The sequence below is a fragment of the Oryza sativa genome, chromosome 2, assembly GCF_034140825.1.
Source record: "Oryza sativa Japonica Group chromosome 2, ASM3414082v1".
NCBI lineage: Eukaryota > Viridiplantae > Streptophyta > Magnoliopsida > Poales > Poaceae > Oryza > Oryza sativa.
Window position 1 is genome coordinate 34005356 of NC_089036.1, and position 139281 is coordinate 34144636.

Genomic DNA, 139281 nt, shown 5'->3' on the forward strand with positions numbered 1-139281 from the left:
GAAGTTGCCATGCCATGCATGCATTCAGCTTTATGCATTGGGACCCATACTCAATAGCAAGCTGGATGGGCAGGCATGTCCGTGGGCTTCAAGTTGGGTTGAAGGCTACAACAGTATTCTACGTCGTCTTGCATTGTAGAAATTTTGTACGGAACTAGGTAAATACGAAACTACCGTGTAGTACTATACCTCTAGTTTAGTAGTAGTATATGATTAGCACTAAACCATGCATGAATGATTAAGGAATCTACTAAAGCATGAAGCATGCACACAGATCAATTCTTAAAAACAAAGTATCGTGGAGATTCCGCGTGAGGTTAATTTCAGAGAGCATGCATTGCAGACCCTAGATCTGGTCTATATCTTTACCATATATACCGTAAGGTAAACTTAGGAATGGCATCGATTTTTAAGAGCAGGTATAATAGCAGCTGGTATGCCAGCGACATACTGGCCACGTAGACTGGAGCGATGATTTGGCAGAAAAAAGGCAGGAGAGAGAGGGCGAGTCGGCGACTAAACTGTCGCCCGGCTGCATGCGTTTTTCGAGAAAAGTGGGCCCCGTCGGTGCCATAGATCAGCAGCGGTGAAATAATCTCCAGAGAGAGAATAAGATGAATAAAGAATAAAATACTATTGTCATGAAAGGATGGACAAACAGGTTAGAGACTGTTTATTGTGCTGGTAAGCTACTAAACCAACTTTTGATGATATGGTGAAAATTGCAGCCAACTGTGGGCGTTACTATTAATCTTGCTTTAAAAGGTACTGATCATGGAGCTCAGGAGCTGAGTGTTCTTGTCATGTAATGCCAGTAATCCTTTTTTTTTTTGCCTTTATCTTTTCTTTTAGACGAACTAGAGGGCGTGCGTAATTATTGGAGAAAGGTGAAAAGTGAATCGAACCAAGCAAGCATGATTTCTTCCTTGTAAGCATCAATAATTCAAAGGAGGCTAGTAGCGTGGTTTATACACGCATAATTCACTAGGCTTTTCATGTCTTTTTAAGGGGCGTAGTAAGCTTTTTTTTGCTCTTCTTTTCTTCCCCTCTTCTTCACTCCTCGGTGGATGGCACTTTGGTGGTGAGAAATCATCATACCGATTCAATTCATTCATGTCATGAGATGCAAGCAAAGTTTGGTGCTATAGCTTTCCCCTTAGCTTCTCCCCATCCCTCCTCTTTAGCCCATAGGGAGAAAGGAAGAGGGAAAGCGGCTAGCATGTCACTTTTCGCTTGCTTAAGTTACCATGCATCTCCCACAACTCAAAGTAGACCATCATGAGGAATGATTTGTGTGCCTGCCTCCCCTGCTCGTGTATGTATCAATCCTTAGCTTGAAGAAACAAAGTTGGTGCAAAGTAAAAGCGTAAATCGCATCATAGTCCACCCACCCACCTAAAGTTGCACCTTTTAACCAGCATGATTAGCTCTATCAAGCCTTTAATCAGGCAGTACTTTTTTTATATATTTTAGTGAAGCAGTGTTTAACCATGGGTGGCATGAGTGAAACAGTCCAGCTCAGGAATAAATACACACACACACAAAACCAATTGAAAATGGTTAGCAACAACAAAGTTGGCAAGCTTTATAATTGTGCTTTGAGAGCCTCATCTCATCCCCTTTATAATCTCTCTCTCCATGGGAAGCAAAGTAAGGTGTGAAGGCACCTGAGAGGAGAGAGCTTGACAAAGAGCATCATGCATGATGCCCAACTAGGCCCACAGTATGGATGGTGAGGGCGTGTAGCAAAAAAGAAGGCATAACCTTTTTGGGTGAAAAAGAAGAAAAGGTCAGGGAGTTTGAGACACCAATGAAAGGAAGAGAAAGGATTAGTCACTTTTGAAGGCAGAAAGATTGCACTACTAAAAGTCATGGGGAGAAGGAGAAAAGAGCTCCTGTCTTTTAAGATGGGCTAATTGCGAAGTGGGATGCACTCTGCAGCAAAGATGCCCCTCTTTGCATAAAGGGAGCACCCCTTCTTTCTGTTTGCTAGGGAGGGGTTTTTTGGCCACTTAGGATTCCTTAAAAACAAATGTGAGGTGCCAAGGGAAAGTTGGAGCCCCATAAAAGGGGCAAACTCCGGCTTTGTATGAAAAGTTCCTCAAAGCATTTTTCGCAGTGGCTTCCCCCTTTTTCTTTTTATTAGTCAAGCATAACAATCCCTTGCTTTCTACTGCCAACACATTTGCTCATTCTTTGTACTAGTACCAAAAGAATTTTATGACTGTACTGCCTCTCTACTGTTCCATGTGTTCATAAGCATTAGGTGCCTTTTTTTCCACTCAAGGACTTGCATGCATTGCATGATAACGAAAAGATTCTCCAATTACAAAAGAAGGGGCTCTGAACTGAAGTGACATGTGCAAAAGCTTCTTTCAGCAACGATTTGTGTCCCATTTCTGATAAACGAAAAACAATACGGTCCATCATAAGTTAATGACTTTGTAGATAACCCCTTGCTATTGGATTGTGTTTGCTACTACTAATGAACAGCCCAACATAAGAGGCAGAAACAAGATAAAGGCCCAGACCATTTAGGCCTCATTTGGAAGGGCCTTAATCCAGGCCCATCCACATGTGATGGGCTGGGATTTTGTGCCTTAATCCAGGCCCATTCACATGTGATGGGCTGGGATTTCGTCCTATCCAAACAAGGCATTAATTTCGTACTGTGCAACAGAGGGATCAGAAAACACACAGAAGGTGCCTTGGAAACAAGGGTTGCAAGTTGCAACACTCAATATCCAGCAATCTCGATCTATAATTAATTGAGTACATATAATTGCTAAAGGCGGTTTAAGTAACATGCTGGATAGACCTAACAACAGTGATTGACAGAAACACGGTATAAGCAAGTGATGAAGATATTCCACTTCAAGGAACTGAGAAGCAAGCAGCTATGCAGGTACATGCATTACATGGTTGGGTCGAATAATTACAGTGAACTCGGTAATTCTAGCAAAATTCTGATAAACACACGATATTTGACCATTTTTGAGCGCCGTAACCGTAAGCGGGGTGAGTAATAGATATGACATGCCTGTGGCCTCACCTGCTGGGAACTGCACTGCACGCGAGCTAGGTTTCGTAATTAGTAGTTCTCCACAATTCTGAGTACCGACGAATATGTTCCAAGAGCAGCGCTTATGGTGCCCAATATTATTATACCAATACTTGCAACGACCTGAGATTGAAACAAAAATGTCAACCACGGATGTAGTTGACAAACAAAAGAAACAAAAAAGAAAGAGAGCGATTTTTGGTGTTGGTCTACCACGCGATGTGCATTTTACCTGGGCAGTCGTTGCTTTATTTTGCCTAATCTTCAAGAAGCACAGTGCAGGCATTATGACGGCCTGTAATCATAAAAAAAAATGTTGAAATGAGTATGTTTGTTGCTCCTTGTTCAAGGGTTTATCTGAAAACAAGATTCTAGCAGAAGAAAGTTACCACAAGTATACTCAACAGAGATCCAATAAGAGCCATCACGAGACCTGAAATATGCAAGGCACAACTCAGAAATACAGAGCATACGCAGGTTTGCAGCAAGACAGATTTGATATGCCCACTCCACATTACCAAGCTTACTGCTATGACAAGTTTAAAATCTAGATTCCGTTAAAAAAAGGGTTTAAAATCTAGATAAAAAAGCATAGGAAAACACAAACGAAGGTTTTGATTTAATAACTGGATTTAACATGACAAACAAGTATAGTAAATTGCACATTAGACAACATATTTTGACTGGGTTGCGTAATACAAAGGAATTAGCAATCTTTGAGCATAGAACCACCTAAACTGACTCCACACTCCACAGAACACCAGTTTTTGACCATTTGATGGGAAAAAAGGTTTAGAAGAAAAAAAATATCGCATCTCAAATTGCATAAAGTTGGTATTTCTTCGAGCTAACTCTTCAAATGATCAAAACCCAGTTTTGTGGAACATTTTAATTATAGAGGGAGTGTCTGGAGGTGTAAGCGGCTAACCCACAAATCCAACGGTTTATTTTGGCCTATAAGTGGGTTCGCAGGTTAGTCACTTACATCTTTAGTGTCATGCACAAAAGGTACTTATAAGTACATGATGTTTTGAGAACTCAAGTAGAATATAGGTGGTTAAATGAGCAATTTACTAAAAAAAATTCTTTCTGAGAGAATGCAGCTAAGAGAGTTTCAGGAAAAATGAAGCAGAATTAGGTACATATGCCAGAAAATTGTGTATACGTACCGAAAAATGGCATAAGAAACGCAATGCACACGGTTGATGCAACAAGGGCAGTCCTCAGTATAATAGAGCAGATTGTTTCGTTCAAAAATCCTTCAGGGCGCAACTCCTCTAAACTCCGAGCCAATGGGTTTAACAACAGGGCATATCTGTTGTGGTTAAGGATCAAGCCATATTTTTTTTTAAAAAAAAGGATGAAGCAATTCCTATGAATAATTAGGCAGGCACATAAATAATCACAATGTAATCCTAGAAGCCAGAACACTACAAGTTTTGATATTCAAAAGGATACTTGGTGAAAGGGTTGATAACCTGAAACACATGACAATTCAATGGTAAATATTAAGAAAAAAAGAACAGTTGCAGTTTCAAAAACTGTAATCAACAATTCTCACCGTGGTCCACAGTGCGACCTTGGAGGCAAATGAATGTTTAGGAAGATTCAGAGTTATTTGCGAGAGAGTTTTATCTCCGAACATGAGATAGCCAATGATAGCAAACGAGCCATATATTGCTGTGCAAATTGCAAAGCTGCACGACATGATAATTTTAGAACATTGAAACATTTAATTACTCAACATAGTTAATCTGCATCCGAATGAAGTTCACACATACCATATAAACAGTGCCTTAGTGAATTTCGTGCGGTCTGACATTGATTGGTAAATATTTGGAAACACTGAGTGCCCAGAGTAGCAGAAACCATAAATGCCAATAGCAAACGGTATACCACCTAAGTTTACTGCTTTCCCAGTCAAATGAAACCCTACGCCATCAGTAGCGCCAACTAAAACGACAGAGAGGAAAACAAGAAGAGTTGCAATAACACCACCCGCTGCACAAGAAATTCAATAAACCTTGTCAATTCAATTTGCTGCCTTAATATCATTAATGATCGCAGTGAGAAAAATACTTGAGGTTAAGAGTGTTGAGACCAGAAAGGTAGGAGAGAACCCGAAGATCTCTCAACCATACTGTAGGCAAGACTATTAGAGCAGTCAACACTCCAAAGAAATGTTTCCCATCAATATGGACGCCAAGCCAATCAAAACCAATATGAGAGAAAATTGATGTCATATTATCTCCTTCCAAAATAATGAATTCCACACAATATGACTGCATCCAATGAATAACATATATAAGATAATATTTTTTTTAGAAAGGATTGAATAAGATAAAAGAGTGCTCAGTTGGATTGATCAATAAAAATAACTAGATGAATACCCCGCCGCATTGCTACGGAAAATTAAGTTATATAATATGTACAAATAATATGTAATATGATCAAAACTAAAACAAATTGGTACAATTTTGAGCCTAAAAATAATTAAGATTGCATAGTTTTATGAGAGAAGAAGAAGAGACAATTTGAACCATAGATGTATCATCTAAAGGCTAAAAATAATTGAGGTGATGTGGTTTAATGAGAGAAGAGAGAAATAGCATTAACTACACTTAGTGGGGATGAACTATATAGGATTAGATGGAAAACTTTGCAACATAAAGCCAGGTGAAAGCTACTTACATATAGCTCAGTATAGAGTATAATCTGCAAAAACATTAAAGAAAAAGAATCAGCCATTGTTTCTTCTCTACCAGAAGTTAAAATTAGTTGCACAAAAAAGTCTGATAAAGATCAATATAATATGCATTTCATCAGTCATGAGGTATCAAACATTGAAATGCCATATTTTATAGTTTACAAATATGCCATATGCACTCCTTTTTAGTGGGAGTCAGCATTTTAGAAAAGGAAAAAGAAAATCCAGAGCTTGAGCAGGCAGGTGTTTCTACCAGTTACTGAACCTTAAGAGAGCGCTTTTCATAAGCATGGATCATATCATCAATAATCGCATACAAGCAAGGTTATACAAAATAGAAAACTAATACAGCCTGCACAGTGGTCGTGTCTCCATTGTCCAGGTTAGTCTTACTCTTTGATACACTTGCACGAATTATTTCGTTTATTACCATCAATGGTTGTTCTTACATTGCAAAAAAAAAAAGGAATAGAAGTTTCTACAGATTGTCATTCTTTTAATTTAATGAAAATCCACAGATTATTAAAAATGACTTTGATTGGTGCTGAGATATTCGGATGCAATCTTGCATGCAATGCAATACAATTCACTTGATAGGAAAGAAACCAGGACTTACAGAGATCAGCAGACGACCAATCCTTCCAAAAGCAGCCTCGCCAATGTCTGGATATGTAGAAATACCATCTTTGCTCTCAAAACAGTGTTTCATCAGAACTCCAGTATAACAGCAAACAATAGCAAACATAGCTAGGACCGCAAGGCCTACCCATCCAGCTTCATGAATTGTAAATGGAGTGGAAAGAAGTCCAACACCAGCAAGTACATTAACCCCTACCAAAAGAACAAGTAAAACATTAAGCATTTCTTTTATCTTAGGCAGGTAATTGAGCAATCTAACATGTTAATGATAGTACCATTGAACACCGTCTGTGTCACACTGCATCCTTGAGCGATGTAGACTTCTCCAGTATGTTGCGTAAGTAACGAGCTTTTCCTATCTATTGCTGAACCAAGAGTCTTTCTCAAGCTCTTGACAGAGTCTTGCTTCCCATCTAGCTTATCAGACAACAAGGGCAACTTCAGGTCGGATCCCAGACTACTACGACCACCATCAAGGATCGAGTATTTGCTTGTAGAGGGACCCAAGTAACCAAAGCTCGGAGATGCAGCAATTGTATAGGTGTCAGTTGTTTCTCTGCAAAACAAACAGCATATCACCATCATAATGTTTGCACATAACGGTTGGGAAGAAAACAAAACATGTGGTTTAACAGCTGGCATTCATCAAGCTTGGGTATTAGATTGCCAGCAAAGCCCTTGTCTTAATTTTTTTGAGACAACCAAAAACAACTATACGATGTGTCAGTACAAACAATCCCCTGATCGACAAAGCAAAAATGATTTTGTACATATTAGTTTACCATGATCAGAGTCAGTGTTAATGAAAGCAACCAAGTCCACATCAGCACAGAACTTTCACTAACAACAGTTGGAATTGGCAGAGCAACACCACCACTAACCATGGCGCAGTAGAGCACACAAATCAAACGATGTCTGCACGAGGAGTCGATCAAACAAAGAGTGCAGCCATAAAATGATTTTGTACGTTAATAGTTTACCACCAGCAGAGGTTTTTTTTTTTTTGAACTAGGGCTTGAAAGCCCCCATTTCTATTATCAGAAATGCAACAGTAGTACTCTGCTAAAACAAGAGAAAGGAAAGGAGATTACAGCACTCAGGCTGTGAATTTTTTATAGACCATAGCACTGTGTTTCTTAAGCAAAATGAGAGGAATTCCACCCCACATCCCAACCTGGGGACACAGCAAGCACAGTTTACCACCAGCAGAGTTAGATAGTGTTAATGGTCAAAGTTAGTAGTATCAGAACTAGCGCAACAATATCCCATCCCAATCATCAGGAAATTGAAAACACAACCGGGTCCCCGTCAACATACAATTTTCACAAGCAACAGTGGAAACTGCCAGAGAAACCCCACCAGAGCAAACCGCCCCCACTAAGCACTAATTGAACGCAGTACAGCAGACAGATCAAACGATGTCTGCACGGCTGTAGTACGAGCGAGGAGGCGATCGAACAGTGATTGCGACCGCGCACGTTGCGGTTTCAGACCCGTGCTGTCGGAGCACTGTCGAATCAATCAGATGTTCTACGAGTGCTGGTAAATTCTAGAATCCAGGCCACTCGGATCAAACATGAACTGTTTGCCCGAACTATCCCAACCAAACACGTCAACGATCAATCTAGTATTATCCGAACAAGCGCTCAGTCCAGTCCCATCACGAAACTCACAAGTTATTCCGTCCAGTACAATTCAACGAAATCTACCCATCAACATGAGATTTCACAAACAGCGGTTGAAATCGATAGAACTACCATGAACCATCACCACCACCAAAAACAAAAACAACGCAGTAAACGAGGAGGAGGATGAAGCGGAGAATGCAACGACGTACCGGTAGCTCTGCGGCCACTGGCGGGACTGGAACGAGCGAGGCGATCCCAAACCTTCGCCGTCGTCATCCCGGTCGTCGTCGCCGCTCCCGCCGTCCTCGTAGTCGTCGTCGAAGCTGCGGCGCGGGCTCTCCTCGATGTCGCCGTCCTCCAGCGTCATCTCCTCCTCGTCCTCCTCCTCCTCCTTCCGGTGCTTCGCCTCCGCCGCCGCCGCCGCCGCTGCCATCTCGCAGTACGTTCACAGCAGCGGGCGAAACGCACAAGTGGAAGCACACGAGGTTGGAATTGGATTGCGTGTGGTGGAATCGGGGGGAGAGAGAGAGAGAGAGGAGGCTTCGGGAGAGATGGCGAAGCGGAGGCAGGTATTGATGGCTGGGATTGGGTTGGAGTGGCGCGGAGGCGGAGGAGGGGGGTGAAATAGGAAGGCGGGGGAGCGCGCGTCGCGACAAGCTGGCAGAGGCGCGGATTGGTCGGAGGAGGCGAGGTGGGCGTGGGCGCGGGGGTTTATTGAGACGGGGACCCCAGTCCACGTACGCTGACATGTGGGGGAGGTTGCGGTGGGGACGTTGGGTTGAGGCGGTTTCGGCTTGTGGGGGCGCGTGGGCGTGTAAGGGCCCGTTTAGTTTCCAATTTTTTTTCTTCAAACTTCAAACTTGTCTTTTATATTGAACTTTTTTACACACATAAATTTTCGACTTTTCTATCGCATCGTTTTAATTTCTTCAAATTTCTAATTTTGGCGTGAAACTAAACACAGCCTAAGAGCAAGTTTAATAGTATAGCCCACTACTAACTCCAATTCATCTATAGCCAATCTAATATCCAATTCATACAATAATTACTTACTATATTATTAATACATGGTCCCACCTATCCTATATATATTGTGTCTTAGAGTCTGTGCTGCAGCTGGCTATAGTTTTATAGCACGCTGCTCTTCTCTCTCATCATTTATCTCATTAAAATATGTTTGTAGCTAGCTAATAGTCTGCTATTGTACATGCTCTAATCCTTAGGGCTGACATGTGGGGCCATGTGGAGACTGAATTATCGTAGCGCAGTTGCAGACCGATCAGCTGATTTGGCAACAGTGATTTCTAGAGCACGGACCATTTTATGGATGGACCGAGTCCCTACTAGGATGGGCCCTAAATATCCCGGGGAGGTCCATACTAGCAGGGTTCGGCTGGACGACAAATGGTAGACATTTGAATCAGCTGCACATGCACAAATCAGTGAAGTAATAGGCTAAGGGCATGTTTAGTTCCTTAAAAACATCACGTCGAATCTTTGAATATATATATTAAACATTAAATATAGATAAAAAGAAAAACTAATTGCACAGTTTGCATGTAAATCGCGAGACGAATCTTTTAAGTTTAATTAGGCCATGATTAGCCATACGTGCTACAGTAACCCACATGTTCTAATGACGGATTAATTAGGCTTAAGAGATTCGTTTCACGGTTTTCAGGCGAGTCATGAAATTAGTTTTTTTATTCGTGTCCAAAAACCCCTTTCGACATCCGGTCAAACGTCCGATGTGACATCCGAAAATTTTCATTTCACCAACTAAACAGGCCCTAAGATAGCCTAAAATATCTCGCTGATACAACCAAATCACAAATTGCAGTGCCAGTGTCCAGTGTCCAATTTCCAGCAAGAAGAATATTGCGAACGATCGTCTCACCGTGCAACCGGCGAAAGAACGATGATGCCAAGGATCGAGTTCCGAGACAAGGCGGCAGCAGCAGCAGCTGGGCAGGTTTGTTCCATGCGGCTGGTTGCATGAATCATACATGTTACAGGGCTCCAGGCGATGGCCACTCAATATCAATCCAGTATCTTATGTTATCTTGTCAATCGGGGTGACGTGGAGACGCGACGGCACGAGAGCTGATCGATCGGCCGGCCCGGGTCAGCCGGGTAGCTTCCGCCAAATCGCAGTGACCACATCGCCGCCGAATGCGGAATCTCTGTGTGCAGCAACGGGCAAACACGGGATCGGGGTGGAGAAAGCTTATTGGGAGAAGTTTGTGTTTAGCTACAGTAGCTTTTTAAACTTCAGTTTTTCTTCTGGTATAAGTCAGTCTGGCTGATTGTGTTGTGTAACTATAATTTTTTTTTTAATATATTAATGCGTAATTTTTTTACGCGTTCGCAGAAAAGAAAAAAAAAAGCTTCTTAGGAGCCAATGGCATGCGTGCTTGTTCGGCAAGATCAGATCACCGCCACCTGCGATGATGGATCGATGATCGATCTGTTCCATAATAATAGACGACGATTATGTACAGTCTTCATTACGCATGTTCGCATTGGATTATTGCTCCACGATTATGATGCTCATGCTGAGTCATTCACAAATCGCAACCACGATGCCTATCGTCTTGGGCTCTTGGCCGACATCTCCGGGGTAAAAAAATTTGTACCAGAGCATTGACCACAAGCTAAATTAAGTTCCGATCGGTTAAGTTTATCCCAGATGTGGTTGATGTGGTTATTGGGGACCACTTGTACGAATTATCTTTTATAGTGGAGCCTGACAATGGGTCTGACGAGCCTGTACCAATGGATATGGAGAATCTGGATGATGGGACTTTGGAGAAGGAGGAGGGGAATCTGAACCAGGATTTGGGGAAGGAATCTGGAGGTGATCCTGGTAACAATTCCTTAATAGGTTCTGGTGGTCAGGTTAGTGAGAGGGGTGGTCCTTCTATACCGGCTGCTCATTTGAGTCTGATACCTGAATCTGATGGCTTGAATGTATCTGATGAGGAATTTGATGGCTTAGATGAGGATTCTGTAATGGTTAAGAAGGTTAATACCCAGCAAAGTCTAGGGGAAAAGCTCGCTGCTATTCCTGAAGCAGTAATTTCTCTCTCCAGGAAGAGCAAGAGAAGGGCAAGTGACAGTGATCAACTTGTTCTCCAAAGAGCTGAGAAATTGAAGGCTGATAAGAATTTGGACAACTTGCAGGCAAAAGGTAACTTTCATGATAATGTTTCTTTTTTACAATTTACAAATGAACAAATTTCTGCTGCTCTTGATAATCTTGGTGTGATCACTTTGGGTACGAATTTTATCTTAGATGATGTTATAAATGATTTAAATAGTATAGAGGAAAAGAGGTTAAGTAAATATGTTAGTTCTTCTGTTAATCAGGTACATACTTCAAATGTTGATAGTAAGATATTAGATGATCAGGTGGATGATAATTCTCTACTTCAACATTTGTGTGGTGAATTAATGGAGGAAGTGATGGATTTTAGTGCTGTGGATGATAATTATTCTCAGACCACTTTAAATTCTTTAGATACCTCTCCTAATAGTAAGAAAAAGACTAAAAGGGGAAAGAAAAAAAATAATATTTTTAAATGAAAGGGTTGTTCTGAAATTGTGATGGGTTTAAGGACCCGAAAAAACATAAGTTTATTTCTGATTTAACAAAGGAACATCACCTTGATTTTATTGCCTTGTCAGAGACTATTAAGAAAGATTTTAGTCCGGCTATTCTTAAAAATCTGTGTGCTGGCAAAGAATTTTTGTGGCATTGCAAGCCTCCTAGAGGTAGGTCCGGTGGTTTGCTTTTGGGCATCAATTTAATTAATGTTGATATTGGTTTGATTGATGAGGGAGATTTCTACATTAAGTTTCATTTATGTAATAAAGTTGATAAGTTTAAGTGGGCTTTAGTTCTGGTGTATGGGCCAGCTCAAAGTGAATTTAAGGATCAATTCCTTGCTGAATTAGTTAATATGTGCAGTCATGAAACCTTACCAATTCTTATTGGTGGTGATTTTAATATTCTACGTAGCCCTGATGAAAAGAATAATGATAATTATGATGATAGATGGCCCTTCCTTTTTAATGCTATTATTGATGGGTTATGTCTCCGGGAGTTACAGATGTCTGGTAGGAAATTTACTTGGGCAAACAATTTAGCGAATCCAACATATGAGAAACTTGATAGGGTTTTAATGTCCACGGAGTGGGAACATAAATTTCCTTTATCTTCTGTGGTGGCTCTTAATAGAGATATTTCTGATCATACTCCTTTACTTTTAAATACAAACACTTCTTCTTTGAGTAATGCTCAACATAGTTTCAAGTTTGAACTTGGTTGGCTTTTACGTGATGGCTTTGTTGATATGGTAAAGGAGATATGGTCTAGTGTTGATGAAGGCAATTCTGCCATGGAGCGGTGGCAGGCGAAAATTCGTCGTTTAAGACAGCATCTTAGGGGTTGGTCTAAACATACTAGTGGCTTGTACAAAAAAGAAAAAAAAGGAGATTTTAGATAAGTTGGATTTGCTAGATAAAAAGGCAGAAACTATGCTTTTGAGTCAGGAGTAATTGGATTTTAGATGGTTTTGTAGAAATAGATTATCTACAATTCTGAGAGAAGAGGAAGTTAAATGGTATCAGAGGGCGAAATCTAAGGATATTTTAGAGGGTGATTCTAACACAAAATATTTTCATTTGGTTGCAAATGGAAAACATAGAAAGACTAGAATTTTTCAATTACATGATGGTGACCAATTAATAAATGGTGATGCAAATTTGAAATCGCATATTACCACTTATTATAAAGGTTTATTTGGGCCTCCTGATGATTCTACTCTTCAGTTTGATGAGAATAAATTTGCTGACATTCCTCAAGTTTCTCAATTGGAGAATGAGGCTTTAACGCAGGTTTTTACTGAAAAAGAGATTAAGGAGGCGATCTTCCAAATGGAACATAACAAAGCACCGGATCCTGATGGATTTCCTGCTGAATTTTATCAAGTTTTCTGGAATGTTATAAAATGTGACTTATTAGATCTTTTTAAAGAATTTCATAATGGTACTTTACCTTTATACTCTCTTAATTTTGGTACGATCATTCTTTTACATAAGTGTGTTGAGGCCATGACAATCCAGCAATATAGGCCTATTTGCTTACTTAATGTTAGTTTTAAGATCTTTACCAAAGTTGCTACAAATAGAGTCATGACTGTTGCCCAAAAGGTAATTAGTCCTACTCAAACTGCTTTTATTCCTGGGAGAAATATTATGGAAGGTGTGGTTATTTTGCATGAAACTTTGCATGAGTTACATCGTAAAAACAAAAGTGCTGTAATTTTTAAGATCGATTTTGAGAAAGCTTATGATAAGGTTAAATGGTCATTTGTACAACAGACTTTGAGGATGAAAGGCTTCTCTCCTAAATGGTGTGAGTGGATTGCCTCTTTTATTCAAGGTGGTCATGTTGGTATTAAAGTGAATGATCAAACTGGTAATAATTTTCAAACGCATAAAGGGCTTAGACAAGGGGATCCTCTATCTCCAATTCTCTTTAATTTAGTTGCTGATATGCTAGCTTTACTAATTAAAAGAGCTAAATATAATGGATCTCTTCATGGGGTGGTTTCTCACCTAGTGGATGATGGTTTGTCTATTTTGCAATATGCAGATGATACCATCATTTTTTTAGAGCATGATTTACAACAAGCAAAGAATTTAAAATTGATTTTGTCTATCTTTGAGAAATTATCTGGCTTGAAAATTAATTTTCACAAAAGTGAGTTATTTTGCTTTGGTCAGGCAAAGGAGTGTTATAAGCAATATTCTAATATCTTTGGTTGTAAGTTAGGGTCTTTTTCAGTTAAATATCTCGGTATTCCAATGCATTTTAGAAAGCTATGTAATAATGATTGGAAAGTTATCGATCAAAGAATAGAGAAAAAACTTAGCAGCTGGAAAGGAAAACATATGTCTGTTGGGGGTAGACTGGTTTTGATTAATTCTGTCCTTTCAAGCTTAGCTATGTTTATGATATCTTTCTTTGAGATTCCGAAAGGGGTTCTTTAAAAGATTGATTATTATAGATCTCGTTTCTTTTGGCAAGGAGATGACCATAAGAAAAAGTATAGACTTACTAGATGGGATATTATTTGCCAACCCAAAGAACAGGGGGGGTTTGGGGGTTCATAATTTAGAGATTCAAAATAGATGTCTTTTGAGTAAATGGTTGTTCAAGTTAATAAATGAAAATGGTGTTTGGCAAGACTTATTGAAGAGAAAGTATCTTTATAATAAGTCTATCACCCAAGTTGACAGGAAACAAGGTGACTCCCATTTTTGGTCAGGACTCATGAAAGTCAAAAAAAACTTTCTTAACTATGGGTTCTTGGATTGTGAATAATGGGGAACACATAAGACTTTGGGAAGATAGATGGTTAGGAAATACGGCCTTTAGAGAAAAGTATCCATCTTTATATGCTATTGTCAGAAGGAGAAGTTCTTCTGTTGCTAGTGTGATGGCTTCTGTTCCGCTCAATGTTTCTTTTAGGAGAGCTTTAGTTGGTCAAAATTTAACACTTTGGCATGAATTGTGTGCATCTATTGTTCATATTCAATTGAATAATACTTTTGATTATTTTAGATGGAACTATCATCAGAATGGCCAATTCTCAGTTAGATCAATGTACTTAGCCTTAATTAATAATGGTTACATTGACAGAAATAAGTTAATTTGGAAACTCAAGATGCCGCTTAAGATCAAGATCTTTATGTGGTATTTGCTTAAGGGAGTTGTGTTAACCAAGGATAATTTAGCAAGACGGAATTGGACTGGTAATTTAAGATGTTGCTTTTGTACGAAAATGAGACTATCCAACATCTGTTCATTGATTATCATTTTGCAAAGTTTATTTGGAGGGCAGTTCAGTTTTCTTTTGGTTTATATATTCCTACTAGCATATCTCATATTTTTGATGATTGGCTTCAGGGAGTCATAAACAAAAAGAGCAAACTGATACTTGTTGGAGCTTCTGCCTTGTGTTGGGCACTGTGGCTGAGTAGGAATGATAGGGTTTTTGACAAATCACCTACTATTACTTATATGCAGGTCATTTTCAAGGCAACATATTGGCTTCGTCTGTGGGCACAGTTACAAAAGTGTGATGAAGATGCAGATTTCTTAATTGTTGCATGTCGTAAGGTTGAAACGACGGTTATGCAACTGTTTGCCAATCATGGATGGAGATTTACCAATAGACTGGAATAATGTTATTTTGTCTAGTTTGGTTGGTGTGTTTGCTTCTATTTGAACTTCACTCTTACAGAGTGCTAGTGTAACGCTCCGCTTTTCGTGAGTCGTTAAAAACTAACTCGGCAAAATCCTAATTACGAAAATTTTCGTTCTTTGTGTGAGAGTCTAAGTTGTGCCAGGGATCTCAATTTAATCCCGTTGTTCCCTCTCATCGAAATCAAAATCCTCCACCTCGAAAATTCCTCTTCCGATTCGAGTCTCTGAAATCAAATTCTGAAATTCAAATCCTTCCTTTGAATCCTCACCAAATACTTCTACGAATCCAGAATTATTCAAATCCCGCCTCGAATCCTTTCCTTGACTCCACCCTATGTTCCCGAGAACAAATACCCAAGTATTCCTTTTGAATCTTTTCCATGACTTCTCCTTGAGTTTCCCTTGATACATCCCTAAACCCTCAAGTTCGAATGTCAAATTTGAATTCGAATCCAAACCCTAAATATCTACAATTCTATCCAAATCGGTTTTCTCTGTAAAAGTCTACTTTACCTCCCTGTATTTTTGGATGGACCGATTTTCTCCCCCGGCCCATCTCCCCTCCCAGCCCATCATCTTTCCCCCTCGCACGTGCGTTGCACGCATGCGAGCCGAGAGAGAGAGCCGTCGCTCGCTCTCTCTGTTTCTCTCGCTCTCTCGTCTTCCTTCTCTCTCTCTCGTTTTCTCTCTCCCTCTCGGTTTCACTCTCGCGCCGACACCGCTTCCCGCCGTCGCCGCCCAAAACCTCCACCGCCTTCGCCCATTACCGCGCGCGCCTCGCGAGGTGGCCGACCGGCCGGTCGCTGCCGACGCCATGCGCTGCCGCCTTGCCCCCGCTCCATGCCAAACCGACCGCCGCCGTCATCGTCGACGTCATCCATGGCCCCCCCGCCACTCCACGCCGCACCCGTCCAAGAGTGGGAGAAGCAGCTGCTCTCCCTCTCCTCCTCCTCCTCACTCTCCCTCTCCTCATTATGGCAAGAGACCAAGCCCCTTTTTCCCCTTCTTTTTCCCTTTCCCGACCACTGCCGGCGTCACCACCTCTGCGCCGCTTGACCGCTCGCGCCACCCGCCTCATCTACTTGACCACGCCAGCCCGCGCTCCAGCGGTTCGATCTCCGCCGCTCGATCCACCGCCTTCGTCGCCCAAAGCATCCACGCCGTCGCCGCTTTCGCATCGTCCACGAAACCGCCGCTGCCGCCAGCCGAGCTCCCCTTGACCGCCAAGGTCAGTTCTCCCCTCCCCAAACCGACCTCACCTCCGCTATAAAACCAAGCCACCCCAAACCCCTTCCTCTCTCGTTTTCACTCGCCTCAGTCCTCACACCCACCGCGCCATTGCCGCCGAACCACCGTCGCCGCCTTGTTGCTGCTCGTCCCGCTCTCGCCGTTGTCGTCCGTTGCCGAGCACCGGAGGAGCCGGTGCGTGCGTGGACGCGTGACGAGGAGCTCCGGGCACCACCTCTCCCTCCCTTCTTCCCCGGCCGCGCCCTCTCAGTGCCGTGCCGCCTCGGCGTCGCGACCACCTCGCCGCGACACCGACCGCGCCGCCAACGCTGCCTCCTCTTCGTTGGTGAGCTCCCCACCATAATCCTCCTCCTGCCGTGCGATGCGCCGCGCCCGCCGCCGCTCGCCATAGCTCGCCATGCGCTCTTGCTCTGTCCCGGAGGCCGCCTCTCGTCGCCAGCCAATCTCGGTGCCGCTCCGTCCAATCCGACGCCGGAAACGGATTCCTTGAACCCCGGAGATGCTCCCACCCCTTTGAATCGAACCCTCGTCGTCTCGTCGTGTTTTCCCCTTTTTGCTCTCCGGTGGTTGCCGCGCCGCAATCCATCGTCGTCGGCTCCTCTCCCGTCGATTCCTCTCGCTGCCACGCTCCCGGGGATCCCCTTGACCTCCCCCTGGCTGCCCCAAGGCCGTCGGTCTTCTCCCTTGTCTCCGCGCCGTGTCGCCGCTTCCGCCGCCGCATAACGCTGCCGTGCGTGCGCCGCCGGTGACCATCGGGTCCCGCGTCACCGCGTGCGCGTCGCAACACCATACCGGTTCGGCTAAGCCCGAGCCCGCGCACCCTTCGCTCTTCTCGCGCGCGGCCACGTCGGCGTGCCGGCGAGATTGGCCGCCGCCGCCGGCCGTCGTCGCGCGTCCTCTTCCTGATCCGAGCCGTGGAATGAGTTCCCCTTCTCCTCCTCCTGCCGCCAGTGCTAGCCGCCCCTTCCGGCTCGCCGCCGTTCGCCGGATCCCGCCGCGCGCCGTGGGCCGTCCAATGAGCCGCCCGGCCTCCTCCCTCGCCCGTGCCAACGTGGCTGTCCACGAGGACGCCACATCTACCTGCCCGGCCCCGCGGAGACCGGTCAAAGGTCTCCCGGTCCACCGATCCAACGCGCCGCCTTGCGTGCACCCCGCTCGCGTGAGCCGTGTCGTCGCCTTGTGGGTCCCGCCTCGCGCCCGACTCGGTGGACCGCGTCCATCGGCTTGCGTCGCGTGGGCCGCGCCTCGTTCGGCCTTGGGCCGCCTCCCTCCCGCGCGCCGGCCCGCTCGCCTCGGCCGCGCCCGCGCATCTCTTCGGGCCGCGCCCCTTCGCTCGGCCCAAGTCCAATTAACATCCCTCCATCCTTTTCTTTTTCCAGGGATTTAATAAATCCTTTTTCCTTTGTCCCATAAATCAATTCCTTATTCCAAAATTCCATAAACCATTTCCTTTGGTCCCGCATGACAGTGACTGTCAATAATATTCTTGAGAATATTATTTCTACAAATTCCATAAACCATTTCTCCTATTCCAGAAACTCCAATTAAACTTCCAAAATTCATATCACCCAATTCGCAACTCCGATTGACTCCGCTCAACTTCCAGTATTCCCATAAAATTGAGATCTATTTAATGGCACTACTAATTAGTCTAAATAGGATCTTTCTTTTGGTCTTTTGTTTAGGTTTTCGATTGTTTGCGTATAGTTGCGGTTACCGGATTTTCGTCGATCGCGGGTTTTCTTGAAGATTCGTGAAGCTTCGTGAAGACTTTGAGCAAGGCAATTCACCCTTTGATCAATTGCCCCTATAACTAAAAAGTCATTATTATTTTGTTTGCAACTTGCATTATTAGAATCACACACTTAACTTGCTTGGCCTCGGTTTGCGTGCCAAACCGACGGACCTACCCAGTAGTCGCACTAATTCCCGTAGGTCGTACTACCCTGATTCCTTGTCGCTCCACCCTTGTGGTACCTCGGTATTCGTGTTCTCTGAGCGCGTATACCAAATATCCCACATACACCGCTGTTTGTCGAAAACTTGGGGAATGGGTTTGAGAAGCCTTCAAAACCCGACATGTGGTGTCGGTGTGTTTGAAAATAAAATGAATTGTGAAAACTTGCGATGCGGGGGTTGTGCCTATGTGGCACTGTCCCGTATTCGCATATAAGGACCGATTCCTGTGGGAAACTCATCGAACATAATCAAAGTGCAACCACAAGGTGGAATGGGACACCCTGGCCAAGTAACTAGTCGGTTCAGGGAAACCTCGCATGCCAATAGTTGGGAACGCCGGGACGGGGTCGGTTGGAGCCAAACCGGGTTCCTGGTAATGCAAGAACGAGAAGCTTGCTGAATTACCGATCGAGGTGGTTGGGGTTTGATTTGTGAACGCCTAAAATGGCCTATGTTTATGTGAGGATTTGATCCTTCTATGTGGCATGAGGTATCCCTGGGTCGGCTTGGGAAAGGCTTTGTCGCGAACCTCTGACACCGGCCAGTGTCTAGAGTAAGTTCGTGTCTTGTGGGTAAAGTGTACCCCTCTGCAGAGGTTAACTAACTGTTCGAACAGCCGTGCCCACAGTCATGGGCGGATGTGAGGTGGTTCCCATTGCGTAGATTTGTTTGCCTGTGCTTTGTGAAAAGTTATTGTGGTGTGGGAATCGTAACCAGAATCAGCCTATGTGGCAGATGGATGACCTGAGTGGTCAGAAACGAATCTGTGTGATTCGGGATGTCCGTGGGCATCATAGACTAGGCTTCCCGAGTGGAAGCGGATTGCTTTGCTGCTGGGCAGCTGGACTCTGGGAGTCCAAGAAAATGAAAAAGGCTCTGGGAGCCGATTAATCAAGTGGAATGGCTCTGGGAGCCGAGAAGTAATGATCTGACCCGGGAGGTCGGTACATTACTAAATGAGCTGTTGAAAAACATCTCTTAAAGTCGAATCGAGACGCAAGTCTCTTTTCGGCCCAAACTTAGAAAGAAATAAATCACTTAGTGATTTCAAAAAGTCTTCAAATAAAAGATTTGCAAAACGACCTTGCCTCTCTTCCAAGCTTGCATTAAACACCTAAGTTCCCGTGACTTGCTGAGTACGAAAGTACTCACCCTTGCTCTATATAAATATATATATATATAGTTCCTCCGCCCTGAAGAGAAGATAAAGTGAAGTGAAGATTAGGGTTTCGTCCTGGTTCCCAGCCGTCGCCTGTGGTGTTGGGTGTTAGACCGTTGGTTCCGCTGCTGCTGTTGTTGTTGGTGTTCGCCTCGTCCGTGTCGTCGGTTGTATTCTCGGGCTGTCTGAGCTGCAACCTAAGTTAAGGTAAATAAGTCATCTATTTATTTTAAGGATTGCTATGATTCATATTTGTCACCGTGGGTACCAGCACTATGTCCTGGGACTGGTACCGAGATCGCGGTTTCGTAGGAAGCGGTTCACGCCGTTTTCCCTACGACACGCTCCTGTCAGGTGCCGTTGTACGGCGGTATCAGATTGGGGTGTGACAGCTAGTTTGTAATAATTAGCTGTAGCTCTTTCGAGTAAAGGCCGGGATGCTATTTCATTCCATTATCTAAAGAAAAGTTTATCCGTTTGGTAATATTGTAGTACGAGTTAAGGGTGTGTTCGGAGGTGGGTGTTGGGAACCATCTCCCATGCATGAAAAACGGAGCTATCCATTAACACGTGATTAATTAAGTATTTGTTAACTTTTTTAAAAAATGGATTAATTTGATTATTTTTAAACAACTTTCATATAAAAACTTTTTTAAAAAAGCACACTATTTAGTAGTTTGAAAAACATGCACGTGAAAAACGAGAAGAGGGGTTGGGAAACTATAGTAGTAGGACTCAATTATCCGTACAAGTAGCGTGTGATGCAGGGGAGGAATAGCGTGCTGGGATAAAGGCCGGCGAAGCAGACGGCTGGCCAAGCCCAAGCAGCTAGCGTGCGTAGCGTAACAACGACGTCGTTCGTCCGAGGCGCCGCGCGCTGGCAGGGCGCAGCACAGCGACCGGCAACGTGTACAGGCGCGAGGCTGATCGAGGCGGCGCCGGATTGGGCCACACACACGCTTGCATATCATCGTATCGTGGGCCATCACGTGGCGGCGGCGCCATCGATCCTGCAGAGCCGCGGCCCGCGATTCACCTGGGCTAGCCGCGAACCACCCCGTGAACTAGCGGCACCGTCCTGCCCAGGCCGCCGCGCCGCGTGCACAGCTTGCGCGAAAGAACGAGCGCATCGCACCATGCGCGCGCGTGGGGCGCCTCTCCACGAGCGACGGCTGATGAGTCGCCCACAGTCCCACATGCATATCCCTCCCCTACCCGCCGGCCGCCACCCTGCGTGCCACGCTTGTATGGAGATTTGATAATTTGACACTTCCGTTTTCAGAGTCTCTTCTTGTGATGCTGTCGTAAACCTGGCGACGATCGACTACGCATAGCAGGGTCGTTTTAGTGCTTACGTGGTTAGCATGTGGTTTCTGTCATTTTTTTTACTTTATTCCTTCTTAATATATTTGGATGGTCCCCTTGGCCTTAAAAAAAAGAAAAAAATATTTAATATCCTAATCTACATTTATTTACTATGATCTCACAAGTCACTCTCAAAAATTACCAATTAAAGCAAGTCGACAACGATAAAAGTGCCAAATTATCAAATTTCTTGTAGCAACGGATATTTGATACGCAGCCCAGCTGATTGTATCCATGGTTTGTTACCAAATGGAACAGCTCCTCATTCCACAGACCACAGCACAGTATATATGTTCAAGAGAGAGAGCCACAAAGGAGGCACAACGTATGCACAGTATAGATGTTAACCTGCAGTTTTGGCCACAAAAATACATTGCACAATACAACGAAATGTCTATCAGTTAAAAGCAAAAAATAGCCGCCCTAACGCTTTACAGACTCCCAAAAATACAGACTGCCTTTACGTTTGATCTTTCTTCAGTTCTTTTACGCTCTTTCTCTGCAGTCAAATGTAAGGGTGCGGCCGTTTCTAAGATCTCAAGAATGTTACAAGCACAGACGTGTATATCTGGATGTACAAGTTGCCAACGCCTAAAACATCTAGTCAACTCAAAGCCTCGATCCCTTCGTGAATTCGCTGCTTCTCCATGTTTTTTAGTTTCCAAGTTAATGAACTTTCTCATCAACAATTGGACAACTCGTGCCGTCGATCCAACAGTATATGGTAGTATAGCAATGGTTAACTGGTAGCAGCAGAGTTAGCAGAAGCAATGGCTGTTGCATTTTAGACCTTACTCACAGGGTTCAGCTGAAAAATCTGGCTCATCCGGCTTTCTTAGCTTAGGCAACTCTTTCATGTTCTGAGGTCCTTTCCTACTCCCACTCATGATCTTCATAGCGAGATTCTGCTTAGGTGGCGAGTCATCTTCACCATTTGAGTCATCTGATCTCATGGAGCAGAATGACTCCCTCATGCTCAGGTCCCTTGCCATCTTCCTCCTCTTGTATCGCCGCCAAGCAGCTTGGATGAAGCATGAGGCCCAAGTTCTCCAGTGGTGCGAGTAGTACCGGAAAGTGTGTTGCAATCTTTTGCTGTGCAGACGCCTGAATTGGTTTGCAACAAACTTGAGATCCTCAGCTTGGAGTGCGAATGCCTCAACTTCTATGAGTGCCTTCACTGTCCGAGTGGATGACGGCAAATTAACAGTAGGTTTGGGGACAAGAGCCCACCCAAGCAGTTCCTCGCCGCAGAAATCACCGGATTTCAGGGTAGTTGAATTGAAGAAGCCAGTGCGGCCACCATTTGTTGTAGAGCTTTCGAGTTTCCCACGAATGATGAAGAGCATCTCGGTCACTGGATCACCCTCACGGACAATGTATGTGCCCTGTGTGCACAACGATGATACAAGACGCTCACAGATGGCGTCCAAAAGTTGATTGTCCATCTGGGAGAAGAAAGGAACCTGAAATATTGTGGTAGGTAAAGACAAAATTAGCACACCGGTCAAGTATAAGGCAAACCTGTAGTGTAAATTGCCCAAGAAATGCATTTTTTTAAAAAAAAGAAGTGTATATTTGGACAGTTTCAAAATAGTTGTTTGGAATCTCCAGAATATTTGGACCCTGCGGTAACTATGCAAACTAACAATCTCAGACTGCCTATTTCTACACTTAATTAGGATCAAGGGCCATCTATTGTCAAAACCCGGCACCACTAGCTTAACTAGGATCAAATAGTTACTGCTGCTATATAAGAATCCAATCACTTCTAGTTCATTGTGACATTGCCAAATATGATGCTAAGATCAATTCTAATATAAATGAAGGAATCAAGTAATTGCAACCAGTAAATATTCCATTGATGAGGTAGGTCAAGGGGCAAATTTAGTGAGTACATGAGAAACTCCAGGTATATACTGAGACCAAAACAGCACTAAAACTAACTATATACTCTAATAATCTTTTAAAAGAGAAGAGGACCAGTATATACAATAACTTTCTAGTACCATTCATTGCTTAAAAGAAAAACATCAAAAGATCGCACAACAGTTTCAAATATTTACTTGGGTGTATTTTATAAAAGCATGCAAAAGTATTTACCCGGCGAACAAGACCCAAGCAAAGGTGACGTTTAATGTCACGACGAAGATCTGCAGGAAGAGCCTGTAATATTGATTCTTCATTCACTCCTCGAGTTGCGAGCCACTTGTACTGGATAAACCGTCTCACCCTTTCTCGTAGTTCATGTGGGAGTTGACGATGCCTCATCCACTCCTCTGTATCTCTTTGTTTTAATCTCCATTCCTCAACCCTCACAGTGATAGATTGCAAGTAGGTCTGGAAAAATAGTAGCAGTGTATAAAAAAGTGCCAAAAGAATCAATCGTAGTGTAGACATGATCACTAAACATTTAAAAATTACCTGTACATTTCCAATCAAATGTGCAAACAAGACGAGACCAAGTACTGCCAAGAATATACAGTATAGAGTCTCACCAATATAGGTACTCACAGTAATAGTCTGGCCATAGCAACTGTTGCAAAGGAAGAGGAGGATATAGCTCGTTAGAAAATGAATATAGATCTTGAAAATTGGTAAAGTAATGATCCCATTAAAAGAACTAGGCTAAACTTCCATATTTAATTTACTGCTTTGCTTGACACAAAAATCTCCGTGATTCCCATGAAATTTCTGAACACACACATTTCACAAGGAAACTGTAAACTAAGTTCCTTCTTATAGCGCTGTAGTTTGACACGAAGATGTTTTGACAAGGAAATACCTCAGATTCTGCAAACCCCACCAAAGGGAATAGAAATACTTCATCAAGAAACGTTGCCCTGGGGCTTGATTAAACAATGCAGGCTGAAACATGCCATAATCAAAACTGATTGAAGTGTTAGTTGCGTCACAGGTATTGAAGATAGCAGTTTTGCTTGCCCAGTTTTGATTTGGTATCACATCACAATCTAGAAATTTAATATCACAGCCAGTTTCATTCTTGCAATTGCTCTTCCAGCAGGCAGTTTGGCGATCGACAGATAGCAAATACCATAGAGCACCTAGTACCTGAAAGAAGATGAATGGAGATCGTGAAAATTTGGAGACATTATAGCTATGGAGTTAAAGACTTGCAAATACATCTAATTCGACATTTGCTGAACACCAATATTTGAGATGTAGAAAACATTTCATGTAAACGCTTACGAATACCATACATGACTGGCTATCATGTAAAGCAACATATTGTATGCAGCCCCTTGCCAAGCAGTCTTTGCGACAACTCCAGTAGTTTTGACAATTTCATAAGTCAAGGGGAATATGAGGTATAGTCTTGGAAAATACTGAGCAAGAACTATCAGCACCAGAATATTGTTGTTATGCTCATCAGTGGAATACTTAATAGCTGGTATCACAAACCAGATTAAGATCTGCATAAATGTAAAGATACATAAGCAGCAGGCAAAGTCAAAATCGAAGATTCCTCCATTTGAAGGAAAGAGCAATATAAACAGCTGCACAAATAAAATTCAGTTATTTAGTGCTTTTAGGTTTGACGATGTACAAAATTGCCCTATGAAGCATAGAGAACCTAGAAATCCCGATGAGTAAGATTATAACCATTGAAAATCAGCTCAAACAAACTGGAGATGCTATGGCAGGTTGCTGCATTTTGGAGCCCATTGTAGTAAACTTATCCAGTGGAACATTAATATGAGGTTCAATTTTAGCTTACAGGAATTCACAAGAAAAATCAAGAGACAATACATGTGGTCGGCACTGATGGTAAAATAATAGTTATTAAATTCATAATGCATCATATGAAAATGTTTCAGTTTAGTGATTGGCTCTTAAACTATGAAGAATATTTGCCAAGATTGAACATGATGATTCCCTAGGATTTTCATGCTGACTTAGAGACAGGATGATTGAGCAAGTGACACTTTTTTTTTTTTTTGAGAATACGCAGAACATGCGTATCTTTTGTATTAAGCGAGGGGAAAATTATTTTGTCCTTAGTGTGGTCTGGGCAGCACTAACACAGTTACAAATCATTATTTATCCACAAGATACTATAGTAGCATCTGCTGTAAAGAAACTTAATTGAGGTGATCCACAATAGAACTTCACGATTGATATTAGCACAGTAGCATATTTATGTCCGCATGCAGATAAATGAACATAAGACAACATCAGAGCTAACAAATATACTCAGTTATGAAAACGACCTAACAATAATGATCATTAATACTGGTTATACTCCAGTTGACAAGAATAAAAGGAAGAGCGCCAAGTTACCTGTGGTAAAGGCAATGCAGCCACTGCATCGACTACGAAGTCAGATCTCAAATATTGCCACGCAATTTCCTTTGGATCCGTGATAAGGTCTCCTCTTCCAAATACCCTCATGGTTGAGCTCGGATTAATATATGCCGTTCTAAACTTTATTATAATGTGAGTGAAATATAGTAAATCAGAGATTGATCGGAAGAATGTAACAGTGATGGCTAAATGCCTGTCTGTCCCAATACACGAATTTGGGGTGCCATAGGAGATTTTTGGCACGTAGAAGTACAGAGGGTCTATAAATAGAGCAACGAAGCACGAAAAAAGGAAAATGTGGTTCCATGTCAAGATGAAGTCACTTGATGGGTCCAAAATCCTTTTGTACCACAGCTCTTCTCCTGGCACAAAAATTTTGTTCTTTCCTGAGCTTGCCACACCAAGTTTACTAGCAGCGAACCCTGCCTGTTTCTGGTGAGTTGGTATAGTTGGTTTTGCCTTCTCATCATAGAACCTGTGAATTACAGCCTCACATAAATGTTTGAACTCTACATCATGAATATTTTCGTATGTCCATCCAAAACAGTGAAAATAAGAAAAATAATGTTGGGAATGAAATAGAACCTCCCATTGTAAACTAAATCACATAAAGAACTGACAGTTAGAACAGTTTTTGTACATTAACACAATTTAATTCTAATATCAATTTTGGTTGAAGCCCTATATTTCTTATCCACGAAAGGTTAATCTTTCCTGGCCAGATCAACTAAAAGGGATGAAAACCTTCATCATACCATGCTATAGAATAAATCGAATGGATTAATTTGGGTTCTTAAAAGGAGTCTATGCTCTAAAAAACAGGTCAAATACATAAATTGTTTGCAGAGTAACAGGAAATTAGAAAGCTGGCACAATCCAGGCTAAAGCGTCCTTCCTCCTAGAACAACAAGAAAAAGCTCACAGCAAATGCCAAATCACTCGCAGGTCGCAGAGCCTGTTGGATCTCTAAGAGCTGAAAAGCTAAAACTAGACCAAAGAAGAGCTTTTGCTTTGCTCGTGCAGGCTCACCTCACGGTTCTCTGCCTCTTGAGCGCCATCTCATCGTCCACCTTCCCCGCCCCAAACATGGCATCAGCTACAGCGAGTCAGCGAGCAAGAACTCGTCAACCACACCGCGCAGCAGCCTTGGCAGCTTCACCGGCCGAATCTGGCGGGGAGGCGGCCAAAGACCGATCTTCTGCGCAGCATCGGCACGAGGAGGGTGGTCAGCGCAGCGGTGGGGATCGTAGAGCCTGGAGGAAGCAGAAACTCCTCCCCGTGGATGCTCCCCACCTTGGGCTTAATTACTTTATTAGTCGCCGCTAATCGATGGCTTTGGGGGTTAGTGGTGCACTTGTTACTGTGGTTAATGGTAAGCAAGCGAGAGTTGTTCAGATTCTTTTTTTTTCTTTTTCTTTCTTCTTTGGCGATTATCAGAAGGGAGAGATGAGAAGGTGGGTGGTAGGTGGTCGTCGAGGCGAAGAAGGGTATGAGAAATAAAATGAGTTTTTTTTCTGATCCGAAATGATTTAACTGACCGGAAAAAGAACACTTTGAATGTGTAGTAGTAGTAGACAAGACTATAAATAGTACTAGGCGAAAGTCATCAGCATCCATCAGGTCCTGGCTGAAGAAAAAAAGAGCAGAAAAGGCCGTGGAAACAACGGGTGGCGACATGTTGAGGCTAACGGTTTGGACCCCCAATGACGGCATCTGTCAGAGGAAAGCCGTGAGGTGACTGAGGTGCTATTGTTTGGTTGGTTGTCTTGCCATCTCTAGATCGCTGGCATGTTTCAGCCGAGCTGCTGCAGGCAAATGGTGTGGCATTAACCATCTGGCATATGCGATGCTGCTGCACACTTGCCTAGTACTCCCTGCGTTTCAGGTTAGGGTATAAGACGAAAGTGCTTTAAATTTGATTAAGTTTGTAGAAAAAAATAGTAACAATTTTAACCCAAGAAGAATTATTATGAAAATATATTTAATTATTGATTTGATGAAACTAATTTAGTATTATAAATATTACTATATTTGTCTATAAACATAGTCAAACTTAAAACAGTTCAATTTTAACCATAGTCAAAATATCTTATAACCTGAAATAGAGGGGCAGTAGCTATTTGTCCCCAACTCCCCGAGTGGTCACCGCAAAATGGCTTGATTAGAGCTAGAGGTCAACGAAAGCGAATGGACGGACAAACACAGACACAGGTTTGTGCAAAGCGAATGGACGGACAAACACAGACACAGGTTTGTGCTGCTTAGTACTACTGCATGATGCCCGCGGCTCTTTTGACCCTTTTTTCTGCCGTGGTGCGTCCCAGGAAGGGCAGCAAAAAGGACCAGATTCCGTTTCATTAGGGCACCCGCAATGATTATCTATAGGCTCTCTACAAGAGATCCATGTCAGCATATTTTCCTACTTGAAAGAGATTAAATGAAGAGAGAGCAAAGCTATCTACTAACCTGGAGATAGTTTATAGAAAAAAAAACGAGGCAATGCATTAGAGAGTTATAGATACCCATATAGACATACTATTGAGGTAGTTTACTTTAATCTAGTCTATTGCTGAGATGTACATGTTTTATAGAGAACATCTTACTTTACCATTGCGGGTGCTCTTAGTACTGCAAGGAGTCAAGGACTACTACTAGTGTTGCATTGTTGCTCGTCTAAATCGTAATGATTTTGGATGACGAAAAGCGCATGATCGATCGATCCGTTGGACCGAGCGTGACACGCTAAACCGCATAGCAAAAGCAGATGCCATAGACACAGTCACTCAGATATTTACAAGCAGTGCCTTCATGGTAGTATACAACTACCTACGTCGGCGTCTCCGAGCGCTGTGCACTGTCGCTGCAGCAAACGCCTCGCGCGTGCGCAGAAAACGCGCGGCGCCACACACGGGCGGGCGGGGCCGCGGGCGGAGGACGGACGGGCACGCGATTCGCAAGGGAAGTTTCCCGCGGACGCACGGACGGGAGGGGTGATGGCGATCGCGAGCAAATTGCCGAGCCGAGGACGCGGCGCGGCCATCTGCGGCTATGCGCGTTCCTGGCGCGCGGGCGCACGAGGGGAAGTCCACCTACGAGTCACAAAAAGAATGGAGGGATCTCACGCGCGTCCACGTCGTGAGTCGTGACGTGCTCTCCTTCCTCGGGATCCCCACCGGCGCCTCGTGCGCACGACAGCTGGGGAATAGAGAAACTGGACTTGGCGGTGGCGAGTGGGCGACTCTGCTTGTTGTTTATGCACTCGGAGGCAGCTCGATTCGCTCGTCCCGTGCTGGCGGTTAAACAATGTTCAAAACCAACTAACGAATCGTCATCTGGTACAAACTAGTACTCCCTCCATTCCTAAATGATCTTCGTATTACCAAAAATAAAAGTTCCAATTTGATCATCGTATTTCGTTAGGAAGCGGCAGAAATCATGGACGGCGCTTCGTATTAAGCAGCACTGCATACAAAGTTATGTTGATCGATGGGGTAGTAACTGCTCCTTGCTTTTGCTGGTGAAATAGGTAGATCATTTAGGTGGTGTTTGGGAACGAGGGACTAAAGTTTAATCCCTCTCCACCTTAGGAATGAAGGGAGTACTACTCCACCTTATGCACTCGTAGAGCCTGGAGGAAGCAGAAACTCCTCCCCGTGGATGCTCCCCACCTTGGGCTTAATTACTTTATTAGTCGCCGCTAATCGATGGCTTTGGGGGTTAGTGGTGCACTTGTTACTGTGGTTAATGGTAAGCAAGCGAGAGTTGTTCAGATTCTTTTTTTTTCTTTTTCTCTCTTCTTTGGCGATTATCAGAAGGGAGAGATGAGAAGGTGGGTGGTAGGTGGTCGTCGAGGGGAAGAAGGGTATGAGAAATAAAATGAGTTTTTTTTTCTGATCCGAAATGATTTAACTGACCGGGAAAAGAACACTTTGAATGTGTAGTAGTAGTAGACAAGACTGTTACTAGTACTAGGCGAAAGTCATCAGCATCCATCAGGTCCTGGCTGAAGAAAAAAAGAGCAGAAAAGGCCGTGGAAACAACGGGTGGCGACATGTCGAGGCTAACGGTTTGGACCCCCAATGACGACATCTGTCAGAGGAAAGCCGTGAGGTGACTGAGGTGCCATTGTTTGGTTGGTTGTCTTGCCATCTCTAGATCGCTGGCACGTTCCAGCCGAGCTGCTGCAGGCAAATGGTGTGGCATTAACCATCTGGCATATGCGATGCTGCTGCACACTTGCCTAGTACTCCCTGCGTTTCAGGTTAGGGTATAAGACGAAAGTGCTTTAAATTTGATTAAGTTTGTAGAGAAAAATAGTAACAATTTTAACCCAAGAAGAATTATTATGAAAATATATTTAATTATTGATTTGATGAAACTAATTTAGTATTATAAATATTACTATATTTGTCTATAAACATAGTCAAACTTAAAACAGTTCAATTTTGTACATAGTCAAAATATCTTATAACCTGAAATGGAGGGGCAGTAGCTATTTGTCCCCAACTCCCCAAGTGGTCACCGCAAAATGGCTTGATTAGAGCTAGAGGTCAACGAAAGCGAATGGACGGACAAACACAGACACAGGTTTGTGCTGCTTAGTACTACTGCATGATGCCCGCGGCTCTTTTGACCCTTTTTTCTGCCGTGGTGCGTCCCAGAAAGGGCAGCAAAAGGGACCAGATTCCGTTTCATTAGGGCACCCGCAATGATTATCTATAGGCTCTCTACAAGAGATCCATGTCAGCATATTTTCCTACTTGAAAAAGATTAAATGAAGAGAGAGCAAAGCTATCTACTAACCTGGAGATAGTCTATAGAGAAAAAACGAGGCAATGCATTAGAGAGTTATAGATACCCATATAGACATACTATTGAGGTAGTTTACTTTAATCTAGTCTATTGCTGAGATGTACATGTTTTATAGAGAACATCTTACTTTACCATTGCGGGTGCTCTTAGTACTGCAAGGAGTCAAGGACTACTACTAGTGTTGCATTGTTGCTCGTCTAAATCGTAATGATTTTGGATGACGAAAAGCGCATGATCGATCGATCCGTTGGACCGAGCGTGACACGCTAAACCGCATAGCAAAAGCAGATGCCATAGACACAGTCACTCAGATATTTACAAGCAGTGCCTTCATGGTAGTATACAACTACCTACGTCGGCGTCTCCGAGCGCTGTGCACTGTCGCTGCAGCAAACGCCTCGCGCGTGCGCAGAAAACGCGCGGCGCCACACACGGGCGGGCGGGGCCGCGGGCGGAGGACGGACGGGCACGCGATTCGCAAGGGAAGTTTCCCGCGGACGCACGGACGGGAGGGGTGATGGCGATCGCGAGCAAATTGCCGAGCCGAGGACGCGGCGCGGCCATCTGCGGCTATGCGCGTTCCTGGCGCGCGGGCGCACGAGGGGAAGTCCACCTACGAGTCACAAAAAGAATGGAGGGATCTCACGCGCGTCCACGTCGTGAGTCGTGACGTGCTCTCCTTCCTCGGGATCCCCACCGGCGCCTCGTGCGCGCGACAGCTGGGGAATAGAGAAACTGGACTTGGCGGTGGCGAGTGGGCGACTCTGCTTGTTGTTTATGCACTCGGAGGCAGCTCGATTCGCTCGTCCCGTGCTGGCGGTTAAACAATGTTCAAAACCAACTAACGAATCGTCATCTGGTACAAACTAGTACTCCCTCCATTCCTAAATGATCTTCGTATTACCAAAAATAAAAGTTCCAATTTGATCATCGTATTTCGTTAGGAAGCGGCAGAAATCATGGACGGCACTTCGTATTAAGCAGCACTGCATACAAAGTTATGTTGATCGATGGGGTAGTAACTGCTCCTTGCTTTTGCTGGTGAAATAGGTAGATCATTTAGGTGGTGTTTAGGAATTAGGAACTAAAGTTTAATCCCTCTCCACCTTAGGAATGAAGGGAGTACTACTCCACTACTTACTCTATTACTCACTCCGTCCCATAATATAAGGGATTTTAAATTTTTGCTTGCACTGTTTGACCACTCAAAAAATTTATGCAAATATAAACGACGAAAAGTTATGCTTAAAGTACTTTAGATAATAAAGCAAGTCAAAAAAAATAATAATTCTAAAATTTTTTGAATAAGACGAGTAATCAAATAGTACAAACAAAAACTTAAAATCCCTTGTATTATGGGACGGAGGGAGTACTACAAATCAACGAATCGTCATCTGGCGCAGTAGCATACTGAACACACTCGTTGGTTCTGTTTAGAAATCGATCTCTTGTTATCTAGTTCATTTGGCAGTGAGGTTGCCTGGTTGCTGATTGGATATTCAGGCGAGCATCTTGTGACAGATAGACACTGTGATGAGGGGAGTAGAGTAAATTGTGTTTACGAAGAAGCGCGTCATCTGACAGTCACTAGCACAAGAGCACGACTGCTTTAACATATTTGCACGCCAACCTTCACTAGATTAATTTGATTTATCTGCAACTAGACAGCATCTCTTCGTTTGCTAAACGTATCAACTACTAGTATCAGCCTGATACTAGTAGTTGATACGAAAAAAAAGCAACTCTGATTAGAGCCGTGATAGAGGCCAGGGTAGAGAACATGTGGGCGTGCGCTATCGTGTGGTGTGCCCGTGCAAGAAATTATAATGGATATGAAAAAAATCCGACCAGGGTTTACCTCTTCTTGAGGAAATATCCCAAGTGTTGTATTGTTAACACATCTATTTGGTTACGCGAGAGGTATCTCAGAATATCATATTTGACCAAAGAAAGAAATAAAAGGAAGCAAGCACAGACAGTTATCAGCAAGAACTCCGATTAACTATACCATACGTCCATAACTGACTCAGGAACAGCAAACTCACATCCAAATCTCTTCCAGGAAACATTTCTTTGGCTTATTTTGAGCTAACTTTGTTATAGGAAAAATATAATCACTAGAGAGGACGGAACACACCGAACATGGGAATTTCACAACATCTAGTGGTAGGGGATGCTACAGCTTCTCTAGTTTTTGATCCAGATTCTGAGAAGCTATAGTTATAGAATCTAGAAAATAAACTAGAAACCAGAAACTGGGAAACAAAGCTTCCCAGATTCTGAGAAATTGGCTACCAACCAGTTGCTTCTCAGATAAGCTCCCCAAACAGACCCTAATTTATGGTATGGATCTCTACGGTTCCAGAACCAGACAAGCAACATATACTTAGTACAGATATATTAGATGAGTGACGTACAGCACATAAATATGAAATGGATATGAACTGAGGCTGTTATTAGCTCTAGGTCAAAAGAGTAATTCACAACAATTGAGACATGAAGTGCTGGCCACTTGTTCTGAACGGTTGAGATACAAATAAAAGTAATAAACCACATAAACAGAAAGAAAAAAAAAACATATTTTGTCTAATGGCCGCCGGTAGGAAGAATGCAGAACGAGAATATTTCATCTGAAGGTCCCATATATAGAGGCTACTATTATGGCGATGCAGTGCAGGAAGAAGGCCGACAGATGCGCAGAGTGAAGGAAAAACCAGAAAGAATAAAGCCAAGGGGTGGAGTCGGTGGAACCGCTTAAAAGGTAGTCTCTGCCTCTTGCGGAAGCCAACCCAGCAAATTCCTTTTGTCGCTGAATTACAGGCTGCAGATGAATGCGATGTTTTAACCCAACGACTGACATGAAGATTTATTTTGCTGTATCAATCTCTTGATGCATGGTTCTATTAAAAAAATGGTCTATTTACTTGCACGAGCTGCACTAATCACTAGTTAGTATTGCTCAAAATGTTATCAATTTTATGAGAGGAAATATGTTACTAATTTGTGACGATGCAGCATCTTCAACGAAGAGTGCCAACCACAACGAGGCATCATAGGCAGGAAACAATGGAAGATTCTCTTTTGCTTGCAACTTCACATGAAGCAGGCAACACGCTCGAGGAATGAAGAGTGCAGAACAAAACCATGCAGACAGAGCCGGTAGTTGGCTGAGTCGCTTAAGCAGAATGATCCCTCTTTAGCACATAGTAGAAAGGTAATATGTCTTAGTTGCATATTACATCCATCCCATAAGTTTTTTAACGTCAGAAATAAGAGGCTGAAATATCAAGGCAGATAAAGTAGTAAACCTTAATTGAAGTCAATCAGTTGATGCCAGTCTTAAAGCATTCATGGCATGCAAGCCAAAGAGCAGACGGTCAAGCACAGGCATCAGGGTCTAGCTCCTGCTACGGCGGTACCTGCCACCATCTCTTCTGGAAAAAAGGTGAAAAGCAGGCATGCATAAGAATGATAAAGAATATATGATTTATAAAGCCATACAAGACGAGAATTGTAAAATTAACAAAATATGCCTTACCCATCAGCATAAGGAGAACCACCTCGGCCACGTGGTGACCTGCTGTAGCTGCGCCCACGAACTGGTGAAACACTGCGGCGCCTTGGAGAGCGATCACGAGGACTGTAGCTTCTGTTCGCAGAATAATTAGCTCAGTTCCTTTCTTTTACATCATATATTACAATAAATTCAACAACAAAGTAGGTGTTTAATAGAACAAGTGGATTAACTGCAAGTAAAAAGTGGATCACGCGAAGCGTATTATGAGACAAGAGTTATTGATGTGTAAGTCCCCACCTTTAACACAAAATATCAAAAAAAAATTGGGCATGGAAAATAAAGTTGACACCAAACTAACCATACTACTATATTTATATACAACATTGAGCACTATAAAGTTACCTTCTACCATAGGTCGGGCTCTTGCGGTATTGAGGGCTGCGACTGCGGCTGCGACTCCTGCTACGACGCTTTCCACTACCCAGACCTCCAGGACCAATACGCAAACGACATTCACGAGCAAAGTGCCCAGTTTCACCACACTCATAGCACTTCATCTCAGACCCACCATGTCGATCACGACCTCCGCGGCTACTTGAGTTCCGTGAGAGCTCAACTCTCCATCCATTCTTGCCTATTAAAAGAGGAACCACGCATTTGAACAAATCCTGATAATGCATAAATTAATTCTAACTACACAGGGACAAAGCTTGCACAACCTATGAAGATGATTGGTCAGGATGCATTTTAATACAATAGGATAAAAGAAATTCAAGAACTCGAGATAAGAGACATTGTCAAACAGATAAAATTTCCTGGCCACTCAAAGCAGGGGTGGGCATTCGGTCTAGACCGAAATTTCGGTCCGGTTAGTTCGGTCTTTTAAAAATTCGGTCTTTGGAAACAGGAAACCGAAGTTGTTAAGCAAAAATTACTAACCGCTACTTCGGTTAACCGAAAATTCGGTTCGGTCTTCGGTCTAAACCGAGGTGCCCGAACCAGAACGTGCGTCCTCTTCAATCTTCTCGTCTTCTTGCTCCTGAAAACCTCCATGGCTCCACCTCAGTCACATGGGACGGATATCCACTAGCATGGTGACAAGTGCTGGCGGGACGGAAGGCGACGACGCGGCAGAAATCAGCCGCGCGACGCAGACGGCACGCGATGGCGCAGCGGCCGGCATGCGGCTGTGCAGCAGGATCAGCAAGCCAGCAGCCTGTGGCCTCCTTATGGCTTCCACGTGACCACACGATTGCATGCGACACTGCGGCGACGCCGGCGAGCAGCAGCATGCGGCAGCACTGCAGAAGATGGCGGCGTGGAAGGAAGGGGACATGCGATGCGACGAGATAAGTGGTGCGCCGGCGGCGCGTGGCCTAACTAGGGTTAGGAGTGCTTCGGTCAATGGAATGGTGGGGTCATGGGGATTGGGTCATTGACGTGGATTTGGGCCTCACCTTGTTGTTGGGCTGTTTTGGTCCATAGGATGGTCACGTTGTCTGCTTAGTGATTGTATTGATTTGGTTTCTTCGGTCCTCGGTTTCTTCGGGTAGTATTGCACGATGACCGAATCTTTCGAAGTTTGTTCGGTCTTTCAGATGTCACACCCGAACAAATGACCGATGCCCGAGAGTTCAGTCTTTTCGGGTTCGGTTTCGGTTTTTTCGGGTTTGGTCTTCGGTTATCGGTTTTAATGCCCACCCCTAACTCAAAGCTTGATTCAAAAAGAGCAAAAAGGACAAGAAGTCTACCTGTATTGCTAATTTGACATATAAAAGGTCATCAAAATAGAACAAAAGAATTTTCTGACAAACTTCAGACAGTGTGCAGAAAAAACACCGTTACATACCATCTAAATCACGGAGTGCATCCTCAGCATCCCTCTTGTCATCAAAATCGATAAATGCAAAACCAGGTGGTTTACGGGCAACCCAGACACTGCATGGAAAAATACACTTGAAAATTACATCAACAAACATACCCGCAACGTCCAAATAACTTATAGTACAAGGGGTACCACTATATTGAGTCAGGAATAGATGGCCATCCAATTAGCTAAGAATTTTTTATTAAAAAAAAGGTAAAAGGACATAGAGTTCTGTCACACTTAAAACAACACATATCATCAATCCAAACGTAGGACTATCATGGGATGCACTATTTTCCTCCTGGTACACGATTAATGAACTTCTGTCACTAAAATACCATAAGACTGATGTTATAATGCAAGCAGAATATAGTTGCATGAATATGCACAAGTCAGTTATGGCATTATGCACAGCTGGGATGAACTATTACCCTTCCGGCACACAATTAATGAACTAGTCTATCCAAAAACTACACAAGACTAATGCAGCACAATGCAAAAACCAAACACCCAATTAGATGAAGTGGAAAAATTGCCTAGGCAGAAACTGACCTTCGCAGAACTCCAAACACACGAAACTCATCTTCAAGTTCCCCGGAAGTCACTCGGGGATCCAAGTTGCCAACATACAAGCGGGCCATCGTGAACAAATCCCTGAAGTAAGAAAGGAACCAATTATAGCTCTTCCCTAAATATATTTCTACATGAATGCAAGAGGACCAAAAGATAAATGTTACACCTTCAGACCATAAACTATGACTTGCTACAAGCTAATTCAAGAAGCTTTTCAAGCTTTTTACTAAGAGTGCAGTTCTGAATTCATTTCATCCACATAGTAGTAAAGAGCTAGGTGTCAGAAATCTGAAGCTGATCGACACAACATGAAACAGCCATAATAGTCCACAGTATCGACTTTGGAGATTCTTACCTATTGCAGTAATCCTTAACCCAACCTCGGACCTTTCAGGTTTAATCAGTACTACCTCCGTCCCAAAATAAGTGCAGCCATAAATATGCGTGCTCGGCGTTTTGACCATCCGTCTTATTTGAAAATTTTATAAAAAATATTTAAAAAAATAGTCACACATAAAGTACTATTCATGTTTTATCATCTAATAACAATAAAAATACTAATCATAATCTTTTTTCAAATAAGACGAACGGTCAATCGTTGGATATGAACAGTGCTAAAACTGCACTTATTTTGGGCCAGAGGGAGTATGAGTTAAAAAGAACATATATCGCTTAAAGTGAAGCATCACAGATTCTCCACAGGACAGCAACACAGAACTAACAACATCCAATTTCATACCCTTGCGCACAAACCAAAAATAGCCCAACCAAAAGTAGCCCTAATCGAGAGCCGCCCAAAAAAGAAAAAAAAATCACATCCCGTCACGAGATGAGCTTTCCTACGGTTCCTCAACTAGAACCGGCTGACGGATCGAACCACATAAGCAACGAAACCGACGGAATCAAAGTGGAGATGGGTTTCTAGGGTTCCGAAAGCGGAGGGGATCGAGGGTCGTGGACACTCAACGCATGAGGTGAAACTTCAAGGTGCATGGAGTTACCTGCGCGGGAAGGGTGCGAGCGACGATGGCGTGTGGACTTGGCACCGGCAAGTCCCCGCCGCGGCGGCCGCGGCGGTGGCGGTGGCGGCGGCGCTCTAGGGGCGAGGAGACCTCCGCTCCCGAGCGATACGAGGGGGAGGAGAGTGACGCGGCCAGCGTGGTGGTCGAGCGGAGCCGATATATATTGGGCCGCTGGTTTCACGCGTGGCCTCGGATGGGCCTAGCGGATGCTATCCATGAATTTCCGTGGGCTTCACGGCCCAACAGGTTGCCTATTTTTCTTTTGGAATAAGTTCATTTTGCCTCCTTCAACTCATGTCCGACGTCCTGCTGCTCCTGTCGCTCCACTGAGGTCCCGCCGCCGCCGCTCCCGCTGCCTCGCCGTTCCGGCGAGGTCCCGTCGCTCCGGCGAGCTCCCGCCATCCGCCTCGCCGCTCTCTTCATCTCGCTCGTCGTCGAGAATAAAGAGGGAGGAGATGAGTAACTGACATGTAGGCTCAAAATTTCTTTTCCTTTCTATTTAGGTTTCTTTTTACTTTAGTGCTACGTAAGCGCCACGTCGATGCACATAGGATAAAGACCAAGTCAACCCGTCACGTAAGTGCTAGGTAAGAGAAAACCGCCTCCGAAACCACCGAGGGAGTCGATTTGCAACGGTCTGGTTTTACGGTTGAGGGGTGCGATTCAACCAGACGCATGAGTCGAGGGAGATAAAGTAGACTTATTACTTTTCTTTTCTCTTGACCCCCTGGGCGAAGCAACTGCCAAGTGGGCCCTCACCTCGTCGTCCCCGCCGCGTCCGGGCGCGTCGCGTCGGGCGCACGCACGCACCAACCGACCATCACGGCGCCACCGCGGCCACGTGGCGTTCTGTACTTATACCCCCCTCTCCCGCGATCTCACTTTCCCCTCATCTCCGCTCCATTCCCCCCTCCCGTGTCGCAGCGAGAAGCATCCATCGGAATTCTCGTCGACCACCGCAACCGCCATGGGCGGCGCCCACAGCCGCGAGGACCTCGACCTCACCTCCTCCGACGACGAGGACGACGACGAGGAGTACGACGCCCAGACCGCCACCTCCGCCGCCTCTCGAGAGGACATCCTCCGGACCTCTACCCCCTCCTCCCTCGAGTTCCTCGACGCGAAGCTGAAAGCGCTCGATCTCAAGTACCAGGCGCCGAACGCGGCGAAGCTGTACCTCCACGTCGGCGGCGCCTCCGCCTCCGCGCGCTGGGTGCCGGCCGAGCGGCGGGCGACCTACGCCTTCGTCGACAAGGCGACGGCGGCGGGCGACAGCGATTGTGGCGGCCCGAGGTGGGTTCTGGAGGTTGGTCCGGGTCCCAGGGTCTCCGCCCCCGTCGGCCCGGCGCTACAGCTCAAGGCGCTCCCCGCGCAGCGCCGGGCCGATTTCGCCGCGGGCGGCTCCGTCTGGGCGCTGCGGCTGCCGACCGACGCCGCCTTCCGCCGATTCCGGCAGGAGTACGACCGGTGCCTGTTCGAGAACACGTATGGCGTCGAGGCCACGGATGAGGGCCGGAAGGAGGTGTTCGGCGCTGACTTCGCCGCGTGGGCGCGCCCCGGTGAGTCCGACGACGCCGTCTGGGCCGACGCAGAGGACTCCTTCACCCCTCCCGTTGCGACCCCGGCGAGAGACCTGCTCGAGGAGTTCGAGGAGGAGGCCGGGGACGGCAGCATCCAGAGCCTCGCGCTGGGCGCGCTTGACAACAGCTTCTTGGTTGGAGGGTCAGGGATACAGGTGGTCAAGAATTTCCGGCATGGCGTGCACGGCAAGGGCGTCTCTGTGAGGATATCTGATGGCCGTGGTGGTGGGAACGCGTACATGACACCGCAGAAGGCTCTGCTTATGCGTGGCGAGACGAATATGCTTCTGATGAGCCCTGGAGAGACTGGCACTCGCCATTCCAATGGCGTCCATCATGTTGATATAGAGACTGGCAAGGTTGTGGCTCAGTGGAGGTTTGAGAAGGATGGAACTGACATCACAATGCGAGACATCGCCAACGACAGTAAGGGCGCGCAGCTGGAACCCTCTGGATCAACCTTCTTAGGATTGGATGACAACCGGCTATGCCGGTGGGATATGAGGGATTCCAGGGGCAGGGTGCAAACAATTGGGAGCTCATCTGAGTCACCGGTGCTGCAATGGTCGCAGGGCCATCAGTTCTCAAGGGGCACCAATTTCCAATGCTTTGCAAGTACAGGGGATGGTTCGATTGTGGTTGGTTCTGTGGATGGCAAGATTAGGCTCTATTCCAAGAGTTCGATGCGGATGGCGAAGACAGCATTCCCAGGGCTTGGATCACCAATCACACATGTTGATGTTACTTATGATGGGAAGTGGATTCTGGGCACTACTGATACATATTTGATCTTGATCTGTACCATCTTTAAGGACAAGGATGGTAAAGAGAAGACAGGATTCAGTGGGCGTATGGGAAATAGGATTGCAGCACCAAGATTGCTGAAGCTCTCCCCATTGGATTCAATTTTGGCAGGGTCCGAGAACAAATTCCATGGCGGGCAGTTCTCTTGGGTAAGTGTGAATTTCCTATTTTGTACAGCATATTGTTTTTCATAATTGAGATAGAACACACGGTAGTGAATGTTCCTATTTTGTAATCTAGTAAAGCCAAACAGAATGTTGCTTCATATGTGCATGCTAGCAAACCATCTACACTTATCTATCTTGTCTATAGTAAAAGTTTGTTTTCACTTATGATCAGTCAGTGCAAGCGTTTCATATCCAAAATGGCTGCTTGTCAGTAATTTGCTGTGCCTATAATACAATCTGACCAGGAAAATGTGTTCACTCTATGTCTCTATCTCCTATGTATGTTAATTGACACATTAATATCTTGAAATAATCATGCTGTACCTTTTGGGAGAAACTGGTAAAGTTATGATCCATCCCAGTTTAGGGTAGTACGGCTAATAAATATGTTTTCAGTTAATTCATTGGTAGCAAGTATGTTCAATATTTACATAAGCTTGTTAAATTAAAAACAAGCTTATTGACTGCTTGTTTGGAACATTTGGTTGCTTGAAGTTCCAATTCTCAGCTTGTCAAGGGGCTAATGAGTAGAACTAAAGTAAAGAACCCTGCACCTTAGGCCCTAGCTCTGTTTTTAACGGATCAACCTGTGACCTTGTCATAAGAGTGTATGAAGTAATTGCAGTAAATCAGTTGTTTCACTTGCGTCAATCATGTTGATTTTGTTCTAGTGGCAATCAGTTGTTTCACTTACGTCAATCGTGCATTATAAAAAGTTTCATCCTGCAGTTCTGTTATGTCCATTTGGCATTTGGCATTTGCCATGTTAACTTTCTTGCTAAATTAATGCCTACATGCTGCATAATTATTCAATTTGTTAAGTATATGTCCTTATGTATGTTCCTCTATATGTTCTGATTTTCCCAGGTAACAGAGAATGGGAAGCAAGAAAAGCATCTTGTTGCGACAGTTGGCAAATTTAGTGTCATTTGGAACTTTCAGCAGGTGAAGGACAGCAACCATGAGTGCTACCGCGATCAGGAAGGGCTCAAGAGCTGCTATTGTTACAAAGTTGTCCTGAAAGACGAATCCATTGTTGACAGCCGTTTCATGCACGAGAAATTTGCAACAACCGACTCCCCTGAGGCTCCTCTGGTGGTGGCAACACCCATGAAAGTCAGCTCCTTCAGTTTAGCCAATAGACGATTACACTGACAGTCTTATTTTGCTTTGCGTATCATGGTGGGAGAATCTACTGGTTTTTGTGTAGCTCACTGCTGTTCCTTTCGTGGTGCGAGAATCTACAGGTTCACTGCTGTTCCTATTGGTTCATTTGTTACTTGATTTTGGTGTAGCAGGCATGTTGATAATACTAGTACTCTTTGTGAAGATTGCTGGAGTTGTAATACTTGTTAGTTGTAACTAGGTTTCGGTGTACTCTTTGTAAATGTTGACGATAGCGTTCTGGGTGAAGACCTAATCTCTTCTGGGACTGGAGTTGTAACTAATCTGCGTTTTTATGGGGCTGTTTGGTTCCCAGCCACACTTTACCATTACTTGCCAACAAAAGTTGCCACACCTTGCCTAAGGTGAGGTGATCAAATTGTTAGCCACAACTTACTAAGCCTAAGGGAATCTTGCCACACTTTTTTGAGCCATTGACACGTGGGACCTAATTTGTTGGAGGGGAATCTTGTCACAACTGTGGCTACAACCAAACACCTGTCAAATTTGCCTAACCTTAGGTGTGGCAAAGTGTGGCTTGCAACCAAACACACCCTATGTCTATGAAAGTGAGAATATATGAATATTTGAAAGCAATATGTGTCTATCCTCTTATCTGAATGCTTGTACTTGTTCCTCCCTTCCGTCCATTTATATTTTAACTTCTGCCCAGTGAATCTTGACATGACGTGAATCACAACATATTGCTGATTAGTTCAGTTCATAGTCCAGAAACCAAATAGTGGAGTAAGAGCCATATACAGTTGCTGGTGATGTTAATGGGCCATGGAGGCCCATATTCACCCACGGTGGCAGCAGTGGCCTGACCCACATCATGTAAGTACATGATGGTAATGGGCCATAGAGGCCCATACGTACCCACATTGGCAGCAGTGTCCTGGCCCACATCAGTACAGTAATCCTCGTGCAGAACAATCGAATGGCCCGGACTCCCGGTTAAAAGGATGCACTCACAACATCTCAAATGGCAGTGCGATGCACTGTGCGCTGGTGTGTCCATATCGACGTGTCGTCGAGATCTCGTTCCATTGCCCTCCAATAATACGAACTCCACTCCTGTAGCCGTTGTAGGACGTCCTCCAAGGCTCCAAATCCACAACCTCCGGCCACTATTGAAAGCCGTACCTCATCCATGCCACGAACAGCTACTCACGTGTACTACTAGTACTACTCCTATCTTTCTCTCCTTTTTTTTCTGTTGCCCTCACGCACACGATGACACGAATAATCGTGAATCATGGTGATGGAGCCAAGTGTCATCACCGCTAATAATGGCGAGATGATCGATAACCAACTCCCGTTTCCAACTTTCCATGTACTAGTAAACGCCATCGACAAAGGCACAAGCATAACCACCGGCACTGCGATGCTACGCGACGCGACGCAGTGCAGCCGTGCAGCGCGTTTTGCTACCAACCATAGGGTTTAGTGTGCGTGTCCGGACCAGAAAATATCCAACACATCGATCACCTATCCACCATTAGCTCGATTGGAGATCGCGCAAGGCGAGACGCGATTAAATGACGAAGCCTTTGGACGTCCTGCTCGTACGCAACAGAGGACTAGTAGAAGAAGCTTAAGAGCATCCCAGCAGATCATTTAAATTTGGACTTCTATATTTCTATTTGAATGGTCATCCAAAAAAGATTCCTCCTCTATACCTTTACCCACTCCAATAAATCATCCATATTACAGCATTCATATCACACTATTCTATATTTTACTAATATTTTTTAACTACCCATATATATCTAATGATTTTTTAAGAGGCATATATTTACAATGGTTTGAATAGGTGTTGGTTCGATTTAATTGCAGTTACCACTTTGAGAACACTGTGTACCACCTTTAATCCTCTTTTAAAACCACATCAGCCACATTTACCTTATCCTCTCGCTAAAAACAAAACAAAACAAAACAAAATCCACCAAATCCATCGCTCCTGGGAGACCAACAGATAGTGAGAGGCGGGCGGAGGAGCGACGGAGGGGATGCGGCAGGATGGCGCGGCCGACGGGGGCAGGGCGCCATGGGCGGAGGTACAGCGGTGCAGGTGGCAGGGTGGCGCGGCGACACGGACGGAGTCGCGATGGGCAACGCAAGCGAAGAAGCAGCGACGCCGGTTGATTTGCAGTGGGGGCGGCACGGGCGGAGGCCGGATGGTGGCGGGGCCTCCACTCCGGCGATCTCCAGCACGAGCGAAGGAGCAGCGGCGCCTGCAGTGGGGGCGGCGCAGGCGGAGTCCGGATGGTGGCGGCGCGCGGCGGAGGAGCAGTGGCGGGAGCAGTGGGGCGGCGCGGACGGCGGGGCCTCCACTCCGGCGATCTCCAACTGCAGACCCGGTATGTCCATCCTCTCTATTCCCCTTGGCACAGTTCGGATGGTGGCGCGAGTTCGTCGGAGCTGGGCAGTTGGGGGAATGGCGTGAGGAGAGAGAAACGCCAAATATGGCATGGAGAGGGCTTGGTTTGGAGGACATCTAAAATGGCGTGTGTAATGGAGACTCTGCTGGACCGTGTTTTTTCACCTCCATACGCCAAACATGGGATGGATGTCCGGATGGAAGCTCTGCTGGGCTTGCTCTAATTTCGATCAGCGGAGGGCAGGTGAGGTGAGGTGCGTGTTGTGTGTGTGGGTGATCTTTGGCGCGCCTCGTCGGCGATATTCGTACCAACAACTCCTTAGATCCGCAAAAGATTATGGCAAATTATTGATCGGTAATTAGCTCCTAGCAATTTGAAGAAGATGAGAAAGCCAGCTTTTAGCTTTTAGTTTTTTTTAGTGAGAAATTTTATGATCCTAGAAAAAGTATTTCGATGTATTTAAAGTTTAGACTAATTTTTATCAAATTTTACATTAGAAAGTGTGATACATTCTGGTAAATTTAAGGATGATAAAATTACCTTTTTTTTAATTCAATAACTATTTTTTTACATAATGAAATAAAAAGAAAAACTGTTTAGAGATTTATTATTATTATTTTTTTGGGAGAAGTTCTTAAAAACACCATCGATACTACTACCTCCGTTCCATAATATAACAACATAGTATTGGATGTGACGTATTCTATTACTACGTATTTGAATATAGGTTTCATGGGAGTACGATCGAGTAGCTGTTTCCAAGAGCCTTATCCTTTCGTTGGAGAAAGCATGATTTTTCCATGCTTTTGGTCCCGTACTAGCCCGGAATTGTGTCATGTACATGGGCTACTGTGATGTCCTTCCAGGAGGCTAGACAAGTGGGCTGGCTTTGGGCCCATTCGGCTAGGGAGAAGGAGACTAGAAAAGAGGCAAAGCAGCCAGCAGCCAGGGTCATCGATGAATCAATTACCAGAACGCCTCAGACGATAGCTTCTTCCTCCTTGCTGCTGCTTCCCCTCTCAATTCCTATTCTCTAGTCCCAATCTCCTGCTTCCTCTTGTCTGATCTCTCTTCCTAGACTATACCTCTCTTTCTCCTCAATTTTGTATCCCTAAACACTTATATTCTTGAGTAGATTGTAATATATCGGTGGCATTTATGTGAGAGATTTGGTGTGATTGTGTTGGTTCGTGACAATATGGTATCAGAGCAGTCAATTCGTGGGGTTTCTGGTGTGGAGATGAAGTGGGAGAGCGCTGGTGGTCAGAGGAACTGCCAACAACTTGGTGGTGGTGTCTTTGGAGGAGATGCCCACCACCTGTTCGATGAAATGTCGACCTGTCCAAGAGGCGATTCAGCTGCTGTCCTTCGCGTCACCGTGAGCCAGATCATATATCCAGTGACATCTGAGGTGTTGCATCAAGTGTACAATACCTATGGAGCAGTGGCGGTGCAGGTTCTTGCAGTGAGCACATGGCAAGTCAAGGCTCTTGTGTCATTTATGTCCAGCCATGACGCGGAGAGGGCTCGGTCCGCCACCCACGGTCGCGACATCTACGACGGGGGCTGCTTAATGGATGTGCAGCACGTCCAGATGTTCCCTGGAGATGGCGCCACCACCACGCACACCACCTGTTTGACAATGGTACCAAGTAGCGCCACCGCCAGGCCAGCGGCCAAGAGTACTGCTGCTACACCAGAACGCGTGTTCCCTGCTACAACAGCTTCATCTATACCCTCAATTACATCAGCAGCCATGGTGACATCGGTTCCTTTCAACGAGACCAAGAAGGCTGAGACTGACATGGACAAGGCGGTAGAGAACTTAGACAAGACCATTCAAGACCTGTGCACCAAGATCGATCGGATGCTGGAGGCATTTCGCCACACCAAGGTGGATTTATCCTTGAGCAAGGATTCCACTAGAGATGTGGCAGCGTTGAGCGCCAACACTGATCCAACTTCCATCGCATTGGAGGTCAGTACAGAGGCCGGCTCAACTAACCATGTTGACACAGCCAAGCTTGGCATGGGAACAACCATCGAGTGTTCAATGAAGTGTGAGAACCAGTTGGCTGATGATGATGGTGGCAAAGACATGGCCAAGGAGGAGTGGATGGAGCTCATGGAAGTAGATACCAAGTTCACCACTATGTATTTATGCTTCAGAGATCCATTGTTAATCATCAATGCAATTCCTCCCAGGAACTGGAGTTGGTGCTTGAGCCGTGACTACTTTGGAGTTGTCGGCCTCTCTTTCGTTTCATTGAAATTGGAAGTACTCTATGGTTGCTTTGACCGGAGCTCAGAATACACAGCTAGCCCTCCACCAGTACCACCTTGGAGAGCAGCAATTCCACGGAACAAAGCTGAGATGACCTCAGGTTCTCGGCCGTTACCATGGCTTGATCCACAGCTTTGTCAAGGCAGCGGAGGCGTGGTGGTAAAACTCTTACAACCCTGGCCGCCACTTATTCAAACAAGTGTTTGAGCTGAAATTGAAACACTGAATTTATATGGTGAGTCTCATCAAGTCTCCTTGAACTACAGCGTTGCCCAATTCATGAGTAGAACAATTAATTCCACTGAGGGCTTGCTGCAAAATCTGATTGTTGGATGGTGTATTTGGTATGAGATATGTCTCTCTGGTGCCTTTAGGAAGGCCTATCAGCACACACATCATTCAACCTATGGTTGGGCATATGGGGATCATGAATTGTTCTTGCTGCTGATGCTGATTTCCCATCTATCACCCGATGCATGGTGTGATTGTTTGTTCAGTGGAGCTAATGTTGATGGTAATTGCACTTGCAAGTCACATGAGAGACGTACCCATCGCCATGCTCGGTTCTATACTATTCCAATTTCATTTCAGGTTCAGAGTAACAACAATGATGTACTAGATGATACTTCTTGGACTCAATTTGGATCAAACAATGGTGAGGCATTTAGGGTTTCAACAAGAAAGTTGGTCAACTTGCAACCTTGGCCTCCTCCTTCGCAATGGAGGAGTGAGGTATTCAGTTTGTGTGCAGCAGGAGGGCAAGGGCTCAATTTTTCTTGGAAGTGTATATCTGAAGGGAAACTAATGTTATGGACAAATGTGAAAGTTATTAGAAGAGAATATACAAACAAGGTGTTATGGCTGTCAGTTGCCAATTCTTGGGATTTAATATGGGCAGTGCTACAACAGTTGCTATGTACATCTGAGCTTATTCTTCAATGGAATAATTAACATGGGCAGACACATGAGCTATTGTTACAAAGGGAGCAGCTGAAACTTGGTGCAGTCCATCTCAGTTTGGAAGCTAGCACTTTCAGTAAGAATTCTCGTGGAATAGAACTGGTTAAATGTTCAGAGAGATGCCTCATTTGTTTAGTTTGTGAGGACAGCATAGTCTTGCACACATGGGCCTATCGAGTGGTTAAATTAGTTGATGCAAGATTGGTTGGTGATCAAGGTAAAACCATACAATTTTTAGCAATTTGGGAGTTTGCAAACAAAGAAGTAGCTCTCATTCAGACAAAGAAGCATATGCATGTTTCTCAGCCCACTGATCTCAATATTTGCATGTTACATCTGGGCTCTCATGGAGTATATGCTGATAGTAGTGGTGAAGAAGGCGTGAAGGCTTGGTGGTTGAGGCAGCAAAAGCATGGTAGAGAGTGTGGTTGTAATGCTCAGGTTTTATGTATGTTGGATAAGTGGATTCAACAGTGGGCAGGGTCTACATCAGATGGTTCGAAGGTCATCAAACAATTGTTCTGGGATTCTGCCCAACAAGGCATTTCCCTGCAGGTACCTTGGGATCTTGGGGGCATTAATCTGGCGAGTCAGTTGCATCGGCTTGGGGACAAGCCGATTCTTAACGGGGGAAGAATGTCATGTACATGGCCTGCTGTGATGTCTTTCCAGGAGGCTAGACAAGTGGGCTGGCTTTGGGCCCATTCGGCTAGGGAGAAGGAGACTAGAAAAGAGGCAAAGCAGCCAGCAGCCAGCAGCCAGGGTCATCGATGAATCAATTACCAGAACGCCTCAGACGATAGCTTCTTCCTCCTCCTTGCTGCTGCTTCCCCTCTCAATTCCTACTCTCTAGTCCCAATCTCCTGCTTCCTCTTGTCTGATCTCTCTTCTCAAACTATACCTCTCTTTCTCCTCAATTTTGTATCCCTAAACACTTATATTCTTGAGTGGATTGTAATATATCGGTGGCATTTATGTGAGAGATTTGGTGTGATTGTGTTGGTTCGTGACAAATTGCCGTGGTAATTTAAGGTCGGAGTTAGTTATCGGTTGCTACTGTTTTGGTTTGCCTTGGATTCGTGCATATTGATAGCAGCAGGAACGCATGTTTAACCCCAAATTATGCACGACACAAGACACGCATGCAGTGTCCTCTCTCTGCTTCCTTTTGTCCCTGGTCCTCACCTAGCTTGTGTGACCAAACTACAAGCTGGAGTAGCTAGCTATTGCGTGCAGTCCAGTTACTCCGTTTCATTGGTCGATGCTAAATCTAGTTATATATCTAGATGAAGAAATTAGTACAGTACCCAATATAATATACAATGCAATTATGCAAGGAGCCGTACGATCTCCTCCCAATTATTTCTGCACGACATGGAAATACCAATTAGACCATGCAAGGAGAGCCTGCATCCCAGCACCTGTCTCCTAAGCATCCTGCATATACACACACACACACACCTATTTTGTTCGAGCAAACTCGATTATTGGTTTGACCTGATTTAATTTATTCGATAAAGTCATGCCAAAACGAGCCGATATTAACGGAGACCACAGGAGCTGACCAATATATACGGGTACACTTACAAATGACCTGTTGACTTTGTGAATGTATAGCATTCTCAGGGGCAGAATGGTCATGACCCAGATCAGCAACGAAAGGTAGTAGTGGTGCCAACAACTACTACCAAGTCTACAATGGTAGTAGTGCATACGTGTGTGCCAGTAATTTAATATTGTTATGGATTAGGCACAGAAATGTGCTGGTAGTTGCCTCTGGAGCAAGATTTGCAGATATGAATTAAAGTAGATTTACTCCTACGTTCCAACAACTTCATTTCTTCGGTTATTTTCTTAATGGACTTCTAATTCGGTACGGTCTCGCGCGTGCAATATATAATTCGCAATTAGTTCGCCACAAAACGGGAAGAGATAAGATCGCCATCAACAAACCGAAGCCCTATACCCCGGATAACATGGCGTATTCTGTGCAAAAAAGTACCCATGTTTCGATGGCATTGGTGGCCTGAAACATGCTGAGCCGGAATGCTGCCAAACATTCCTGGAGTAAAGGATTTGAACATGCTAATCAAGTATAGGATGGTCCAATGAATCCGTACTGTTTTTATACCATAACCTACTCTTTGATCTGATCCACAACGACGACGTCGCCGAAATGAAAAGGGAATTGATCCTGATCGAACTGTCTAAGCAATTGCCAACCGAAATTCGCCAGGGTCAAACCCATACAATCACGGCAAAGATCTCGCGATGGATTGAAGAAGATCTGCAGAGAAAGCAAAAGCAACACCTGTACCCACTGCCCTCATCCTGTCATCCCAGCAGCAGCTGCCGCACTATAGCCACAGCATCATTATCCCCAATGTGAGTATGTCGCTAGCTAGCTAATCCCCCTTTTAGCCTTTGCGATAATAGCAGTAGTACAGACGATCGAGTAGCATACGATATTCTTATCTCCGATCGTTGGATGCGACCAATCATTCGACATCTCGACCACCGGGCGATACTACGGCTACGTCATGTTCCTTTCGTGTGCAGTGTAGTGTACTCACTCGCGAGTCGCGACTCGTGTAGTCGTGTGTAGTGGTTGTGTTGTGGTCGAACGACATGAGTGAAAAAACGGCGAGTACGACGACGTCGCCGTTGCTGGCCAAGTGGCCATGCAATGCAACCAGTGTACGCACCGCGACGAAATCCATCGCGAGCAATGCGACGAGTTGACCGGAACGCAAGCGGATTACCGGGCAGTGTCGGCGCGGAGATGTCGGGAGAACGAGGGCCCCGATCGGTCGAAAATTTCAAGCATTCCGGCGCAGAAAAGCGCGCGCGCGGCGCGTCCCGCGAGTCAAAGACTTGGGCGCGGCGCGGCGCGGCGGCCTGGCCACGGCGCGACATGGCACGGCGCTGCAATGGCATGGAGTCCAAGGCAAGAATCGCATACGCGCCGTGCGCTGTCGCCGAGCCGAGGCGCACACATGGCAGCGCAGCGCAGCGCAGCGCATGCATGGTGGTCGAGTCGAGTGCGCTGGTCTTTTTCTCCAGCGAAATGTTCGCATCGCACACAGCAGCAGCAGCAGAAATCGCACGATATATTTCTGACGAGCATTGTTGCGTGGTGGTGTCGTTGGACGACACCTCACCTTCTAGCACGTCTGGAAATAGCTCCGAGTCATCAGCCTTTCAGGTGAGACATGGAGTGCCATCCTTTTTAAGCAATCTGGTACAGTTGGGAAGGGGCCCCAAGAGATCTATCGTGATCGTAGCACCACCATCCGTCCAAGTGTCCATCTGATGAAATCTACTTCGTACTCTTTTTTTGGAGAGGATAAAAGTGGTGATGGTGAGGAGATAGTAGTTTTCTGAGTTGCTCGTCAACATCATACATCATCCTCACCAAAAAAATCATGGAAGCGATTACACTTGGGACCCTAGAGACCCACACGATTTTTTTCGATCCCCCCGGTAGGCCGGTACGTACGGCTCGCATGCACGAGGATGCCGATCGATCGAATCACCGCACCTTATTACACATGCTAAACCCCGTAATTAGCTCGCATTCCCGTTCGAGTTTAGCAACGGATCGAGATCGACGAGCGCGACGCGGGCGACAGCGAGAGGCTGCCTGCTCCGACGAGACGCGTCGACGAATCGCGCGCATACGACGCGTACGTTTTGGTTGACTCTGGCGGTGGTGATTTTCACTGGTGTGCCCCGATCCCGCGGCGTGCAGCACACGATGTTGATCTGTGCGGCGCGCGCCTGGCTGTTTCCCGGCACGAGCACACGACTAGCAGCGTGAAAACGTCGGAATTTCTCGTGTGAAAATTGCTAAAAGACGGGTCAAATGAAAAGGGCCACATAGACACAGCATATGACAGCTTCAGCATTACAGCAATTTGCAGTTTTCCGATCTGAGTGCGGGCGCAGAAGAGGATTAACCTAAACAAACTAAGTACCATAATGCTAGCTCCAGCTGCAGTAACCTTATCCGGATAACAATTACTCCTACCTGCTACTACTACTACTGCTACTGCTAGCGTAGTGGTAATCCCTTCTTTAATTATCGATTTCTTAATGAATTGGCCGCGTGGAGGACCATCTCTTTAATGATCTACCAGTACGTCAAGATTTGGTTGGTTTATTATATCCTAAAACACTGCCTTCACGTTCTTGATAGCGCCGGGTCCACCCTTATAATACTGTTCGCCCATTATATTATTTATCTCTTTCCCATACCTAATTCCATCACCAGGACCAGATGCAGGATCAGTACGTACTAATATATGTTTTTTTTTCGCGCGAAAAGTCACTGTGCACATTGCTTTGATTATGTTATCCCGTCCGAGGATTTCCCCTTTTTGCAGATCGCGTGCTTTACTTTCTGATCAAGACTTGGAATAACACCTCACCTTCTTAGTACATTCTAACCTTCTCTTCATGATCCTGTCAAGCTTGTACAGCACAGCAGCAGTAGTCTAGCAGCAACTAGTAGCTGGGCAAAAAAAGAGAAGAAGATAATACTACTAAGTTAGCACTATTACTTTATTAGGCTGTATTCTTTTACGTGGGTTGGAACTAAAACCATATTTAGATGGGACTAAAACTTTTTATCCTTATCACATAAGATGTTTGGACACTAATTATAAATATTAAATGTAGACTATTAATAAAACCCATCCATGATCTTGAACTAATTCGCGAGACGAATCTATTGAGCCTAATTAATTCATAATTAGCCTATGTGATGTTACAGTAAATATTCTTTAATTATGGATTTAATTTGGCTTAAATAATTTGTCTCGCGAATTAGCTTTCATATATGTAATTAGTTTTGTAAGTAGTCTATATTTAATACTATAAATTAGTGTATAAATATAGACACTAAAGTTAAGTCCCTGAATCCAAACACCACCTAATCCTTCGTGCAGAAAAAAAGAACGTTAAATTAGTACATAATTAATTAAATATTAGCTAAAATACTTAAAAGATTAAGTTCTAAGTTAAAAAATATTAAGTATGGGTGTGTTTAGTTTACACTAAAATTAGAAGTTTGGTTGAAATTGGAACGATGTGATGGAAAAGTTAAAAGTTTACGTGTGTAGGACAGTTTTGATGTGATGAAAAAGTTGAAAGTGTGAAACTAAACAAGGCCTATATAAAAAAAATAGTGATCTCTTATGCTAACATTAACAAGCTAAAAGATTACCTTGGTTTCACTTATTGCGACTATATATTAAAAAACGATGTAAGCGTATCCGAGTAACGAACTTTAATTTTCATTTCTAAACCCGTATACTTAACTAAAAAAACCCGTATACTTAACTAAACTTAACTAAGTATAGAAAATGTGACGATGATCACTAAACTAACGAAGCTATTACGGGTATGGGTTAACGATATCGTTGTTGATTCCACAAGTTGGTAGCAAATCCGTACGGGCGGCCAATGGAGTTATAAATGGAGGCATGGCCCACTGGAGTACAACTACTCTATAGCTGTAGCAAAAGCCATGTTGCGAGTGGGGGCCAGGGGCACGCACCCGGTTGGCTTACGCGGCACGAAATACGGGCCGGGGGGAGAGAGAGGATAATGTGGCGGCGCCCCACAATCTTGCACTGTGCCTGCCATGCCGTCCCTCCATTCTTTTCTTCTCGTACTCCTTTTGCTGGGGACCACCGTTCCCCCGGCCGTGCTACGCTATTGGATAGGATCAACGCGTGGCTACTGTCCGTGATCCATTCATGGCCCACATTTATAATTAATGTTCCCATTTTAACTGTTTCCATCCCTGACTAACAAGCCCTAAATAACTATTCCAGTTAATTACTTTCTCGATTCTAAAATATAAGAACATACAACCGAATAAAACATTTAGGGTGTGTTCGAGGGAGAGAGGATTGGGAAGATACGCAAAACGAGGTGAGCCATTAGCTCATAATTAATTGAGTATTAACTATTTTAAACATCAAAAATGGATTAATATGATTTTTTAAAGCAACTTTTCTATAGAAAATTTTTGTAAAAAACACACCGTTTAGTAGTTTGAAAAGCGTGCGCGCGGAAAACGAGTGACAATCTCCCCTATCTCCAATGAACGAACGCAGCCAGTCTTATAGTACTACGAATTTGAACAGACCACTTTTGTACTCGGCGATGAGGCGACGGATCCAGTGGTGCCGAGGCACGCGCACGACGGATCTAGCTCTGGCGGTCAGCGAAGGCGGTGTAGCGGTGGCGGACTTTGATGGGGAGGCGGCGGTTCTGTGGGAAGGGAGGGAGCACTGGCGGCGGCGCACGGTGAGGCAGGCGACGGTGGCTGGCGGAGGACCGGAGGGAGGAGTGGTGGCGACGCCGTCACGCGACGCGCGTTGGGAGGTCGGCAGTGGCGCCATCACAGTGGCATGCGTAGGGAGGTCGGCAGCGGTGCACCGCTTCGGCGGCGGCGGTGTGCTGAGGGAAGTCGGCGCCGGCGCCATCGCGCGGCGCCGGCGCACGGCTTCGGGGGCGGCGGCGTGCAGATGGAGGTCGGCGCCACCGTGCGGTGCGTGTAGGGACGTCCGCGCGTGCTGTCGTGCGGTGGAGTGGTGGCGGCGTGCAAAGGGTGGTCCACAGCGGCACCCAGCATCAACCTCCGAGCTCTAGCTACTGTCTATTAAATTTGTCAAATTGATTTAGATTTGTTAAAAGGTCCAAATATATGTATATTTTGATATAACAGTGTCAAATAAGTAAGGGTAAAATGGACTATTGGCCCCTATTTAACCGTGTTAACCCGCCTTAACGGAACATGGTCAAATAGTTCATTCCATTTTGAAAAACAGGTCCAAATAAGTAAACTAAAAACAAGTAGGGTCAAATTGATAATTATGCTTTAAAACAGGGTCAAATAAGCAATTATCTATTTCTACGAATTTAGACATACCACTTTTATACTCTTGTGTAGACTAAAATGTATTTATAGATGTAAGTTTCTTTTAACTGAGTAAACACACCACTTTTGTGCTCACGCGCACATACACGCGCAGGTGATTATACGTTGAATGCCTAGCTTCACATAGATAGAGTTCCTCCATAAAAGAAAATCATCTTAATTAGAAATGAGACATAAAACAATAAATTTGGATTGTCCTCCATTAAGTTATATTTTTTTATTAAAGAGAGTAGACTTCATTACTGGCTGCACCCATGTGTGCGAATAGTATTAATCTTATTTCATGTTGAGTGCTTATCCTAACTCGTCTCTTTAAAACATCAATTTTTATTGGAGCAATTTTTTTCACATAAATAAGCTTGTTCAGCAGATGGGCAGCTGTGTTTGCGTCGCGTGTGCGCGATACCGTATCGCCGATACTGTTGCTAGCAGTCGAACAGGCCAATACCTCATTCATACCTTATATTACTGCGTTTTCGTTTTCAACAGTTTCGAAGATAAGGCCTTGTTTAGTTTTAAATTTTTTCTCCAAATTTTTAACTTTTTCATCACATCAGAACTTTTCTACACACATGAACTTTCAACTTTTCCATCACATCGTTTCAATTTCAACCAAACTTCTAATTGTGGCGTGAACAAAACACACCCTAAGGGTGAAACGAAATGATAGGAGTAGGAGTACTCGTAACAAAAAAAAGAAATATTTTTGAAATTTAAATTTAGCTACACTTTTTAGAAGCCAGCGACGAGTCAAAAAAACGAAAAAAAGACTGACCCAGGTGGTGGAACCGACCGACGTGGACAGAGCGACGAGTGAGCCAGATGGATGGACTGACCCGCCGGAGCGGCACGTGCCGGGGACCGGGAGTCACCATCCACGCGTCAGTCCCCCCCGCAATCCCCTTCACGTCAACCCTCGCTGCCGACCGTGACGTGTCGACCATACGAGGTTGGAGGAGACCCAAGTTCCCACTGCAACCGCGGCTCCGCCTCGCGACACCCACGTGTACGCCCATAACTCAGCCACGTTCGCTACGACTGTACTGTATCCGGTAGTAGTACGTGTACGCCACACACAAGTGCAACGCAGAGGGAAAAATATCACCTCGAGTGGGCATGTGTTTGACTACGTGGTGACTGTGTCTGCGTCTGCACGCGATGCTTCGGCGTGGCGGGGCAACCGGTGGGGGACGGCCCAGTCGCCAGTGTCGCTTCGGCCGTTCGCTCACCCGTGACTGCAGTAAAAAGGGCCAGCTGCCGTCGTCAGCGACATGCGACATGGAGATGGTTCGAAATCGTAACGATCTGTTGTGCCTCACGGGCAGTAGAAGCGCGCCTCCGTTTATTTGGGGGGTTTGACTGTTGGTAGTGGTTTTAATTAATGCTTTTTAAAGAGCTTGGCTGGCTACGTTGACGGCTAATCTGTTTTGTTGCTGTCTTACACATAATCCGTACCGATCTACTTGTAGGAGTTGCACAACTGCACAAGTTAGAGCTACAACTACTACAAAATACCCTATATAAAAGAAAATCGTATTCTTCTGATCTTCTGCTAATCCGTCTGCGTCCTCCCTGGATCTGCATGACGAGAACGGTAGTGCGCCATGTGAGATTAGATTGGATCAGGATCAGGATCAGATCAGATAATGTTTGGTTGGTAGTACTAGTATGTTAGGCGCTGGGCGATATTTGCGTTCCCGACATGCCACGGGCATATACTACCACAGATGCTCGGCTGCGGTTGGTATGGATACACGTTTGAACGTTGCTGGGGCCTCAATTCAAAGCCGCCGGTTGGCGACGGCGGCGAGGCGCGGGGAGCTCTCAGCTTTGGCAAGGTCGGCAAGGCGCCGCCGCCTGGGCCCTGCAGTGCTGGCTGCCCACGTGAGCTTCCACGTTACGTGGCAGATTTTGGTTGGGGCTTAAGCCTGGACGCCACGGCACCGGGGCAGTCTATCGGCTTATCCTGTCGTGGCTGGCCGCCACGTGCCGGTCCTACGGTGTGTGCTGGCCTTACAGCTGTGGAGCTGAGCCGGCAACGCGGTCACAGCTCTTCGCACGTCTCTGTGTTATTTCTCACGGGGTCTACAGCTGGTCAGGATTACTGTCCCCAAAGGTAAACCTAACTTTAACCTAACGAGCTTTGTTTAGTTCATTGGTAAAACCAACGATACTGAACTTTTGCAGGAAAGAGAATGAAGGTCGCGGAGTAGGAGTATTTGGTTCGAAGCTTTTGTCGCTAGGTAGCTGAATGGAATGGGAATAGTTTAATTTTTATGGACTACTTTTGTACTATATTATAGATGCTCTTACACCAAATTTTTTTAGATAATAAAATATAATATCCCGGCCTTTGCTCAAAAAGAATTACAGCCAATTATTACAAAAATCTACTCCAGAAGAGAGTGTAGTTCAAGACAAGTTGAACACACCAAACAAGAGAAGAGATGACCCAACTGAGAAAAGAAAAACAAAAGGTGGAGCTAGAAGGCCTTGCAAGGCCTAGGACTGAAGTTCGAAGTCAATGCATAGACCAATGACAATATCCTTGCACGAAGAGGTTTCTCCAAAGCGGTGCCCCAAGGAGGATGCGACGTGGATCGTCGCCATCGCTCGTTCGGAACCGAAGCAAGGTTTTCACCCGGAGAATATGGTAGAGAAAGGAAAGGGGTATGCTAAAACAACGCCTCCAAGAAGGGGAACGACGCCAAACGGCGTCGCCGTTGTCAGCCAGCCAAATGGCTCGGCAAGGCTTTCGCCCGCGATTCCCTGTCCAAACCCACACCACCAATCCGCACAAGAAGGATCGTCGTCGGTCAACAACATTGTCCTTTCAGCGATTCGGCCAAGGCCACCGCCCGAAGTTGTTCCCGCCGTTGACGGCGCGCCCGCACCCGGACTCCTCCTTCCCTGCCGCTAGACCCCTTCCCCGCCTCCACATACCGCCGCCGCCGCCGACGCACCGTCAGCCGGATGATGGCCTTCAACCATCGCCGCTATAGGTACCATCGTCGACAGCCGCCACCGCCACCACCACGGACACCCCTGTCCAACCACCACCGTCCAGCCGCCACCGTCAGCCGCCACCGTTGCTAGCCAGCGCCGCCAAACGCCAGCCGTCCAGATCCGGCCGGGGTGGCGCGGATCGAAGGTGTAGCACGAAGCGCGGGTCGCCGGCATCATGGAGGAAGGCGTCACGGGCACGGCGTTCACAGCCGGAACATTGACGAGGGCGCCGCGCCTCCCTCGTGGTGGTGAGGTTCTTGATGAGGGCCGGCGTCGCGGCACGCGCCGCAGTCCGCCACCGTCGTCGCCAACTTCGTCGCCGCCACATCCGCCACCATCGCCGCTGCTAGCCACCTCCCTGCCAGGTCCGCGGAGCGGCGCCGGCGACGACCGAGCCCGTCGCCGATCACCCCGGCCAAGCGGGGAGACCAGATCTGGCGACGCCGTCGCCCGTCGCTGGAGCCGCGGAGAACCGACACCATGGTGCCCCACCGCCGTGCCTAACTCTGCGCAATGGTTTTCAAAAAATTAGACGATGTTTCACCCTATATAAAAATAATGTTTCAGCAAATAGCAAAATAATGTTTCAATTCTTAAAAAAAAGTGAAACAAGGTCAGATCGCTAGATGCAACAACTTGGTTCAACGTATACAACAAACGATTTGAAGTCATTGCAGCACTTAAACCCCATGTACATCAGCAACCCACGTGTCCATCAAGATGACATTATTAAACAATATCAAAATCCACTGCAACATTTGATCCATAACAAAATGAAACATCACGATTACACTTGTAACACTGTGGTGGGCACGGGCGCCCGATTTTTTTGGCGCGCATCGAACGCTCGACCCAAAGGATTTTCCTCCAACTTAGTGTAGTTTTTCAGAAAAGAAATTTTCGGAGTTAGTATGATAGCAGATACATATTTGGTTTATTGTCCTGTCGTAATTTGATATGGTTAATTAGCTTATAGTGAAAATTTTAATAATATTTGGTATAATATCATATTCAATCGGTGGCTCTATCTCGATTTCCAACAGTTGCAAGTGTTAGTTTTCTTTAAACACGTTTTATATGGTGCACATACATTCCGCTACTAAAAACATTTTTTCCATCCTGCTCAAACCGATTTCTGCATGTGGACAAGCGGCCCAAATGCACCAAAAGGTATGCAAAAATCGTTTTTTTTTCATGCAACCAGCACAACCGCATGTGAAAATCCGTTTTCCGCATGTAGACACTTAAGCCGACCGCATGCGAAAAGGAATAAATGTGAAGAAAAATGTTCCGAAAATCCTGTCGTCGTCGCAGCCGCTGTCCTCCTCATCCTCCCGTCGCCACCGCCGTGGTCGACTTCGCCCTACCGTCAACAGATCCACGCGGGGAGGGGAGGGGGCGCTGGATCCGATCGAGGAAGGGCCACAGCCGGATTTGAGCACGGCAGAGCCGCGCGCTCGTCGTTATCGCTCCTCACCTCCTTTATCGGGCGGGGAAAGGCCGTCCCACGCGCGCCACCTGTAGGGGAATGGCGTCGCCCGCCGCTGCCCCTTGCCGCTCCTCTCCCGAGCGGGGGAAGGTCGTCCCCCGTGCTCCTCACCATGCCTCACCACTCCTCGCCAGCTCGGGAGGAGAGAAGCGAGAAATGAGAGAGGATTTTGAGACATATAGTAGTTTGAGATAAAGATGAGTAATGAGGGGGTGGGAGACAAGTAGAGATAAGAATGACTTGAAAAAAAATTTAAAGTGCTTAGAGGGAAAGAAGGGATATATCAGACTTGCGGACTTTAAAAGTTCCGCATGCGAAAATATGTTTATTTTTGTATGTGGCCACCTAAGAGGCATCGCCTAAAAAAAATAAATTTTTGTATGCGGGCCTCGTAAGGAGCCATACGTGAAATTGAATGTTTGAGTTTTGGAGACGCGCCATATTACAGTCTGTTTGTCTCTCGTATAAAAAATCGTTTTTTAAGTTGTGATTGGATTGTAGAGTTCCTTCTAAGTTTGCGAGTACGATAAGTGAAATGGTGGGTATTTTTTTTTAAAAAAAAGAGAGGATACGGAATCTTCGTTTTGTACATGTTTATTGCATTGATAGATTTTATGGAATTGTTAGCATCAACTTCTTTCCGTATAAGATAAGGAAGACGCACAATATTCACATGTTCTTAAACATTTTTCTTAATAGTTTTTTAACATAAGGTGTGGCAACAATTTTGGTATGTATTGTTGCTTGGAATATTGGATTGTCATGGTGGTTAAGAATCTCTTAGCTGTGCGCGCGCTATATGTGTTTATTTTTAATCTTATGTAAAAAAGTTATGATGTTGTTTTATAAATTAAATTACGGTTAGTTAACAATATTATCTAGTATTATCTATGCTACGCGTCTGACAAGAATATACTTCAATTTAATTTATACTCGCCTATACAGACAACATATATGACAGAAGCTAAAAGATTGCAAGATTTTGATTCTGAAATTTTGTTGAATGTGATTTGGAGCCTGCCACGCCGAATAACATATTGTTTTTTTTTTGAAAGCACCATAACACATTCTTTTGGCGTAGCAACCAGGAGTAATTTCAACACCAACAATAATGATATGGTCATGAAAGTCCAATTTAAAACACATGCAACAGAACAGTGATAATCTGTACCATTATAAAAGGAAGTTCGTTTACGACTTTTCATTTTCACATAAACATCATGACAAACAACACCACCATATTACTATCACCCACGTAATTCACGTTCCGATGCAGCAGATCAAAATATCTTGTGAAATAGGAAAGCCCTAGTGGTTTGCTAGTCATGTGTGCATGACTTTACTTATCATGATTCAAATCCTGCTACCCACAAATATTACTTTATCTATCTCATTTTAAGTACAACCATAGTTTTCTATACCCAATTTTAATTATCTATTTTATTTAAAAAATAAAACACGTATAAAATAGCATTCATGTTTTATTATCTAATAGTAATAAAAATACTAATTATAAATTTTCTTAAAATAAGTTGAATCATTAAAGTTGGATATGAAAACACGTGGTTGCAATTAAAATTGGAAGGAGGGAGTATGCATTTGTAGATAGGTTTCAACATGATTTTATCAAGAACAGATATATGTCTCTTATAGTGTACGTACGTATACGTCTGCCGTATGATTAAAAGAATAATGGGAAAAACTATTTGGAAAAACCGTGCACAAGTAATGGCTCTCCAGTACTCCTCCCCATCTGTCCCACCTGCCAACAGCCCCGGCGTTATCCACCCCCACCGTCCGTCTCCCACTCCGTCTCCCACCCGCACCCAAAGGTGAGAACCGTTCGGTGAGAATACGTCTGCAGCCGCGCGCACCACGCGACGTATCCCTCCCGTAAGCGCCTCCGCGATCCCCGACGCCGCGAGGCACGAGAAGATTTCAGATAAAACCCGGCCGTTACACGAGAGTGAGAGGGGCAGCCCCGTCATTTCCTCCCCGTGCAAAGATTGGATGGATAAGCACACCCCACCACCTCCACCTCCACCTCCACCTCCTCCTTCCCCTTCCATCTTCCTCCTCTCAACTCTGTAGACTCTGCTGCTGCGATATATATCTATCCCGTTCCCACCCCGCGATCTTCCGTTCGATTTTCTTCCACCGTATTTATAGCTCGTCCTCTCTTCTCTCCCACCCTCGTCCGTTCTTATCCACCTCCACGCCCATCACGCTTGCGGCCGTTTCCATCCTTCCGCTTCATCGGAGTAGTTCGCCGCCGGGTTGGGTTTTCTTCTTCTCTTGATGCGACGTGGAGGCGGCGAGTTGTTCGTCGGGTGCACGAACCGGTGATTTTTTTTTGTTTTGGCGATGCCTTCGCTCTCCTGCCACAACCTCCTCGACCTCGTTGCCGCGGCGGACGACGCGGCGCCGTCGCCCGCGTCGCTGCGCCTCCCGCGCGTCATGTCGGCGGCGTCGCCGGCCTCGCCCACGTCGCCGTCCACGCCGGCCCCCGCGCGGAGGGTGGTCGTGTCGCACCGCCTCCCGCTCCGCGCCGCGGCCGACGCGGCGTCGCCGTTCGGGTTCTCCTTCACGGTTGACTCGGACGCCGTCGCGTACCAGCTCCGCTCGGGGCTGCCCCCCGGCGCGCCCGTCCTCCACATCGGCACGCTCCCGCCGCCCGCAACCGAGGCGGCCTCCGACGAGCTCTGCAACTACTTGCTGGCGAACTTCTCTTGCCTGCCGGTGTACTTGCCCGCCGATCTCCACCGCCGATTCTACCATGGATTCTGCAAGCACTACCTGTGGCCTCTCCTCCATTACCTTCTGCCGCTCACGCCGTCGTCGCTGGGCGGGTTGCCGTTCGACCGCGCGCTCTACCATTCTTTCCTCTCGGCGAACCGGGCCTTCGCCGACCGCCTCACCGAGGTGCTCAGCCCCGACGACGACCTCGTCTGGATCCACGATTACCACCTCCTTGCCCTCCCCACCTTCCTCCGCAAGCGATTCCCGCGCGCCAAGGTCGGTTTCTTCCTCCACTCGCCGTTCCCCTCCTCGGAGATCTTCCGCACCATTCCCGTCAGGGAGGACCTCCTCCGCGCCCTCCTCAACGCCGACCTCGTCGGCTTCCACACCTTCGACTACGCGCGCCACTTCCTCTCCGCCTGCTCGCGGCTGCTCGGCCTGGATTACCAGTCCAAGCGCGGCTACATCGGCATCGAGTACTATGGTCGCACCGTCACGGTCAAGATTCTGCCCGTCGGGATCGACATGGGCCAGCTGAGGTCGGTGGTGTCGGCGCCGGAGACGGGGGACCTGGTGCGGCGGCTCACCGAGTCGTACAAGGGGCGGCGCCTGATGGTCGGCGTCGACGACGTCGACCTGTTCAAGGGAATCGGGCTCAAGTTCCTGGCGATGGAGCAGCTGCTGGTGGAGCACCCGGAGCTGCGCGGCCGCGCGGTGCTCGTGCAGATCGCGAACCCGGCGCGCAGCGAGGGGCGCGACATCCAGGAGGTTCAGGGAGAAGCCAGGGCGATCAGCGCCCGCGTCAATGCGCGGTTCGGCACGCCGGGGTACACCCCTATCGTGCTGATCGACCGCGGTGTGTCGGTGCACGAGAAGGCGGCGTACTACGCGGCGGCCGAGTGCTGCGTGGTGAGCGCCGTGCGGGACGGCCTCAACCGGATACCCTACATCTACACGGTGTGCCGGCAGGAGAGCACTGGCCTGGATGATGCGGCCAAGCGCAGCGTCATTGTGCTGTCGGAGTTCGTCGGGTGCTCCCCGTCGCTCAGCGGCGCAATCCGGGTCAACCCATGGAGTGTGGAGTCTATGGCAGAGGCCATGAATGCAGCCCTGAGGATGCCTGAGCCAGAGCAGCGGCTGCGACATGAGAAGCACTACAAGTATGTGAGCACCCATGATGTTGCCTACTGGGCGAAATCTTTCGACCAGGACCTGCAGCGAGCTTGCAAGGATCATTTCTCGCGGCGGCATTGGGGTATTGGGTTTGGGATGAGTTTCAAGGTGGTGGCACTTGGCCCGAATTTCAGGCGGCTGTCTGTCGATCACATTGTGCCGTCATACCGGAAGTCTGATAATCGCTTAATTCTCTTGGACTATGATGGCACAGTGATGCCAGAGGGTTCAATTGATAAGGCACCGAGCAATGAGGTCATCTCTGTATTGAATCGTCTGTGCGAGGACCCCAAGAACAGAGTGTTCATCGTGAGCGGTAGAGGGAAGGATGAACTTGGCAGATGGTTTGCACCTTGTGAGAAGCTGGGGATTGCTGCAGAGCATGGTTACTTCACAAGGTAGTAATCTCTTATCTTCCATTCTCCTTGTTGGTACGAAGTTGCTTTGCTTGCATATTAGTAGTGTTTTAGATTTGGATTAAATCTGTAGGATGATATAAATCATGAAACAGTACATCAACCAGTACATTTATCGAATAACATGAAGCAAAATATTGAGTTCATAAACATATCTAGATGCAGCTGTGATGTCCATTGTACTAGGATAATCTTGAGGAGGCTTTTGATTTATGCCATTAAGCTAAACATAGGTTTTAGCGTATTTATCTAGTGTCATTTTCAGTTACAAGACAGGTAGAGGAGCGTTTGAATTTGTTCTGGGAAATTTGTGATTTTTACTAATCTATGGATACCACAGGTGGAGCAGGGACTCAGCTTGGGAGACCTGCGGGTTGGCCGTGGACTTTGATTGGAAGAAGACTGCAGAACCAGTGATGAGGCTTTACAAGGAGGCAACAGATGGTTCAACCATCGAAGACAAGGAAAGCGCGTTAGTTTGGCACCACGATGAGGCAGATCCAGATTTTGGTTCATGCCAGGCAAAGGAACTGCTTGACCACCTCGAAAACGTTCTTGCAAATGAACCAGTCGTTGTTAAGAGGGGCCAGCATATCGTCGAAGTAAATCCACAGGTAAGCGCCTGCCATCTTCCTTCCTTCCTCTAGTTGTTTGACAGTATATGTTTGATTAGTTCTGGTTGTAGACTTGTATGCACAACATGTTGATCAACTAGATGTCGCTGTCAAACTAAAGGCAACGGATAAGGATTGCTCTAATCCAATCCAGTCTTCATCCACCACATACTTGGGGACAATCTATATCTGCTCGACAAATAGGATATGAATCAGCATGGACCATGTCCCGTGTGGACTGGAAAATTCGCGAAAAGAGTCCCCGGTCTTTTTAATATTTATCCCTGTTAGGAACCAACTCAATCTCAATCTCGCCACCCAAACCACCAACCTCGAAATTTCTGTAGTGATAACATACTAAAATCATCTCTCATGACAAATTATCTTTCATGTCATGCAGGGCATCAGCAAAGGTGTGGTTGTGGACAACCTCTTGTCATCCATGGTGAGCCGAGGGAAGGCGCCCGATTTCGTGCTGTGCATTGGGGACGACCGGTCGGACGAGGACATGTTCGAGAGCATCGTTTGCCCGTCGAACAGCAGCGTCAAGCTCCCGGCGAGCAGCGAGGTGTTCGCCTGCACGGTCGGCAAGAAGCCGAGCATGGCCAAGTACTACCTCGACGACACGGTCGACGTGATCAAGATGCTGCAGGGTCTCGCCAATGCGCCATCGCAGCGGCCAAGGCAAGTGCAGCTGCGGGTCTCGTTCGAAGGCTCACTGTGACGGAGACAGGGATTATTCTGCACAGTATAAAAACCAAGGAGGAAATTCCAATAACAAATGGAAAAGATGATGATGATTCAGTTCGTGTGGTTTAGGGGTTAGCTGCAGAAGTTACAGGATAAACAGGTTTTTTTTTGTTTTTTTTTCTTCTTTTTCTTTCAACATTTTCAGCCTTCTTCCATGCTTGTATATGCCCCGTATGATAAAAATATGCGAGAAGGTTTCAGCCACCTTGTATATGTAGTTGACGATGACGATGAAATCAGAACCAAAAAAAAAAAAAAGGAAAAATGATTCTTTCTTCATGTTGTCTCTTGCTTGCTTCCCTTCTCCGTCCAGTGGCCGTCTCGTTCGGGCATTTTGGCCATGCTTTTCACCTTTGCTGCATTATTACAGACCGATATGGATGCCCAAACGCCGGATAGCGCCAGTGTCGCAGACCTTGGTCCTCCTTATCCGGCTACGTCTCCACTCTCTTCTCTTGCCGGCGCCTGACGCTGACCGGAGGATCGCCGCCGATATTGGCAGCAGCAGCAGCACATTCCTCTCCTGATCCGAATGCTGTGGAAACGTTGAATTTCCTTTTTTTTCCTTTAATTGCAACACATTCCTCATCCAAATGCTGTGAAAACGACGCTGGGAATTCTTCCTTTTCCCCCTTCCGAATTGCTGCACATTGCTAATCCAAATGATGTGAAAACGTTGATTTCTTTTTTTTTTTCAGAGTTCTGTACCAAGACGGGAGCCTCGCCAGCTGCCAAGTTGTAGTTCAATGGACGCAGACATCTCCTACGAGGGATTGGGAGATTTTAAAAAAAAGGCACTAAAGTAAGGCCTTTTTTTGCCATGATTATGGCGGGAACGATTTTCTCTCGGAACAACAGGTTCCTGATGTTAGTAGGCACAGTTGATGTGGTACACGAGAGGCTGTGGAGGACAACGCTGATGATAAAAAGGACAGACGATCCATCATTTCATCTCACCGGCAAGAGACTTTTGGCCGAAATAATTCAGATGTCCGGCTGACCCGCCACACTCTGTCGGCAACCGTGGATGTTCATCTATCTTTAATCTCCTCATGTCGCTGATGAACAGGAGTAAGCAACTAGCAGCCGGATTAGGAGAGAATTCTATGGCCTAATGAAGTTGCTAGGAGTAGGAGTTTACCCAGAAACCTGAACCAAGTCATTGCTGTTCTTTTTTTTTTGTTTGTTTTTCCAATGGATCAAAGACTGATGAAACTTCTGTGATCGCCCATATTAGCAGCTGTGGTCGAAATGACAAGCTGCTTTGACCCGGCTGGCCTAAGAGGGTAGCACGAATCTTCTTTCCTAGTGATAGCTAGCTAGCTTTGGGCAGGCTTCTACCAATACTGAAGTCAACAAAGGTAGCCAAGGATAAGGAGACGATATGCATGAAAACCTCCAGCTTTCTTATTCTTTTCGCTACTACCCAATCTTGATATGGAGGTATATGGACACATGGCTTGCCATAACGCTACTAACCAATTAAACTCTCTTACTACCTAGGATGCCATCTCAGGTTAAATTACTTTAGGTCAGGTCACTGTACTAGCATCGATCCGGCTTGTGTCCATTCTGCATTTCAGCATGTGGAGCAGTCTCATCGTTTGATTACAGCTGATTAGCCGTTGAACGAACCAAAACCGAAACTAAATTACGGGTAAAGCTCTTATTTATGCTTTCTTAACAACTTAATAATCAATACTGAAAAACAAACTATGATTGAAAGAAATCAAAATTAAGTCCAAAACTAAGTTCATGGGTGTGGCCTACCATGAACGGTGTTTGATTTTCATGGGTGTGGCCTACCATGCAAGACTGTGACATCAAAGGTAACAGATGGCGTAGGGCGACCGCGAGGAGAGGATCGGATGCATGACGACGCGCCGATGGCTTGTCTGTCTGGACTGTGTGCCGTCTGCTCTCCTCCTGGCCAGGTTCAGAGAAATGATACTACAGTGCTAGTAGTTTTTGGTAGGGCTCAGCTACATGGATCTGATCGTGCCATGAATGGCATCTCGTGCTTTTGCTGTAGCTAGGCAGAAATGCTTGACCCGAGTTAGGGCATGAGTTCTCAAAAAAAAAATTAGGGCATGTTCTTTTCTCATTAAGATTTAGATTTTTCCTCGATTTTTGTACGTTTTCTAAACTACTAAATGGTATATTTCGTGCAAAACCTTTATATATAGAAGTTGCTTCGAAATAACAAATATATCAATTTGTCAAGTTTATAATAATTAAAACTTTATTAATTATATGCTAATAATTTTCTCGTTTTACATACGCCAATGTAATCTTCAACTTATGCAAACATGAACATATTTTTTGATTGATTGGAGATCAAGAGTATAATCACTTCTTAAGTTTTTCTTTTTTTTTTTGTGATGGTAGCTGGAATGGAAAGGGCAATGTGAAGTCTGAAACCATTTATATTCAGTATTCTTGATAAATTACGTGTGGAGAATTCTCTCCTCAGAGAGGAGGTAGTTTTATATCGTAGTAGGTCGTAGAAGCAGCTACTGCTATACGTTGCTATCTCCCAAAAGTGTTTTGTTTCGTTCTGTTTAGTTTCGTCTATCCTTTTGCATCACGAGACATGAAAAAAAAAATCCACATCCTCATGGTCTTATCTCGTATCTGAAGATTGCCGGAACCAAGAACAGATGAAAATAAAGCTAGATATCTCACAGTCGATGATGCTTCTTATCCATATATCCTCGAATACAGTTGGTTCTCATCGAGATAGGTTCCCTGTCAAAAGATATTGAATTGTGTTTGCTAGTACTCCTACCCTAGGACAAGTTTTGGATATGACCAAATTAGGCCTTGGACTATTATTATCAACTCTCCCATTGGCACATCTGCCTGTCCATAAATTCCAACATATTATTGCCGCCTGACTCCTGTTGGTGACACGACATGAGCCATGAAGCACACCGAGTTATTAATTTCCCGGTGATCTCATCTGATCATCTGAACTGGATGGAAGGGTACAAACAACTGTATGCATGGCATGGGACGCCGAATGTTCTGACCAAGAGATGAGGCAGGCCGGCCGGCGCATCGTCGATAAGGCAGCAGAAGGCTCGGTGCAATGTGTGCGAATAATTGAGCCAACCAAGGAAGAGAATATCCGATGACCTTGCTTGCTTCTCGATCGATCAGAGCTGGAAAAAATCTTCTTTAGCATGCATGGCATCGATCAATCGGCCAAGAAATCCTCCCCCGGATCAAGCACAATATACATATACCTAAGCATCATGTCCGTCCAAGGAACACGACACTAGAGGCTTCCAATGAGATTATATATTCTACTGTGTTATGAACTTTATCAACATCGCCAGCATTGTTCATGAGCAGAGATAGACAGAGTTGGTCTAATTCAACAAGCATGTGTGCCGACGAAGAAATACTCACAGTCGTCACACGTCTCGCTAGTTTTGGACGATTTCCCCGTGTCGTATCCGTGCGGATCGAGGAGTGATCGATCGAGCATATGCTCCGCCCGCCCACAGCGACGACGTGCGCGCCGTGTCGTCGCTGCGTGCAGGTGCGTCCTGGGCGGGCGGCCGGTTGATTGATCCTGCACTGCGCCCAAGCCGATTATTCCCTTCGGTGCGCGTTTGTAGTTTTGTGCTGTGCACTGAATTTGAGTTTTTTTTCCTTGAACCTTTTAATTTTTAATTTTAAAAAGAAACCATTTCAAAAATTATTTCCAATAACTGAACTTTTGATCATGTCAGTAGGCAAAACGTGGTCATGTCCGGCTGACAATTATTTGGCCACATCATATCGACTGGTATGGCAAGATAAAACTGTTACGTCTGTTTAGCGTGGTCAAAATATTCAGATTTTGAAAATAAGTTTTAAACTTTGGAAGAGTTTATTTTTAAAATTAAAAATAAAAAGGTTCAGTAATGAAAAAAAATCACTGAATTTCCTAGCTAGTTAGCTACTCTCGTCTCAATACAAAATCTAGATTGGAATGGAACATAATCGTCTATTTATTTAATGGGAGAAGTAGTTCGGGTTTTCTTGGTAAGCGTGACGGTTGGTTTGGTGCCTCGATGGCCTGGTATATTCTCTCAAGAATCTATGGTGCTACAACCTTGCTTCGTTGGTGTGCCCACATGCACTTTCTTGAGAAAGCGACAGCGTTGGACGTGCACGAGTTCAACGACGGCTCTGGGCTAACAAGACGTGATGTTGTACAAGAGCACTCGGTTTGGTTACTGAATTTTAACCGTGCACTCCAACGTACTAGCTATATACATATGTGTCGCAGTAAGAAAGGTCGCTACGTGGAGAGTTTTAGGTTGACCTGTTTGGTTGGTATGGCAGCCTTGTCGACTGTTTCCTCTAAAACGTGGCCTAGTTCAGTTAGTTGTCGTAATTTTTTAGAACAGTTAGTTGTTGTAATCAACTAATGACACAAAAACAACATTATTGGAGAAGCTAGAGCAGGAAATAGCAGATAATCGCAAAAAGAAAAGGATATAATAACAGATATATGGGCCTCGAATGGTGGGCCTATCAAACTGGACGCTGGAGGTGGTAAAAGCCTGAAGCGCTCAGGCCTACTGATTAGTCAAGTCGAGCTCTCACACAAATAGGCCAAGCCCAATGAAAGCCGCTCAACTGGGCCTAGAAATAAACGATTTCAAGCCCAAATTAAATAGAAATAGGAGGCACGGGGCCCATTGGCCTACGATTAGACGGCGATCCGGTGCCATACCTCGTGACGACCGGAGATCGACGACCGCACCGACGACCGAGATCCCAAAAACGGCGGCGACGAAAACGCTCGGTGCCATGCCGTTCGTGGCGACGAGGCCATGGACATTTCTACGCTCCTCATCACCGGTGCCTAACTTCACCGTCACCGGCTAAATACAGAGTAAGGCAGCGTTCGTTTAGGCTTCAAGATCATCAACAATGTCGGAGAAGGTAATCGGTTTCATCTATGCTGTTGAAAGCTTTTGTTGTTTCGGCACTTTCAAATATTCTAACTGATCGCGAGGAGTATTGTGCGCCGAATCCGACATAGGTGGTGTGTTGTGTTGGGGGGCTCAATAAACCAGAGGTTCTCGAGCGATGGTAGCAGCCTGATTTCTTACTCGTTGAAGCCAATGGATGACCATGCTCTGGTTACCTTGGGGCAGCGTAGGAAGAGGTGCTCAACATCTTCATCATGGGAGTAGAAGTGGCAACTGCAAAACAAATCTATCCCTATACGGAAGCGGCGATCGGTGGTGAAAATTCATCGCCAGTGCATTTATTCTGGCCAAATTTATCCCATATGCTGCACCGGAAAGGGTCATCTTGTAGGAGCTGATTATACGCTAATACTCGCCTTGTTTTACCATTCTCTCAAACATTCCCTAAATCATTCTTCGGTTACCAAAGACCACATCTTCCTTGATGTCAAAAGAAGAAGAAGATCACATCTTCCTCCGAGCATTAGTGACCGACCGACCGCAACGGCTGCCATGAGAAAACCAAACGCCCGGGACGACCACAGACACTGGCCGACGACGACACGACGGTGACCACGAAGCTACCAAATTCTGAAGGAGTAAAATCCGATCAGGTAGTATGGCCGATCAATTATTGCATCTCCCCACACACCGGTGAACTGTCAATCTCAGAGAGATAGACTGCAGTTATAAAAATCTCTGTCCGAACTCATAAAATTCATGAGATATATACTTCGTACATCATACGCGTATGAATAGAAACTTTACTCCTCCACCGGAGTATAGTACTCAAAGAATTGATGAGTGCATGAGCTGTTGGAACAGCCTGTGTGATAACGTGAGGGGTGTGTGTGTCCACCGTTTCCCGTTGTGGTGGACTTGCTGCAGTAATGGGAGAACAGCTCACTGACCACAGCAGAGTGTAGATCGTGTGACTCGTGAGAAGATCTCGTTTTCTCAAGTGAAGATGTAGCAGAGAAAGTGTAGCAGTAGCAGTAGCAGAGGAGCTGGACCAGTCCTTTTCACATGCTGGTCCATCTCCAGCTTATTTACCTGTTTCTACTACATTAAGTCAATTATTAGTGAAACCAAACCTTTCACTCAGATCTTGTACCTGCAACCGAAGTACTGGAGCTGAGACACTTGGATCCACTCATGGTTGGACTCACAGTGGGTTAAGTAGAAAAAAACTGATAGAGGAAAAAGGATAGGATAAAGAGAGAATCTTTGATGAGCCTTTACAGATCAGACAAGATCCCTTCCCAAACTTGACGGCATGCGTGGTGTTTTTACCTCTGAAAAGAGAAAGATGTCCTGGCGAAATTCCGAATGCGAGGAGCAAACAAAAGAGCACACGCACAGTGGCACAGTGCGGTGGTGGTGGTGCAGCACAGCAAGCTCACATGGTGATGGTCGCCGAGAGCCAACAAGCCGGCCGATCAGACGATGGGATCAAACAAGAGAATTTCCTTTCCATGCTGTGCACAGTTGCTTTTGCCCCCGGTTTCGCATCACCATCATCAATTGCAACCATCGCAGCTTGTGTTCTTGGCCTCTCTGGTCTAATCGAATGGACTAATTTGTAATGAGATTAACACACTGTAGTGTACAGTTTGATGAGTGATTAGGTGGTGTTTGATTGTCCTAATAGGTAATGTTTTCTTTCGAGTAATGATCAGGGAGTCACTTTGCTGAAAATTGAAACCAACCCGGACTCAAAATCTCAAATGCAGTTAAAAATGAAAGGAAAATTTCTTCTCTTCGTAGCATATGGGTTTTACAATTTCTCTTGCTGTTGGATGCAATCGCTAGTTCGCTACCAATAACCTAGCAAGCAAAAGGAGGGGGTAAAAGAACTGAACAAAAGAATCATCTTTTTTTTTTTTGGTTTCATTTTGAGATTTGATGATCGAAATGGTGATCATGAACAGCTCCCGACTCTGCTGAGCTGCCTGCTGCCTCCGACGACCCAGAGCAGCGTCCTCCTCGCGAACGACGGCCGCTCCTCCGCCGCCACCGACGACACGGCGCTGTTCCCGCCGCAGCTCCCGGCCTCGACGTCCCAGTCCTTCGCCGCCGGCCACCGGAACGACACCGCGCGCCTCTCGGCGGCGGCGCCGGGCTCTTTCTTGGACGGCACCATCCAGATCTTGGACACGGAGAAGCTGTCCTTGGCGAGCTTCGCGCCGGCGGCCGCGGCCGCGTCGTCGTCGGGGTTCTTGCGCGGCGTCGCGCGGAACGGCGGCAGGCGGAGCGAGGACTCGCCGCGCTTGGAGGCGCCGAACTCGCACTCCGACATGGCGCCGCGGCGGCGCGACTTGGAGGCCGCCGCCGCCGGCTTCTTCCTCGGCGGCTTGATGGACACGCGGAGGGAGGCGTGCGCGTCCATGACGTACTCGTAGGATCCCATGGAATGGCACCGTCTTTGCCCGAGACCACCAGCCTTGGCATTGGCGTCGCCATTGCCGTTGCTGCTCGTGCCGGCTCTATCCCCTTCGCCGGCGATGGCGTTGACGTTGAAGAAGACGTTGCCTTCGACGCACATGAACTTCCCAAGCTTCACCTCGACCACCTCCTCCGCTCCCGGCGCGTCTTCGCCACCGACGTCGGCTGGCTCATCGTCGGCGGCGTGGACCATGTCGCGGGAGCTCTCGGACTCGAGCACCATGACGACGGGGGTGCACGTCGGCGAGAGCTCGGCGAGGAGGCTCCTCCGGCAGAGCGGGCAGGTGGAGTGGGAGAGGAGCCAGGTGTCGATGCACTCGAGGTGGAACGCGTGGCTGCACTTGGGCAGCAGCCGGAGCTGGTCGTCGGCGGCGAACTCGCACAGGCAGACAGCGCAGTCGAACGGGTCCTTGCCATCCTCGCCGCCGACGCCGACGACGTTCCGGTACAGGAACACCGGGAGCGCGTCGATGAAGGCCTGGTCGACGCCGGCGTCGTGGAGGTGGAACAGCTGCTGCAGCTGCCCCTCGAACGCCGTCGCGCTCTCGGCGTCCTCCCTCGCCCTCCGCTGCCGGTGCAGCCGCAGCAGGTGCCGCACCAGCAGGTGCAGCAGCCCGCACACGAAGAACACGATCGCCAAGACGGCCACGATGAACACGATGCTCGGGCTTATCTTGTTCTCCACGCCGTCAATCCCCGACGCCGACGACGCCGCCGCCGCCGGAGTCTGCGGCGGCGACGGCTGCCACGTCGAATTGCTCATTCTTCAAATACGCTCTACGATCCAAAGATGAATTTTCTTGGGAGAAGAGACGATTTCTAGCTTGTTTTGCGATGAGCTAGGGGTAGGAGAAGGATCTTGGTGTTGGCATGGCAGCCATTGGCGATGAAGAAGGACAGAGGACACACAGCAGCAGGTGATGGCGATGGAAGAAAAAGAAAAGAAAAAGAGGAGCAGTAGCAGTTGCAGGTTTAGGGGGAAGGGAAGCTTTGTGTGTGAGAAGTCGTAGGCGAATTAGTACTAAAATGTGCAAGGAGGGATTAACTTAGCTTATTAATCAATGGGCAAGAAATGGGGTAGCTTTAGGTGTGTTTAGGTGAAGGGTTAGCAACCAAAGCATGAGGCGACATGCAAAGGTGTGGGTCACTGTAATGTGAGGTCATTTGGATTGCAACAATAGCCAGAGAAAAAAACAAAAATGGGTATTAAAAAGAATTAATCTGTGGCATCGCTGTTCTTGTAGCTGATTCGCTAGCAAGTGTAGTACCACAGGTAATTAGTAAGCTGTTTTTATGTGAGCATCTGTTTTTTCGTCCTCGACATTTAATTTCTTTGCTGGTTTTGTCGGTGTCATGATGTTGTTTTTTTTTTTGAGGTGTTTTGATCGAGTAACTAAACTTGGGGCTTATTTTTAATCTTCATTGACTTTTGCAGGATTAACAAATTGCCGGCGCGTGTGATGTGTGATGCATACGCCGGCCATCAGTGTCCCGTTCAACGTGTAGTACTTGTGTGGAGGATTCTGGCCGTTTTTCTTTTTGTAGCCTCGTGTACTTTCTTCTTGCACTCAGGTTGCATTGACTGGCTATTGTTCTACACCCTTCCGGCTCCTGCTACCACTACGTTGTACAGTATTACTACTACATGCGGTCGTGAAAAGAAAATTTTTAGGTATTACATCGGATATTTTTTAAATGCGAATAAAAAAATAATTTCATAATTCACTATAAACCGCGAGACGAATCTTTTGAACCTAGTTAATCCGTTATTAGCACATGTAGGTTACTATAGCACTTATGGTTAATCATGGACAAATTAGCCTCAAAAGATTCACGATTTTCATCCTAACTGTGCACTTAGTTTGTTCATTTATTTATATTTAATGCTTCATGCATGTGTCTAAAATGTGATGATTTTGGGAAAAATTTTAGTACTACTACTAAAAATCAAATCGAACCATCGTATGATCAGTAATTCAGTAACTGTTTATACAGCAGTGGAGTACTAGTAGTACTAAAATTCTACTCGCTTCGTCCCATAATATAAGGGATTTTGATTTTTTACTTTCAACGTTTGACCACTCATCTTATTTAAAATTTTTTGAAATTATTATTTATTTTATTTGTGACTTACTTTATTATCTACGGTACTTTAAGCATAACTTTTTGTTTTTTACATTTGAAAAAAAGTTTGAATAAGACGAGTAGTTAAACGTTACCAGTAAAAACTTAAAATCTCTTATATTGTAGGACGGAGGGAGTATTGTAGAGCGAGTAGTAATCGGAGAGGTACTAGGCAGGTGGTAGCCATGAAATTCTGCAAGAATATATCCACATGGGTATGAGAACGGTGAAGGAATTTGGTAACGAAGTATCGTAAAAGTTGTAACGTTTCTGGCCGTTTTCGACTCTAATCATGTGTAGAATTTGATTTCTCTTACTATTGTGTTGCAATTATCAAAAAATAATTAAAACTGTTTTGCTATATATTTATGGATATTTTTTCTCCTAAAAATTCTATCATCCAAAAATTTGCTAAACGTAAATTAGTATAATTGTAATGTAATTATATTGTAATTTGTATGCAACTTTCATGTAATTTTAAATAGTAAAATTTGTTTTAAGTTTCGTGTAAATGAGGAAGAAAAAAAAACACATCATACAAGTGAGGGGATTCGGTCCCTCCTCCCCACCCCCACGACTTTCATTTCACGAACACGATATGTTACCACGATTTTTAAAAGTTACGTACAAGTTATATTACAATGTAATGTATCTACACTATAATTGTAATATACTTATATCTAACAATTTTTTAAGAAAAAATTCATTGATAAAATACATAAGTAGTCTCTATAATTGTAGTTGATCCCTTAAAAATCGGTTACGTAGAGATGCTACCATTTCTTACTGTTTTTATCCCTTCCATCCAACATCCATGGCTAGCTCTCTGTGATTATGTGATTTCACATCATGGCAATGTTTATCAGTTTTCACAAGATTGCAAATTTGCAATCTGCCGGATCCGCTGGTGCTGATCGTTGGCTGGGCACCGACGCCACACGCATACAGACGGACAGACGCAGCAGGCGGAATTAATGGCTACACGATATGTTTCACGGCTGAGAAAGAGTTGGTTGATAGCCAGTTTTTTAAAATTTAGAAAAGCTAAGTTCCTATCTTCTAATTTATAGTTTATTTTTTAGATTCTACAACAATAACTTTTCAGAATTTAAATCAAAAGCTAAACTGTTTAATAAGTTTTTGATTCTGAAAGAAGCTTCCAAAGAGACCATGGTGCTGGCCGCCATCATCACTATCCACTACGACCTTGTGAATGGTTTGATGGCCTCACTCTCTCTCAGGTGAGATTAGCCGAGGCAGAGAGGGAGAGCGACGATGCACAAGCGCAACAGGAGATCAGGGAGCAAGAACAATGGGGCGCGAATCACGAGGCACAGATTATTCAGATCCAGATACTTCAGTACTCCATGCTGCTCGTGATCGTGATGGCTATTTTGATGAGGATTTCTACTGTAGTACTCGACGGTAGGAGGTGAATTTGACTTTTGCCAGTTTCCAGAAGGCTTTTGGCGAAGCAGGTTCCCAAAAGTGCCCTCCATTAATTCCTTGTCCATGCAAAAGGACATAAAAACAGGCTGCAAATCTGCAACCTGCAATGCAAAGCTTGCAAGTGCATGGTGATCTGCTGCAATTTGTGCATGCGATGCCAAAGCTTTCTCTCTGCTCTTGTGATCCTCTCTCTGAGGAGTGCTGACCACTGGTAAGTCAACGCATGGTCCAACCCAGAATTCACGGTCAAACTGAAAAATGTGGACAGAAACTACAGTGCGAGTGACCTCAGTTTACTGCACTTTCCCTGCTACAGTGTCGTCCATATTTCTTTTATTGTCATTAATACGATCTCCACGATGTTACTGCTTGATGCAATTCTTGCAGTTTATACACACGAATTAGACCGTTACTAACATTTACAGATAAGATATCTCCAGCATAGATCATGTGTGTTCACTGTTGAAGAAGGTAGTGATACAGTGGTGTATGTACCTGCATCAATCATATCAACAATGAGAGGAAACTAGTCGAGCTCACTTTGCATTGGTTGATCCGTGGATGCATGATGAGTGGATGCATGACCAAACGCAGTGCAGACTGCAGAGTGCACAAAATGAGCCATCTGGCCTGTGATGCCATCGGCAGACAGCATTAGCTGGCAATCTGGCATGGAACACAGGTAGTAGCCACATCACAGAGTAGTGGTAGCAGTCTAGCAGATTAGCACTAGTGCAGCATACTGAAAAATAGATTTATTTGATTTTCTAAAGGATCTTTTATATAAAAAGTTATAAAAATGTTTTAGTAGGAAATGTGCCGTTTAACGGTTTGAAAAGTGTGCTAATGGATACCGAGTAATTAACCAATCCAAACCGTAGTTTAGAACATGCCTTGATTATAAGCTGTAACGCAGCTATATATATATTTGTGTGTTTTTAGTACTCCCTCCGTATTTTAATGTATGACGCCGTTAACTTTTTAACCAACGTTTGACCATCATCTTATTCAATTTTTTTACGCAAATAAAAAATACTTATGTCATGCTTAAAGAACATTTGATGATAAATCAAGTCACAATAAAATAAATGATAATTACATAAATTTTTTGAATAAGATGAAAAGTCAAACGTTTGTTAAAAAGTCAACGGCGTCATACATTAAAATACGGAATAAGTAATTTAAAAGTTAATGTCGGTGCTATTGTTCAGGGCCTCAGGCCACCTCAACTTGTCAAAGCTGACCAAGAACAACAAAGTGAGCTTCTCGAATCTCGACCTAAGCACTGTACTACAAATTTCTTCCCTGTTTTTGGGGTGTTGACATTGGAAATTCCCTAGCACTACTAGCTGTAGCAGTAGCATAGCAAGAAGGAATGAGTATTTTGTTTACAGTGTTGAGGCCATCAGAAATTCAGAATTCAGTAACTCATGCCGGCAAAAACGGGGGTCCATGGACCATGGCCTAGAAACCAAGGCGATCGAACCTTCCGAAGTCTCCTGTTCTCTCCTCGAGCTTGATGGAAACCCATGGGTCCTTGGGATGTGAGAACCTTGTTTTGCATCGATGCTAATTGTTCTTCTGAAGAGTAACAATGGGTTTAATGGCCTCGGGATTCTCTACTACTCTCTTCAGATTGTCTTCTTCTTTCTTGAGATTATTCAGATTTTCAGACTGTCTTCTTCTCAATTTTTTTACTAGAAGGAGAGTACTGTTACTGAATAAATGGAAATTCAGCATCAAAATTAATACCTGGATATTTATAGGGATAATTATTATGGTTGTTAGCAGGTTGTGTGCAAGATTTATGCCTGTCCAACAAAGTGATAGTAATGCATGCTACTCCTACTTCTGTTTCTTCAGGTTCAGGTTCAGTATCTGCTGATATATCACTTTATGCTAAAGTGCCACAGCTCTAGCTCGCAACGACCATTAGCCGTGACACAGATTTGATTTGGAATAATAATTAGCAGTAGGCAACAAAAAAGGGTGGTTAGTGGCAGTGCAGCCCTTTTGATCATTAGTTTGGTGTTTTGGCACCTTCACAGGAGGGATTTAAATGTGATTTGGTGGCTTAATAATTGGCTTTGTTAGCTGCTAGTGTTGTTCTCTTCTGCATCACAATTCACAGAGCGCAGGGACCGAGTGGATTGCTTGCAAGCAGTTCTAAGGAGTTGCAGCCAAATCATGCCAGTCCAAGGGAATAGTATATACTGCATGATCATTCCAGGATAAACTATATATATTTTTTAACATGGAAAAGTATAGTGTTTACAAGGAGATAAGACAAAATGGTCTGTGGAGAAATAGTGTCTGATTGATTGTGATTTCTGTCTTTCTTTAAGGAATACGCAAAAGATTTGTGTATCATCTCATTAACTGCATTATTAAGGGTGATTTGTGTCTTCTGCTGGAAGGCTTAAGTAGTACTCCATTTCAAGCTTTCAGCCTTTCAGCCCGGCCCAAGACTTGGTAGAAACTTCCCAAAAGATCAGCGGAATAAGATCACTTTGACTCCCTCAACGGACCACCGAATCTAAATCGTATCCCTTAATCGCAATACCGGAAATCTTGACCCCCAAACTGTCAAAATCAGTACAGTTTGACTCCCTTAGTGGTTTTGGACGGCGGTTTCGCTGACGTGGCGCACACGTGGCAGTGTTGACTTGGTCTTCATCCAACGTGGCATTGACGTGACGTTTATGTGAAAAATTATATGCGGGGCCCATTTGTCATTTACACAGACAAAATTTGTCATCTTCTCTCTCTATCCTTCTTCTTCCTCCTCTCTCCCTTATCTCTCTCTCTCCCCTTGACATGAGCCGGCGGCAGGCGGGGGCTCGAGTGGAGGCGGCGGCGGGCGAGTGCCAGGCGGTGGACCTCGGGCGACGGGCGCGGGAGCAGGTCCTCCTTGCGGATGCAAAGCGGGCGCTCAAGGTTGCGCGCCGCCTCCGATTTTGCGGTGGTGGTGGGCACGTCTCAGCCTCAAGGCGGCGGCGCGAAGCGAGGAGTGGTGATGGATGCTCCCGAAGCACCGCAAGTACATCTGTGAAGCTCACGACTCCAGTTAGCGCGCCACTGACCTCGTCGACGACCCAGACGTACCCGACTCGGTGCGCAAGAGCCTACGCCATGATTGCCACCAGCGAGCTCCCAGCATGGCATGTGGCGACGTCCTCCATCGACCTCCACCATAAGCTTCCCGACGAAGACCTTCTTGCACGCCGCGCACGCCCATAAGGTGAGTCCTCGTCGGACGATGCTGACGAGGAAGACGATGGGGATAACGACATATATGAGGCAGTGTTGTCGGCCGCGTCCATGAGGTCGGCCATGGCGTCCAGGCCCCCTGTCTTGAGCTACGCACTAATGGAGCAAAGCACCCGCTTGTAGCACACGGCCGAAGAGGATGGGGAAGCGGCTATCGTCGGCGGCGCAGCAGCGACGGCCATGGCGCGGTCTATCGGGAGGAGGAAGGAAGTGAGGGGCTGATCCGGCCTCCGGGTCCGCAACTCCAGCGGTCGCCCGCCGCTGCCACAGCTTCGGTCCCCGCCCACCGTCGCTGCTGCCGATCCGGACGCCGCTCCCCACGCTGAAGAGAAAGAGGGAGAGATGGAGAAGGGAGGAGAGGGAGGAGGAAGAAGGGATAAAGAGAGGATGACATGTGGGACCCACAATTTTTGTGTGTGTTAATAACAAATGGCCCCGCATATATTTTTTAATTTTAATGCCACATAAGCGCCACGTCAATGCTATGTGGGATGAAGACCAAGTCAACACTGCCACGTGTGCGCCACGTCAGCGAAACCGCTATCCAAAACCACCAAGAGAGTCAAATTGTATCGATTTTGATAGTTCGGGGGTTAAGATTTCTGGTAGTGCGCTTGAGGGATACGATTTAGATTCGGTGGTTAGTTGAGGGAGTCAAAGTGATCTTATTCTAAGATCAGGACAACAAAGTAAACGGTCCGTCCAAAACCTGGTCCTATTTTTGGTTAGGTGCAGTTAGGTTGGCCTACTAGTGGAACGGTCCAATATTGAATTTGTACCAAAGTAGTACAACTTATAAATTTATTGAAATTGAAAATGACTGGAAGGAACGTAAAAGCAAGTTGCCATATTAACTAGTACTCCATTCGTTTCAAAATGTTTAACACTATTAACTTTTTAACACATATTTAACCGTTCGTCTTATTTAAAAAAATTGTGAAATATGTAAAACTATACGTGTACATGAAAGTATATTTAACAATAAATCAAATAATATGAAAAGAATAAATAAATAATTAATTTTTTTAAATAAGACGAATGGTCAAACACATACTAAAAAGTCAACGGTGTCAAACATTTTGAAATGAAGTGAAGGGAGTAATAAATTCCTGAAAAAATTCTCAAGGTGGTGGAGACGATGCAAGATGGAGGCGTTTCAACAATAACGTCAGCAACGATTTTACATGAATGCTATATTTTGATATATGATTTTGTTAAAGTCTCCGACTCTCCGAGCATTAAAATTGTGTGGCATATGTTCTAGCTAATCATCCTTTTAAAGTTGAAGATTTCTTGTAATTGGGTTTTTTGGCTCCTATTTTCTTGCTGAATGTTCTAGAAAACGATGCGACTATGTTTACATATTAATAAAGCGTGCCAATTGGTTTATAAAAAAAGTTTCCTTACTAGCGAGATTGTTTGTTCAATAGTGTTTTTATTACGAGTCATGACTCGCGACAATAGGGGCATATTTTGTTTGATGCTCAAAATTACCATTAAAAAAAAAGCAATGCCCCCTTCCAAAAAAAATGTATTTGGTTGCTACACTACAACAATATAAGGGCATGTACAAAGGTAGAGTCAGATATGAGCTCTACGTTATCTAGAGACTAACATCTTACAACAGTTAAAGACAATATGGTCTCTAATCATTAATGTATAAAAATACGTTTTCTTTCTCTTCTTTCCTTACTTTCACCACAATGCAACAAAATTTGCTCTAATAAATGCTAAGAGTCGACTCTGAACCGTTGTCATGCATAACAACCATACTCATTTCTCTTTCTTCCATGTCATCAAATTTACTTGCATGACAATAAAGAGACCATTAATAAAAACCGTTATACATGCCCTAAAAATGAGAACCTAAGCACTTGGCAAATTTTTGGCATCAAACTAAACAGTAACTTCTTACCAAAAAATAACAAATGCCATATTTTGCCATTACAAAATTTTTGGGAAGGTTTGAAATGGCAATAAACTAAACAAGTCCTAGAGTTTCTTCCTGTCAGATATTATTTTGGTTAAAATTTACCATGTAATTATCACTCCGCCAATCAAATAATCGTTTAACCTCTTATCTTTTGCTGTTGCCTTATCAGTTACAACCAATTTTTTTTATAGATGATTTTCATTATAGTTTATTTTCTATCATTTGTTTTTAATTGCTAGGAACATAAATATAATTTTTACACATTATTTCGATCAATTTTTTTCATAGCTTGTCAGAGACAGAGCAAAGGATTTTATCTAGGCAGAAGTGTCTTATTAATATTTATCCAGTCTTATATGGGTTTCGATGTATTGAAATATAAACAGAAAAGAGCAAATGAGTCATATTTACAGTTTTCCAAGTATATTGTTCTGAAATAATTAGCTTGATACATAAAAACAACAATACAATATCGTAAGTCAGAATAAATATTCTGAACAGATCTAGAGAATTCATTATAACAAATCAGATATACACTAGGCACAAAAGTAAGAACTAGTAGAGCACTATGTCTAAAAAAAAGTGAAGACCATGGAAACAGCTCAAACTAAACAAAAAGGCAACCTGAAAGCTATTTCTTCACGTTGGAAAATCTAAAGCTATAGCAGCCATCATCTGCAATAGCCATTGGCTGTCATCTGCTTTCTCCCTCGTTAATTAAAATCCAAACACCCAACTCATCTTAACTCGTGCTAAGTACTCACTGTCAGGGTTATGGATACCACATACCTAATAGTAGTTGACTAAATCTCGGCAGGATCCATTACATACCATGTCTTATACGGAAACTGACCTCGAGGGAGTTCTGGATAAGGAAAGACAATCAGAGTTCTACATGGAAACGACAACAACTACTCGGATTGTATCCATATTGGTTTCCCTAGTTCTACTTGGACAAGGGGACACCTATGGGTATAAATACAGGACCCCCTAGGAGGAGAGGGGGGACAAGACAATCAACACCCAACGGGATCAACACTCGACAGGATCAACACCCAACACAATCAACATAGAAGCCTACATACGCCAAGACACGCCGCCGGATATCGACTTCAGGGATAAGCACGGCTAATACCCTACGGTGTCTCCGAATACTGTCGGGAGAAACGAAAGCGCTATCTCTGATCTCGCCGGGCACGGATTCGAGGAGGAAGGCTACCTTGTTGTCGACTACGAGTCAGATCGTCAGACCGCCATGTCGACAACAGTTAGATTGGCTACCCCAAATATTGTACTCGTGTGATTATGGTGAATAAGAGCAATACCGGCTTCGGCCAACAGAATGTAGGGTTATTACCTGACAACTCAGGGGCCCGAACCTGTATAAAAATCCCTGTCTCCATCTCTTTTACCTCAGTCTTGCGTATATCCTAGCATCGACGATCCCCATACCATGCAAATACCAGAATTGCGACATCAAACGTCGACAGTGGCGCGCCAGGTAGGGGGATTTTGGTGCTTCAGGATTTCGACGAGATGGGTTTAAGAGATGGACTCTCCGACAACAAGCTACTCGACGACTTCGGCTGTGGGGAGATCCAACCTGTCCAAGTACATCTTCTGACTAGATCGGAACCATCATCGTCATCGACAACTTGGTCTATCGAGATCATCCAAGCCTCAAGCTCCGCGGCGTACCAAAAGATGTCAGATCGCCTGATATCGAACGAGTACGCAGCAAGGTAATTGGTAGATTGGTTTTTTAAAATTGATCTACTAATTTCGTAGATACATCCGGCATGTATCTACAAAGGTACACAATATTTTATCTGCAATTTATCGTACCTATTCAGATCATACAGTATTGTCAGATCCATAATTTATTATGTTTACCCAGAGCACGCTTTTTATACAATAATATCTGTTGCGCGGGTGTCCCTGATGTTAAATCGACTACGATCTAAAGGTGGGGGCTCGCTCTGTCTTCTTCTGTATAAGTCATGCTTGTTACATAATGCCTGATATTTACATCTGCTCGTTATATCCTGATATTACTAGAAGATCCATGCAGTTTTTAGTACATACTCGATATTCTCTGCTATATGTCTTGCCTTCTAGAAAATATTTTTCAGCAACATTTGAGCACTCGAGTAGGTTATGGTCGAGTACACCCCACTATCGAGAACATTCTCGACAAATACGGAGTCGTCGCACCCAACTTACCAACGAAGACCGACGACCTATCTCATAACACCGGCCATGGCTGGACTACTCGAGAAAAGGTCGTTAACGGATAATTCCTCGCAAACGCCGTCGGTTTAATCACCCGACATGATTGCGAGCGGACATCCGGATATGCTATAAGTTGGGTATGTGAGTCATGCTGGCCACATGATATGCACATGTAATAAACTAACTTTAGCGCCCCTATAGGTGATTAAAAGACTCCTACTTCTGGTTCTCGAACCAGTAAAACATAGTGATCTCTCTCGCCTCACTTTAAGTGGTTGAGTCACGACTACTGCATGGTCCTCGACCAGCGATGTAGCGTTTCTCCCACTAGTTCCACTTTAAGTGGTCGAGTTACGACTACTGCCTGGTCCTCGACCAGCGATGTAGCGTTTCTCCCACTACTTCCACTTCAAGTGGTCGAGTTACGACTACTGCCTGGTCCTCGACCAGCGATGTAGCGATTCTCCCATTACCCCTCTTTCAACAAAGTTGATATCAGGTGCATAAGATCGCCAAGTGTTTTACCCAGAGATCCCTTACCCAGATGACACCTAGCGTTGAAACCTATCCTACTGTCCCTTTACGCCGTCTTGACAAGGCCTCCGAGGAACCTAAGGGAACTTCGGTTGGGGACGCCCAGAGCCGATAAGGCCTTGTCGGATCCTTCAGAGACGAAAGACCATGTAAGATCTGGTCATGTAAGAGTTCTCGCCGTGCGTATTAACCAAGCTGTGTAATCGGAAATGGATTTTCCAACTTCACAGCTGGGGGCTAGGATCAGTGCTTGTTCAACCGAGGCAGGTCAAAGGTCCAAGAGCCTTATCTTCTGAGAACGATTCTCCGACGACAAGGCTGGGGGCTAGGGAGAGTGTATGACTCTACAAACTGACTGATCGGAGTCGGTAAGAGAGAAGACGCTCATATACAAAGCACTGGTCTGTACATTCAATTCACTAGTCTGCCATATTATAACATGTCACCCTTTGAGAATTCGCTCGGGGGCTATTTCTATCTAATATTCTTTTCTGAGTATTGATTTCAGGAAAATTCTATTCGACATTATCGAAGACTCCATGTCTCTATGGTTCTACACCAAGATCGACTAAGGCGAGTACGACAAATGTCGACAAGGCTCCGTCGCAGACTCTACGCCTTCTCGATCACTCGAGAACGGTTGCTGGATCTCGACAAAGAATACGGAATGAAGAGATGGTGTACCCGCCGAGATAAAGTTTCTTGACTTCAATCCAAATTCTCGATTACAGCAAGACGGGAGACTTAGTCGTACGCTCTGTACTTTCTCGGTCGACATCAGAGATTGACTTAGACAAACCCTTTCGGTGCCCGCATGAGGCTAATAAAGGAAGTCTAACGTTATCTCTAAACTCACCGAGAACGGTCATGTGAGCTCGATAACAGTTCCTCCAAAGTCTGCGGTTGAGAATATGAACTCGTTCATTTGCATCGAAGTCGGGGGCTACTGTCAGAGTTATGGATACCACATACCTAATATTAGTTGACTAAATTTCGGCAGGATCCACTACATACCATGTCTTATATGGAAACTGACCTCGAGGGAGTTCCGGGTTAGGAAAGACAACCAGAGTTCTACATGGATACGACAAGGACTACTCGGATTGTATCTATATTGGTTTTCCTAGTTCTACTTGGACAAGGGGACACCTATGGGTATAAATACAGGACCTCCTAGGAGGAGAGGGGGGATAAGACAATCAACACCCAACGGGATCAACACCCGACAGGATCAACACCCAACACAATCAACATAGAAGCCTACATACACCAAGACACGCTGCCGGATATCGACTTCAGGGATAAGCATGGCTAATACCCTACGGTGTCTCCGCATACTATCAGGAGAAACGAAAGCGCTATCTCTGATCTCGCCAGGTACGGATTCGAGGAGGAAGGCTACCCTGTTGTCAACTATGAGTCAGATCGTCAGACCGCCATGTCGACAACAGTTAGATTGGCTACCCCAAATATTGTACTCGTGTGATTATGGTGAATAAGAGCAATACCGGCTTCGGCCAACAGGATGTAGGGTTATTACCTGACAACTCAGGGGCCCGAACCTGTATAAAAATCCCTGTCTCCATCTCTTTTACCTCAGTCTTGCGTATATCCTAGCACCGACTATCCCCATACCATGCAAATACCAGAATTGCGACATCAAACGTCGACACTCACTCCATCTCAAAATATAATAATTTAGAATCGAATGGACCAAATTGCTAGTATTAGAAAATGTCTCATTTAGTTCTACTCCCTTCGTCCCAAAATATAACAGCTTTTAGCACTTATGAATTGTCTCAAAATATAACTTCTCCACCAATATTCACTTCCTAACTAATCGTAACCCTCCAATATTCACATTTCCCACCTATCTCGACTTCTCAACCAATCACAACTCCTTTCTATTTGAGGGCTGCTACCTCACGGGATCCCGTGGGAACGGGATGCCCTTCGCATCACTCGGGGCGACAGCATAACGCCGCATATATCCCCGAAGTCGCGCACCTCACCCCCACATGCAAGCTTCCAACAAAGCTGTGAAGCCACGCGACTCTTCCTGACGTGCGTCGGCCGCCACTTCGAGCTGCTCGTCGAGGACGTCGCCCACATCGAGTTTGTCCATGTTCCCTTCCCTACTGCAATACACTGCCGTCATGTACAACCACACTACGTACCTTGCCGCCGCTACCGCCGGCCATCTCGATGATGAAAGGTATCAAGCCTAATACTCACATGTACCAAGTATGGTACCTAGAGTACCAGGTATCACGGGTACCGGGTACTAGGTACCAGGTGGTACCTGGTACCCGTTGTCATGGTTATGGATACCACATACCTAATAGTAGTCGACTAAATCTTGGCAGGACCCACCACATACCATGTCCTATACGGAAACAGCCTGCGGATATAGGAGGAGTTCCGGATAAGGAAAGACAACCAGAGTTCTACATGGAAACGACAAGGACTACTCGGATTGTATCCATATTGGTTTCCCTAGTTCTACTTGGACAAGGGGACACCTATGGGTATAAATACAGGACCCCCTAGGAGGAGAGGGGACACACCCACCATAGACGACACGGAACATAGATCAAGACACAAGATCAACATACAAGCCAACATACGCCAAGACAAGACACCGGATATCGACTTCAGGGATAAGCACGGCTAGTCCCTTACGGTGTCTCCGGATACTGTCAGGAGAGACGAAAGCGCTATCTCTGATCTCACCGGGCACGAACTCGAGGAGGAAGACTACCCTGTTGTCGACTACGAGTCAGACCTTCAAACCGCCATGTCGACAACAGTTAGATAGACTACCCCAAATATTGTACTGGTGTGATTATGGTGAATAAGAGCAATGACCGGCTTCGGCCAACAGGATGTAGGGTTATTACCTGACAATTCAGGGGCCTGAACCTGTATAAAAATCCTCGTCTTCGTCTCTTTTACCTCAGTCTCGCGTATATCCTAGTACCAACGATCCCCATACTATGCAAATACCGGAATCGCGACATCAAACGTCGACACCCACGATACCTGGTACCCGTGGTACCTGGTACCTGGTAGCCTGGAGGAGGAGGAGGAGGAGAGAGAGGATAAGGCAGCCGCGTGGTGGAGCATGGAGGCAAGACGACGGTAGCGCGACACCTGGACCACACCTTCGAGAAAGCTCGTGTCGGCGCACCTCCCGCTCGTGGCGGCGGCGCCGCTGGTGGACGCGCTGCGCGCATCGCTTGCCGAGCCGCTTATGCTCCTCGACCTCGCCCGCCGCCTCCCGCTCCGGCTCCACCGGCGAGGCTTCGTCGGAGCGCGGAGGCGAAGTCATCGTCCGCCTGCGAGACGTGGAGAAGATGAACAGCTCGTGCGGGGCGTTGTCGGAGCGCGGAGGCGGAGTCGTCGTCGCCGCCGCTGGCCATGTCGGTAGGGAGCTGAGTTGACGAGGCATGGAAATTATCTGAAGAGAGAGCGACAAACAGATGGGGCTCGGGTGGATGAGCGCTATCCCGTCCCCACGGGATACCGTGGTTTAGTTTTTCTCTTTCTATTTACTTCTAAAACATCAATATAAATATATATATGTCTAGATTCATTAACATCAATATAAATATGGAAAATGCTAGAATGATTTACATTGTGAATCGGAGGAAGTACTTTATTAATAACTGTATCCAACTCTAAAACTCTCTATATTTTGGGATGGAGGGAGTAGTTATTATTTTGGGATGTAGGAGGTAGTTTATACAACTGATTATCTATTGGCTCTTGTTTTAATTACTTCCTGTTCCTGTAGCACTAGAAGATTTTGGGCCAAAAGAAAGAAAAACATCATCTTTGGCCACTACCTGCATCTCCACGTCGCCGTCTCCATCAGATCATTATTCCTTTCTCCTTCCTGTCCCTTGTCGCCGGATTGCAACAACGAGTGCATTTTCTTGTGAATCGCATCGGCGTTGTTTGCACCCCGCGATTCCCCAATCCATCCATCCAGTCCCCCCCCTCGCTGGAATCGTGGGTGTGGGGTGGGTTCTGAGGATTCGAGGCGGCAGGTCGCCTCCGAGGATTCCCCCTTCGAGTTCGAGGTCCCTTGTTTTCTTGCGAGGATTGGGGGCCTGATTTAGAGGGCGTTGTCGGTCGGTCTCGGTTTTGCATTTCTTCCAGCTCGGGACCGACGACCCTGGGCGATTCCCGAGGAGGAGTGAGTTCCACTCTGATTTCTTGGTGTAGCGCGGAAAGTTGGCTTTTTTGGGTCGAATTGTTGGTAGTCTCGCTGCAATTGGTAGGCGTCAAGCTGAAATTTCCCGTCAATTTGCCGCTTCCCGTGATGAATTTGACGATTTTGCAGGAAAATTTTGGGCTTTCTGAACCTTGGGGTTAAAGATCGTCGGCATGCCTAAAGTCGGGAGCTTGATCCTGTCTGGTGATCATTCTTGAATCGAATGCGGTTTGGGCGGCCTCGTGGATTGGGAAATTTCAGGGTGAAGTCTTCGATTCGAGGCCTTCCCGTGCACGCTAAGAGAGGAGATCCTCAGCTTCGAGCATCCATGGGGTTCCTCAGCCTTGTGGGCAACTCATTTGGGTGCTCGGCTTCCGGCGAGCGGCTCGTCTCGGCGGCCCGCGACGGCGACCTGCAGGAGGCGCGCGCGCTGCTCGAGTACAACCCGCGGCTCGCCCGGTACTCCACTTTCGGCGGCCGCAACTCGCCGCTGCACTACGCCGCCGCGCAGGGTCACCATGAGGTGATGCCATTTGTCTGCCAAAAATGTAGCTGAAGTATCAGTGCTTCTGTATAGATGGGTAAAAGAACTGCATTCACATTGTCTGTTGCTTGCATGTTCAGATTGTTTCTCTGTTGCTCGAATCCGGCGTCGAGATCAACCTCAGGAATTACAGGGGCCAGGTAAACCAAGATTTCTGGTACATTTACTCGTTTAAGTTTCACTTGCGAAATGCTATGGCAATATGCTATAAATTTTCATTGTATGTAGACTGCTTTAATGCAAGCCTGTCAATATGGCCACTGGGAGGTTGTTCAGACACTGATGCTTTTCAATGCAAATGTGAGTATTTTGCTTGCTGTTCACTGAGAAATTTCTAGTCGCTTGGATATCTAATCCTGAGGCATTGGAACGTATTTTAGGTTCATAGGACAGATTATTTGAATGGCGGTAGTGCTCTCCATTTTGCTGCACTACATGGTCATGCCCGGTGCCTTCGTCTTGTGCTTGCGGATTATGTTCCCAGCATGCCAAACTTCTGGAACTCGATGAAGGACAGCCTATCTGAAGAAGGTCCATCTGCTGATCTTGATGAAGAGTATGTTAGAGCCCCTTGATTGTTTCCCATTGGTTTATTGGTTGTTAAACCGACCATGAATCATTCAAATAGTATGTCTGTGTTAGCAGTGGTTTGTTCAAGATGGTAAATCAGAAGGCGGATGGAGGACTGACTCCGCTTCATATGGCAGCGTTAAATGGGCATGTAGAGTGTGTGCAATTGTTACTGGACTTGGGAGCATCTGTTATTGAGGCCACTATTGAAGATGGAACAACTATTGACTTAATAGGTATTTTTTTGCAACTTTAACTTTCCTTTCTGTGCTTGGTGTTTTTCAATTTGATAATGTTGGAGCACACTCTTAGGGCATGTAGCGCTTAACATGTTTGAATGTATCACCAAGTTGTCCATACTATCTACAGTTCTTGATTCTTCCAGCTTTCTACTCTGTTTATATTCTCATATATCTAGATGTAATATTTTGTTGCTTCCATCTGCCAGGAGCTGGTAGCACCCCGCTTCATTATGCTGCATGTGGTGGGAATGCTGTCTGTTGTCAAGTATGTTCTGCCAGTCTGAAGGCTTTTTCATAATTTAAATGTTTGTCTAGTTTTATCAACATATCTAACCAGAAGCTGTTTGATGCAGCTTCTTATTGCTCGAGGAGCTAGCCTTTCTGCACAGAATGCTAGCGGGTATGATTCTGAAGTTTTGATACATGGTTAAAGAGCTATCTTTTTTCACGGGGCATAGTGAAAGAACTATCACTGTTTCTGTTAATTTTAAAACCTAGTAGTTAAAAGCATATGTTTCATTTCCCTTATGCAGCTGGACCCCGTTGATGGTAGCTCGCTCATGGCATAGGAACTCTCTTGAGGAAATTCTTAGCAAAGAACCAGAGAGTCGAATACGCACTGTTCCTTCTCCATATTTGTGCCTCCCGCTTATGAGTATCATGAGCATTGCCAGGTAAGGTTGCTGCTAAAATATCTTTACTTCCTTTTCCGTTACATATATGAGTAGTAGTACTAAAGTACTGGTCATGTTTGTAATCATTGACTTGCTTAGTTATTAGTTTGCTATGACATGCTTAGACCAATTCGTTTACTCTAATTGTGCAGCATTGATAAGTATTATCCTCCATTTTTTAAAATTTAACCATAGTGCAGTGCTTTTGTTGGTAACATCTGATAGTTCCATTGCAATTTATTTTGCAGGGAATTTGGCTGGAGGTACCTAAACCAATCACCTGTATGTATTGACCCATGTGCTGTCTGCTTAGAAGGAAGCTGCTCTGTTGCTGCAGAAGGTACACTTCCAAACAAACGTATTGCTTATGTGTTATTGTCGTTGAAGCTAACTGAACTTTTAGCACGAAAAGTTTCTTATATTTTAAACAAGGGCATTAAAGTAGTACTGTCGACTACCACACTAGCATTAATATCATAGGAAGTTCGCTAATTATTTCACCCTTTATGTTCTGGTTCATAAGTCATAACTAGTAACTCAGCAGCTATAAAAAGTAATCCAGTGCACTTATCCTTACAGTTAAACCAATATCAGCAGCCGATAAACTGAACCTTTTCAACTATGTTCGATTATGCAGGATGCAAACATGAATTCTGCACGAGATGTGCTTTATACCTTTGCTCAACCAGTTACACATCAGTGAGCCCAGCAGGTGCCATACCATGCCCTCTCTGTCGACACCCAATCATCGCTTTCACTGCGCTTCCTGGGACAAGCCCAATAAGAGAGCTCCCAAGAAACAGTCTTTCATTGTCATTTTGCACCACATGCCCAGCTGTGAACTCCGATTCTACTCCCTCAATCGCCAGCCATCTGTACCGGACTGAATTCCAGTGTGCACGCATGCCACCTATGGGTTCATCCTCCTTCCGTTCCTTGAGCTGCCAGAGGTTGCCGGCGATGAAGCTTAACCCGTCGTTTTGTATGGGTGCTATGGATACAAATCCCTGCCTAATAAGATGCTCAAGGTTCGGACCTAGCTTTCGTCGGTCGGCTTCCCAAGGAGAAAGTAGCAGGAGAGCATGGCCTCTAACCTTTGATCCAATTGCTGCCACTGGTAGCTGATACCTGATATTTCCTCAGTTTTGTGCCCATTTTGAGGTTTACCATGTATATTCATTGGTTGCATTGGTCTGGTTTTTGCCGATGTGAGATGAACTTGCTGGTCCCAATTCCTTGTTGATATCAGTAGCAGCATGTAACTACTCCTTTCTCTTGTCTGTAAATAACCTTTGTATTGCTGTGTATTGTCCGGAAATGAAGAAATGAAATGCGGATGAGTTGAATTATTTTCTTCTCTGCACTTTTGCTGGAAACCAATGATTCAGATTCTGTTAGTGGCAGGCATGAAGGTATCATGTGTTGTGGCTGGTACAGTACAACCCTGCATGTTCTGTGTGTGTGTGTCTCTGCTGCTTTTGGTGGTTTCCAATAACCGTCCATGTGATGCTCTTCACGTAGTACAGGTTTGTTTATTGCCGAGTTCTCTGCATCAAGATACTCTGAAGCAGATCTTTCGGACTGGAAAAAGATGGACATTGCATCGACAGGAGGACAACGATAATGGAAGGGTATATGCGACAGATCTGTCCATGCCAACTGCACTGGTCTACTCTTTTCTGCAGTTTGCAAAAGTTTCAGTTGGCTTGCTTTGTTGCTACTCAGTTTGAGTTATTTTAGCTAATCACCTGATAAAATGACAACGTAAAGTTTAGCCGTGTCCCTTGTGGGTGCTTTGATTTCCAACAGCTACTACTAGCTGGCAATGAACTCTGCAAGATCGCCATGGGGAGGGAGAAGAAGCTGGCCGGCTCGTGACCCGTGGGCTAGCCACCTAAAACGACCCAATACGGCTCGTGGACTAAGGCGGCCCAATATGGCGAAATTTCTGTAGCGGCCGCGTGCCAGGAGCCCAATTTCTGCCGGCTCGCGCAAGCGCGGCCCAATCCAGCTAACTTTTTATGTAGTTTATTTATGGATTCTATTACTATATATAGGCAGTGAAGGTTCATGGGAAAGTGATCATGGGCAGACATATGTAGGGTTCAATTCATGATGATGGAAATTAACTGTGCTGCTTCTGCTGTTGTACTGTTATTAGCAACGTGCATGGTGGGCCAGTGCTAGCTAGCTGGAGTATATGTGTGACTTTGGAACATGCCACCATTCAGGGATATACAGAGAATTGCAGAAGTAACATGCGAGATTGGAAGTAAGCAGTTGGTTGTTGCAAACATGCACACAACTTATGCAGAAAAAGCAACCCAGTCACGGTGATGCACTGCACGTACCGTGTACTCCCTTAATACCGAATATGACACATCTTACCACTACGAATATAGATATACATCTGTCTAGGTTTATAATACTAGCGGTCACATCGTTTGGCTTTTATATATGGGTTCATGGTAACTTAAAAATGATTTTTGTAGGTAAAAACTTTTATATGTGTTCATGTTGACTTAAAAGCCAATGCGGAAAAAGAAACTACGTTTAAAATATGTTAAAATCAATCTTAAAATTAAGTTTGAAAATTTAAAATTTATATTTTTTTTCTTTGGCTGATTATTAGGCCATTTGATGGGAGCTTAGAATATATCACAATCGATTTTAGATTTATTTTTTACGTAACGGAGAGAGTAATACTACCGACTGTGCGTGCACATTGAGCAATTGACAAAAGACTACTGCATCCACGGGAAACTATTGTAAATGCCAGCAGCGCGCCGGTCGATGTGACAAGTGCTGTTACTACTTCTTTCTCCGTCTTGTTGAGGTGAAAGGAGATCGTGGCTACAAGACGTACTACAGCCACTACTACGACCTCTTGCATGCATGTGCCTGTGTGCTTGGGACCCCCTATCTCTTGATCGGTGAGCGATTATATGATATCATGATTTGATTGATCCTGAGAAGGGTTTTTTGGCATACCGTTGAGTTTCCTTAATTTCTCTCTGAATTTTAACCCGTTCCATGGCATTGATCAGATGATCAAAACTGTGAGCTTTCCTCCGATCCGGCCCCCTGTGCTGGCACTGGCAGCAGGCGACCAGGCGTTATCTATCTCGTGGCCGACACAGGCCTTGTTCTTTTTTCCAACAAAAATTGAAAGGAAATTTAGATATTCGTGACACGTTATTTAAACTGCTAAACGGCACTTCAGTCAATATAAAATTTTCATATGAAAATTTTTTATATGGAAGTTGCTCTAAAATATCAGATAAATATATTTTTCAAGTTTGTAATAATTAAAACTCGATTAATCGCATATTAACACCACCTCGTTTTGCATAAAACACTTAATTTTTATCTTTATCTACATAAGTTTCAAACACCACCATGGTCCTACTTAATTCTATATATGCTTCTGCTTAATTACCTGTGATGTGAATACTCACAACTGTATATGTGAAGGTGAATTTAGCAGTCGATCGATCGCTTAGGTAAATTGGCGAACAGACGACACTGCACATGTACTCCTAGCTAGCAGTTGGTGCTGTGGCGTTTGAGAAATTCAGAGGCTGGAGATGGGGTGGTGCTCGTGTTCGCTGGTGCGTGCATGTTTTCCGGATCATGCCAGAGCCCGGCCCCGGCCTGCACTATACTAAGCTGCCTATCCCTTTCTAGCGAAAACGAGGTAAAGCTGGGAAACTATTTTAACAGCCCGAGTGGATGGCCACCCGTTTATTGCATGTCATCTAAATGTTTATGAAAAAAATTGAAAAAATATGAATAAGATAGATCAATATGTAATGCATCAATCCACAAACATGCAAGTTAAAATTCAACTTCTACAGATTGTAACAAAAATAACAAACAAAACTCAAATTACTATATGTATATTTACAGTTAAATTTGTTATTTTTGTTGCAACTTGTAGAAGTTGAATTTTAACTTGCATGTTTATAGAGCGATATATTACATATTGATCTATCTTGCCAATTTTTTTAAAAATTTTTCGTAGCCATTTAGTTGACATGCAATAAACGGGTGGACGTCCACTCGAGCTATTAGAATCCATCCCCAGTAAAGCTTGCCTTGTAGCAGCAAAAGCTTCGATCGATTCGCTCAATTAATTCACATGACAAAAGGACACAAACCACATGCGTGCACCAACCGATCGATCGATCCATCATCGATCATAGGTTTATTGGTTTCTAAGCTTTCAATCCATGCTCGATCGGTCGATCGTGTTGCAGTGCAGCATGTACGTGTGCTGCTATCTGAATATATATATGCAATAGTTTAATCAGTTCAGCATGAGCAGTAGCCAGTAGAGATCATTGATCAATTATGAGAACAATGCTACTAGCTTGCATACGTGTTACTAATAGGCACACACAGTTAATTAGCTGCTGATCAACAATTAATCTAGCTAGCTCGTCTCAAGAGAGTAGGGAAGAACCAAAGCGAAATTAACAATGATGCATATATGAACACTACTCACATCACATGCTCGCCACCAAACGCACTAGTCGTCGTCGTCGTCGTAATACGAGGAGGGTGATAACTGATAAGCAAACAAAGCATCCCGCTAATCAGGGGGCCGGCCGGGCCATGTGTCGTACTGCCTACACGTGTACTAACTCGTGTAGCTTATCATGGCCATATCCATAGACGACTGAAGCTTAATTAATCTGGAGCAGTAGTCGTTAGGTCCTTCCGCCAGTTAATTCTGGTCAAGCCTTCGTCGTCCTTTTGCTACCTGCACAATAACACACCCCCTCTCCCGCGCAAAAAGAAACACTTAATTATGAACCTGGACGTAATTTTTACAATGGTATTAATATACAATCTTTCTACGTGTTCGTGAAAATAATTTGTATAATAAAAATAGTTACAATAGATACACAGTAAATAAGTTTTAGGCTTTTCGCGTTGAGGGATAGAAAAGAAAACAAAAACAATATATCAAGTGACGGGACTAGTTCCCAACTCCTTAAAAAAATCACCTAAATTAAAAGCTAAGATAAATCATATAGATTAACCAGTAATTCTACAGTTACTACGCTATCCAAAACAGAACAAAACACACTTGGCTATCAATTTTAAGAGTATAGTATTACTGAGCATCAGGGATTAAATGGAATAATTAACGAGTAGACATGAGCGTAACATATATAGGATTAACCAGTTGCTATAAGGTAGACATAGCCGATGTCTAGATTCGTAGTTAGAAACCGATTTTTTTTTAAGGATGAATGGAGTATGGAGGGCATCGGATATATATACATGTCTGCAGCTAGGTTGTTCTACGGTCGATTCAGATAGTATTTTCAGACGACAGATCAGGCAAGTTGTCAGGCAAGTGTGTGCACAAATCAGCCCCAGGCCAAGGCAGGCAGGCACGAGAGCGTGCTATAGCTACTTGTAAGATTCATGCATGCTACCCATCGACTACGTTACAACTTGCAACACTGTTCGTACGGCCGCGTCTCATATCCAGCCAAGGGACCCCTTCCCCCCACCCCCACACTACTCTCAACATTTCGGCCTTGTTGCTTGGATTCAATCCGGGCCAGGAATGATAAATGTAGTAAAAAATTTATGATAGATACAATGGGAGACCGGGATTTATTTCGGGCCGAAAACCAATTTATTTATGATAGGAATAATAAAAGATCAGGAATCAATCCACTAGTCAAGAGGTGTGGAACTAATTCTGGTCTCTTAGAGCAAGTTTAATAGTACAGTCGACTACTAGCTCCAATTTATCTATAGTCAATCTAATAGTTCATTCATACAATAGTTACATACTACACTATTAATACATGGTCCCACCTGTTATACACACAATGCGTCTTTGAGTCCGTGCTACAGCTGGCTACAAATCTGTAGCCCGCTGCTCTTCTCTCTTCTCATTTATCTCCTTAAAATATGTTTGCAGCTGGCTTATAACCTGCTATTGTACCTGCTTTTATTGTCCCTATCATGAGTAAATTGGTTCTCGGCCCAGAATAAATTTCGATTTCGATCTCTTATTATATCTATCATAAATTTTTTAATATACTTTTCATTTCCCGCCGCGTAACACTGTGCAACTGTGCACTGTGCAACCGAACAGGGCCTTCAGGGGCGTTGCACTGTGCAACTGCCACTGCGCTGCTTGCATTGTCTCTCTCTCTCTCTCTCTCTCTCTACACGCGCGCGATCGAGTGGTATTAAACTCACTAGCTCAGTGCGGCATGTGTGCGTGGGCGTGGGCCGCAGCGAGCGCGAGCCACCCATGTGCATGCATGTGCATTGTCTCCTCTCGATCGATCTCTCCTCCTAGCCAATACTCCTCTCCTAGTCCTCCTAGTCCTAGCTAACCTTCTTCTTCTTCTTCCTCTCTTTCCCTATAGCTAAGCCAATATAATGGAGACATGGGCTCCCCTCTCCTCTCGTGATGATAGTTAGATAGCTCTATCTCTCTATTTCTCTCTCTTTCCCTTTCTCTCCAACTCACATTCCAGAGATCTTATCCAATGAACCTAGCTACATACATGTACGAAAAGATCATCATCATGATCAACGAGTAGATAGTACGTGCACGCATAATTGATGCGTATGCATGCCAATGCCTACTTATATGTCCATGTTGCTCCTTCGATTCTGATACACTCCCTCCCATCCATTTCCATTTCTCTCGTTGTAGGATTAATTCTTGCTCCATTTCAACTTTGCTGCAACACGTACACCTACCATAGCTAGCAGCTGTTTGAGCTTGCTTGGTCACCACCATGCCTTCAGCTAGAGTGCAAGCTGGCGGCGGCGGCAACGGCGGCGCCGGCGGCGGCGGCTCGGGGAGGTTCAAGCGGGCGCTGCTCCGGAACCTCATCCTAGGGCTCAGGAAGGGCGGCGTGGCGTCCGGGGAGATGGGTTTCCACGAGAGGAAGAGCGCCATCAAGCGCGCCGCCGACGCCGCGCTCGCCGCCGCCAGGGGCGCCGCGCCGTGCTGGAGCCGGTCGCTGGCGGCGGAGCTCGCGCAGGCGCCGCAGCAGCACCGTTCGCCGCCGTCGCCGTCGCCGAGGAAGATGATCTGCAGGAAGATCGTGAGGAGGAGCCTGATCCGCCGGCGGCGGCGGCCGATCAGGCCGGCGAACAACACCACGGCGGCCACCACAAAGGCGTACGGCGGCGGCGGCGGCGGCGGCGGTGGCGTCGCGAGGGCCATGGTGAGGAAGAGGGCGAGCGTGCTGAAAGAGATCGTGCCGGGAGGGAAAGCTCTCGACATGTGCGCGTTGCTGGGGGAAACCCTAGACTATGCCGTGTCTCTGAAAGCTCAGGTCGATGTAATGCAGCTTCTTGTGAGGACTCTCCAAGAACAAAAACTCAAAAACTCAGGTAATTAGTTAATTAATTAAGCTACTCGATCTCATAAACTTTCCTCACCGTGCTTGCATTGCACACACCCATGCATGAACTAACTGAGCCATGGATATGCATGTGTTGGTGTTAATTTGCAGGTAACTAGCTAGCTAGTAACTGCTGTTTCATGTAACAGTAGTAGTACTGAAGAAGAAGATGCAGTGAGGAAGACATGATCAATAATCAATTGATGTAAGAATCATATGTAGTTGTTGTTAACTTCCCCTCCTCTTCTTTTCTCTATCTACTATATATATATCACTTCTTCTTTATTAATTAGCACTGAGAGTTTCAGATCATGCATGAGTGATGCCCGAGTTGAGGGTAATGTGCATATGTAAGTATAGTGTCATGTAACATATTTGTCAGGTGATTCGATCTTTTTCTTTTCTACAAATTGCATGCAAACCTTGTATACATGTCTACGTACGTAACAGCTATGTATAAAGGATGTCGTAACGTATGTGCAATTAATGAAGCAGTTCTTTTGGTACAAGTGTCTCTTCACTGTATGACTGTATGTAATGCATTTGTTCTGTTGAGAGTACGGCAATTATCTAAGCTAAAAGGAAGAATGACAGTACTCCCAATACTCCAAACATTAATCCATTAATTAAGGTGCAATTAATTATATTTTTCTCCATTTACTGCTTGGTTTGGTGAAAAAAACACGAATATTAGGGAATGATCTAATATCAAATAATTAGAAGAGGTGAGGCTTCGAACCCAAGTCATCTAGCCTAATGTCTTGTGGAGCTAGCCAAAAAATCTCTAAGTGTTTCTCTGCGTGACACTACTCAAGTGCTTGAGCTGAGCCAGGTCAGCCAACTATAACTGAAGACAAGCATAATCGCTTTTCAGTTTTCTCCATTTAGCTATCTGACACCTGACAGAGAGTCGATGCTCTCTCACTTCACTAAAGGGGTGTTTAAATCCATGGGTATAAAGTTTTAGCGTGTCACATCGGATATACGGATACATTTAAAGTATTAAACGTACACTAATAACAAAATAAATTACAGATTCCGCATGTAAACTGCGAGACGAATTTATTAAGCCTAATTGATCCATTATTATCAAATGTTTACTGTAACACCATATTGTCAAATCATGTAGCAATTAGGCTTAAAAGATTTCTCGCAATTTACATGTAATCTATAATTAGTTATTTTTTTTATATTTAATAATGTATACATGTGTCTAAATATTCGATGTGATAGGGTGAAAATTTTTATTAGAGGATCTAAACATGCCCTAATTACAATATTCTTTCTGACGTCCATTGACAGTCAGAGCCTACCCACAGTCCAGTACAGTAGTTGAAGCTTGAAGGCTGATGACATGCTTGACTCTTATTGCCATCTGATCGATATGATTCGCTGGGTTTATTCAATGAACTGATCACTGTGCTGTTCACATTACAATTGCCTAAACCTTATCCGGAACACTAGCGGCAGCGATCAGTGGAACGTACAGTAGTCAGAGTAGTGATCAGTAGTCTTCAGTTTATATATTTATATATAGCTATATATAGCTAGGGCTTATTTCTACCACACACCATGCATTTTGACTAGGAGTAATATTAATTGTTTAGCCGATAAATTAAAAATATTACTATTTTCTAGTTCATCTCAACTCAAAACGAAAAATAAATAAATCTAGCTGATAGGGATGGGGAGATGCGTGTCGGAAGATATAGCGAAAGAGAAGCATGCGAGGCACAGGCAGATGATGGCGATATATACAACGACCTATGCAACGGAGGAACTCGTCTAGATGAAAAATTAAGCTCCCAGAAATTAAAATTGAAAATTAAGGACGTGAGAATTGTCGACGCGTGTACTCTACTTATGCATGCTTCATGTGTGTGTGGTTTTACTCTTGATTGACCAGCTTCATAGTACTTTTGAGTCTTTGGCAAGTCAATCGATCAGTATATGCATGCATACTCTGTATGTCTTAATTAGCTACTAGCTGGCAATCATGATTTAGGTCGTTGGTCGACTTGCACTCCATGTAGCAATTTAATTTGTCTGATTAGTTAGTTTGGTCAATTGTTCCTCGTGTATCATATAGAACTACCTAGCTAGTTCACCCAAACCATATGACTATTACAACTATATATGTGGCATCAACGTACTGATCGACCTGTGAGTAGCTAATTACCCATTATTAGTAGTAGACTAGTAGTAGAGCAACATGGAAGCAGAGCCAACCGAAACCAAAGACAACCAAATTTATGACGGGTGCAGCTAGCGTACTATCTAAAAAATTCAGAGTAGCTTGTCACGGCACTGTACAGCAGTGCAGGGGCATCGCTAGTTCGCTACTAATACTGCAATTAGACACAACAACCAATTAATAACTGACACTGTCATGAGTGTACATAATACTAGCTAGGAGTGTCACGACGAGGCTTCACCCTGACGATCGAGACGACATTGCATACAGGATTGATTGGTATTATTAGCTGTAGCCGATCGATATATGTAGAGATATGGTCGATCGATCGGTCGCTGTCCCCGTTTCAGAGAGGCCCAGCGAAAGTCCCGTTTGCCCTCTGCTCCTTCCACCTCTCGATCTGCACACACACCCACACACAAAATCCCAACGCCAAACAAGAAACACGCATGTGAGAATTATTCAGAGTTGTCTTCGCAAACAGCTAGCTTAGCTAGGGAATATTGCATGCAATCAAGCACAGTTTCGAACGATCAAGCCAGTGAGGAACAGTGCTACTAATCGAACAAAAATGGCACTGCACAGTGGTAGCCAGGACCAAGCTGCGATCGAGTATTGTACTGTACACTCTCTGTACACGGCGAGTTTATTAGCTATAGCTAGTTCAATTCCGGCGTGTAAATAAATGGCCGTGCTACTCGCGTCGTTTTCGTCAGCATGCTACTTGGCTACTTGTATGGCTAGAGACCTACTAGAGTGCATGTATCATGCCTGCTTCTTTGCATATTGCTTGGCTTGTGCATGCATGCATATATTCTGTCCAGGATGAACCACTAGCAGTACACTAGCCGCATGCCTTGTCTTGACTATATATATCTACATCTACATCTTCACGGACCACACATAGATATGCGATACATATTTTTCTTTGTCGCCATTTGAGAGATACTTCTTCCGTTTTATATTATAAGAGTTTCTAATATTGCCCACATTTATATACATGTTAATAAATCTAAACATATATGTGTGTCTAGATTGATTAACATCTATATAAATATGGGCAATATAATGCTAGAAAGTCTTATAACTTAAAACGGAGGAAGTAGGAAGGAGTACATTGATCGATCTCGATCTCTCTGGTACTGTATTGTGTACTGCTACTGGTTCAGAGTACGTGATATAGAATAACTTATACATGTAAACTATCTTATGTCTCAGTTTCTTGTTTAACAAATTATTACCGTGTGTTTTATAACAGAAGCCGAAGATGTAAAATATTTCCATTAGCTATAAGTACGTACCCATTCCCCGGGGCAGAGGGATCTGTAGCACTTGGCATACTTGGTGCACTCGTCGGACCCTTCACCCTTGGCTTCTATGCACCTGCATACAGAATTATAGATAGGATTTACGTACCATATGGATATGAGTCATCGTGGTTACTTCAGCTTCATGAACATGCGTGCTATAAGCTACTAGGCGTGCAGATGAAACATCGCTATATATATGTACTGTACTCCTATCTATCAATCTATCTAGCTATATATATATATAGGGGGTACTGTATAGGTAAGGATCGATGGCGAACTTGCTTGTTGTACTCGATGTAGCACGTGAAGCATCGCTTGGTCTGGTTGGCCGACGGGAACCTCCAGTCTCCCGGCGTCGTCTCCACCTTGATCTGCAAATACTCATCAGATCAGCGAGAGATGCAAGAATCGAATAAGGCCTGGTTTAGTTCCAATTTTTTCTTCAAAATTCCAATTTTTTCATCACATCGAAACTTTCCTACACACATAAACTTCCGACCTTTTACTTTAAGCTTTCGATTTTAGTCAAACTTCTAATTTTAGCGTGGAACTAAACACAGTCTAAGAGAGGGAAAAAGTGCAGACATTGGCATACTTACAGTTGGTTTCTCGGCCATGGGAGGGGCGTCAGACATGGACGACGTACGACGATGGTTTCTTCGTTTACTGTCCTATACGAGCTGCAAATTTTACGATGAGATATGGTTGGGGGTTTGGAATGTTCATCCGGGCAGTGTATTATAGGTGGTGACATCTGCAGCATGACGAAAGTCCTGGGCAAGTTGGGCGTTCTGGGCGTTTACTTCTGCGTAAAATACTGGTTTTGATGCTTCCTCCAGCGTGTCCAGTCCACGGCTGCAATACAACGGGCGCTAGCTGTTTTGTGTGTTAAGGCTGGCCGGAATTGGAAGAAGGAAACTGGATTTTCTAAGCCCAAGGACGAAGCCCAATAAGGTTTCCGGCCCGTTACGATGTGTCGCCTCGGCCTCGGCTGAATCGGGCCTCGATGAGAGAGCCCATATATATACATGAACTTATGCTTTTCAGGCCTTGATGACGGTAGGCGCGCCGGCCCATTAGGTGAGAGACGTCCTAGTCTCGTGGTACGTACTACGTACGTGTATTTTAGTCGTGTATGTATGTATGTACTACGTGTAGGCGTAGGAGGTGAGGGCAAAAGTGTCGCGCCGTGCGTGACGGCGACGGCAACGTACGGCTGCTGCTGTTGCCATTCAGTCGTCGTCGCGTACGTACGTACGTACGCGCGAGATCGTCGGAGCGGCGGGTCAAGACGTGACACCACGCGCGCGAGACCGAGAAACGAAACGCAGCCACGACGTGCGGTGCGCGGCCGGGAAAGTCAATTGCGCGGCGCAGGTACGGATAGATACCTTAGCTCACCACCTCTCGCCAGTCGCCATCGCTCGGATTTGCGTATGTAAATAGTACTCCGTATATCTCACTTCAGAAAGTTACGACGCTTGAGTCTTTGACCGATCCAAGCTAAGTAATGAATATCTTTCTTCTTAAAAAAAAAAGAAGATAAGAAAATTGACGTTCCAGAATCCTGTGCAACGGACACGAAGACCCACTGCACTTAAAAAATTTATGTAAATTACCCACCACTGCTATCAAACCCAACGCATCCGTTTCCTTTCTATCTCCCTAGTCACGCGCGAATCATTCTCCAAACCCAAACCCTGCGCGCAAATCCTTCCCCAAGCCCCATTGTTGGAGGGTGAACTCCGCTAGCGGGGGACAGTGAGGCCCCACTTTGTTGGTTTGGCCGGAGGCAGCGGGTGAGATTCGAGAACTCAGTGAGATCGGATTCCTCGAGAACAATGAGATAATAGGGGTTTATACATGTTCGGGCCGCTAAGAAGCATAATACTCTACTCTTGTGCTTAGCTGATTGTGTGAGAAATTACAATATCTCCTTGTTAGAGTAGAAGCTGTTGATGATGAGGGCAGAAGACTGCTTTAGTGAAAAAGGCTCATCCCTCCCTAGATAGGCCTGAACCGGGGGTGGCTAATGGGCGGGTGACCGCTCCAGGCGATCACCCCCATCCCTTATAAGCTACTCTCTCCCTTCCTCCTCCCATCTTCTCTTCCTACTACACCATACATTTTTTAAAAATAAAAAAATAAAGTTGAAAAAATTTATGTATAGAAATACTATATATAAAAATATTTGAATTCAAATTCATATTTGAAACGGGTATGTAAACTTTTGAATTATAAACTTTGGGCCTATAAACTAATATTTGAATTCAAATTCAAATTTGAATCGGATATGTAAACTTTTGACTTATAAACTTTGGGTCTATAAACTTTAGGTGTATAAAATTTAGATGCATAGAAATACTATATATAAAAAATATTTGAATTCAAATTCAAATTCAAATTTGAATTGGATATAATTCAAATTCAAATTTGAATCGGGTATGTAAACTTTTGACTTATAAACTTTGGGTCTATAAACTTTAGGTGTATAAACTTTAGATGTATAGAAATACAATATATAAAAAAATATTTGAATTCAAATTCAAATTTGAATTAGATATATAAACTTTTGACTTATAAACTTTGGATCTCTAAACTTTAGATGTGTAAACTTGAGATGTATAAACTTTAGGTGCATAAATTTACTAAAATAAGAAAGTAATACGGTGACAAAAAAAGAAACCACGTGGAGGGAGGGGGGACCGCGCTAGGGGCGATCGATCGTCCCTTAGCCTTTCCGGCCTGGACCTCCTTTTATATCTCAAGGGGTTACTACATGGGCCCACCCAGCCTATCCAGGGAGGATAATCACATTAAATGCATGTCTCGTTGCTTGCCTTGGAAGTCTATTGCACGCGTTGCTACGGCGTGGGGCCCATCAAATCTATCCAGTTGACACGGGGGACATGCATGCCATTCGGTATTTAATGAGTGAAGACTTTTGGGTCCCCACTTGCGCCGGGAAACAGAAATCTTACGCTGACCGGGTTAGGCAAACCGTCTCCGGCTGTGATACGCAATGTGACAGTGCACAGGCGTACTACCCTGGCCACATCGGTCATTCGACTGGTCCCAGATTGGTCACAATACAACAAGGCGCACCACGCACTGCATTTAATGTAGCATGGTGCGCTCGTTCACACTGCCTTAAATGCGGTTAGGTGGGCGGAGGAGGCCGATCCCCCTGGCGGGGTGCACGTGGCTACCGGGGGCAGCCTCCTCCCGATGGTCCTGATACCTCCAGACCCATATCACCGACACCCATCCTGTGCCCCGCTCCTTCCCCTAGCCGCATCACCGCCGCCGTCTCATCCTCCTCCCACTCCGCAATAGCTTATGGTATTATAAACATTAATTAGCTCAAACCCAATAATCCAGAGAAATAAACAACTCATAACTTATTCTTATTCTACTATAGTTTATTATAATCCAGCTTATAATAACGTGGATCAATAATCTGAATTATAACAATCTTATGTTGAAACAAATAGGACCTTAGTTGTTTATAGTTACATAGGTTGCAAAAATTTTAACCCGAAATCGTTTATAGTTATGTACAGATTCAAAAATTGCAAATACTAATTTGTTAACAATTTTAATTGAAGTCATATTAGTATTATTATTGGCTAACCTATAATTAGAGGGATAACCTCACAGAAATTTATTACTCGTGTCATCATGTCACGATGTTACTATCATCGGAGATGGATGGATATGCATATTTTTGTTGCGGTCGCGACGGAGATTGGAGCGCGTGGAAATTAAAGCCTTTCTTGTCATTTAACGGCACAGTTGAAGGTTTCATTTGCAAGCTACCCATGTTATAGCTGTCCTGATCAATTGGCTTCTTTTTGTTTGGACGCCCAACAAAGTGAAAAGGGGCCCGTGTGTCCGGTGTCGTACGGCGAGAGCGAGTTTAGATTAGTTTGATCGAGATGAACCAATCAGATTTGGTAACAGCACCCAACTGTACCAACTGTAGATGATAAAATTTAAATTTTTGACCAAAAAATACAAAATACTTTTCGTAAAGACTAGCCAGAAACGGCTCATTGTTTTGGATAAGCATATTAGCAAAAGTTTGCAGTAACTTGAAGCTTACGCACTCGATCAAACCAACTTCTAGCGCACTAATCCATCGTATCGTTGGACCTGTCCTTCCTGAAAAAAAAAAACCGTAGCTCTCATGTGTCACGCAGGAATGATGAAAAAGAAATCAGAACCGAACCAAAAAAAGAAGAATAAGTTCGATCGGCCTCCATATCCACCGAGCTATGATGACCAATGCTCTTCTCCTCTTTCCCCCCACCTACAACTACAAATGTTCCTGGTTAGTGCCACGTCACCCTCTCACTCATCGGAGTATATCACTGGCTTAATTAATCGCCACTCATAAGGAAGCAATCTCCAAAAAAGCATCCATTCACGCATGCACGCATCAGAGTTCACAAGTGATCCTATCGGCGTCCCACTGTTTACTCCATGTGGGCACTCACGTCCCAACGACAGATCAAGCCAGCTTTTGACCACCCAAACACGGGGAAAAGCCCCCCGTGCTTCACATTACGGTCGCTTGACGCAGTGTTGATTAGGCTGGGGACACCCAGTTAGCTAGGGGAGTATTCCCTCCATCCTCTATCCTATAGTATAATACTCCTCCCTCTCTCCTTAAATATTTAACGCCGTTGGTTTTTTAAATATGTTTAACCGTTCGTCTTATTTAAAAAAAATTAAGTAATTATTAATTTTTTTCTATTATTTAATTCATTGTTAAATATACTACTACTACTCAATTTTTTAAATAATATTTACAAAAGTTTTTGAATAAGATGAACGATCAAACATGTGTAAAAAAAATCAATGGCATCAAATATTTAGAGACGGAGGGAGTGATAATTTAGTATAAAATAAAAAAATATCATAGTACTATGAATCTGTGCAAATCTCATGTTCACATTTGTAATATTAGAATATGTCTCATTCCCTATTAGGTTGTTATATAATCAGAGTAGAGTAGTCAGTGATAAAGGCTGAGACATGCATGCGCTAGGCCACCTCCCATAATACAACAATCTAGTACGTGTTAAACTTATCCTAGTACGATGAATCACTTTTGTAACAATATGATGCATCTCATTTCATATCATGTTGTTATATTATGAAACAGAGAGACTAGTCAGTAAGAAAGGCTGAGACATGCATGCACTAGGCCACCACCAGCGACTCAGCAAGAGCACTTGCAGCAGGGTTGGGTAGGAGGCGTCACATGGGCAGTACGTATCCGTGCACAGCCAGTGCTTGGCATTGCAGGCTTGGGATGCAAACATTTGCCACTTTGGCAGCAATGGTGGCTTGGGGGGTGTGGAAAGGTCGTCAAGAGGACGCACATGAGATGATCCCTCTAGGGGTTCTGGCTGGTTCTGTGTTGATTGGATTGGGGAATTTTGGGACGGATCCTTTGTTTGGAAGTGAATCCAAGGCTTCTCTCCAACAACCCAACATTATATGTGGTCTCTTCTTTTTTCTCGTGCTGCTGGTAGGGAGGCTAGGTAGCTCACTACTACTGTTACCTGAATGAATGCAGGAGGCGGCGGCCATCAACCGTGAGCTCTCTCTCGATCGGTTGCTGGGCTGCGCGTAGGTAGATGAGGTCGTTTACGACAACGCATCGTGGGCGACTTCCAACTGTACACGATCGTGGGCGAGACACAAATCTAGCAAACGATCTAGCCGGCCGGCTGGCGCATGTAGTCTTTCCATAAAAAAAAACCGCTAAATTTTTAGTAGGATATATCAATCTTAGGGTGGTGTTTGCATCCTTTAGTCGTAGGACTTAAAAAACTTTAGTCCATGTCTGTTTGGATACAGGGATTAAAAAAAGACTAAAGATTATTAATTGCACTGTAAAAAGAACATGTTACCTCTAAAACAATGCAGAGAGAGAGAGGATAGGGTTGTGAGTGGGGGCAGCAGGTGGAAAGAAACAACTCAGTCCCTATAAGCTTCTCTTATAGGGACTAATGGACTAATGTTCTAACCATACATGCCATTAGCTATTAAGTTAGTTTTTTATAGGATAGAATGAGTACTCGCCATAAAATCCTGGAGGCTGGAGCAAACAAACGCAGGGGAAGGTTTCAGTGATAGGCGATTAGCACACGGAGAAGATCGTGCGGTATGGGTCCAACAAGAAAGGCAACTAGCAAGGTCTGTCTAACAATATGAATTCTAAATTGGATTTCCTCAACCCCCGGCCTTCAGATCCATTGCCACGATGGCACTGACTAGCGTGGAGCACTGGAGCATGACTGCATGAGCAACCTCTGTCGGCTCTGTGTGAGTTTGGAAGTTGGAACAAGAAAACGAGAAAAAAGATGTCATCCGCCGTGGACAAAATAACGGGGTTGATAACCCTAGAACTTTCACTTCAACGTCATTTTGGTCCCTGACGTGGCTTAATATAGTCTTCGGGCTTACTAGAAACGCCAATGGTCATTCCACATCATCCATTCATACAAATTTAGCATTTAATATTTGTTCTACTATTACATTTTTCATAAAAAAAAGGAAAAACAATGAAGAACAAACAAACAAAACATAACGGCATATCTTTTGGAAAAGAGAGTTTTATCGATAAGTAACTGGATTACAATCATGCTGCCCATATACATAACACAAGCCATGATAGTCTCACACCAAACTGCGTTCTGACTTGATTATTTTGCAAGCTGTGCAATATCATGAGCTAACCTATTACACTCTATTTTACAGTGTGACAGATCACACTTCTTAAACAAATGACATTGTATCATTCGTTGCGCGCAGCAGAAAGGTCCACCTTGATCTTTCTTCCTCTCTAGCCAATAACCTCCCAAATTAAGCCTACCAATTGGGCAAGATCCACCCCATATTCAATCCAATCCACAACAGCTAGCAATGTTATCCCAAACCATCCCAATCCACTAGCCATCCCATAAAATCCAAACCAGACCAATCCATTTTCCTCATTAGTCTAAACCGAACCAACCTATTCTTCTTTTATGGCCTCAATCCACCTCCCAAACCATTTAAACCTACATCAAATCCACTTCGATCCTTCAATAGTCATGCCGTACTCACCGGCGGCGACGCAGCTGGATAGAGCAAATGTTGCATGCATGTAACTGTGGCGTCGTGGTGACGGCAGAGGACATGACGCCAGCGCCGTTCTCAGCTACGGTCACGTCGACGTAGGCGCAGGAGCATCGTGAGGCCAGCCAGCTCGCTAAGGCCGTCTCCTCGGCGGTGGCGGCGGTGAGCGATGGGCCGACGACACAACTGCTCCCTTGTACATATCGCACACCTGCAGTTAGCTATGGTGACCATGCCCAGCGGCACCATCCCCGCCGTAGTAGATGTTGTCTAGGCTCAGCACGGGCCATCACCAGCCACGGCAAGGAAATCCAATCGCCATGTGGGAGCAGTGGGGCAACAACAAGAAGCCTAGTCGGCACAAGAGCGGGTAGCTCTAGCGGCGAGACGGGAGGAGATCGAAGAGATGCAACGAGACACGTTCCAACTGCCTCGACTCCCACGAATACGGTGCCGCCATGCGCGGCCTCTCCGCTGACTGTCGCCACCAAGTCCAGGTCATGTGTGACCTCTCCCGAGACGAAGAGGACGGCAACAAGGAGTAGTCAAACTCGGTCTGTTAAAGGAATCCACTTGCCATCCATGGGTTAAATCCACTTTCAACCCGATATCACCAAATCAAATCCAGGCCACACCAATCCACTTATGTGTCACCAAAACCGATCCAATCCATTTGAAATAGCAACCCATTTTCACCCAATCAAAGATAATCCAAACTAGAATCCAGTCCATTTAAGCCATTCCAACTCAATCCATTAGCAGGCTTACTTCCAATTACCGTGCCACAGTCAGACTCAATACTCGACCGATATTGGTACATTTTAGGCCTTCACGACAAGCAAATAATTCAACCTCCTCTGCTGCCACACATTTTCTGAAAAATCTCTAGGACGTTAGAATTACTCTCCCGTCAATATTTCTAATCACAATTCCTATTGCTCCATTTCCTTCATTAGAGGAGAAAGCCCCATCCATATTGATTTTGCCCAACCATTTGGTGGGGGTCGCCAAGGGTTTGTTATTCTTAGTATAGTTGAATCAAAAGGACTCCCTGCCTGGCAGATACTTTTGCCCTTTGGGTCTTCAGTTTTTGGTCATTGGCGAAACAGATGTTGCATTGGTAATTAAACAATGTGACATCTTCCTTTGTTTTATGTTCGGTGTCTCCTTTTTCTTCTCTCACCCACTTTTTTTTCCTACTCAAAATATAAAGCTAAACATTGTGCACCATATATGGCTGTGTTCAGCCGTCTCTCTTCTCAACTCATTTCCCTCATTTTTCACGCGCACGCTTTTCGAACTACTAAATGGTGCGTTTTTTTTGTAAAAAGTTTCTATACGAAAGTTGCTTAAAAAAATCAAATTAATCCATTTTTTTAAAAAAATAACAAATACTTAATTAATCACCTGCTAATCGTTGCTCCGTTTTCCGTGCGGGCACTTAGTGTTGGGAACCAGGGTTCCGAACACACCCATAGTTGTAACAGGTAAATATGGAGATTTAAATGCTGACTTTTATGTGCAAAATAACTTGGTAATACCACGTGGCATTTTTAATGGTGTTCGAGAACTGTTTTAAGCCACACGAGAATCTTTTAAAGCTTGTTCAGAATATGTGAAACATCAAGAACTAATTTAACACGTAACAAAAGTTTAATGACCGAATTAGCTATTCACCGTAAAATAATCTGCTCCTGAAGACCTGGAAATAATAAGATGAATCACACTGTCCACGCTATTGCCATTGCATGACCACGTTAAACACCGCTTCCAGATAAACTAAAACACACAAATCTGACCCCCCATGTGACACGATTTCTACGGGCATAATTTTTGTCCCCCCCCCCCCCCCCCAATAAATAAATTCCAAAAACAACTTATCCAAAAATAAATAAAATCCCAGTCAATGGAAGCTTCCTCCATTAAACTCGTCGAATTCTCCACACGCGTGAATTCATTTCACCACCATTATTACCGCACGACGCAATGCCATTCACAGCAGATTAATTCACACACTCTTCACGCGGAAACACAAATCACTACACAAAACCAGCCATTCCCAATCGATCAATATATGATAAAATAAATCCATCAAAAATAGCAACAAACTACTATAAATAAATACTCCCTTCCACACAACAAAGAGAGGAAGGAAAGAAAAGGAAGGAAAGGAAACGGAAACCGATCACCCTCCCCTCAACCAACCAACCACCCACCCAACCAGCCAGGCGGCCGGCCGCCACCGTCAGCGAGCAGCTGCCGCGGCGGCGCTCACGCGTCTCCTCCCCCCCTATTTATATCCGGCCTCGTCCCATCTCCACCCTTTCCTCAGGCAGGCGCACATCTAGCCCCTGCCCCCCTCCTTTCCCCACCCTAATAATAATATTTTTTTCCAATCCCCGAATTCCCCCCCCAAGAACTCCCTCGATCCAAAAGGCACCGCCGATTTTGGTAATCTAGAAGGTTCTAGACGGGCGAGGAGGATGCGGGTGCTGGAGGACGACATGTTCCCGTCGACGCCGGGGAAGGTGAAGATCGAGAGGGCGACGGCGATGAACCGCCAGCTCCACCGCTGCTTCGCGTCGACCAGCACCATGTTCCTCTGGGCGCTCTTCCTCGTCGCCATGACCGCGTCGTACCTCAGCTTCCAGTCCTTCGTCGACACCTCGTCCAAGTACTTCGCCGCCTCCTGGGGCGGGCTGCACTGGGAGCGCCAGATCCGCGCGTCCGCCGCGCCGAGGCGGCCGCCCGGGTCGGCGGCGGGCGCGGGGATGTCGGTGCTCGTGACGGGCGCCGCCGGGTTCGTCGGCACGCACTGCTCCCTCGCGCTCCGCAAGCGCGGCGACGGCGTCGTCGGCATCGACAACTTCAACTCCTACTACGACCCCTCGCTCAAGAAGGCGCGCAGGTCGCTGCTCGCCTCGCACGGGGTGTTCGTCATCGAGGGCGACATCAACGACGGCCGCCTCCTCGCCAAGCTCTTCGACGTCGTGCCCTTCACGCACGTGCTCCACCTCGCGGCGCAGGCGGGCGTGCGCTACGCCATGGAGAACCCGGCGTCCTACGTGCACTCCAACATCGCCGGCCTCGTCACCCTCCTCGAGGCATGCAAGGACGCCGACCCGCAGCCGGCCATCGTCTGGGCCTCCTCCTCCTCCGTCTACGGCCTCAACGACAAGGTGCCCTTCACGGAGAGCGACCGCACTGACCAGCCGGCGTCGCTGTACGCCGCCACCAAGAAGGCCGGCGAGGAGATCACCCACACGTACAACCACATCTACGGCCTCTCCATCACCGGACTCCGCTTCTTCACCGTGTACGGGCCATGGGGGCGGCCGGACATGGCCTACTTCTCCTTCACCCGCAACATCCTGCAGGGGAAGCCCATCACGGTGTACCGCGGCAAGAACCGCGTCGACCTCGCCCGCGACTTCACCTACATCGACGACATCGTCAAGGGCTGCCTCGGCTCGCTCGACACGGCCGGGAAGAGCACCGGCACCGGGGGCAAGAAGCGCGGGCCGGCGCCCTACAGGATCTTCAACCTCGGCAACACCTCGCCGGTGACGGTGCCCAACCTGGTGTCCATCCTGGAGAAGCACCTCCGCGTGAAGGCCAAGAAGAACGTGGTCGAGATGCCCGGCAATGGCGACGTGCCATTCACGCACGCCAACATCTCCCTCGCGAGGCAGCAGCTCGGCTACAAGCCGACCACCAACCTCGACGTCGGGCTCAAGAAGTTCGTCAAGTGGTACCTCTCCTACTACGGCTACACCAGGGGATCCAAGAACTTGTGACTATAATCCGCCCTAATTCTTCTGCTAATTCTTTTCTTTTTCTTTCTTCTTTTTTTCTTCTTATTCTCTGGCCATCCAGTGGTCGATTCCACTCCAGGATCAAAACATTAACATTCTTATTTCGACTTTTTTTTTGGGGGAAATATTTTAGGATGTTCTTTGGAATACTGGGGGGAATTCTTTTCTTGGGGGAGGGGAGGGAGGAAGAAGAAAGCAATGGAGAGCAGCATTTTTCTCTTCCTTTTCCCTTTATCTTCTCCATGCTCTTCTGTAAATTTCGTTCTCCATAACGTTTCACACCCTCGAATTTTTTGTGTGTAATCTGGCTGGTCATAGCTGAGCTATGAATCTTTCTTGAGCTAAACTAATCAAACAATAAAACAACAATGCGTTTAAATTTCGAATCGATTACTAGTTTGTTTCGCCGCCCGCAAAATTTTCTCCCGGAGACGAGGGAGAGAATGCGAGAAGAAATAGGAAGGAGGAGAAGCAGTGGCAGTCTCCTGTAAATATGAGCCAACCGTGGGCCTTTTTCTAATGTGATAAGATAAGCAGAGAGAGAGAGAAGGGGAAAAGCGAGTGGCGCCTCGAAGGGCGTGAGGTGGTCGCCAGCTGGCCCGCGTCGCTGGCACTGGGCGGTGGGGCCGGGTTGCTTTATGGCGTCAGGTGGGACCACCTGTCTGTGGCTGTGGATGGAGGTGGGGCGGGATTGTCGGGGTGGGGCCCACCTAAACCCACGTTGGACCACATGGGTGGGCCCGTCAACGCGGTCGGTGGCCTCTCGTCGTTCTGAGCTGTACCCGAACTGCCTTTCTTTATTGCATAGGGAATAAGAATGTGTTTTGTTCTTGAGATCTACCCTCATGAGCTGCGCTTCTAATTATCAGGATTTGATTAATAAAAAAATATTTGTATTCCAAACTCTGTTAATTGTAAATCTGGTAGAGCAAATAAATTGAAGAGAATCCGTTGATGATTCATCGTTTTGAATTAATATTTGCAACCCGAGCATGAGTTGCTCTCTGCACATTGCAGTAGAAATGATGATCTTGCACTACGTCAGGATAGGGGAAAAACGAGTAAAACGGCTACTATTCCGGTGTGAAATCGGGATGTGCGACCAGTGGAGCAAGGTCCCGTGAATTTTCGGCAAACCCGAGCTTCCCGTGGCATTTTGTATCGGGTTGCACGAGTCCAGGATCAATTGGCCGGTGGCATCTCCGATTCTGTGTCGCGCCAACCCAGGCAAAGGCAAACAAGACGCTGACACGCGTGTAGTAGAGTCGAGGCATCTGCAACCTGAAAAGGCCTGAAACCAAATGTGCTGTGCCTGCACCGTTTCGGGCTCTCGACCCGTCGACCGGGATACTATAGAGTATTCGACGTCGGTTTGGACTGTCCGTTGTCATTGCCCTACTACGTACTGGCGTACTGCCGATTTATTTGACGTACACAAGGATTAACATAAACATATCTACAGTAATTGCATCCATCAGAGGCCTCGTGCGGTGGTGAGTCGTGACAAGTTTCATGATAGCAATAAAAATACAAGTAGAAGTTAATTGTGATTCATCTGATCATCTCCCGGACGGCCTCACCTGTTGACATGGAGCACTTTACTTTGGGCAGTGGAGGACTAGTGCGCTCGCTGTTGCTAATGGCCAGGTCGGGCCCCCACCCATCTAATGGGAGGGAAGCAACAAAACCCGCTGCTCTGCTGCAGCGCAGCGTGCAGAGTGCAATGGCGCGAGGAATAAAAGAGGACAACGACGGAAAAAGTGTACTGCTTTGCTAATCTGAAACCTATTTTAAGCCCAACTGCATCCTGTTTTTTTTTACCCTATTTGATTCAGCTTATGATTATTATAATCTAGATTATCAGAAGTAAGCTGAAACAAACAACTAGATTATTATGCTAGATTATTATAATCTATAAGTCAGATTAGTATAATCCAATAATCTCCTATAGAGGAGCTTTTTTCAGATTATTGAGTGGTTAAAGACCTACTACTTTTAGATGCCTCTAATAATCCAGAGAAACAAACAACTTGCAGCTTATTTTATGTCAACTTATTATAATCCAGTTTAGAGTAATCTGATTTAATAATTTAGATTACAATAATTTTAAGCTAAAACAAATAGGGCCTTAGCCAAATAACTTGTTTAGGTTGATCACTTGATCTTGTTTTGTTGTATACGAGTAATGTACTGGTCTCTGTTGGATTTACACACTTGGCTCCAACTTGAACCTGTAAAGGGAAAATAACCTAAAGCCATTGGTCGTTGCTGTCAAGTTAAAGTGACCTGTAACTGAAGCTAAGGTTTAGGACGTGCAATGCAAGACTCCGATGATTGATGAAGCATGGGCCTCTTCATATCCAGCTTGTGCCACGAGCCCACGTCCAGGTGAGTGTTCTCTTCTTCAGATAAGATAGTACAGTACTCCATATGGGTGTTGGGGTCACTGCATATTCATAGTTCATATCCAGCTCAAGGTCTCCTGCCTCCAATGATCCAGTCAGTTGGATCCTGCTTGTCTGGTTGCTTCCTTGAGGATGTGGGGGATATCGGAAGCGTCTGAAGCAAAGCAAAGCATAGCGTATCCCGTGTGGCGTTTCTGAACTCTGATGGGGGTTTCAGTCGCAATCCAATCCAATCCAATCCAAAGGAAGGCGACCTCGCCGGTTACCACTTCGGTTGGGGTTCGTTTCGTTTCGTCGGAGAGAAGTGTTATACAGCTTCAGAGTTAGGAAGCCAATGTACTCCAGTAGAGTAGTAGTGCATGTGTGAAGTATTGTCGTCCTACATGGACGAGCTGTGCAAAATTGCACTCTGAACTCTGAACCAGAAAAATACGTGGAGAACTAGAGAACATGCAAACGTAGCAGGTGGTGCGGACATCGTCTTGTTTGAAATCAGAGAAGGATTTGAGTCTTCTGAAGGTAACAGAACATGCTGTCCGTTTTTATGTTGGGTCAAAACGCATAAAAACCGAAGGTGCGAGAAACAACAAAAAAATTCCGTTGCCGGGACTCGAACCCGGGTCTCTCGGGTGAGAGCCGAGTATCCTAACCAGCTAGACTACAACGGATGCTTGCTCTAATAGATTTCATAATTTTATTAAAAGTTAACATTTTGCAAGGTATTCCTATAACTATGAGGATAATTATTGGGGCAGTGTGAGCCTTCTCTAATCCCGCCATCTATGTCATCTTCATATGATTGCTTTCCTGCATGATATGATTAATAATCGCTGAAACAAAATACAAATTGTACAAGCAACTCTCTCATTTTACAAAATCACAACTCCATCATTTTCTTTACGGCTGATAAGATATAAAAAATAAATAAATTGAGTGAAGCAGCTAAGGATAATTGATGAGAAACTTTTATATGTTGTTAGCAATTTAAAAAGACAATCCTGAAAAAGTAAACTACGAAACTTCTTAAAATCAACTCTAAAATTAAGTTTTAAAATTCAAATTTTCGCTAAGACCGATGGACCATAAGTAACCGATGTAGTACCGTTAGTATTTGTGTGCTGAATACACATACCAAACGAGGCCGATTCGAAATTACATGCAAGCACCTCCGTTCCATGCATCAGCTAATTTTAGAATTCAAAATTTCAAATTCAATCTGTTCTAATACGCAAGAATGCCCAATACTGCCACACACAGTGATACAGGCATCTCCGTCCAAACCTCACGGCCGTTGATCCGACGCCGCGCCGCGACGCCACGTAGCCCCCGTGCCGCCTCCCTTGGGCCTTGGCCCAGGTGGCGCGCTCCCTCGACACAAATCTCCGGCCTCCCGCTTCGGCCGCCATGATCCAACCTCCCCCAATCTCTCTCTCTCTCTCTCTCTCGCTCCCCTCCGCAACGCGCGACCTCACACGTCCCCCTCTTCCCGCTCTTCCTCCTCCTCCCCCTCCTCGCCTCCACTTCCACCTCGAAATCCCTCCTCCAATTCCAGCGCCCCGTCCCCGTACGCTTCGTCGATCGGCGGTGGATGCGGGTGGGGGTGGTGGTGGTAGGGAAGGGGCGATCGATCGAGCATGGCCAAGGCGTGGGAGAAGGTGGCGACGGCGGCGGGGTTGGGTGGGTCGGGGGAGAGGCGCAAGTACCCGATCCGCGTGGAGGACTACGAGCTGTACGAGGAGATCGGGCAGGGGGTCAGCGCCATCGTGTACCGATCGCTCTGCAAGCCCCTCGACGAGATCGTCGCCGTCAAGGTGCTCGACTTCGAGCGCACAAACAGTGACCTGGTACGTTTGCGCGTACATCATCTCCAATTCGTTTGTTGGGCCCAATCCTGCGTAGAGGGAGAGAGATCCATCGTCTCGCTTAATTAACCTGTTTGATTTGCAGATTAATTAAACTATTATCCTCCGGTGCATTTTAATTTTTACAAATGTACTTGTGGATGATATTGTCCAACGGTCGGTTGGTCCAATGAGTCGCATACTATCGTATCGAAAATTTTCATATATTATTTCTGTTGTCTTACAGTTAATTATAGCTCAAATTTTTTTTGCTGACTGCATTCATGTCAGATTGTTGCAGTGGTTAGTTGTAATGCAAGTAGGTTATACTCGGATTGTTGCGATTTACGTACCGCCGCTTGATCTGTCTAAAATGATAGTAACACGGATATGCTTGACGCAGAACAACATCATGCGTGAAGCTCAGACGATGATTCTCATAGATCAGCCTAACGTCATGAAGGCACATTGTTCATTTACAAATAACCACTCGTTGTGGGTGGTCATGCCATACATGGCTGGAGGGTCTTGCCTTCACATAATGAAGTCAGTCTATCCAGATGGTTTTGAAGAAGCTGTCATTGCAACTGTACTTCGTGAAGTCCTGAAAGGTTTGGAGTACCTTCATCATCATGGGCATATACATCGTGATGTGAAGGTAAATGAACATTTTGCACCACAGCTGGTTTCTTATGTATGGCTGTTGAGCCATGCATGGATATCTCACACAGATATTCTCGAATTAGTTGTTTATGGAGATGTTATATTGCTGCATTCTTTGTTTCGATCATAGGCAGGGAATATACTTGTTGATTCACGGGGTGTAGTCAAGCTTGGAGATTTTGGGGTTTCTGCTTGCCTTTTTGATTCTGGTGACAGGCAACGGGCTAGGAATACTTTCGTGGGAACTCCTTGCTGGTACTCATCTGAAAAAAAGTAGCAAATATGCTTTCATTTATGCACCATTAACGTGTCTTCACACATCTAATCTGTGGACTACTGTAATTTATTAGGATGGCACCAGAGGTTATGGAGCAGCTACATGGATACGATTTCAAGTAGGCTACTACTTATTTTAACTGTCTGGATACTTTCTTCACCATGGCATGTTTACAAGCTTGATCTTACAAATATATTACAGGGCAGACATATGGTCCTTCGGAATTACTGCACTTGAACTTGCCCATGGTCATGCTCCTTTCTCGAAGTTCCCTCCCATGAAGGTATAATCAAACGCATGACATTGAGATAAATTCGAGACAATCCCTTATGATGGGTTTGGTGGACTTTTCTGAAGTTATATAGTTCATACACTTTGTCAGGTCTTACTTATGACACTTCAGAATGCCCCTCCGGGCCTTGACTATGAGAGAGATAAGAAATTTTCAAGGGTAAATATGTTTAATATTTGAACAGACCTACCATTGTAGTTTTTATGATGAGCATGACTTCTTATTTGTCAACAACGATTATCTCCTATATCAGCATTTCAAGCAAATGGTTGCTATGTGTCTGGTAAAAGACCCTTCAAAAAGGCCTACAGCGAAAAAATTGCTGAAGCAACCCTTTTTCAAGCAAGCTCGCTCCAGTGATTTCATTAGTCGAAAGCTTTTGGAGGGATTGCCTGGCCTTGGTGCCAGATATTTAGCTCTGAAGGTACACTGGTTTAGGGCTCTATAACTAGTTTTTTGGGGGCAAATGATCGTCTTCACTAAGTTAACAGTGGAGCTTACTATTAATTATAGGAAAAGGATGAAGTTTTACTTTCTCAAAAGAAAATGCCTGATGGACAGAAGGAAGAAATCTCACAGGTGCCAATTCTACATTTCTGTTAGATCATCTAGAAAAAAAAATCTGATTTATACCTTTCCTAACTATGGTTCTATTATTATAGTAAATTGATAAAATATTTTCTCTTGCACTGAGCCTGTTCAGTACGCCTTTGTATAATTGTATATATGTGATGGTGTCATTAAATAATCAAGCATTTCTAAGCAGGTGTGCAGGTCAAATGATACACTTGTTTCTCATTAGTTTCTTTATTCGAGGATCAATGAAGTTATTGTTGTGTACTATTATATTTTTGCCAAAAAAAAAAGTAAATCAAAGGATTCCCAAAACATATTGTGCAAAACATAATAATGGTGATCATAACCTCGGGTGAGTAGTCCATATTAGAAAATTTCCTTCGATTTGTACGGAAATTGCAATATCTGTTTTGCAGCATTAAAAACTTACACATTCTTAGTGTAATAACTATAACATATTATTAGGCATTTATTACCTGAATTTAGGATTCTAGGTCATTTCTTTTTTCCTGTCTTGGTATTTATATGTTTATTTCATTGTCGACATTGTATTACAAGCAAATAATTGCTCCTCTTGTTTCTTATATTGATAGGATGAATACAAAAGAGGCATCAGTAGCTGGAACTTTGATATGGATGACCTGAAGTCTCAAGCTTCACTTGTAAGAACTAGTTCTGTTCTCTTCTTTAGTCATTGATTCACATCATGTAATTTCTCTATCTGTCTGTTCGCAGATTACAGAGTGTGATGACAGTATATCGTGCAAAGATTCAGATGCATCATGTTTCTATGACTTGGACACCATTTTACCAGAGCGAGCAACAGGACCTCATATGTCAAGAGTTTTTTCAATTAAGTATGATACGGACACCGTAAGTATAATTTTTTGTATAAAGTTTTGTGTTCTAACCTAGTATAAAGTTTTGCTTCCATCTAATACCGAGCAAAGTTGGTAGGAAAATGATGTGATGAGCAATGATAAGTCAGCAGTTTCATCTCCTGAGCACCCCATTTGTTTAGCAAGGTATTTAATTTATTCAGATTTTTATAGTTGCTTGCAAATAAGAGGGTCTTATTTCTGTTCGAGCACTAGAGTAGTGGCAGTGCCAGATTATATAGGCTATTTCTGCAGTGTACTTGTACTATTCTCTTCTGAAAACTGTCATTTACTAATTTAAATTGCCAGGAATACATCAATGCTCAGGACTACAAACGGGGTACATGCAAATGGCCAGGTCAGGAAACACAGCTCCACAGAAAGTAGTGAACTGGACTTGCAAGAGAAAGATTCAGATGCTATTCCAACCAGTTCATTCAGCTCATTTCATGAAAGGAAGTTTTCTTTCAGTTCTTGCTCATCTGATGGATTTCTTTCATCCAAAGAGAGGTTTGTTCAACTTTAAAGACTGACGAGTGCATGCTAATTTGAAGAATCACATTTTCCCAAGTAGCAGCACAACCTAAAAATTAGAAACATTGAACTGACTTGTTTGAGAATGATTCAAATCTTGTTTTAGGACCTGTTTTAGTTTATCCATGAATATGACGAATCCCTTTTTACTTGAGAAGCTATTGTTATATGGTGCTGGTAACATGACGCTATTGTGCTATTTTTAAACAGTCTGTAACAGCATGCCTCTTATTCGTTCAGCTCGAAGCATCAAATTAACATTCATAACCGTGACAAGTGCAACGGAGGACCCTTGCAAGTTGCAGATGAACCATCCCCTGAAGCTGTTCCAAAGGTGCCTAAATCATCAGGTAGTGAAATGCATTTAACCCTGAAATCTGTTTATTTTTTCTTCACCGTAGTGACAATTCAGTCACGTTTGAGCATCAGCTAACTCAGTGGTAACTCATCAGAACAAGTTCCTTACGGCTACATAAAACCTTGTATTTGCCTATCGGTTTAACGTGCTTCGTTTTAATACAGCAGCAAATGTTGAGGACCACGACGATAGATCGAAACCTCCTCTTATACAGCAAAGAGGCCGTTTTAAAGTTACGCCTGGGCATGTTGAGTTGGATAAGGTAATTTCCAGCCATAAATACTTACTGCATGTTCTGTTAACTCTGGGATGACATGATTTTTCGTTTCAGGCTCACTCACCTGGACTACAGAAGAGTCACAGCATGCAGGTTATTAGCTTTATCTCTAGGATTTTCAATATCGTTCGATTCAAGAATTGATGCCATCTGTTGGGAGCAATATACAGGTCATTTTTTATTGTGGGTTTTTCCCCCACTAACATACGTGCCACTTTGTTTTCACGTAGGCAATTTCGCACCTTCCTTCGTTAAGTATACCATCCTCAATTGAGGCTGCATCAACCATTATTGGTGGGTCCCTTTATATGCAGCTGTACAATGTTCTACAGACAAATATGCTTCAGAGGGTAAATCTCTCAACCCACACAAACTCACAAGTCACAAAAAAAAAGCTAGAATACGTTCAGCTCTGTTGATGGTAGTCTTGGCCTCACTTGCAGGAGCAAATACTTCATGCGATGAAACAGTTAAGTGGTTGCGATATGGCAATGACGTCACCTGCCTGCATTGCTCCTGCAAGTCGCGCATCATCTCCATCATCAGCATTATCAATTGACAGATCATTGGTGAGTTAACCACACTAGGATGAATCTCAAAGTTAACTCTGCGAGATTATAGAGAACCAAATACTAGTAATTTCTATATAATAATTCCTAATATGTAGTGCCATCATATCAGAGTGGGGAAAATAATTTAAGACATTGCAGGACTGCTATTTATAATTGTCAGTTGTTATAGTAATTGGTTATAAGAGCAAAGACATTACTACCTTTTCAGTTGGAAGCGGCACACGAAAAGGAGAAGGAGCTGGTCAATGAGATCACTGAGCTGCAATGGCGGTAATGATCTTTTACCCCATCCTTTTAGACCGAATTGATAAAGAAATTAAATAGCTTCAGTCCTGAAATTTTGGAGCACTGCAGGTTAGTGTGTTCGCAGGACGAGATACAGAGGCTCAAAGCAAAGGCAGCCCAGGTGACCATGTTTGCCCTCATTAACATTTTTCATATGGTTTGGCGACATTCTAAAAAGTGTATATTGGTGCAGTAGAAATTGGACACGATGCTCAGAAATCCCTAATTTGTTCTGATGCAAATTTCTGCATACTTAATGCAAACATACTTCTTTTTGGTCAGATCTGATCTTGTGGAGATGCTGTTAGATATGGAACAGCACGGGAAGGATTGAGAAGGTATGTGTTAACAATAAGGTTTTTGGAGGAGTTGAAATGGAGACTTTTGGCATATCAGACAAGAAAAACAATGGAGAGATAATATTGTAGGGACTGCAGTCAGTCATTATCCTAGTCTAAAAAGGATGTATTGTTTTATGCAAGTTATATCTTGCTGTTTATGATCATCAGAGCGCCGGTTTTTATCGAGGTGCCGTTATGCAAGGGAAAACAAATTGGAATGTTCGCTATCATTAGCAAAATCCTTGCACTTATGTATTTTTCTTTTGGTTTCATGATGCTTAGAGCAGTAGAACAATACCCAGTGTGGAGTAATCTGCGCGGACTTCTGTCAGTATGGCAGTATGCTGGTTCATTTCATTGTAACCACTCAGGGCAAAGTCTGTCAGTCGTGTAGCAAAGCAGTTACATATACTTGTAGTGTAATTATATTGCCATATTGGCAGTTACTATCTATAATTTACATCCACAAGAAGGATGAATCATCCCTCACCATTGGTGGGCACATCTATGATACACTTGTCCAATTGGAGTTAGAATCTCAGCCCAAACCACAGACCAGCCCTACCAGCACACTATCTTACAAATTGTATGTACACACAGCTGAAGCTTCTGTCATTGGTGAGCCAACTAGTCTGCTAGTCAGTCCTTGTGTTGTTCCTCCCGCTGGGGAGTGCTACAACCGGTATCCAGTAGATTGAGCTCGCGTTGCAAAACCCAGGAAGATTCATTTGACTTTGTGGTGTTGATCGAGTACTCGCGGAAGTATCCATCATGAGTTATGATATAGACAACAGTCCTGCAAGTTTTTGCAAAGACAATAATGGGTAAGATTTTACTAACCCACAGTAGCTATATGCTAAATAAAGATGAGGGGCAGAAAAAAGGCGTTTTCATTTCTTACCTTAAAGCAGGAAGTTTAGAAGAATTTTGTGAATTTTCGACCTTATGTACGGCTACACAGCTGAAATTCCAAAGGATTAGATTAGAATGACAATAATGGAAGGTAGAAAGTAGTGGAAATCAGATGAACTCAACACCTCTTGATTCCTGCAGGGATGACGTTGTGAATAATGTGATGGTTTGCTGGATCCAAAGCACGAGTTATTGCTCCAGGAATCATTGAACCAAGCAATTTGCTCGTTTGGTTCCTGAAAAGTGGAGTAAATCAGATCATGCCTACATACACCGTCCACGAATTATCAATATTTGAGCTGGCTATGTACCTTCGATTTCTGGCAGCATCGAGGAAAAACATGTGCAACGAGCCTGATGAACTTGTGGCAACAAGAACATCGGGCAGATCATCCGATGGTCCGAATGAGAGTGAATATATTGTTGATGGGTATGTTCCCCGCCGAAAACTGTGTGACTGTTGAAGTATGTATGTAAAAAGAGTTTAGGAAAATCTAGTTGGTTGCAAGAGCAGACAATAAATAACGTTGAATTCACCTTGGTTGCTTGTGCAACGAGAAATACTCTAATAATAGTACCCTTCCCAGAAGCTGTTGCCAGGTACGTGCCATTAGAAGAAAATGCCATTGCAGCTAAGGGAGACTCGTGAGCATCTATCTGTTGGTCAATTACACAAAAACAGTGAAAAGACATAACATAAGTAAAGAAAGAACAAAACAAGCTATCAAAGCTAATAATTAATAATACAAAGTGAAAGAAAGCAGTTCGGAAAATGGTTTATTTTGTTATTTTCAGCTTATTATACCAACATAAATATCTTACACGGCTAATTTTGCATAACTGTTCTTTTTTCTTCCCTCTGATTTGAAAAGGCAGTAAGAGATCCTAAATTATCAATGAAATGCAATGGCATGTAAATCAATAATTTCAAGAAAGATCCAGGACCAGAAGAACATTAATGCGTGGGGATGTGTGAGAAAATCTCATGGAAGGATAATAGCCTACAACAGCCAATAAGATTAACCAATAAACAACAAATTCAAATTACCTGGCATATTAATTCAGGTTCTGATGCCTTATAAACTAAAGCAGATCCTTTGGATGTGCTTGCTGGGATGGCCAAATAACATGCTTCTGAATTAGGAGCGAATGCACAAAGACCTGATATACAAAGAATAACAATATTAACAGCAAATATGGTGAGAGAGCTTCTCAAGAATGCTTAATGATCTTTTTCTCTAGCTCCTTCAACTTGATGCCAGGAACAAACAGCAGTAGGATCCTCACCTTTTGTATTGGGAACTGTTTCAATTTCTTCCAATATAGTAGTGCTGTTTACATCATAAATAAAGGTCCTGTCCTGCAATACAACAACAAGCCTGCACATGATGTGACAACTATTTTACAGAAAAAAAAACGAGCAAGTATAATATGGGATTCATCATTATATATTGCATGATTTTTGCACAAATATGTTAACCAAGAAATATCTTTATATCATAAAAAAACTAACATGTTTCTAATGTAGTCCCTTCTAGGATATAAAATACTGGTGACATACCTCGTTCTACTTAATCGAACAGCCAAAACTGAAGTCTTAAAGTTCAGATCTTTCTTTGTGACAGCTGCTACGGTGTCGATAAGGCGAAGGCAGCGAGGAGATAGTACAGGCTGCAGAGATAAATTTGAACGGTAGTTAACTAGCAAATTCGTCTATATTAAATTCAATAGTATGACAGACAATCACACAGCAGGAACGACTCAAGCAAACAGGGAAAATATGGCCGAGGTACCTGTTCACCAGTTCCGACTATAGCAAGAATGTTTGTCCGAAAGTACATTTCCATATTGCCGATTCCACCAATATCTGCAAATTGAGCAGATAGCTATAACACCATAGCTTCTTATAAAAGCACTACAGAACAACTCTCTCCTCCATGATAGAATAGCCAGTTTCCATGCTAACGGCAATAAAATTCATTTGGTTCTACCATACATCAATGCACACTAATGACTATTAACCTAGCTGACTAACGCAGGCAGCACAATGTAACCTTATTCAGCTTAACATCCTACTGGGAATTAACTGTTTCTACTTCACAATCTACGAGCAATCTGTGCCAAATTTTACATGCTGTACTGTTGGATATTCGCGCTAGGCAATGGAGAGCAACAAGAACAGAGGGATGGGTAAAGAAAAGGAAGATGCATTGAAGGAAGTCTCACTCTTCTGGTAGTGGAGCTTCCCTGTATGGGCATCGAAAATCCTGAATCCATCCTTCGTCCCGACATAAAACAAGCTGAAACAAATCAACCGGCACGCAATCACAATTAGGGTTCTTCGTCGCCGGATCCGACCCAAGAAATCCCTTCCCACCCCCAAAATTCAGAATCGCCGACTCCCCCCGAATCCAGTTACTTGTCGTTCGCTCGGTCGTACCTGTTGTCCTGATTGAAGGAGGCGCAACGAATCTGCGGCGGCGGCGGCGGCGACGAGCTGCTCGCCATCGCCCGCGAAGCGACTTCTTCCTCTTCTTCTTGATCTCGTGGAATTGATTCCTGCTTGGAGTTTTTTCTTTCTTTTTTTTTACTATAATTTATTTTTATATTCGGAACAGTCAAAAGCAGAAAAGAAGTCGACCTGGGCTATCTACTTGCAGCCCATGCAGACAGGACGGCCCAGTATGACCCAAGAATTCACAAACTTGCAACAAAAGAGAATAAGTTCATGTTGGGTCCCTTAATTTGTCGCCCAGTAATATTCGCCCTTAACTGAAAAACCAGATAACATGTCCCCCAGTTTATAAAACCGGTGCAAACAAGGTCCCTCGGCAGTATTGTCTCCAGTTTTAGCTGATGTGGCACCTACGTAGCTCATTTGACTAGTTTTTGTCCCACGTGGTGTTGACTTGATGCTTACGTTGTAATTTGAAGTGGAAAATAATAAAAACTATGGGCCCACATGCTAGTTATAAAAAGGAATAAGTTCACTTTAGGTCCCTCTATTTGTCGGTCAGTTTGATTTTCGTCCCTTGACCGCAAAACCGGGTATGACTCGTCCCCCAACTTACGAAAACCGGGCAAACAATGTCCCTCGGCAGTATGGAGGGCGGTTTTGGCCGACGTGGCGCCTACGTGGCTCCTTTGACTAGGTCTTCGACCCACGTGGCACTGACGTGGCGATTACGTGGCATTGACGTGGCGCTTTCGTGACAATTTTATCCGAAAAAATAGTAAAAATCATGGGACCCATATGTCAGCTAAAAAAAATAATTAAAAAAGGTGTGGCCTATTTGGTCCCACCTGTCAGCCTTCCTCCTCTCTCTCCCCTCTATACTACAAGAAGGCGAGCGGCGGCAGCACAGAGGGGGTGACGGGTGGTGGGCTGTTGACGGAGCGACGGCGGGCGGTGGGCGGAGCGGTGGCGGGTGGCGCGTGGAGCAGAGGAGCGCTGCACAGCAGGCGGAGCAGAGGGGCGGCGGGAGCGGCGGCGAGCGGTGGGCGGAGCGGTGGCGGGTGGCGGGCGGAGCAGAGGGACGGCAGACGGCGGGCGGAGTGGTGGCAGGCGTGCTCACCGGCCGAGGTCGCCGCCTCACTCGCTCGTTCGTTCTCGACATGAAGTCGAGGGGGATCGACGTTGAGGCAGCGGAAGAGGGGCGGAGCAAGCGTCCGCTGTTAGTGGTCGGCGAGGACGGGCGGAGTGGTGGCAGGCGTGCTCACCGGCCAAGGTCGCCGCCTCGCTCGCTCGTTCGTTCTCGACATGAACTCGAGAGGGATCGACGTCGAGGCAGCGGAAGAGGGGCGGAGCAAGCGTCCGCTGTTAGTGGTCGGCGAGGACGGGCGGGTAGGATGGCGAGCTCGAGCTCGCCGGCTCCCCTCCCCTCTCCCTCTCCACTCTCAGATCTTCCTCTTCTTCTCGGCTCTCCTTCATCCTCACGGCGGAGCAGCGACCTCGCCAAGGACGCTTCATGCACCTCCAACGCGAGAGGAGTGGCGGTGCGCGCCGGCCGGCGGGAGGGAGGGAGAGGAGCGGCGATGCGTTTGGGTCGGCGACCGGCGGGAGGGCGAGAGAGGAACTACGGTGCGCGGTTGCCGGCGGGAGAGGGTCGGCGGCGCAAGCCGGCCGACTGGTGGGAGGGAGAGAAGCGGCGGCACGCGCCGCGCCAGTGGAGAGGGCGGAAGAGAGGGCCGCCGAGCGCCGCCTCCCTCCTCGCCCGACCGCCGCAAGCGGCCCCTCCTCTCGCCTGGCCGCCGCGCACCGTCTCCCTCCTCGCCCAGCTGCCGAGCGCCGCCTCCCTCCTCGCCCGGCCGCCGCATGCCATGCGCCGCTCAGCCCACCGCCCCCCCTCTGTGCCGCCGCAAGCTGCCCCTCCTCACCCGGCCGCTCCGCCCACCGCCCCCCTCTGCGCCGCCGCTCGCCATTCTGTAAGGGAGGGAGAGGGGGATAGAGATAAGAGGGGGCTGATATGTGGGACCACATGGGCCCCACCTTTTCTTATAATTTTTGTGTAGCTGACATGTGGGTCTCATGTTTTTTTTATTATTTTTCCGGGATTCATTTGCCACGTCAATGCCACGTTGGACGAGGACCTAGTCAAAGGGAGCCACGTAGGCGCCACGTCATCCAAAACCGGGCACAATACTGCCGAGGGACCTTTTTTTGCACGGTTTTGTAAGTTGGGAGACCCATCATACCCGGTTTTGCGACCGAGGAACGAAAGTCGGACTGGGCGACAAATAGAGGGACCTAATGTGAACTTATTCCTTATAAAAAGGTAAATTAAAAGTAGCACGGCCCACGTGTCATTTCACTCCCCTCCTCTTATCTCCTCCTCTCCCTCCGGTCCCTTCCTCGTCGGAGGTCAAACGGCGGAGGGGATGGATGACATTGCCGGAGCCGGAGAAGAGCCAGCGGATGGACGACGAGGGCTGGACTGAGGAGGAGGAGGATGAGGTCCAGGTTAACGCCCTCGGCGGCTATCGCTGCTATTGCGGCCTTCTCCGGCGACATGAAGTCGAAGCCCACGCAATCCGTCGTTAGTGGGCACTCCAGTCTGAATGACCCCAGTTCGGCGGACGGCGGCTCGGCACGGTGCTTGCGCTTGTTCCGGTTGGCTGGCTGGCTGGTTACCTTCTCAAGTTCTCATGCACTGCCGCTGACCCCAACAGTGACGGCGCGCGGCTGCAGCGTCGCGAGAGTATGCTTGCTTTTCTTTTTCTTTTTTTTTTTTGACGTGGGTAGTGTTTAGTTCCTCCAAACTTCTGAAAATTCCATCACATCAAATGTTTGGACACATGTATAAATACTTCCTCCGTTTAATGAGTATAGACATACTCATTAACATATATATGAATGTGAGCAATCCTAGAAAGTCTTATAACCTGAAACGGAGGGAGTATTAAATGTGGACGAAAAAAACCAATTGCACAATTTGCATGTAAATTGCGTGACGAATCTTTTGAGCATAATTACGCCATGATTTGACAATGTGATGCTATAGAAAACATTTGCTAATGATGGATTAATTAGGCTTAATAAATTTGTCTCGCAGTTTACAGGTGGAATCTGTAATTTGTTTTGTCATTAGTCTACGTTTAATACTTCAAATGTGCGTCCGTATACTTATAAAAATTTTGGCACACAAACTAAACACGGCCGTACACACTTATTACAGAACTTAAACACACACCCCAGCACTAAGCATATACTCCCTCCGTTTCAGGTTTATAAGACGTTTTGATTTTCGTCAAAGTCAAACTATTTTAAATTTAACTAAGTTTATGGACAAATATTGTAATATTTATAATACTAAATTAGTTTCATCAAATCAATAATTGAATATATTTTCATAATAAATTTATCTTTGATAAAAAATATTATTATTTTTTTATAAACTTGGTTAAACTTAAAGTAGTTTGACTGAAGTCAAACCGTCTTGTAACCTAAAACGGAGGGAATATATATAACTCCTTTTTTTCCCCTTTTCTGTTCAGCACACTGTAAAATATACACACGCGTCGATGAAGAAATCACGTTAGCAGGCAGGGCGGCAGTTCTATCAGGCAGGCGGCAACGGCGCGGCGTCGGCGGCGGTGTCGTCGACAGGGTGCACCCTCCGGGCTTTCCTCACTGCTGCTAACCACCGTGTGGTGGTCCTCCAGCACAGCAGCTGCTGAGCAGCAGATGAAGCTGATTTTTTTAAAATGATAAAAATGTATTATATCTCCAGCTTCTGCTTGTGGGCACATAGACAAAAAGTCCAAAAGTAAACATAAAAAAACTTAAAAAAGACGAGATGGAACAAATCCCTAACTTTTGCTAGCAGATGAAGCCGATGGCGCTGAAGATGATGAAGAGAGCGACGACGAGTGTGTGTTAATATCAATGGTGAAAGAAGTGAATTCTTCCGGACTTACAGAGGGCTTAGACAGGGTGACCCCTCTCTCCCCTGCTGTTTAATTTAGTAAGTGATGCCCTTGCGAAGATCTTTAAGGATGCAAAAGCTGCTAACCTTCTGTTTGGGCTCATTCCCCATCTCATCCCTGAAGGCCTAACACACCTGCAATATGCATACGACACTGTGATCTTTATTCCTTTCATTGACAGAGAGATTGTGATAACAAAGTTCCTCCTTTATTGTTTTGAAGAGCTTTCTGGGATGAAAATAAATTATCAGAGAGAGTGTTGCAAATATGCTTAACTGTCCCCTAGGAGAGTTTCCTATGATGTACCTTGGACTTCCTATTAGCCCAAACAAGTTGCTGAATGCAGACCTAGACTTCTTACCACAGAAGTTGGTCAAGAAACTCGGTTTTTGGAAAACATGTTCCTTGTACTATAGTGGTAGAGCTGTTCTTATCAACTCTTGTCTCTCTTCTATCCCTACTTATGCAATGGGCTTATATTTACTGCCTGAAGGGATTCACCAGAAAATGGACTCAATTAGAGGCAAATTCTATTGGGCAGGCCTAAGTTCTAAAAGAAAGTATCACATGATAAGATGGAGGAATTTAGCTTTCCCTAAAGAGTTTGGTGGCCTGGGTTTCACTGAAACTAGAGCTTTCAATATAGCCCTCCTGGCCAAATGGATCTTTAAACTTGAATCAAAAGAAAAGAGTTTGTGTCTTGATCTTTTAAGAAACAAGTATATGAGAGATAGAGGCTTTTTCTATGGTTCAGAGGTAGGGATCTCCCAATTCTGGAGAGGATTACTAAATATCATAAAGTGGTTTGTTCTTGGGGGAGAATGGGCTCTAGGAAAAGGGGACCATATCTTGTTCTGGGATGACGTTTGGATAGGTAATTGCCCCCCGAGAATTAGGTTCCTGGGGCTCTATGAAATTTGCAACCAACAAAGAATAATTGTGAAAGAGGTGGCTCAAGAGGGGTTAGAATGCCTTACTTTCAGAAGACTTTTTGGTAATGTAGAGCTGACTGAGTGGAGTTATCTGAACTAACACAAGAGATTGCTTGCACCGACGAGGCTGATGTGCTCAAATGGGTTCATGGAAAGAATGGAGTCTATACCTCGAAATCGTTATATCAGTTGTTAAATTTTAGAGGTATACTTGACCCCAAAATGAATATGCTGTGGAGACTACCGATTCCTCTTAAGCAAAAACACTTTCTCTAGCTAGCAATGAAAGATCGGATCCAAACCACTGAACAATTGTGACAAAAAAACTGGGAAGGTTTAGAGGCTTGTGAGCTTTGTGGTGTCACTGAAAATGCTCAACATGTCATTTTTACTTGTCCCATGGCATCTTTTATATGGTGTTTTGCTAGAGATGGGTTTAGCTGGAACTTTGTTCCTTCATCCTTTGATCACTTTTTTGCATCAATGTTGAAACCTAATGACAATTCTCATAATACTCTGAGTTGGATGTTTTTGGCAGCTGTGAGCTGGCAACTCTGGCTAACTAGGAATGACATGATTTTTCGTGATAAATTGATTGGGTCGCCGCTCACGATAATCTATCGTGTGATTTCCCTTTTGCAGCACTAGAAGATACTAGTGAGAGCAAAGGGCGCCCTAGGCTTGGAGTTTTGTGACCTCGTCACTGCTTGAGGAAACAAGAAGGTTCCACCCGCAGGCAGGAATAGGCTGAGCTCCTTTAAGTTTTCAGTTGTTAGTCCTCTGGAGTTCTGCTTTAGCTCCCGAACTTTGAGATCGCTGGATGTTTGGGTTCTCTTCTTCGAGTTTTTTGCTTTCTCTTTGGCCTGCGTGCCTGTTATCATGTTCCCATGTTCCCAGAGCGAACTTGTAAAGCTGGTCTCCCCAGCAAAACAATCTATTCCTTTCTATAAAAGCAGGGCGTTGTTGACGAAAAAATCGAACACACCGGCCTGAGAGATCTGCTTAGCTCCTGTGCAAGTCCAAATATTGGTGAGATGCGAGTGTGCCAGTCAGTTTGATCCTGCAACTGACAAGATATGTAAACAGCAGACAAAACAGCCGATCGGCTAGACAGCCGATGGAGCAATGTCAGCCGATAGCCGATAATAGCCGATGCCGATACCAGCCGATAGCGATATGGTTTAAGCAATCGGCTATATGTCTAATGTAGATAATGATATAAAGGCAATCGGCTGATGATGATATAATAAAATAACAATATAGTCCTGTATAAACTAATTGGCTAGCAATAATATGATAAATAAGCATCGATCCGAAGGTTAAAGCACACATCGGCTGGAGGTCTGATGTCATGAAATCCACAAGATCAGATTAAACAGTGAAACCTTTGTTGTCATCGGCTAAATACAACTTATATGTATATGCAATCCTTATGAGCCGATGCAACGTCCAGATAACTCACCGGCTGAAACCCCGATGAAACCCTTATTGGCAATCAAGAAGTAGGCTAGAGATTATGGTTCTAAGCACGACTTAGTAGATCAAACTTAACTGATGCAGCACTAAATATGAAAAGAGACATAATATCTAGACAATTAAGCCTTTGACTGAGTTTTCAGGTGTGGTAGATATCTAAGCTAATCTAATCTAGCAACGTGATTTAGCCAATACCGGCAGAAACCCTAAAACGAGAAGCAACCGATAGAGCTAAATTGATATGCTAAGACTAGATTAATAGATACATATGATAAATAGGTAGCAAATATATCATCCAAACCAGAGCAATCCAAGAGGTCGAATGTACTGATGCAGCCTTGAACGACGCCGATGTAGATGAGACAATTGCCTGGGCCGACGGAACATTGGACTTATCCCTTCGCCGGAGATCGAAGACGATGCAGCCCCACGTCGGGTGCCAAGTTCCGCCGGCACGTAAAAAAAAAGTAGAAGTAAAAAGGGTGGGCGATGCGCTGAATTGTATTGATCGTGAAGATTCATTACATAGACCCCGGGTGTACATATTTATACCCAGGGGTTGATACAAGTCCTTGTCGGACAAGAAAGAAACTAACCTAAAGATAAAAGGAAAATATAAAGTGCTTATCGGACACTAAACACATTTTCCTAAAGATAAAAGGAAACTAACAAACTATTCCTAATTAATAGATAAACTGCCATGCCGCATCCTCTTTAAACTCGGTCACTTAGGGATAAGCTTCCTTTAGTACATTGATTTCCTTAACCAAATATAGCAGGAATCCGACTATTGGCGACTTGATAACTCCCATCGGCTGATTCCGAGATGCTGCAGCCAATAATGATTCTAAGCCGATGACGTCTTTGCCGATTACCAAATTTCATTGTTAACAGGCGTCAAGCCTTTGATCTAAAAAAAAGGCACGGCGATTGGGATTGCCTATACATCCGTTTACTTCTGCAGTAACATGCAATTTTACGGGCACCAACACATACATAATTTGTTCAAGAAAAATACATACACAATCATACTTATTGCAGTAACATGCAGTACATTTTTTTATCGCAATACAACACTATATAACACATAGGACGAGGCACACTATGACAACAACACACTATATATACTGTAACATGCTTCTTTAGGCAGTCGGCACGACGGCGGCAGCGGCGGTGGCGGCGTCGATGGGGTGTACCGTGCGAGCCCTCCTCCCTGCGGCCCACCACCGGGCGGCGGCCTTCCAGCCGGTGCAGCAAACAAGGGTCACTGCAGCGAGCAGTACGGAGATGACCACAATCAAACCTGCAAAATGCATTATTTAGTAATCCCGGAAGAATCGCTTATATACAAACCTGCCGAGATTTGCGGCTCCTGGAGATTTTTGAGCTGGCGTGGCCACCTGCGCGTGCCGACGCGTCAGCGAGGCGCTGGATGGCGGGTGGTTTTCGTGAGCTCCCGCACGTCCGTGTCGTCGTTGGTGATTTTGCAAAAACACCCTTCATTTACTTGATAATTTGTTATAGATCCCTGGTCCTTAGTTCTAATGTTGTGCGCTTTTACTTAGAGGACCTCTTAAGAAAACAATATTCTATATGAAGAAGCGAAAAAACGGAAAATTGAACCGCGCTCTGAAAACTAGAAGTTTAGGGGTTGTTTTTGCAACCCTCACCCCTTTCCCCAAACCCTAGTATATATATGTGTGAGAAGAACTAGGACTTGAACCTATGACCTCCTAGTTGAAGAAAACATATTTTCTCGTGGCTAATGATTTAGTACAGATGATCTTCTTAATGAATGAAATGTACTTTTCATGTTAAAAAAAACTAGTCATTATGCCCGTGCGTTGCAATGGAAAGATATATTTCCCGAATACCTAATTTTTAATTAAAATTTTTTGTGTTAATTGTTTTATCATCTATGAACAAACCGAACAAATTATAGTGATTTAATTACTTTAATTTGAAATCTAAAGTAGTGAAAAAAACTAAAGTTTTTCGCCACCAGATTGCGCCACGTCATCAGAAAAACATAGGCCGTCCGATTGCCCCTACAGATGATGTGAGCTGTTGGATTCATTGATTGGCAAAATCTTTCGCAATAAGATCCTTCCACCTCCCTAGTATTACCATTTTTCATTTTCACCCCTGCTACCTGGATCTGTTGCGACACCGTCTCGGGAGGCCGCCTCCCCTTCCCTGGTCGCTACGCCGCCCCCACTCCCGGGACCGGGAGGCGGAGGTGCTAGATTGTGTGCTAGTCCCATCTCCAAAGCCGCTATGTCTCCTCCCAATCTCCACCACATCAATGGGGACCGGAGAGGTAAGAAGAAGAGCCTGCAGTGGGAAGCAAAGGAATCCATACCTCCCCTTTCTCCGCTTCCACCTCCCCCTGCCCTAGCCACACCCCATCCTATTCCTCCTCATTCCCATCCCCAACACTACTGCGGCATCACCTCCTCCTACCTGTTCTGGATCCGGCGATGGTGGGGCTGATTCGGATTCGGGAGGTATGGCTCGACCTGACGGCGATGCACGCGGAATTTCACTTGCCGCCTTATCTTCTGCATCTCCATCTGAGTGCCTCTGGTTCCCCAGGACCTACTCTGCAGCGCCACTTCTCCAATGACGATGGCCAAGGGAAATACAAAAAGTCCCAACATCGACAGCTGTGGTAAGTATCTAAACTCCTTGCTCCTTACGGTGTTCGTCTTGGTAAAGCATGTACGATGTACAGGAACCACGGCTTCACCTAGTGCTAAGAAGTTGATTTAGACTAAAAAGGTGATCAATAAGTTCTATAATGGAGTCCTTAATTAAGCCTCTCATGTAATTTCAGTTTTTGGGTGGGCAAATTTCATTTAAGAGCACTGTAAAAAGAATGCATCCTATCAAAATGTAACTTCAGGTTCATTAATTATAAATAGTTACATACAATTATTTCAATAGTTATCAAAGATATGTGTGATAACAAATGAATTTATAAGTGGATTGAAATAGTATTTTCCTCCGGATGCCCAACGTCCAACTCACTGAATCAATTCGATGGCAGTGGTTCACCGGGATATAACTAATACTAATAATTTCCCGAAAAAAAGTAAGGAGTAGTACTAGCTATTCATGCATTTAGAAAAAAAAAAGGTTGCTCCTAACATTATATAAATGACTGGTGTATTGCTATATTTGTGTATCTATATATGTTTGTCTAACGAGCAAAGCTGCAGCAAGCAGGGGAGTGGAAACCTATAAAAGATAATTCTACAATGTGTTTGCTTAAGCTTAAATGAAATTTGACTATTAAAGATCAAATGTATTTGACTCTAAGTACACATTTAGCTTCCGGTTTGCTGTGAAGGGTGTATTCACTGATTAAGAATGAATTTTGATAATTTATGAAGCAAATAATAAAGCAATCAAATATTGTATTATCAGGTATTTCTTTTTCTTGATGTTATGAGTTTTAAAGCAATGACTGTAATATTGATTTGCGTTATTGGTCTTTGCCTGAAGTGACAATTATGAAATAAACGTCCTGTCAAAATTTGTGGTTTCATTTTTTATTCAACTTGCTACCATGCATCTAAGGTATGAATCATGAACATTAGTACTTCTTGAATGGTAAAAACTGGATACGAGTTGTTGAGGAATAATATTGTTTGATAGAACAAGAAATTTATTGTTGTTGACTGTGTCATTAAATCAAGTCCTTTTTATTTTCTTCACACAAATTCTATTAAGAAAGCATTTCAATTGTGCCTCCAAAGATAATTTTCAAAATTTCTAGAAACCACCCAAACTTTTGTGCATATACCCATTTAATCAAATTGGAATGTTGTATATACCCATTTAACCAAATTGGAATGTATCTACTCAACCTTTTGTTTTTAAGCTATGATTCCACTGGTTTAGCAGATGACATCTGAACATATGTCCCCAAATAAATGGTATTGTGATCATCTTTTTCACAGGTTAGATACTAACCATTTCATACTGAGTGTTTTGGCTTCACTTCCCCCCAAATATATACTTTGAATCCTATGATAGAAACACCCTCAAATGATGGTACAGACGCAACAGGTGCAATTATCTCCCCAAAGGTAAAACCGTAAAAGTATCTCCTCTGTTAAAATTTGAGAGTTTTGGAACTTGCAGATCTTATCAACAAGGAAGCTGGCACCATCCAAACCAGGTAATATTTTTCTTGGTACTAAAATGTACAAATAATCTCGGAACTTCAGAGACGCTGATTCTAACTTTCTGAGATGTGTTCAACCATGTGGATTGCTTATCAACTTCAAACTTATAATGCTTAGTGCAGTATCATACTATGTAACAACCTGGAAGTGAAATTCTACCTACATTTAGGTTGTGTCCTGTGCAAGCATGATAATAATAATAATAATTATTAGTCAACTTTAGAAAGCACCTACTTTAAATTTAATATTTTGTTCGCCCAATGGTCTAATGGTGCCATTATAAGTTTCATGATAAACTAATGGTTGATTTCACGTAGATTCAGAATTTAACTACTCCCTTTGTTTCAGTTTATAAGACTTTTTAACATTGCCCACATTCATATATATGTTAATGAATCTAGACATATATATCTAGATTCATTAACATATATATGAATGTGGGCAATGCTAGAAAGTCTTATAATATGAAACGGAGGAAGTAATTGTTTGTCCAGTCCTTTTCAAAGTCATAAATTAAATTATTGTGTATTTTATGAGAAAATATTGTGGAATAAGCATGTACTAGCCACTGGATGAGATGACTGAACTTTGGAAACCAAAAGATCTTCTACATGGTACTTGAACCTTACTTGCAAATATAGGTTAGTTCTAACTAACTATTTACCAAGTCCTATGTTTTTTTAAGAAAAATAAATTAAGAGTTAATCCCATTATCATATTATGGTCTATGTATACAGGGCTTATATGTATACTGGGCTAAGTCTTTTGCCCAGCCAGCTCGCCTATGGAAACGGCGAAAGGAACCAGAAGGTTTGCTCCTATGTTGCAGTTGTGATTAATGCCAAGCCCTCTGCACCTGCCATGTTCCAGGTTGTGATTTCATAGAAACCAGAAGGTTTCCCATTAATTTTGAGATGCATGGATCATATTGTACTCTTATCCGGTTATGAGATGCAGATCTAACAATAGCGCTGTGGCAAGCATGGAACAAGATGGAGCCTGAAGCAAAATTCTCAAAACACCATTTGAAGTCAATTTCAGGGCCATCTTTTTATGCGAACTTGGAGCAAGCTTCTAAAGATGCGAGACATGAAAATACAAGAAAAGTTGGATACCCTGATTGAGGGAAAGGACAATTTCATGATATTTCTATATGTCTAATAAAAACATAGTTCATCATATGATATATTACGACCCATAAATATAGAGCTTTTCTACAGGTATCTAAAGTCGTGCAATGCACGACCAAATGGCTAGTTTGTCTTGAAATTCACATAGGTTTTCAAATGTTCATATATTTAAACTGTTGGCTATTTCAATTTTTAAGCTAATTAATATTTTGGCCTTTGGTTAGAAACATCTAGGCCGAAGAAGACTTGTAATCCTAGTAAGCCTATTTGTCTCAGTTATAGGTTGTACAATATTTTTTGATTAATTATTTTATTCAGAAATTATAGTGATTGAGTTATTTTAATTTGAAATTTGTCTTAAAATTCACATATTATATCAAATGTTCATATATTTTAATTTTCTTCTATTTCAATTTTTAGGCCAATATTTGGGCCTTCTGTTTGGAACATATAGGCTGATGAAGAACATTAACAAAATAATAAGCAAAATTAAAAATGTATTTTCTTCCAATCAGGACATACATCCACAGATCCACTGCCAAAGCTAGTTGTATCATCGTAAATTCGTAATTTGCATCAGCGGCTTCGCGCCACCGCCACGCAGCTCGGCGACGCGGCATTGTTCGATCGGCCGGAGCCCAAAGGTTGGCGTTATCTGGTGACGCATAAAAAACGGATGTAGGCAAGTTGGCAATCGAATAGTAGCATTGTAGAAAGCGATTAGATCAGTGGGTAACATGATCGGAAAGGGAAACGTCAAGTGTGGTTTGTGGTACGATTATAAAACGGAAAAGAACAATACGATACGTGAGAGCCGGATTGGACGCAGACCAAACAATGATGGAAGATGTGCATAATCCAGCTCAATTTCAGACGCGTGCTCGAGAGAAGATTAACGAACGCGTGACGAATTTGGTGTAATCGTGGTGCAAGACTGACTTGATCGGCGGGAGTAGCCACCGGGGACGGAAGGAAAATCCATCCAAGGCAGACATCGATTCCGATTTGGGGGCATCACACGTGCGCGAGGCAGCGGGAGAGAACAGACGATGACGGACAAATATAAGGTGAAAAGATACAATCCGTATTCTTTAAGTATATGTAAAGAAAAGATATAGGTAAAGATAAAATTAAAAAACAAACTCTAATACTAGAATCTTGACAAAAACATATTTAATTTTTATATATAATAGTAGGGATAGGGATATAGTAGAGATAGAGATACAAGGCGAAGAAGAAAAGATACGGACCTGCCACCTGGGCTCCCCGCCGGTCTCGGACGCTTCGGCTGTCGTGCATCGCCTCCAGCGCTATGTGCCCGTCGCCGCCGTCGCCTGGCATTGTCACACACAGAAGTACAGAACGAATCCTGTGAGGCTGCAACCTGCAAGCACCTACAGTACAAAAAAATCACTAACCTTCGAGGAACCAAATGACAATTTAAAGAAGGAAGAATGCTCTCTCATAGGCTCTGACTCAGACTCATCCATCTACTTGAAAACATATGCGGAAAGACATTAGCTGAACACATTAATTAACATGTAGAGACAAAATGGAATTGAGAAGGTGAGTTATTCACACAAGGTCGAAGCACCAATAGCAGTATGCAAGAATAACAAAGATAGCAGCGGGCGGCGGCTCTCTCTACCCTCAAGATTACGGCTCTACCTATTAATATTACTAGAGCCTGTGGCGCGCCTTTGCGCGCCAATTGCATATAGCTGGTGTGGTGTAAAAGTTGATTCCATTATTAGAAAGCGGTGGAAGCATAATATTAACCGTCGCTGATAATGTGCGCCGCTAGTAGACAGTTAGGTAGAAGGAGCTGAAAATTAGGAAAGGCAAATAGACACATACCGAACAAAATATAAGAAAACATGTAATCGCCATGTTAACTACATATAGGCAGATTGGTAGTTCGTGGTCTCTAGCAGCAGGTACATACATAGATGGTATCTTATATTGACAAGGGAGTGCAGTATGCATGATAAGCACTTCAGGTGCAAAAACTAATTAGCATAGTAACAGTGGCAGAGTAGGTACGTGTTTCGTCTCCATAGAAATAAATCTTACAGTTTCCTGCTAGCATTGGCGCGCCTCCTGGGGATATAGGTTGCTGAATGTTGTTACTCCTAAATATGAACATCATATAGCTTGTCCGTTAGGAGTCCTCGCTTGAAGTAGTGGGCCTTGGTGTCTACATGGCAAGTTTGACAGCAAAATTTGCCAGCCACGGTAGCAATCTAAATTCATGTGTAGTCAAATATGCATGATAATTTTTACATCATTCTTCTACCTGTAGGAGAACCATTCAAATATTGACAACCATTTACGGTACTACTAATATAATTAAAGAGGAACAACGCCACCATTTCAAACACAGGTTTGTTCATAAACAGATGAATAATAATATTCGCGGGCTATAAATGGATCGATAACATCATCTGTATGGTATATATAACTTTGGCATTACAGCTTGATGCCTTCAAGTAAGATGCTACCAGTTGAGTAATTACATTTAAAAAGTATTGTTAATTCATGCTTTAAAAAAGCAACTTAATAAATTTACGAATGGGTATAAGTAGATGAAAATGTTGTTGGATCTTATGGTTTTCCTTTTTTTTCTACTTTTATCCTTTTGACCATAAGGTGAAAGCAGAAAGCTTGTTCATGGTGAAGAAAGAAAAACAGAACAAAATCACAATGGAAAGTATGTACATTGACTTAAAAAGCACAGAGAAAAAAAATAAAACATCAAATCACAAAAGTGACACCTTTTTTTATTGACAATAAGATTATCAGGTGTACCATGTGTGCAGTGTGCCTGAAGATGTAGCACCAGAACCAGAAACACATTTTGCTAGAATAGCAAGTTCCCTTTAAAAACGTCTCGACACTATTAAAGAAATGTTCCTTTTCATCAACCTCACAGAGGTGGCAAAAGTAAATATTTGTTATGCCATTGCAGCAATCTCAGAAGGAAGAGTGTCTGATCTAGATTCATAAGGCTCGTCATAGTACCACCAATAACTTGCTACATAGATACATATATATTTTTACAGGAGAACAATCATCACATAATTATACAAGTAAGGCAAGAAGGCTATACTGTTGGCAAGTTTAGGTACATAGGTAGATTTATGTATCGAGGCACACGTTACGAAAGGGTATAGTATTGATTGAAATATACAAGTGGAAGGGTCATACTGCAGATACTATTGTACTGATAGCTTTGACGTTATGTCGGTCGATTTATTATAAAAAGGATAGAAAGTATAAGCATCGAACTGACCTGGTGAAGTAGGAAATCATTAATCATATGGGGAAGATGATATGAATACATGCTGTTTGTAATATTATATGATAAGGAGTAAGTTATGTACCTTGCTGTATTCAAAGGGCAAATCACAAGAGATATAGCAAAATCATGGCTCATCCACCTTGAGTTCCTTGAGGTTGTTCATGTATATCTCCATTGCTCTCTCGACGGAACAGCGGCAGTGAGGATAATATCCATCAGACGTAAACTCAAATAGAACTTTGACAGCTCCCTTCTGGATCCACATTGCTCGAGCTAATGGAGCTCCTCCATTGGCCATTTGATCTACCTGGGGATCCTCATCAGCGATGTCTGAACGTGCTGATGAAGCCTAGAGAGGGGGGGGGGGGGTGAATAGACTGTCCCTGAAAACTTAAAAACAAATCGCAGCGGTAAAATTCAAACAGACCCGGAACTTCCTGGTAAGGAACTCCGGAACTTCCGGCCTGCCAGGCCCGGAACTTCCAGTGTTGTTAGGACAGGAACTTCCGGGTTACATAACAAGGATGAAAATCAAATTTCAAAACAGGAGACTAAGCCAATCTTCACAAGATGATGCACAGGTATTCTAAGCAGGGGATAGATCACAGAAACATCCACAAAAACATCACAGAAAGAGACAAGAGCGATTTTTTCCCGAAGTTCGGATCTTGTGATCCTACTCTCCGTTGAGGAGCTCCAAAGAGCTGGGTCTCGATTAACCCCTTGCCTCACTTGTGCGAAAACCCCAGAGGAAATCCACAACCTTCAACCCCAAACACTCCTAGGCAAATTTCTAGAATTGAGTGACCACCAAGATCCAACTCAACCTACTTCTAGAAATCCGCCACAAGTGTAGGTTGCTCTACTTGGAAAACCTTTAGAATCTCAGCACAAGAACTTCATTAACTTACCTCG

The 139281-nt window shown here is 44.6% G+C and overlaps 14 protein-coding genes, 3 long non-coding RNA genes, 1 other non-coding gene and 1 pseudogene across 29 annotated transcripts in view; 11 read left to right on the top strand and 8 right to left on the bottom strand.

Moving 5' to 3' along the window:
* Window positions 1–2704: 2704 nt before the first annotated feature.
* On the bottom strand, window positions 2705–8627 carry LOC4330966 (amino acid transporter AVT1A). Its single transcript, XM_015767072.3, has 12 exons — window positions 8245–8627; window positions 6683–6963; window positions 6385–6599; window positions 5753–5776; window positions 5163–5343; window positions 4843–5062; window positions 4623–4758; window positions 4520–4539; window positions 4231–4376; window positions 3451–3494; window positions 3294–3356; window positions 2705–3184 (listed from the first exon to the last, which is right to left on the bottom strand). Exons 1-12 carry the CDS (start codon window positions 8466–8468, stop codon window positions 3092–3094), a joined length of 1647 nt encoding a protein of 548 aa, XP_015622558.1. The 5' UTR covers window positions 8469–8627; the 3' UTR covers window positions 2705–3091.
* A 5914-nt stretch (window positions 8628–14541) lies between these two features.
* Window positions 14542–20161, top strand: LOC136355449 (uncharacterized; annotated as a pseudogene).
* Window positions 20162–21357: 1196 nt separating this feature from the next.
* LOC4330967 (cyclic nucleotide-gated ion channel 17) lies at window positions 21358–26649 on the bottom strand. The gene is made up of 7 exons (XM_015771802.3): window positions 26395–26649; window positions 25342–25840; window positions 24261–24473; window positions 23825–24111; window positions 23464–23575; window positions 23143–23379; window positions 21358–22505 (listed from the first exon to the last, which is right to left on the bottom strand). The coding sequence occupies exons 1-7, from the start codon at window positions 26451–26453 to the stop codon at window positions 21834–21836; spliced, it is 2079 nt and encodes a 692-aa protein (XP_015627288.1). The 5' UTR covers window positions 26454–26649; the 3' UTR covers window positions 21358–21833.
* A 5962-nt stretch (window positions 26650–32611) lies between these two features.
* On the bottom strand, window positions 32612–37289 carry LOC4330968 (serine/arginine-rich splicing factor RSZ21-like). 6 transcript variants are annotated; one of them, NR_184403.1, is made up of 8 exons: window positions 37136–37289; window positions 36114–36215; window positions 35544–35632; window positions 34097–34328; window positions 33716–33826; window positions 33486–33611; window positions 33175–33371; window positions 32612–32998 (listed from the first exon to the last, which is right to left on the bottom strand). NR_184403.1 is itself a non-coding variant. In NM_001416981.1 (6 exons), the coding sequence occupies exons 2-6, from the start codon at window positions 36200–36202 to the stop codon at window positions 33575–33577; spliced, it is 558 nt and encodes a 185-aa protein (NP_001403910.1). In that variant the 5' UTR covers window positions 36203–36215; window positions 37136–37289; the 3' UTR covers window positions 33354–33574. The 6 variants fall into 6 exon arrangements, 2 of the variants coding, with proteins under 2 accessions (NP_001403910.1, XP_015622568.1); XR_010739011.1 differs by having other exon boundaries at window positions 33486–33608; window positions 37136–37285; XR_010739012.1 differs by lacking the exon at window positions 33175–33371 and having other exon boundaries at window positions 33486–33608; window positions 37136–37285.
* Window positions 37290–38046: 757 nt separating this feature from the next.
* LOC4330969 (protein CYPRO4) lies at window positions 38047–41153 on the top strand. The gene is made up of 2 exons (NM_001416980.1): window positions 38047–39689; window positions 40575–41153. The coding sequence occupies exons 1-2, from the start codon at window positions 38124–38126 to the stop codon at window positions 40860–40862; spliced, it is 1854 nt and encodes a 617-aa protein (NP_001403909.1). The 5' UTR covers window positions 38047–38123; the 3' UTR covers window positions 40863–41153.
* Window positions 41154–44208: 3055 nt separating this feature from the next.
* LOC4330970 (uncharacterized) lies at window positions 44209–47479 on the top strand. Its single transcript, XM_015768487.3, has one exon. It carries the CDS (start codon window positions 44454–44456, stop codon window positions 45744–45746), a length of 1293 nt encoding a protein of 430 aa, XP_015623973.1. The 5' UTR covers window positions 44209–44453; the 3' UTR covers window positions 45747–47479.
* On the top strand, window positions 45819–46490 carry LOC136355346 (uncharacterized). Its single transcript, XM_066307839.1, has one exon. It carries the CDS (start codon window positions 45819–45821, stop codon window positions 46488–46490), a length of 672 nt encoding a protein of 223 aa, XP_066163936.1.
* Window positions 47480–60087: 12608 nt separating the features above from the next.
* On the top strand, window positions 60088–63913 carry LOC4330971 (probable alpha,alpha-trehalose-phosphate synthase [UDP-forming] 9). The gene is made up of 3 exons (XM_015770296.3): window positions 60088–62256; window positions 62615–62888; window positions 63289–63913. Exons 1-3 carry the CDS (start codon window positions 60311–60313, stop codon window positions 63610–63612), a joined length of 2544 nt encoding a protein of 847 aa, XP_015625782.1. The 5' UTR covers window positions 60088–60310; the 3' UTR covers window positions 63613–63913.
* A 6426-nt stretch (window positions 63914–70339) lies between these two features.
* On the bottom strand, window positions 70340–72266 carry LOC4330972 (RING-H2 finger protein ATL13). Its single transcript, XM_015768678.3, has one exon. The coding sequence runs from the start codon at window positions 71817–71819 to the stop codon at window positions 70533–70535; it is 1287 nt and encodes a 428-aa protein (XP_015624164.1). The 5' UTR covers window positions 71820–72266; the 3' UTR covers window positions 70340–70532.
* Window positions 72267–77381: 5115 nt separating this feature from the next.
* On the top strand, window positions 77382–78725 carry LOC136355347 (uncharacterized). The gene is made up of 2 exons (XR_010739549.1): window positions 77382–77870; window positions 78023–78725. It is a non-coding gene; the product is annotated as an uncharacterized lncRNA (long non-coding RNA).
* A 7753-nt stretch (window positions 78726–86478) lies between these two features.
* LOC4330973 (probable E3 ubiquitin-protein ligase XBOS32) lies at window positions 86479–90196 on the top strand. 2 transcript variants are annotated; one of them, NM_001416983.1, is made up of 11 exons: window positions 86479–86880; window positions 86947–87340; window positions 87442–87501; window positions 87590–87661; window positions 87742–87917; window positions 88007–88167; window positions 88380–88438; window positions 88527–88573; window positions 88707–88847; window positions 89096–89187; window positions 89485–90196. In NM_001416983.1, the coding sequence occupies exons 2-11, from the start codon at window positions 87041–87043 to the stop codon at window positions 89970–89972; spliced, it is 1596 nt and encodes a 531-aa protein (NP_001403912.1). In that variant the 5' UTR covers window positions 86479–86880; window positions 86947–87040; the 3' UTR covers window positions 89973–90196. The 2 variants fall into 2 exon arrangements, with proteins under 2 accessions (NP_001403912.1, NP_001403911.1); NM_001416982.1 differs by having other exon boundaries at window positions 86479–86799.
* Window positions 90197–95086: 4890 nt separating this feature from the next.
* LOC9269854 (transcription factor IBH1-like 1) lies at window positions 95087–96750 on the top strand. The gene is made up of 2 exons (XM_015769473.3): window positions 95087–96233; window positions 96356–96750. The coding sequence occupies exons 1-2, from the start codon at window positions 95630–95632 to the stop codon at window positions 96361–96363; spliced, it is 612 nt and encodes a 203-aa protein (XP_015624959.1). The 5' UTR covers window positions 95087–95629; the 3' UTR covers window positions 96364–96750.
* Window positions 96751–98474: 1724 nt separating this feature from the next.
* Window positions 98475–100508, bottom strand: LOC4330974 (cytochrome c oxidase subunit 6b-2). Its single transcript, XM_015769438.3, has 4 exons — window positions 100348–100508; window positions 100031–100119; window positions 99740–99821; window positions 98475–98838 (listed from the first exon to the last, which is right to left on the bottom strand). Exons 1-4 carry the CDS (start codon window positions 100381–100383, stop codon window positions 98785–98787), a joined length of 261 nt encoding a protein of 86 aa, XP_015624924.1. The 5' UTR covers window positions 100384–100508; the 3' UTR covers window positions 98475–98784.
* Window positions 100509–109027: 8519 nt separating this feature from the next.
* Window positions 109028–111000, top strand: LOC4330975 (UDP-glucuronate 4-epimerase 1). Its single transcript, XM_015767518.3, has one exon. It carries the CDS (start codon window positions 109366–109368, stop codon window positions 110677–110679), a length of 1314 nt encoding a protein of 437 aa, XP_015623004.1. The 5' UTR covers window positions 109028–109365; the 3' UTR covers window positions 110680–111000.
* A 2697-nt stretch (window positions 111001–113697) lies between these two features.
* TRNAE-CUC (transfer RNA glutamic acid (anticodon CUC)) lies at window positions 113698–113770 on the bottom strand. Its single transcript has one exon. It is a non-coding gene; the product is annotated as a tRNA-Glu (tRNA).
* A 736-nt stretch (window positions 113771–114506) lies between these two features.
* LOC4330977 (serine/threonine-protein kinase BLUS1) lies at window positions 114507–120504 on the top strand. Of its 4 annotated transcripts, none has more exons than XM_015772166.3 (20): window positions 114507–114946; window positions 115347–115601; window positions 115737–115861; window positions 115957–116001; window positions 116085–116166; window positions 116266–116334; window positions 116429–116599; window positions 116689–116754; window positions 117345–117413; window positions 117487–117624; window positions 117709–117776; window positions 117939–118139; window positions 118404–118513; window positions 118686–118783; window positions 118853–118891; window positions 119029–119148; window positions 119242–119367; window positions 119579–119640; window positions 119725–119776; window positions 119938–120504. In XM_015772166.3, the coding sequence occupies exons 1-20, from the start codon at window positions 114737–114739 to the stop codon at window positions 119941–119943; spliced, it is 2112 nt and encodes a 703-aa protein (XP_015627652.1). In that variant the 5' UTR covers window positions 114507–114736; the 3' UTR covers window positions 119944–120504. The 4 variants fall into 4 exon arrangements, with proteins under 4 accessions (XP_015627652.1, XP_015627653.1, XP_066163937.1 ...); XM_015772167.3 differs by having other exon boundaries at window positions 118689–118783; XM_066307840.1 differs by having other exon boundaries at window positions 117957–118139.
* Window positions 120320–123488, bottom strand: LOC4330978 (autophagy-related protein 18b). Its single transcript, XM_015772169.3, has 11 exons — window positions 123349–123488; window positions 123135–123208; window positions 122702–122775; window positions 122470–122579; window positions 122196–122287; window positions 121957–122069; window positions 121446–121565; window positions 121220–121365; window positions 121034–121144; window positions 120898–120957; window positions 120320–120792 (listed from the first exon to the last, which is right to left on the bottom strand). Exons 1-11 carry the CDS (start codon window positions 123414–123416, stop codon window positions 120636–120638), a joined length of 1125 nt encoding a protein of 374 aa, XP_015627655.1. The 5' UTR covers window positions 123417–123488; the 3' UTR covers window positions 120320–120635.
* Window positions 123489–130742: 7254 nt separating this feature from the next.
* LOC9266101 (uncharacterized) overlaps window positions 130743–139281 on the bottom strand; it is an 11317-nt gene continuing 2778 nt past the window's right edge. For 2 of the 3 annotated variants that reach the window (XR_001542911.3, XR_001542912.3), the window contains exons 4-5: window positions 138449–139281; window positions 138042–138357 (exon numbers count right to left, since the gene is read on the bottom strand). The exon at window positions 138449–139281 is cut by the window's right edge and continues 864 nt beyond it. This is a non-coding gene — a long non-coding RNA (uncharacterized lncRNA). Of the gene's footprint in view, window positions 131046–136315; window positions 136460–137138; window positions 137362–138041; window positions 138358–138448 lie in introns of those variants that run through there. The other variant, XR_010739550.1, reaches the window with a different exon arrangement.
* LOC107280184 (uncharacterized) lies at window positions 131941–135409 on the top strand. Its single transcript, XR_010739551.1, has 5 exons — window positions 131941–132249; window positions 132338–133928; window positions 134491–134576; window positions 134673–134805; window positions 134893–135409. It is a non-coding gene; the product is annotated as an uncharacterized lncRNA (long non-coding RNA).

What these genes read in the sequence shown, in the direction of transcription:
- LOC4330975 (XM_015767518.3), top strand. Translation starts at nt 109,366, where the DNA reads ATGCGGGTGCTGGAGGACGACATGTTCCCGTCGACGCCGGGGAAGGTG.
- LOC136355346 (XM_066307839.1), top strand. Translation starts at nt 45,819, where the DNA reads ATGAGTAGAACAATTAATTCCACTGAGGGCTTGCTGCAAAATCTGATT.
- LOC4330972 (XM_015768678.3), bottom strand. Translation starts at nt 71,819, where the DNA reads ATGAGCAATTCGACGTGGCAGCCGTCGCCGCCGCAGACTCCGGCGGCG.
- LOC4330971 (XM_015770296.3), top strand. Translation starts at nt 60,311, where the DNA reads ATGCCTTCGCTCTCCTGCCACAACCTCCTCGACCTCGTTGCCGCGGCG. An exon ending in GAGCATGGTTACTTCACAAG is followed by an intron (nt 62,257 to 62,614) that starts GTAGTAATCTCT and finishes TGGATACCACAG; the next exon opens with GTGGAGCAGGGACTCAGCTT. An exon ending in TCGTCGAAGTAAATCCACAG is followed by an intron (nt 62,889 to 63,288) that starts GTAAGCGCCTGC and finishes CATGTCATGCAG; the next exon opens with GGCATCAGCAAAGGTGTGGT.
- LOC4330969 (NM_001416980.1), top strand. Translation starts at nt 38,124, where the DNA reads ATGGGCGGCGCCCACAGCCGCGAGGACCTCGACCTCACCTCCTCCGAC. An exon ending in ATGGCGGGCAGTTCTCTTGG is followed by an intron (nt 39,690 to 40,574) that starts GTAAGTGTGAAT and finishes TGATTTTCCCAG; the next exon opens with GTAACAGAGAATGGGAAGCA.
- LOC4330977 (XM_015772166.3), top strand. Translation starts at nt 114,737, where the DNA reads ATGGCCAAGGCGTGGGAGAAGGTGGCGACGGCGGCGGGGTTGGGTGGG. An exon ending in AGCGCACAAACAGTGACCTG is followed by an intron (nt 114,947 to 115,346) that starts GTACGTTTGCGC and finishes TGCTTGACGCAG; the next exon opens with AACAACATCATGCGTGAAGC. An exon ending in CTACATGGATACGATTTCAA is followed by an intron (nt 116,002 to 116,084) that starts GTAGGCTACTAC and finishes AATATATTACAG; the next exon opens with GGCAGACATATGGTCCTTCG.
- LOC9269854 (XM_015769473.3), top strand. Translation starts at nt 95,630, where the DNA reads ATGCCTTCAGCTAGAGTGCAAGCTGGCGGCGGCGGCAACGGCGGCGCC.
- LOC4330968 (NM_001416981.1), bottom strand. Translation starts at nt 36,202, where the DNA reads ATGGCCCGCTTGTATGTTGGCAACTTGGATCCCCGAGTGACTTCCGGG. An exon ending in GTGTTTGGAGTTCTGCGAAG is followed by an intron (nt 35,633 to 36,113) that starts GTCAGTTTCTGC and finishes TTTTCCATGCAG; the next exon opens with TGTCTGGGTTGCCCGTAAAC. An exon ending in TGCACTCCGTGATTTAGATG is followed by an intron (nt 34,329 to 35,543) that starts GTATGTAACGGT and finishes CTCTTTTAATAG; the next exon opens with GCAAGAATGGATGGAGAGTT.
- LOC4330973 (NM_001416983.1), top strand. Translation starts at nt 87,041, where the DNA reads ATGCGGTTTGGGCGGCCTCGTGGATTGGGAAATTTCAGGGTGAAGTCT. An exon ending in AGTATCATGAGCATTGCCAG is followed by an intron (nt 88,848 to 89,095) that starts GTAAGGTTGCTG and finishes TTTATTTTGCAG; the next exon opens with GGAATTTGGCTGGAGGTACC. An exon ending in CTGCTCTGTTGCTGCAGAAG is followed by an intron (nt 89,188 to 89,484) that starts GTACACTTCCAA and finishes TCGATTATGCAG; the next exon opens with GATGCAAACATGAATTCTGC.
- LOC4330978 (XM_015772169.3), bottom strand. Translation starts at nt 123,416, where the DNA reads ATGGCGAGCAGCTCGTCGCCGCCGCCGCCGCCGCAGATTCGTTGCGCC. An exon ending in AACAGTTCCCAATACAAAAG is followed by an intron (nt 122,070 to 122,195) that starts GTGAGGATCCTA and finishes TTTGTATATCAG; the next exon opens with GTCTTTGTGCATTCGCTCCT. An exon ending in TCTAAACTTCCTGCTTTAAG is followed by an intron (nt 120,793 to 120,897) that starts GTAAGAAATGAA and finishes AAAAACTTGCAG; the next exon opens with GACTGTTGTCTATATCATAA.
- LOC4330970 (XM_015768487.3), top strand. Translation starts at nt 44,454, where the DNA reads ATGGTATCAGAGCAGTCAATTCGTGGGGTTTCTGGTGTGGAGATGAAG.
- LOC4330967 (XM_015771802.3), bottom strand. Translation starts at nt 26,453, where the DNA reads ATGTTTGGGGCGGGGAAGGTGGACGATGAGATGGCGCTCAAGAGGCAG. An exon ending in AAGAGGCAGAGAACCGTGAG is followed by an intron (nt 25,841 to 26,394) that starts GTGAGCCTGCAC and finishes TGTAATTCACAG; the next exon opens with GTTCTATGATGAGAAGGCAA. An exon ending in TGGGGTTTGCAGAATCTGAG is followed by an intron (nt 23,576 to 23,824) that starts GTATTTCCTTGT and finishes CCTTTGCAACAG; the next exon opens with TTGCTATGGCCAGACTATTA.
- LOC4330974 (XM_015769438.3), bottom strand. Translation starts at nt 100,383, where the DNA reads ATGTCTGACGCCCCTCCCATGGCCGAGAAACCAACT. An exon ending in CCATGGCCGAGAAACCAACT is followed by an intron (nt 100,120 to 100,347) that starts GTAAGTATGCCA and finishes GAGTATTTGCAG; the next exon opens with ATCAAGGTGGAGACGACGCC. An exon ending in CCCTCTGCCCCGGGGAATGG is followed by an intron (nt 98,839 to 99,739) that starts GTACGTACTTAT and finishes GTGTGTGTGCAG; the next exon opens with ATCGAGAGGTGGAAGGAGCA.
- LOC4330966 (XM_015767072.3), bottom strand. Translation starts at nt 8,468, where the DNA reads ATGGCAGCGGCGGCGGCGGCGGCGGAGGCGAAGCACCGGAAGGAGGAG. An exon ending in GGTTCTCTCCTACCTTTCTG is followed by an intron (nt 5,063 to 5,162) that starts GTCTCAACACTC and finishes TTTCTTGTGCAG; the next exon opens with CGGGTGGTGTTATTGCAACT. An exon ending in GTTTCTTATGCCATTTTTCG is followed by an intron (nt 3,495 to 4,230) that starts GTACGTATACAC and finishes TGCATATTTCAG; the next exon opens with GTCTCGTGATGGCTCTTATT.